Source organism: Propithecus coquereli, unplaced genomic scaffold (genome assembly GCF_000956105.1).
Source record: "Propithecus coquereli isolate 6110/MARCELLA unplaced genomic scaffold, Pcoq_1.0 Scaffold235, whole genome shotgun sequence".
NCBI lineage: Eukaryota > Metazoa > Chordata > Mammalia > Primates > Indriidae > Propithecus > Propithecus coquereli.
The window spans coordinates 4,691,309-4,799,754 of record NW_012147897.1 but is presented as its reverse complement, the minus strand read 5'-3'; the positions used below and the strand labels follow the sequence as shown (position 1 = coordinate 4,799,754).

General features: G+C 52.1%; 2 protein-coding genes across 4 annotated transcripts; both read right to left on the bottom strand.

The window, feature by feature from the left end:
- Window positions 1–14,349: 14,349 nt before the first annotated feature.
- On the bottom strand, window positions 14,350–15,516 carry TPBGL (trophoblast glycoprotein-like). The gene has a single exon (XM_012645659.1). The coding sequence runs from the start codon at window positions 15,514–15,516 to the stop codon at window positions 14,350–14,352; it is 1,167 nt and encodes a 388-aa protein (XP_012501113.1).
- Window positions 15,517–45,844: 30,328 nt separating this feature from the next.
- SLCO2B1 (solute carrier organic anion transporter family, member 2B1) lies at window positions 45,845–95,279 on the bottom strand. Of its 3 annotated transcripts, none has more exons than XM_012645734.1 (14): window positions 84,588–84,984; window positions 81,186–81,304; window positions 79,882–80,019; window positions 78,289–78,451; window positions 75,216–75,449; window positions 74,886–74,984; window positions 72,553–72,743; window positions 62,308–62,410; window positions 57,963–58,320; window positions 54,769–54,934; window positions 51,351–51,514; window positions 49,132–49,196; window positions 48,666–48,786; window positions 45,845–47,683 (listed from the first exon to the last, which is right to left on the bottom strand). In XM_012645734.1, exons 2-14 carry the CDS (start codon window positions 81,291–81,293, stop codon window positions 47,503–47,505), a joined length of 2,091 nt encoding a protein of 696 aa, XP_012501188.1. In that variant the 5' UTR covers window positions 81,294–81,304; window positions 84,588–84,984; the 3' UTR covers window positions 45,845–47,502. The 3 variants fall into 3 exon arrangements, with proteins under 3 accessions (XP_012501188.1, XP_012501190.1, XP_012501189.1); XM_012645736.1 differs by lacking the exon at window positions 84,588–84,984 and adding an exon at window positions 95,006–95,279 and having other exon boundaries at window positions 47,503–47,683; XM_012645735.1 differs by having other exon boundaries at window positions 47,503–47,683; window positions 84,620–84,984.
- Window positions 95,280–108,446: the final 13,167 nt, after the last annotated feature.

Below are 108,446 nucleotides of genomic sequence, written 5' to 3'. Positions count from 1 at the left end.
GAGTAGGGCAGCGGGAAGACATTGACATTGGAGTCAGGAGACTTGAGCTAGAGCTTTTGTTCGCTGCCCTCCCATAGGGACTGCATCAGTCCAAGTTCACATAAACGGTGCATGCCGTAGCAGGAATTAAAGTGGAGCAAAGGTTATTAAAATGTTGGAAGAGATGGAAGGGCAGATGAGTTGTGAGGCAGCCCAAAGATCAGGAAACCATGCCTCTCCCAGGGGGGAAGGACAAGGAGAGGAGGTGGTGTTACCCCAGCTGAGGAACCAGAGCAGCCCAGCAGGGACACTGAGAGGGTCTCTGCAAAGGAAGCCAGAACCACAGAAGAGGTGGCTATTGCCGGCAATGCTGCTCAAAGCAGAGGGGCAGGGAGAAACACTCTGGCTTCTCTCCTCCTGCCCTCCAACTTCATGCCAGTGCCTCCTACTGGCAGAATCTAATTAACGGCTAATTTTTGAGGAATTTGGGGAAATGTAGTTTGCAATGGTCAGGGCCCTGCAATACAGAGCAAGGGGATGAAATCTGAGGACAAATAATCAAATGGCCAGCTCTTCCTTAGTGTTCTCGTTCAAAAAAATAGGAATAGTTACATTGGCTTGGTTAGCACTATTTAGGAGGAATGCCCTGACATCGTAACGGGATTCTAAACAAGGGAGAAAGGTTTGCTGTTTCCTCTTCCCTTTCAGCTTTTCTACAGCTCTCACTGTCTTCATTGTGCTTTGGGGCTCTGTTTCTCTTAGCTTTTTAAAACTCCAGCAAATCTAAAGAAACTGAGCAGGAGATTCAAATTCTGGCCAACATGGAGTAGTGTAAATCCACTGTAGCCCATCTTGCTTAATGATTATACCTAAAAACTCTGGACAAAAGTACAAAACACAGCTAATTGATGACTGAGAATTAAACAACAGCAGGCAGATGGTGCGGGGGAGTCAAAATTTGGAGAAATAATCTCCATGGAGTAATTTCCTTTTTTTCCTCTTTTCTCTTGTGGCTTTGCACTAAGATTAGAACTCCCACCCACGCAAGTTAAGACAGAACTTAGGGTCTGAACCTAAATTGGTTGAATACCTCCTGAAGCAATAACGACAACAAAATCAACATTTTATAGAGGATTATAATAGGGCCCAAACTCTACACAATATAACATTCATAATGTCCGGGGCACGAGCCGAAATTACTCAACGTACAAATACAGCAGTCAGCCCTTCTCCATAGGGGATACGTGCCAAGATCCCCAGTGGGTGCCTGAAACTGCAGATGCACTAAGCCCTCTATAGTCCATGCTTCGTTCTATACATATATACCTACGGTAAAGTTTAACTTATAAATTAGATACAGAAAGAGATTAACGACAACTAATAATAAAATAAAAAATCAGAATAATATGCCAGCATCACTACTTTTGCACTTTGGGACAATTATTAAGTAAAATCAGGGTTATTTGAACACAAACAAGCACTGCGATACTGCAACAGTCGATCTGATCACCGAGATGACTACTAAGTGACTAACAGGCAAGGTACCATACACAGCATGGATGCTCTGGACAAAGGGATGATTCACATCCCGGACAGGACAGAGTAGGACAGACTGAGATTTTATCATGCTATTCAGAATGGCATACAATTTATAACTTATGAATTGTTTATTTCAGGAATTTTCCATTTAATATTTTCAAACTTTGGTTGACTGCAGGTAACTGCAACTGGTGAAAGAGAAACTGTGGATAAGGGGAGACTACTGTAACCAGAGAGATGCCACCAACTCTCCATGGAAAATACAATCAACAGATGCCAACTCTGAGATGACTTAGATGTTGAAATTTTAAAAGAGTTTGAAGCAGCTATTATAACTTGAAATGGGTGGAAAGATAGTTGTTCTTAGCAGAGATATAGAAACTATTTAAAAAGAGCCAAATGGAAATTATATACTTTTTTAAATTTTACTTTTTTTTTCATTTTAGTCACCTGCTTTTGAAATAAATGGAAATTTTAGAACTGAAAAATACAATATCTAAAATAAAAACAGCACTAGATGGGCTCATAACAAAATGAAAGTGACAGAGGAAAGAATCAGTAAACTTGAAGATAATATCAATAGAAATTATTCTATCTGAAAAACAGAGCGGAGGGACCTGTGGAACAATACCTCACAGGGTCTAAGATTCATGTCATTGGACTCCCAGAGCCGAGGAGAAAGAGACTGGTGCGGAAAAAAATACTTGAGAAAATAATGGCCATTAAAATCCCAAATTTGGTGGAAGGCATAAATTTACAGATTCAAGCTGAGCAAATCTCAAACAAGCTAAAGTCAACCAGGTTAAAGAAAACCATACATACACATAACTAAACTGCTGAAAACCAAAGATAAATTTTTTTTTTTTTTTTTTTGAGACAGAGTCTCACTCTTTTGGCCGGGCTAGAGTGAGTGCCGTGGTGTCAGCCTAGCTCACAGCAACCTCACACTCCTGGGCTCAAGCAATCCTTCTGCCTCAGCCTCCTAAGTATGTGGGGCTACAGGCATGCGCGACCATGCCCGGCTAATTTTTTCTATATATTTTTAGTTGTCCAGCCAATTTCTTTCTATTTTTAGTAGAGACGGGGTCTCGCTCTTACTCAGGCTGGTCTCGAACTCCTGAGCTCAAGCAATCCGCCCGCCTCGGCCTCCCAGAGTGCTAGGATTACAGGTGTGAGCCACCGCGCCTGGCCAAAAGATAAATTTAAAAATCCTGAAAGTAGCTAGACAAATTCTTATGTGTTCTTATATGTTCTATACAAAGACTGAATACCTGAATGCAGATTTCTCATAGAAAACATGGAGGCCAGAAGAGAGTGGAACAATATCTTTAAAGTGCTAAAATAAAAGAATTGTCAACTCAGAAATGTATATCCTTCAAGAAGGGTGCAAAATAAAGAGAGCCTCAGACGAAGGAAAACGAAGAGAATGTGTCACCAGCAGACTTACCCCCCCAAAAAGCTAAACAAAGTCATTTAGATTGAAATAATGAAATATTTAGAGGAAATATTGCCAGAGATAAATTGAGATCTTCAGGAATTAAGAGCAACAGAAATGGTAATTATTTGGATAAATATAAAAAGCTACATTTATCCTCTTAGGTTCTTTAAAATACTATTGCAAGGAAAAATTACAACATTGTTAGGTTTATCAATATTTATAAATAGATGAAATATACATAACAACTATAATAAACAATGGATGAAATACATGTGACAAACATAATAGAAAGGTCAGTAGGGGAAGATAAAGCAACCTATTTGTAAGTCTTCTGTATTACATTTGAAATGGTACGATATTAACCCTAAGTAGAATGTGGAAGGTTATATATGTACAGTGTGATTTCTAAAGCAACAACTGAAATAGAGCCAAGAATAAAGATATATTAAAATAGTAAAAAAAAATTAGAATAACATACTAAAAATGTTCAAGTATTCCAAAAGAAGGCAGGAAATTTGAAACAAAAGAATAAAAAACAGTGGGACAAAGAGAAAAATAAAATGATAGATCTAAATCCAGTTATATCAATAATCACACTGAATGTAAATGGTCTAAAAATAAGAGAGATTACCTGATTGGATTGACAAAACAAGATCCAACTATACGCCCTCTACAAGAAGCTGACTTTAAATAAATATAAGGATATAGATAAGTTAGAATCAAAAGAATGGAAAAGATATACCATGCTGTTCCACTGTGAGCAGGTCTGTGCGAACCTACTCCCAAGGGCCGAGGAAGCTGAGAAGCTGAAGAAAAAGACTGACATATCCAGTTTCTCGGAGAGAAACATTTAATAGGGACTTATGAACATAAGCCATGTTCTGGGCGGCTACCAGCCAGGGGATCCTGCACCATGATCTCTGTGACCAGGGCTTATATACCACAGGGAAGAAATGTGTAGGACAATTGAAGTCAACCCCTCAGGGAAGGAGGCAAGAATGGTTTGTGAACCTGCCTAAGGGCACGATTTAGGGTCAAGATTGTTTTGACCTAAGGGCAGTATTTAGGGTAACAATAGATACAGTAGAAATCTTAACAGGGGTTAATCAGAAGTCAACATGCAGATCAGCATCCAAGGGGGAGTTGCTTTATCCTCCATACAGGCAAACAATAATAAAAAGAAAGCCAAAAATATTATATTAATATCTGATAAAGTAGACTTCAGAACAAGGAATGTTACCAGAGATAAAAAGGGGACCTATATAATAATAAAAGTGTCAACTTACCAAGAAAACACAACAATCCTAAATGTATATGCATCGAATCATGGTGTTTCCTGATACATGAAGCAAACTGTGATAGAACTGAAAGGAGAAATATGCAAATCCACGGCACTCCCCTCTCAGTAATCGATAGAGCAAGAAGACAGAACATTAGTCAGGATACAGAAAACCTGATCAACAATATCGATTAGTTTGACCTAATTAACATTATAGAATATTTCCTCTCTAAACAATTAAATACACTTTTCAAGTATACATAGAACCAAGAAGAACCATTTTCTGGGCATAAAAAAGTTAACAAATTTAAAAGAATTTAAATCATGAAAAAATACATTCTCTGATCATAACGGAATTAAACTAGAAGTCAATCACAAAAACTTATCTGGAAAATTGGCAAATATTTGGAAATTATGCAACACATTTCTAAATGGGCCAAAGAGGAAATCACGAGGAAAATTAGAAAATATTGTGAATTAAATGAAAATGAAAACAAATGTGTAAATTTGGGGGAAGCAGCTAAAGCAGTGCTCATCTCAATAGATAAGGCACTTGACAAAATTCAACATCTATTCATGATTAAAAAAACAAACAACTTTTAGAAAACTTCCTTAACCTGATAAAGAGCATCTACAAAAAAAACCCTACATCTAACATCATAGTCAATGGTGAGAGACTGAATACCTTTCCTCTAAGATTGGGAACAAGGCAGGGATGACTACTGTCATCATCCCATTCAACATTATCCCGGAGGTCCTAGTCAGTGCAGTAAAGCAAGAAAAAGATACAAAAGGCTCACTGATTATACAGAAAGAAATAAAATTTTCTCTATTCATAGACATCTTGATTATGTACATTGAAAATCCCAAGAAATCTACAAAAAAAGCTACTAGAAATGATAAGTGAGTTTGGATAGGTTGCAGGAAACATGATTGATATACAAAAATCAGTTGTCCTTCCATATAGTAACATTTGAGCAATTGAAATTGAAATTTAAAAGATGATGCCATTTATAACAGCACCCAAAACTGAAATACTTAAGTATAAAACCAGCAAAATATGTGCATGATCTCTATGCTGAAAAGTGAAAAATACTGATGAAAGAAATCAAAATAGACCTAAATAAACTGAGAGCTATAACACGTTCACAGATCAGAAGATTCAATATTGTTACGATGTCAATCCTCCTTAAACTGACAGTGGATTCAAATCAAGACTTCTGTGGGATTGTTTTTATAGATATAGACAAGCTGATTCTAAAATTTATATAGAAGGGTAAAGAAACTAGAATGGCCAGACAATTTTTAAAAAGAAGAATAAAGTTAGAGGTCTCTACCACTTGACCTCAAGACTTACTGTAAACCTACAGTGATCGAGACAGTGTGGTAGTGGTGGAAAAATAGACACCCACATCAATGGAACAGAACTGGGAATCCAGAAATAGACCTGCATTTATATGGGCCATTGATTTTCAACAAAGGTACAAAGGCAATTCAATTGTTGTTTTCGACAAATAGTGTTGGTGATGAAGATGTGGAGGAACTGGAACTCTCAAACACTGCTGCTAGGATGCAAAATGACACAGACACTTTGGAAAACAATTTGGAAGTTTCTTATAAATTTAAACATACTGAGGTGGGAGAATCTCTTGAGGCCAGGAGTTCAAGACCAGCCTGGGCAATATAGTGAGATATAATCTCTTAAAAAAAAAAAAAAAGAAATCTAAACATTTAACTATAAGATTCAGCAATTTCACTCCCAAAAGAAATAAAAAGTGACATTCCTTCAAAAACCTGTATATGAATGTTTATAGCGGTTATATTCATAACTGTCAAAACTGGAAACAATCCAAATAGTCTTTAACTGTTGAATGGACAAGCTATTGTACAGCCATACAATGGACTACTACTCCGCAATAAAAACGAACAAACTATAACAATACTGACAACATGGATGAGTCTCTAACGCGTTATGCCAAGTGAAAGAAGTCAGACATAAAAGGACAAATATGTATGATTCTCCTTATATGACATTCTGGCAACTGGCAAAGGCAAAACTAAGGGGATGGAAAACAGACCAGTAGCTGCCAGTGGCAGGGTTTGGTGGGAGGGCTGGCTACAAAGAGACAACAGGAGAGATTTTGAGGAGGTGATGGCATGGTTCCCTATCTTATTAATGATTGTCAAAACTCATAGAACTGTATGCCAAAAAGAAGTGGATTTTACTCTCTACAAATTTCAATAAAAAAGAAACTGAACAATGTATGGCTCACAAGTGCAAACCATATTTATTGGGCTTGTACCATTTGCTAGAGCTTGTGCTGGCCTGGGAACACTGGAATAAATAGGACAATCCCTTTCCTCAAATTGCTCACAGGTCTACAAGGGGATAAGGCATGATGACAAAGGTTTGGAATTGCTGCTGAGGGATATTGGAGATGTGCCTGACACGTGGCCACAGTATGCTGCCAGAGCACTACAGAGGGCTCTTCACGTTCAGCTGGGGTGGCTGAGATGGGGAATTAGTCAGGCTTCCTACAGGAGGAAGTGCTTGAACTGAATTTGGAGTTAGGTAGGTGAGGAGGGGCTATGGACATTTCAGGTAGAAGGGACAGCACGTGGGGAGGTTCAGAGGGTGAGAAAACCTGGGACCTTCAGGAAACCGTAAGGACATTTGTATGGCTGGGAGAAGGTACCTGGAAGAGCTGGCAGGAGGTTGGACTGAGGGTGGGGGTTATGGATAATCAGTCTAAAGAGCTTGGTTTCTATCCAGAAGACAAGGAGCCAGGTTTAGGCAGGGCAGTGAGAGGGATCAGATTCATGCATTTTCATTGTCCCATGTCTGCACCAGACCAGAAGCTCCCCCCAGGACAGAGGCTGGGCCCAGTGCAGAGGATGGACCAGAGGGGAAACTGCAGGCAGGTGGACCAGGGAGGAAGCTGGGGCAGGAATCTGGATGAGAGACGTGGAGTCTGGGACCAGGTGGGGATGGAGAATAAGGATAGACTGGAGTGGCCGGGTGCGGTGGCTCACGCCTGTAATCCTAGCTCTCTGGGAGGCCGAGGCGGGCGGATTGTTTGAGCTCAGGAGTTCGAAACCAGCCTGAGCAAGAGCGAGACCCCGTCTCTACTAAAAATAGAAAAAATTAGCTGGGCGTGGTGGCACGTGCCTATAGTCCCAGCTACTTGGGAGGCTGAGGCAGGAGGATTGCTTGAGCCCAGGAGTTTGAGGTTGCTGTGAGCTATGCTGATGCCACAGCACTGTAGCCTGGGCAACAGAGCAAGACTGTCTCAAAAAAAAAAAAAGAAAAAAAAAAGAGATAGACTGCAGAGGTGTCTAGGGCTGGAACAGCCACACTTGCTTCCCATGTGACACTTGAATATTTGGTCTCAGCACCTTCGCACTGGCTGTTTCTTCTGCCTGGATTACTCTTTCCCAGGCTTTTTACACAGCTCGTTCCTTTCCATTCTTCAGGTTAGGTCGCCTTCTCAGAGGGGTCTTCCACGACTGCCCTATTCGGAGGAGACCCCTCCCTGGCCCTCGCTCTCACGTCACTCTGCTTACTTCCCTCCTCAGCAGTATCTTGCTTATTTATTTACTTGTTTACGGTTTAAGAACATGGCTATGGAGCAGAGCCCGAGTTCTAAGCCGAACTTGGCCTCTTGTGAGGCATGTGACCCGGAGCGTATTATTCATCTCTATGTGCCTTAGCTTCCTCATCTGTAAAGGAAGAATAACGGTACCTACTTCACAGAACCGTCGTCAGGATAAATACGTAAAGTGCCTAGAACAATCCCTGGCCCACAGCAAACTATGTGTTAGTTATTACTATTATTGTTTTATAAGGGCAGGGACCTTGTCAGTTTTCTTCAAAATCGTATCCCCAGCTTCTTCTTGGCGCAGTGCTTGGCACATAGTAGGCACTTAAATACTTGAATGGATCGTTGACTAAGAAAAGGAAGGAACTTTCCCATCTCCACCAGCAGATGGCGCAGATATGCAAAGAAAAGTTAAAACTGGCTCTGCAGGGACACATCTGCCAAGAGCCCTCCCTGCAGCTCCCTGGGGCGAGGAAGTGAGGCTCAGCTAGCGGTGGGCGCTGCCCCAACGGAGCTCTGCACAAGTATTCCAAACGCAGGCCCAGAAAGTTATCATTGCATTAAAAAACCAAAGTTAGGAAGCCAAGACTAAATTGTGTTTTGCACAATCACGTTCTAAAACTGCATTTTCTTTCCGTCTACTCACTTTGCAGAACACAGCTGGCCATGCAGGCATCGTACATCACTGCAACCTCAGCTTAATGAAGCGAGGGGTTGTGGGAGTCAAAGGAAGCGTGCATCCATCCGATGTGCAGGGAGGGAGGCCACAGCTCCCTGTGTGATGCCTCTTCCCCCGTGTTTTGTATTGCTGTGGGGCCAGGGGCTGGGGGAGTGTTCGCAAATCTCTTCACAGCAAGACTGGGCGCCTAAAAGTGGACTGGGCCCAGCCTCTGTCCTGGGGGGAACTTCTGGTCTGTTGCAGACAAGGGACAAGAAAACCAGTTGGTACAAATAAAGGTGTGGGTGGTGCCGCAACGCGAGAGTGAGGTCGGGAAGGCCGAGGAGACTCCCGACTTGCTTCGAATGCTGTGTGTGTCGGGAAGGCATCCAGGCCGAGGGGACTGTGTGACAAAGGCACAGGGGCATCGAATAGCCGGGCTCAGATACTGAAATCGGATAGTTTGGTATGGCTGGAGAACAGGGTTCAAGGAAAGGAGGTGTAACAGTTACCCAGTGCTGGCAGACTGGCCGGCCTAGCCTAATAGTCCAGCACTTTTTCTTGTCCCCTCCAGGTCTTGTCAAAACTCAGTGGAGTCCAGGGCCCACCAGCTTGGTACAGTCCCAGTTCATTCTCACACCAGTGTCATTATTAATAGTGTCCCCTTTCACACCAAAGTTTGCCAGTCTGGATGATCACCTTAGTTAAGGCCTCCCTGGGCCCCCGTGCATTATGATCACAGTGACTCTGCGTGGTCACTGTCTTGACTGAGGACAGGAGCAGGATCTGGTTCACCCATGTGAGCCCCATGCTCAGCAGAGAATAGAGGCTGGAAGAATGAGTTCAATGCCTGGGGACCGCAGAGCTTGCCGGTGCCAAACAAGCCCCTTTCTCCTCCCAGGGAGGGTGGACAAGAGTCCCAGCAGGGCTGCTGCCTGCAAGATGCTGGTGGGGATTTCTGACGCCTGCTGGGAGCTGCCAGTGGAGGCCAAAGAGTCCTCCCGCCCCTCCATTGTTCACTTCTTTTGTTTTCATCTCCAGGCTGCCACAGGCTTGGGTCTGGCTCCTGGAGGTAGTGAACAGGGCTGAGATACAAGTTACGAGGCGGGGTGGCCCTGCCAGATACTCAGACCCAGTATCTGGGGGCATCCTGGGCTCTGGAGCTGCTCCTGCCACCCTGTGTGACCTGGATGGCCTCCTGTGCACTCTGAGCCTCAGTTTCCCCACCCATCCAATAAAGAGTTAGTGGTCTGCATGGGCCTGGCCAATCCCTGGTAAATTGTCTTGTGGCAGCACTGAGGGACGGGGTGGGGTAGTAAGGCAGGGGTGAGGGGGTGGAGGAGGGGACTCCGAAGGCGGCCAAGTACATTACCACAGGAATATTAACTGCCCCCGTCACTTCTCCCAGTCTGGGAAAGGCCATACCCATAAATTAGGGCCCAGAGTCTGCCAGGCAGAGACTTAATGAAAAAGGAGATGGACTTCACGGAGAGCAGGCAGTGCTTCCAGAGGTCACAAGTCCAGCCCCAGCCTGGAGCCACAGGGGCAGGGGCGTCCAAGGCCACAGGGTCAGGCTGGGCCAGGAAGGCAGGAGCCTGCTCTGCTGAGGTCACTGCTGAATCTCCAGCATCCGGCACGCAGTCAGGCCTCAACCAGTATTTCTGACTAAGGGCCAGGTGACATGGAAGCCAGGTGCTGAGTTCAGACTCAAACCCGGTCCTCCGACTCTAGGCAGGCCCTGCTGGTTCCCACTCCAGGGCTGAGGGGTGTGAGCAGGCAAGGGGGCATGCAAGTGGAAGGCTTCTCAAGAAGACGTTTTTGAAAGGCGATTTCACCAAGTTCTCAGCGTCACAGAACCCCGAGAAGTCTGCCATGTTTCTTCAGCGTGCAGCTGCTTTCCTGTCTACCGCATCTCTGACAGTTACACACACACCTTTCTTCTCCTCTCCTGCTCTCTACTGTGACTGCTCTTAAAGCGACATCCTAGAGGTAGACTTTTCCCTCTGCCTCTTGGTCCCTGCAGTCCCCAGGCCTCCGGGGCCCTGCCCACCTCACACTTTCAGCAGTACTCACAGTGTACGATTAGGGGAGGAGGCTGGCCATTCAGTGGGGCCGTGGCACTGCTGAGAGAGAGTCTGGAGTGGGTGGTGGGATCAGGGAGTCCGGGCGGAGCCGGCCAGACCCCATCTCACCTTTTCGCATAAGATCTCTTCTGGGCTCCCTTCCCCTTCCCTCATCCCTCTGCCTGTCTGGCCTCCTGGGGGCACATCTTAGGTCCCATTTCTCTCTGTGTCTCCAGTGGCTGGCACAAAGCCTGTCACAAAGAGGATGGGCAGAAGGAAGGAACCAGCAGGCTGTACAAGTAGGAGGCACAGTGCAGCTCCCCTGCCCCACACCACTCCTCTCTACTTCCCTGGCTTTTCCTCTGAGGGCAGAGGTCCCTCTAGTGCTTCCCAGTGGAGAATATGAACGCAGATCCAGTCTCCACCCCTGCCCCCATCCTCCTACCTAGCCCCAGCCACTGCTGCTCTTCTGTAATCCTCCGAACTAACAAGATCTTCCCACCTCCAGGCCTTCACTGAAGTTGATACTTAGGATCTTTCTCTGTTCTGCAAACTCCTAGTCATCCTTCAAAACCCAGCTCAAATGTGACTTCCTCTAGGAAGTCTCTGTTGGCTGGGTCAGGGGCCCTTACTTGGAGGTCTCATAGTTTCCTGGGGTTTCTTGTCTCTAAACCTTGATTAAATGTAATTCCTTCCCTGGGTCACTGTCTTCTCTAGGACTGGTGGAGTTGCATTAGGGAAAGGCTGAATGAATGGCTGGCTTTGTAGAGGAGACAAGGCTGGGCGCCATGGGACCCTGTTGATAGTCCCATAAGGCCAAAGGCCACTGACAGACCGCAAGGAGGATGGCAGCCCAGAGACAACATTTAATAGGACTTGGTAAATAGTGTTAAGGTGAAACATCAACTGGCATACAGTAGGCACTCGATTAGTTGATTTTTGATAACTATTGATTTGATACTTAGCTTAGCAGTAGCTCTCATATAAAAGCCTCAAGGATTTTTGCTGACAACAAACCCACAGCTAATAGCATGTTTTACTTGCCAGGACTTATTGTGCTCTTAGGTTACATTATCAGACTGCATGTTTCTGGAACTGGGGAGGGCATCTGTAGAGACCAGACACGGTTCTCTAACCTGTGTTAAAGAGACTGTCACTATTTCGTCCTAGGGGGTTGAAGGTCATTGATAGATGGGAATGCTTCAAGAGGATTTAATCTCTTCCATGAGGAATGACTGGGAGGGGTAGGGAGAAAGTAAGGAGCCTCATGAGTTGTCTCTGTGAAGAGCTGTCCTGGGGTGAGGTGAGCTCTTGGCCCCAAGGCAAAGCTGGGACTGTCAGGGAGTCCCAGGCAGATTCCTCTGGCACTGCAAGGGATGCTCCCAGGAGGGGAGGGAGTGAGCTCCCCATCACGAGATGGCTCCCTGTTGAGACAGCTTAGCAGACTTCCCACATTACCTCTGAGGTCCTTCTCAATGTTTACAAGGCACAAATTCTAGAATTATGTGGCCCTAAGATTCTAAAATGCCAGAATTCTAGATTTCTGCCCCATGGTTCTAGAACTCTGTGACCCTGAATGCAAAATAATCCCACCTGGGGGCCTGAGGCCTTACTGGCCCAGAACCCACCTGTCCCCCTGCTCCACATATCTCAAGGAGTCATTTTATCCACCCCCCACCCCACCCCTGACCTCTAGACTGCTTTTCTCAGCCTCTCACATATCGAGTGTGCAGTTCTTACCCCTCCAGCCAGGACAGCGTGGTGTGACACAGGGCATAAGGGAGTATCAGGTAATTCATCAGAGGGATGATCCCAAAGCAAACGATCCCTCCTCTTCCCTGTCTGAATAACTGCCTCATCCTCTGTAGATGGATTTCCTCCCCGTAACCTCGTCTGTTAGCTCGTTAGTCCAACTACATCCCCATCCCCACCCTGAAGATGTAGAGGAACCATCCGAAGCCACCTTGGCTGTGCATAACCCCATCTCTGAGGATAAAAAGCAGACTGGCTTGGAGAGCAGTGTCATCCCAATGGGAAGTCCCTCCAAGTGTCTAGCCTTAATCCTGCTATGTATAGTCAGAGCCTATTTCTTCTTTCATAGTCTGGGAGAGCACATCAAGTATCACCATTGCTCCACCTCAGGGAGGTCCAAAATGCCCTCCCACGTATCCCCTCCCACCCCCACCAGTGCCCCAAGGTCATCAGGAATGACACGGCACCACTTATGAGAGCAGAGTGTCTGAGATTATTGCAGACTTTATAGAAAACGGCCCAAGGGAGATCCAGAGTTTTGGGGAGGGGCGGGAAGGCAGGCCTCAAGCCAATATATTAAAGGAGGGTGACTTCCTGTGTGCAGAGGCAGCACAGGCCAGCCGTTCTGCCTGACCTAGGGGGTGGGGAGTCAGGGAGAGGTGGCCCCCTCCCTACTCACCAATTGTGCTTTGGGATCATGCAGAAGGCAGGGTGCTGAGGCTCTGACCCTGAACCAGGGGCCTGTGCCTGAGGCAGGAGGCAAGACCCCTTCTCTTCCAGAAGGCATATGGGGTGGGCTCATGGCAACAAAGAAACCCCAGGGTAGAAGAACCACACTAGGTGGGAAAGAGCATGGGGAAATCGGTGAACAGCAGCTCCCTGCCCTTCAGAGCCCACTCCCTCCTCTCTCTGCAGCCACAATGGGCGGGAGACCCTGGTCCGGAGGCCCCACCATCCCCTTCATACACCCAGGACTCTCTCCTTCCCGATGGGATCTGCCAGTAAGCACTAGGGGTGCTTGGCACCTGCACCCGTCTGGCAGACTGGAGAGCTCATCCAGGGAGGAGAGGGGGGTGAACACATCCCAGGGGCTTTCTCACTGGACCTTGACTAGTGAGTGGCAGGGGTGGGGACTGAGTGCACGTACTTGGTGTGGGGGAGTCGAGAACCTAAGACTTGGGCAGGGGGATGAAACTCAGGTGGGGTGAAGAGCTGAGAGTCTGAGATTGGGGACAAGCACTGAGTATTGGGAGATCAGAGCCCGGGTTGAAAAGGCTGAGGGTCGGCTCTACACTAAGGCTAGAACGGGTTGTGCTTGTCCCTGGGGCAGACAGACTGGGAGCTCAGCTCCATCCCTGGACCAGCAAAGGGAGGGGCCGGAGCCAGAGCTGGGTGTGTGTGTGTGTGTGTGATGAGGGAGGCAGGGGTATGAAATATATCCTTATAAGGGGGAGGGTGCCCAACCTTCAGAGCCCAAAGATATGGGTTTCCATGCAGGATGGAAGGCTCAGAGCTCTGGGATGGGACAAAGGGCTCAAAGTCCACAAAAACCTTCTGACGGGGCACTCTGCTTTTGAGACCAGAATGGGATGGGAGGGCCCATGAGCCCTGAGAGGGGAGCTGAGAGCTCCAAGTTGGAAATGGGGGTCAGTGCAGTCTAGCACCGGGGCTCAAAGCCCAGGGTGGTGGAGGCAGTCTCAGAGCTTTAGGATCGAAGGACAGACAGGGTCTGTGGGTGGGTCTTGAAACCCGGAGGGGGTTTCAGTGGTCCAGGAGGGATGTTTCAGAACCTAGGGTGGGCGGCTGGGGTTTCTGGAACCAGAAGGGATGTCTCTGGGTCTGTGACAGTGGGAGCTCTCAGAGGCGGGGGAGACGGGGTACAGCTTAGGGCCACCGAGTGGGGGGATGCCATGATCCAAAGGTCTCAGGCAGGTCTAGGAGCTCCAACCTCGCGGGTATCTCATGTCCACGGCTTCAGGCCAGGCGGCCCCAGTGAGGTCACCAGCAGGCAGGGGCAGCCCCCAGCCCCCGGGAGGCGAAGCTCAGAGGCCAGAGCCCGGAGAGGTGGCGCGGGAGCCGGCGGGCGCCGCGGGGGCGGGTGCGCGGCGCGGGTCGGCGTCCTGCTCGTAGCGGTAGTGGTAGCCCTCCATCTGGTCCCGGCAGGCCTCGCGCAAGTTGCGCATCCAGCGCTGGATGCCACGCCGGTTTAGGTAGAGCACCATGAGGAAGATGAGGCCGATGAGCGCTAGCACCAGCCCGAAGAAGACGTAGGAGGCTTCCAGCTCCGGGCCGGCGGCTTCCGCCTCTTCCCCGCGACCGTCGGCGTCGCGGTCGGCGCAGCGCAGCCGCGCCTCGTCCAGGTCCAGCAGAGGCCGGTTGTGCAGCGCCCGCGGGGAGGCGCAGCGCAGGCGCCGCGCGTCGGGTACGCGCTCCGTGGCGTTGCGCAGCCAAGTCAGCAGGGGGCGCACGGCGCAGCCGCAGCGCAGAGGGTTGTCGGCGAGCAGCAGGCGCGGCCCGGGCAGACCTTCCTCGCGCTCGAGCGCGCGCAGCTCGTCGGGGCCCAGGCCGGCCAGCGCGTTGAGGCGCGCGTCCAGCTGCTCCAGGCGCGCCAGGCGCAGCGCGGTGGGCGGCAGGCGGCTCAGCGCGTTGCCCGCCAGGCCGAGGAGGCGCAGCTCGGCCAGCGGGGCGAGCGCGGCGTCCAGCGAGTCCAGCAGCGCGGGCCCGCCCCGCGCCAGCGCGTGGTTGAGCTGCAGCGAGCGCAGCGCGCGCAGCCCGCGGAAGGCGCCGCCGCCCAGGGCGCGCAGCGGGTTGTGGCTCAGGTCGAGCGCCGCCAGGCTGGGCAGCCCGTCGAAGGCGCCGTCCTCCACTACCTCGATGTTGTTGTGCGTGAGGCGCAGCGCGGTCAGCAGCGGCAGGCGTACGCCCGCCGCCTCCTCTTCCCCGTCCGCGTCCCCGCCGGCGAAGGCGGACGCGCGCAGCACCGTCAGGTTGGCGCCCACGATGGTGAGGTTGCGCGCGTCGGGCGGCACGTCCCGTGGCGGCTGCCGGAGCTCGGCGCCCGACGCGCAGCGCAACAGAAGCTTTGGGCCGCCGAAGCAGTAGCACTGGAAGGGACACGGAGCAGCGGGCCGGCTCAGCGCCGCCGCCACGAGCAGCAGCCCCGGCAGCAGCGGTCCCCGGAGCCCCGACTGTCCCGCGCACGGGGCCATCGCGGCCGTCCCCGCATCCAGCTCCCGGGCCGCTGCGCTCACCAGTGAGTTGGGAGCGCCTGGTGGGAGGCACGGGTGGGGCAAGTCCTTGACCCGGAGTGGCTGGCAATCTCTGTGGGTCCGTCCGCCGTCTCTAAAGTCCGAGGAGCCTTCACTTTCCTGGCTGGGGGCGAGAGGGGTTAGGCGGGCAGCGGAGCCCCCCGCCCCCGGTGCCCTCCTCGCCCTGCGCGCCGGCCTCCGACTTCTGCGGCCGTTCCGGGCTCGCAGCCGAGTGGGCAGGGTTTGCCTCCCCCCTCCCCGCCTCCCGGCCTCCTCCTCCGCCCCCAGCGGAGCCTCCGCGCCCTCCTCGCCGAGGGAGGCGGGGTGGGAGGCTCCCGAGAATCAGGGCTTTCGGCTGCTGCGCTTTCTCTCCCTCCTCTCCGGCTCCAGGGCTACTGAGAAGTTTGGCTCCGCGAGGCTCTGACTTGCTTCCCCCCCTTCTCCCCATCCCCCAGGATTAAGCTGGTTGCTTCCTCCCTCTCTGGCACGTGTGGGGCGGGGCCGGCTGGGGAGAGCTGGCAGGTGGGGCAGCACCGGGGAGAATTTGGGAGGAGGAATTTAGATGGGCCCCTACCAGAGGAGACAGGGATGAACGGGGGACTGAGAAAGTTACTAATTTTTCAGCCTCTTCCTAATCTCTGTGATCAGGGAAAGGGCTGTACTAGGAGAGAGAGAGAGAAAGAGAGAGAGAGGCTGGAAAATCCCCAGCCTCAGCCTCCTTCTCTGCGACCCCAGTTCCATTGGACCCCGTTGGGTCACCACCCCTGAAGGTCCTGTGGGACTAGACTTTTCTCGATCCCATCCCCTGGGGAAGTCTGTCTCCTTCGCCCAGCACCTCCTGCCCCCAACTCTCTGGCTGTTCTACCTCTGCTGGGAGTTCTCCCATCTGGTTTCCCCACCAGGCTGGACTCCTCGCTCAAGCACTCTGCTGACCACAGGGACCGGTGTGTGTGCGTGTGTGCAGTGATTCAGCTCTTTGCTTTCCCTCCCTGCCCTGGCACCTCAGTAGCCCACTAGACCCCTGGGGTTCCGTTAGACACCATCAACCAGCCCAGCCACCCCTCCAGACTTCCCCACCTGTAAGTGGCGAATGGGGTGGGAGAGTTCCCGGCTCCAGAGACTGGAAGAACGGGAGCAGATTTTACAGCACGGAGTGGGGGGTCTCAGAAGGGGCCAGGGCTGAGGTGGAAGCTGAGCGGTTTATAGATTTGTTTTGCTCTGGATTTTTTTTTTTTTTCCCCAGAACTGGGAAGCTCCAGACCTGATTTAAAGAGACAGGCTCCTGAGATGGGAGCATTCCTGGCTTTAGCATGAATTATTCAGGCTGGAGAGGCTGACACTTGATCCGCAGGCCATTCGGATATCAGCAGAACTGGTTGGGATAGAGACCTCCCCCCACATCCCCCAAGAATCAGTCAGTCTCCTTCTCCTGAATTGGGGACGTTGTTGGGTTGATTCCTTCCCTGAGGTTATATTTAACAGATCGACCAATGGATCAATAGCACTTAAGGAGAAGAGGCAGACCCTGCAGTGGCCTGGGTCTTGGGCAAAGACCAACATTAAGGACCAGGGCTGGTGATGGTGGGGGTCCCCCAGCATTCTCCTCCCCTAGCCCTTTCTCCCCCACCCCAGTAGTTCTCCCAGGTATTGGCAGATGAAGAACAATAACTTGCACACGCAGGACTGGACACATCTATACAGATGCATACATGAGATTGTACATACATATGTATCTGTACGTGTGAAGACAAGCTTGACACAGACCTAGGTGTGTCTGCATGTGAACAGAGTCACGCTAACTTGGATGTGCATACACATGCATGGGAAGGCTTACACAAGCTTTTTCACAGTTCCAGGCAGGCTTAGGTGGACCTCATGCAAGTATGTGTAGACTCATACACATGCATTCATACATGTGCACATAGGATCATAGGTTTGAGTGCGTCCTGGTATGTGTCCGTAGATTCATAAGCACATACATACTTGAATATGCACATTTCTGGGCTCGTGCAAGTTCCTGGGTGCATTCTCAGAGGGGCAAGCTTACAGACCCATGCATGCAAGCACATGACATCGAGAGATAAACCACATGCTAGGAGCCCACACCTGCCCTGCACTATGCCCTTGGTCTGTGGAGGTAAAAGGCTGGTGGTGTCTTTTCTCACATGGGTACAAGTGCTAAATACATGCTGTTGGGGTCGGGCCCTCAGCTACTGCACTCCCCTCATTACTGGCCCTTGCAACTAAAAGCCCCAGCTCTGACATCTTCCCTAGTGGGAGGCACTAGGTCACCTTCACTTTTATGTTTCCAGTACAGGGACTAGTGAGAGTGTGCAATAAATGTCTGTGGATGAATGAATGAGTGAATGAACAGAGAACATCCTCTCTTTCCCTGTCCTGCTGCATACAGACCCTTCTGCCTCCAGGCCCTGAGGAATCACAGACATTGCCAAGACCAGAGCTTCTTCCCTGGGAAAGGGTGGGACAGTAGGCAGCCTGGATTGGGGGTGACACCTCAGCTGGGGAAAGGAGGCCCACAGAGAATGTAGAATCTTCCGGTACTAGAGAGCAAGGCAGATATTCTTTGTGCTGTATGAATGGTGAAACCAAGGCCAGAGGTCCAGGGACTTGTCCCAAAGCCAGTGGTTGTCAGGGTTTAGCCTAGAAACCTGGCCCCAGGGTCCTTGTCCAGGGCTCTGTCCAAGATGGTGGGCTGCATCAGAGAGGGTTCTCCTCCCCAGGGAAGTCTCATCCTGACCCCAGGAAGCTGAGCCGGGAGTGGATGCCAAGGTTGGTCTGGCATGACCTTGGACCTCTCTCTCCACCTTGGGCTACTGTCAGCTCCCTCTTCTGTGAAGTGGGTAGGCTTCTGAATTCCTGTCCTTCCTGCTTCTCTCAGGGCTGTTGTGATAAAGTGAATTGAAAGTGTGTCAAAGAAAGAAAAGCCCTATCACCTGGGGTCTGGGGGCAGAGCATTCATGCTGCCACCCATCCTTGTGACCCCGGCATTGCCCCTTTCTGGTTCTAAGTAGCTCCCAGGTCATTTTGCCCTGTTCCATGTCCCTCCCTCCCCACAAACAGCAAATTCATGGTGGTTATTAATAAGATGAGTCTGTACTTGCTTGACTCAATGTGTGGCCTCTACTCAGCCTCCTCCCCTCTTTCCCCACTTCGTGTAGCTATTTCCCTTACAAGTTCTCTCTGTCCAAGTTCCCCTAAACACAGGTCTGTGAGCTGTTTCAGGGAGGGGTGGTCTTTGTTCTCTGGAAGGACAGCCCTCTCCATCTGGGAGTTGTCAGTGTTCAGTAGGTATTCAATAAATGCATGTCCACTGAGTCTGAGGCTGTGTGTTTATTCTCTGATGCATCCAATGGAAGTATCTTTTCTTGGACTGTTTGCCCCACCCGGAGTGCTCTCCCCTTGGCTGTTACTCCAGTCCAGCCCACTGTTGCTTTGGGCTCAGTGTGTGATTTGCCACCTCCAGGAAGCCCTTGTGACTTTCTTTGAACTTCATTTAGTGATCAGAGGGCTTGACTCCCCTGAGCCCCTTGACTGTCAGCAACTGGGGCTCAGGACTGGTTTTGTTTCCTGTGTTGTCAGCACGCAGCTCAGGGCTCAGTACAGAGAAGGTACCAGGGAATGTTTACTGAATGAAACAATGATTTTAAAATCCCTGGCTCCATTCTCCCATCCCTATAAAGTGAGCTTGGTGAGGATCCCCCATCTATACTCGACACCAGGAGACGACTACCCAGAAAGGTTAAGTGCTTTCCCCAAGGTTGCACAGCTGACTGGGACCTGAGCCCGAGAGGAGCTCAGGTTTCTTGCTCATCTCCTTTGCCGCAGCCCTCCCTGTGCTAGGATCCCTCTCTGCCGGAGTGTGGCTGGATCAGATCCCAGGGGAGCCTGTGGGCAAAGAGCTCAGGCCCTCAGGGTTCCCTGAGGACTCAACGCAAGCGAGGCACCCCATCCCCACCCAGGCAGAGTGATCACCTGCCCCGTGCCCGATGGGACTCCCCATGTCAGCCACACTGGACGACCTCGGTTCTTGAATTTATTACCCCGCTAGGTCCCAGAGGCCCTCTCTGAGCCTCCCAAGCTGTTGTCCCCTCTCTGTTCCTCTAGCTCCTCCACTGGGCCCCTTTTCTCCTGGTACAGACTCTGCTCTCTTTAGCTCCACTGTGCCTTGGTAGGGAGCACAGAGAGATTTGGTGACTTCCCTGAGGCCATCCAGCAGGTAGCTCCTTCCCCATCAAGCTCCAGCTCCATTTTGTTATCAGAAGTGTCTCACTGTTGCTGAAGTCCTTGAGCCAGTCTCTGTCTTTCCAGACCTCAGTTTCCCTGCCTATAAAAAAGTGTGTGTGTGTGTGTACAGGGTGGTCTTGGAGACCTTTTAGTCTAGTGCCCCTTGGGATTTTAGGGATGGGGTCAGGAAGGGGACAGTAATGCTGTGATTTGCCCAAGTTGACGTCCCCACCTTCTCAATGTGTGACCTTGAACTTGGCTCCACCCCAGTTAAGGCCTTAGTTGCCCAGCTGTAAAGTGGTGGCAGGGCGACTGGGGTCCTTCCAGGTTGGGTGTTGTAGTGTCCCGTGACCCAGCCTCCCTTTATCCTCGTGCTGCCTCCCTTTCCCTCTGTTCCCCCTTCCTCCTAGGCGAATGAGGGAGCAGCCCGGCAGGCCTGGCATGATGATCAGTCATTAGGCCGTGGGGGAGGGGTTGTCTCTTGCACAGCTTCCTCACCACAGGGAGGGGAAGGCTCCTCTGTGGGCCTTGCTGTTCACCCCTTTCTCACCCCCCCTCTCCCCTTCCCCCACCACCATCAGACACAGGAAAATCCATAGGCCCAATATTCATTTTCTCCGTTGAGTCAGCAGAGGCCAGTTCTGCTTCTTAGGGGCAGGCAACTGGCTTTTAAATAACTCTCTGATATTTAATACCCTCCTCCTCCACTCTGCCATCCGGGCCTCTGGGGGACGCTGGAATAAATGAGCTGGATGAGTTCTCTGAAAGTGTTCTTGCCCCCACCTCAATCCTCCCCCACCCCCAAGCCATCAAAAAAGACGATTCCTGACTGCATTTGTATCTTGCTTTATAGTTCGTAAGTGTTACCCTAGGCCGGCTTTGTTATCCCAGTTTAGAATTGGAAACTGAAGTTTAGAAAAAGGTAGAGACTCCACTTGGCTTTTGGTCTTGGTCTACTGTTGACTGGCTGTGTGACTGTGAGCAGGAGCCTGTCCCCCTCTGGGTTTCTGTTTCCTCACCTGTGCTACAAGGTGCTTCAGCTGGTGGGTTGCTGCTGGTCTTCCTCTAGCTGTAAAATTTCATGATTTGCTGCGCTGCTCTAGCGCTGCTCCCTAAAAGAGCCACTCTGTTTCTATACTCCTCTTCAGGGAGAAGCTAAAGGACACAGCAGACTGAGGCTCAAGGCCAGGCAGGGGCTGGCCCAGGATTCTACTCAGCTGAGTCAGGGACAGGAGTGGGTGGGGAGAAAGGGGAAGGAGCTGAGTTGGACCCCTCCTCTCCCTTCCTTTCCTTTTCTCTCCCTTCCCTCTCCTTCCCTTTTTTCTTTTTCAGGTAGTAGCCAGGACTAACCGAGGGGAATAAGCTGTTGAATATTGGTTTCCTTAAAACTCAGGGTCTCAGCAGCTGTGGATGCAGTTCAATGAAGTGAGAGCAAAACCCTCAACTGCACCAGGGCCCAGCCTCCTGATAACAGAAGTTAGTGGGCCCAGTTCCCCTGGCTTTGCCACTGTTCCGCATCATTCGGAAGATAGAGATCTCTGTGGCTCTGAGAGAACACTGGGAGGTCAAGAGCTGTGCTTGGGGCCAGCCAGATTAACGATGGAACAAGGCCTATAATCTAGGTTTTCTGGCTCCCAACTTGGTGCACATACCACTGCCCTGATCCAGGCAGGAAGTTAGTGGGCTGAGGGATGGGGATGGGAGAGGCGGGTGGGTTCTTGCTCAGGTCTGGGTGTGACCTTTGTTTGCCCAACTCCGTTAGCCTCCTCTTGGGTCCTCATGCTCTTCCTCAGCTGTACCAAGCCTTCCAATTCTAGAATCACAGGATCTTGGAATCAACACATTGGAGTTGTAGGAAATACAGACTCACAGAGCCATAGAACATGGTCTTTTTGAATCAGAATATTGACTCTTACAGTGCTGGTAATATGAATGGTGGTGAATGAGACACTTAGAGCTTGGGTAGGTTGTGATGTTAATGGTCCCACATGAATCCGGCCTGTGCGAATCCGTACTTCAATGCCGTCTCTTCCCACGCTGACTTTGGCTTGACCGTGTGACTTACTTTGCTTACTGAGACATCAGCAAATGTGAGGCAAGCAGAGGATTAAAAAGTGCCCGTGCAGCGGGGCTCCCCTCAAATCACCAGGTGCGGACACACAAGCAAGCCTCTTAGAGGAAGAGACCAGAAATGAGCCATCCCAGCAGAAGCCCCCTCGACCAACCAGCTCCCAGATGATCTTCTACCTGGCTCCAGCTTCCTGAGTGACTCCAGGTGAGACCAGCAGAACGGCCCTGCTGACCTGAGCCCAAATGGCTGATTCACAGATTGTGAACAAATAAAATGGAGGTAGTTTTAAGCCACTAAGTTTGGGGGTGGTTTGCTGCACAGTAGGAGATGACTGATGCAGAGCCTTAGAATTGGAATCGTAGTATCTTGATCATAGATTTCATGTGTCCGGACAGTCACAGCATCAAAGAAGTCTAGGACCAGAAAGCAGAACCACGGATGTAGAATTTGAGGGATAGAAGAGCCCTGAAATCGCACCGTCTTTAACTCCCACCCAGGGCTGCACTCTCCTTTCATTCACAGACGAGTTGACCCACTCACCCTCTTCCAACACCAGGCCCTCGCCCCGCCCACAGGTGTCCCTTATTCTTCAGTGTTCTGTCCCACCTGTCACACGGTCTTCTTGTTCCTCCCCTCAGCTGGCTTCTCAGTCCCTTCTACTGTAGGAAGCCTTCACATGTTGATCTGCTTGCTCTGGTCCCGGGAGTTAAATGTGAACCTGGTGGAAATTTATCTTTGGTATTTAGCCCAGTTCCTAGCACAGAGCATATCCTGAGGAAAATAACCTGCACCTGCACAATGAAACTCTTCTCACCTCTTCCTGCCCTGTCCCCCGACAACTGTGATCCTTGATCTGTCCACGGTGCTGAATGTCTTTATCCTTTCTGCCACTGTCTGAATCAGGATGGCTACTTCCCAAGGTAGGGATTCCTCCCACGTCCTGGTGTTTTCCTCTTGCCCCCATATATAGATCACTGGCCTGGGCTGTTCAATGCAAAGTAGTATGTGGTGATGATGTATAGCAATTAGGATTAGGCTCAACTGTATGCATCACAATGCCCCAAATAATCTCTTAAATGACACAGAAATAGAAGTTTGTTTTTTAACTCACAAAATAAAGCCCAGATGTGGGAGTACAGAGTCTGAGTGGTCTCTCCACAGTCATGACGACCCCACCCTCCTCCAGCCTCCCACTCTACCTTCCCTAGGGTGTAGTCCTCATTCTCATGGTCCAAATGGCTTCTAGAGCACCAGCCAGCCATCAGACAGCACATGGAGGAAAAAGATAAATCAAGGCGCCCCTTCTCTTTATCAGCACGTCTCATAATTTCATCCAGCACTTTCTTTTACATAGCCACACTTAACTAGCTTTGAAGGGCTGGTGAGATAATGTACCCAGGAAAAAGATATGGTCCTTGTTACCGAGGATGCAGAAGAAATAGCTATTGAAAAGCAACTGAAAGTGTCTGACATTAGTAATGGAACAGAGGTGTTGATGGCGACAGTGGTATGAGTTGTGATGTTGACAGCAATGGCAATGGTAACAGTGGTGGTGCTCATGGTGGTGAGGGTGATGATGGTAATGGTGGTGATGACAGTAGTGAGATGATGAAGAAGGAGGTAATGGTGAGGATGGGGACAAATGGAGCTGGTGGTCAGTGTAAGCTCGGGTCCATGCTCACTTAAGCATCAGCCCGGACCAGGAGAACATCAGGAGATGGGCCCAGTGACCACGAAGTGTCTGAGCCTTATTGCCTGCTCCAAGCCATGCATTAGTGATTTCTGTCACCTGTGATGTTTTGCAGTTCGTCAGCTACAAGCCTTCTGCCTTCTTGAGTCCGAATCACTCCCAGCAGAACATGAATCAGATTTCCCCTATTCGGGCTGGAAATAGCTCTGGAATGAAAACTTTAGGCCTGAGGGAGGGAAAGCAGGAAGGGCAATATTGGACTTCTATTTATTAGACAATAAACACCGATGGCACTTGTCGTTATAGTCAAGGAGAACTTTGCTGTGAAACACACAGAGAGGCACAGGGACACATAGCTTTAGAAATAGAGACAAATTATTAGCAAGACAGACAGCAGAGAGAGAGTTACAGATAAGCAGAAAGAAACAGGCCCACGGTCAGAGAACCACAGGCACAGACGTGCTTGTCTCACAAGGATGCATAGGCCAACCTCTCTCCTCAGAGACATGCAGGCCACCCAGCCATCTTATTCTAGAGGACAACTTTCATGTTCCTACCTGGGCCCCACACGCTGAAGATACCGAGGAGCCAGACATGACGGTGATGAGGACTCAGAGCTCAGCAGCCAATCAGACAAGGAGCGGTCTGACCTTCCATGCCCCTCGCATCTGGAGTGAGATTGCAGCAGGGCACCAGGGCCTCCCCAGGCGCTGTGGCTGAAGGTGATCAGAGGGATGAGGTGTGGGCAGCAGGAGGTGTGTCCTCCAGGAAGTCTCCCTCCAGGGGTGCAAGGACACACCTGGAAGCCATTAGCAGAGGGGCCATCAGGCAGCAGGCTCTGGCTCCGGGTGAAGAAGGCGTGATGAGAACATGTGGCAGCCTCCCGCTTGCTGGAGCTGGAGCAGGGAGGACACCTTGGCACTGCGTAGTTCCAGCGTCTACCCCCTGCACCTACCTAGAATGCAGAGTTACCCATGGTGCGTGCCTTGGAGCTCATCTCCAGTTCACCTCCCAAACCTTCGATGCCAGATTTCCCAACCTTCACGGCGATGCTCTTCTTCCAGGAAGCCTTCCTGATGCCTCCTCTGACCATCCCCCTCCCCCAGTCTCTTTCTTTCTCCACTTCTACTCAGAGCTCCTAAACGACATCACCCTGACCTTCCTACCATTTGCATTGATCTGTGCTTCTTTGGAAGTGACGGCCCTCCTGGCTCCAGCTGCCACAGCCCTCCTCTCTGCCCAGCTGGGCAGCTTCATTTCACTGCAGCTACAGTCCTTTCCTAGTGGTTGAAGATGTTTGGGTCCCACCTTGGGCCTCAACCCTAATCTTTGGCCCTGGGACTCATAACTGACTGTGCATCTCCTGCCACTGGAGTGCTGGAACCTCCCTGAGAGCCTGCTCTTTGCCAGCAGACTATCCGTTGTCACCAGCCGTGGCCTGAAGAACAGGAGCTCCTGCCACCGCAGAGCCTCCTCTCCCCAGCCTCAGGGTGGCCATTTACCAGGATGATCTATTGCTGGTTTCCCCCAGTGGTCTGGTTTTAGGACCCTGGATTTCCTTTACTGTGTCCCAAAATGATAGAGAAAGCATGCAGCTCCAGGTGGGGTTGGAGTAGCTTCCCCCCACCCAGTAAGGGTGTGATATCCCTGGGAACCTCTACGAGCTCATCACTCAGCAGAAAGCTGTGGGGGGCTGGAAGACCTTGCGCTGGCCAGCACGTTGATTGTTGGCTGTCCCTCCTATCCCTGGATATAGGACAGGGACCTCAGAACAGATGGATGGATAGCAGACTGAGTAGGCAAGAAGTTCCCTGTTGGGGCAACCCCAAACTCTGGGTCTCAGCAGCCCCGTGGCACAGCCAGCATGAATAGCTCTGACCCGTCCTTAGCACGGGTCCTGGCTGTGGTAGGGGCTTTAGCTCTGCCCTGCCAGTGTGGCCCCATCCCTGCCCTGGGGAAGGAAAAAAGAAGCCAGTTGGAAGTTCAGAAAAGGAAAGGCTATGAAGGAGCCCACAATCGGCACTAATTAGCCGCTGGGAGAGAGAAAAAGGAGGTCAGAGGACTGAGTCTACTGAAAGAAAGCATCTGGCAGGCAAAGCCTGGCTGGTCCTCGCCCCCACTGCCTCGTGTGGGCTTGGCCCCGCACAGGCCCATCTGACACTGCCCCACCCGGCTGGGGGCAGGGCTCCCCTGTACCCATGGGCCCCGCCTCGGCCCTCTCTCTGGAAGAGGCAGCCGGCTAAGGGGAAGAGGGAGGGAAGGCAGGCAGACAGGCTGAGCACCCACTATATGCAGAAAACTGAGTTGGAAGCTTTTCACACAGGATTGTATTTAATTTTCACAACAGCCCTGAAATGGAGGCACCTTGGCCCTAATTTTGAAATACAGAGGTAGACACTCAGGTTAAGTGGTTGATCCAAGATACACAGTTTAAAAGAGGCCGAGTGGAGGGTCCAGCTCAGGCTGTATGCTGTGTAGCCTGTGTTCTTGGTGCTGTGAAATGAGTGCTTAGAGGGCAGAGCCCTTGCCTGTGTCATCTCTGTGCCCCCAGCGCTCAGCCCAGGGAGGGTTGGGCACGTGGCAAGTGCTGAGAAGAGCTGCGAGACATGACAGGCAGGAGAGGACCCAAAAAGAGGGAGACAGACGGAGAGATGGTGGAGGTGCTGCAGAGGCAGAGAGAGTTGGGTCACTCCCATCCATGGGACACCACACAGGGGACCATGAGGGAGCTTTGCTGGAGCCCAAGACAATGTCCAGCCAAGGGGTGAGGCAGGGGAGGAAGAAGCCGGGAACAGCACATTTCTTCTTCCCCCTTGCCCCTTGCCGACCCCCAGATGGTTAAGCTGAAGCTGAAAACAAAATGAAGAACCTCAGCTCCTGCTGGAGCCAAGCCACCCCTGCTGGGCAGGCCAGCTGGGCAACTGCCAGGCCATCGGCCAGAGTTGCGGGGGCAGTGTTGAGGAGGAGAGGGCATGCTGGGCCTCAGGGCAGGGCCGCTGTGGGCACGGTGCCCCTCCACACAGGCTGGGCCTTCTGGCAGGGCCCAGTGTCCCTAACAGAGTAGAGAGGCAGCAGGACGGAGGCAGGGAAGTGGACTGTCCTTTGGTTGTGCCTGCGAGCACCCCAGTAGCAACTGGGGAGGAGGAGAGACAGTGTGGGCCAAGCAGGCTTCACATAGTGGCCGATCCCGTCTCTGCATCAACCCCCTAAAAGGTGCTGGTTCTTAGTCCTGATTTTTTTTTTTTTGAGACAGAGTCTCACTGTGTTGCCCGGGCAGAGTGAGTGCCGTGGGGTCAGCCTAGCTCACAGCAACCTCAAACTTCTGGGCTCAAGTGATCCTTCTGCCTCAGGCTCCCGAGTAGCTGGGACTACAGGCATGCGCCATCATGCCCGGCTAATTTTTTCTATATATTTTTAGTTGTCCAGCCAATTTCTTTCTATTTTTAGTAGAGACGGGGTCTCGCTCTTGCTCAGGCTGGTCTCGAACTCCTGAGCTCAAACAATCCGCCGGCCTCGGCCTCCCAGAGAGCTAGGATTACAGGCGTGAGCCACTGCGCCCGGCCTTCTTAGTCCTGATTTTAAAGATGAGAGCATTGAAGTGCAGAGGCGGTAAGTAACTTCCCTGAGGTCACAGATGATTAGGAGGAGAGCTGGGATTCCACCCCTGGCCGTTTGGCTCCAGGCCTGCCCTTAATCATGATCTCCCGAGAGCAGCCGCAAGAAGTTTGCCAGCGCACCCACCAGCAATTAAGGGCCGCTGGGTACGGTGAAAAATGCCAGTGGAGTGTGTCTGATTAGGCTCATCAGTGCCCAGCGTGGGACACGTGTGTTTTTAAGATGGATCACCATTATCCCGGCTGAAGAATTGCGTGGGGTTTCTAATTACAAATTATTCCTGCTGGATTTCATTATGTTTCCTCTTGTACTGGCTTTTTGTATTCTCAATAATCTTAGAAAACTTTGAAAGTCATGGTCGGCCACGCTTGTTTTCTAGGTTTTAAAATATACAGCTAAGCTTTTATTAAGACACAATGTTGCTATATTTTTAAAATGTGAAGTTCTACTCATCTTAACAAGACAGCAAGTATTTGGATTTTACCATTCCACACTTAAAATGAGTCAGAAGAGCAGGACAGATGTTTATCTTCCTATAGAAAACCTTCATTCATTCAGAAAGCAAATTTCTTTTGCTAGAGGTAGGTTTTCACTGAAGTGTTTTAAACTGTTTTCAGCTAACAGCCAACTGCTGTAGGCAAGTATCCTGTGTTCATTTGATCATTTCTAATTGGGACTTTTCACTGATCACTGAAAATTCTTCCAATTTAACAGCATTAACCAAGAGCAGAATATGAACTATTTATATCATTAAAAAAAGAAGAAGAAAATGTAGGATCACCAGGCCCCAACCTTATATTTATGTAAAAGAAGTTGGGCTAATCTCTCATCCCTCTTGCTCTGGGAGAACCCGAGTTGTAATAGATCAGGGTTCTGTTGGAGTCTTGAGAATCTTGGTTTCAAAAAAGCATTTGGAACATCTCTCCAAGGTTCCTCTACAGCAAGCCCCAGGTGGGATTGAATAGCAACACCCTAGTGGAATGCCCAGCTACCTGGACAGCAGGTGGAGGAGAATGGATTAGTGAATCCATGGCAGCACGGAGGGAAGACCAGTGCCCTGCTCTGGACTTGGTCCTCCATGGTGTCTTGCTCGGTCTGATGTATTTTTTAAGGACTTGGGTGAGGCCTTATAAAACGTACTTATCAAATCTGTGGGTGGGAGCCTGAGTATGTCAGATGGCAGAACTGGGTTTCAAAATGATCTGGATTAACTTGACCCATACATGACGACCATAGGTTCAGATTCATGGAGGTAAACACCAAGTCCCCACTGGGCTCAAAGTTTGGGTAGGGGAGAGAAGCAGGAAGAACTGAGTACACACTGTATGCCACGCCACGCCCTAGTTTCTCACTTAATTGTGAAAACCCTAAGTGAGGGGGGATGTCGTTCTCATTTTATAGGGGAAGAAACTGAGGGCTGGAGAAGCTCAGGTCACATAATAAGAGATTGGTGGGGCTTAGATCAAAACCGGGGCTCAACAGTTCGGAATGAAGGAAACAGAGCTTAATAGCAGTTTATGTGAAAAGAAAACAAAACACACGTGTATCTGACATTAGTCCTGAATTTGTATGCTGAGCCTTTTCTGAGCTCTCCTTTGGGAACGTCCTTGAGCTGGCTCAGGGTGCAGACGTGGAAACTCACAGCCCCTGAGCAAGCTGAGCCCCTGGTCTAGGGGAAGAGAAACTGACGCCACAACAGGTGGATTTGACAGTGCTGGGAGTGCAGAGTGCAGAATGCTGTGTGAGCCCAGAGAAAACCAGGGCCTCCCTGGGGAGCCCTGGCAGACGGCAGAGGAGGCAGTGCTTGGCCTGAGGCCTGAGGCTGGATGGCTTGTCTGGGAGCCGAGGCAGAGCGAACCAGCCTGGAGGCCCAGGAAGGGGCAGGGCTGAGGGAGGGAGTTTGCCGAGAAGTTGGCCAGAAGTGGAAGAGAGCAGGAGGTGAGTGGGAGTTCTGGAAGGCATCTGGGAGCCAGGCAGGGATGTGCCTCCGGGGCTGCTGGGAGGTTCCAGGTCCTTGGCTTCTGAACACGCCCTTGTTACTTTGTAACCCCCCACTGTGTCCTGCAGCCATTCCTTCTAGTGAGAAGGGCTAGAGACGGGTGCTCAGGGAAGTGCACATGTGAAGAACAGATGTCCTGGGAGTCATTTGGAGGAAGAAAAGAGGGCAGCACAAGACTCTGTGGCCATGGGAGAGACCATGCGAATGACATGAACAAAGGTTGCCGAGGCAGTGGACAAGGCGGGGGGGCTGGAGACGAGAGGTCAGGAAATGGGGGACAAGGGTTGTTGGGATGCAACTGGCACAGTCTGTAAAGGCCGGGCCATGCTCCGCCCTGCAGGCCTTGCGAACCATTCTAACCTTTATCCCAAAGGCAAGGAGAACCACTGAAGGCTTTTAAGCAGAAAGGTGACACAATTTTATTTGCATTTGGAAAGATCGCTCTCACTGCGTGATTGAAGGGGGCTGAATGTGAGGAGGAAAATGGGACGCTCGCAGGAGTACAGGGGAGAGACAAAGGCGCTTGGGCTGGTGGTGGTGTGGAGGTGGGGGACAGTGGGTGGTCTCAGATACCCCAGGCCTGGTGACTGGCTAGATACGAGGGTGAGGGGAGGGATGGGTCCTGGGTTCTAGGCTGTGGAGGGTAGGACGTTTGCAGAAAGAGGAAGGCCAGATGTGAGGGGGGCAGAGTGGTGGACTCAGCCTCAGTCCTGGTGAGTTAGGGATGCTGAGACACCCAAGGGCAGACGCTGAATGGACAGTGGGACATTCAAGTCCAGAGTTCAGGAGCCATGTCAGGGCTGGGATTTGTCAGCATTTGGTGGGTAATTGAAGCGACAGACCCACCACACCTGCTTATCCAGGGCCCTCCTGGGTCCATTCCCTGTTCTAGGAGCCATCTCTGACCCCTGCCCCGCCCCAAGGCTGGCTCAGGACCCCCTCTGGCTGCTACTGCTTCTCCATCACAACACATGGTAGTGTCTCCCCTCCTCCAACCCCACATGGTGAGCTCCTGGAGGGCAGGTCCCCAGCACAGGCCCTGGCTCAGAGGCATGGGTGACAGTGTGATAACTGATGTGTGATAATTGGCTGCCCTGGAGGGGAATGAGCTTCCTGCCCCAGTGGGCACAAGAGCAGGGGCTCTATAGCCCATGGGGGAGAAGAGGAGATTCCTGGATTCAGCAGGTGTCCTCTGGGGACCCGCTCAGCCCTGGATTCTAGTTTTCCAGGACTTGAGTCATCTCCCCTAGGGAGTAGGACGTATCATTTCCACCTACCGCTGAGTCCAGGGTCACTCCGTGGCCTCCTCCTCCACTGGAGAGGTTTCTAGAGGTTGTGCTGACCTCAGCAGAATGTCCCTCTCCCCCCACGAGCCTCTCCAGCCCTGGGGCTGCCGCTCAAGCGTAGATGCCTTGCTAGAGTTTCACAGAAGCTGCTGAGGTAGCTCTGGCCTGGGCTGCTGGGGCTGGCTGCCTGCCTTGCCCAGCCTCCTCGACCTCGGCCTTCGCCTGGGCCGTCCCCTCCCAGGCCACCTCTCCTGTATCCCGCTGCACCCTTACTGCAGCGGCTGGGCTGCAGGAGCCTATCGGGCCTCAGCCTGGAGAGCCAGGGGCTCAGCAGGAAGGGAATGTACCTGGAAGACAAGGGGAGGGAGCTGGGAAGGCGGAGGGGAGGGGAGGGGTTTGGGGAGGCATGGAAGAGACACTAGTGTCACCACTGGGCTGGAAGGCCTTCGAGATTACCCAGCTCCCTTGCTTTACCCAGGAGAAAACTGAGAAGCAGAGAGGGGAGTGACTCACAGAGTATGCACAGGGCACCAAGAACCCTCCTTGCACTGGGGAGGGTGAGGAACAGGGAGGAAGCAGAGGGCTCTGGAGGCCAGGGGAGGCCATGACAGTGCAGGGGGAAGGGGCCAGGGGCTTGCGACTCAGGCAAGAAATACACAGAAGGCACCTCGGGAGGGACTACAACTCACATGATGGGGCAGCCTCGCCTCATTTGCAGCCGGGAAGGTGAACCTTGAAGCCTGGGGAGTGAGAACCAGCCTGAAGGAGGACTCCAGTCACAGCTCAGAAGGGCTGATAACATACACATTGCTACAAGAGGCGGCTCGCTCAGCTGTTCCCACCTGGCTCCGAGTGGCCGAGATGACTGTGGCTACTGTGACCTGCCGGCTACGCCAGCTCTGCCAACAAACACCACGGGAGCTGCCCGGCTGGCCCAGAGCACTCAGACCTACCTCTGCTTCCAAACCACCATAGGATACGACCATGAGAACCCGAAAGGACCAACACGTGTCAGTCCCATCGCCAGGTTAATATCATTCTTATGCTTAGTTCCAAAATAAAATTTATTTCACTTTTTTTTTGAGAGTGAGTTCACTACTGAAACTTTGAAAAGTTGAAAGAAAAATAAACACACTCATAATCCCACCATCTGAAGACTTTTTTGACAAATAATCCTTCCAGCCTTTTTTTCTATACGTATTTTCTCCATAATTGTGGTAATACTGCTATAATCCTTAAAACTGTTTTACTTTATTTTTATTTATGATTACTAAGGTAAAGTATGCTCTTCATTTAAAAAAAGAGGAAAGTACAGAGAAACATTGAAAAGCAGGAAAAAATATTATTCACAACCCCATTATCTCATCAATCATTGCAGGAAGATGTTGGAGTATTTACTTCTATTTTTCTGTGCCCCACACTTTTTCTTTTGATACGCACAAGTGCTTTGTGTTTACAGTTTGGGAGGCAGGATAAAGTATTTATTAACAACAACAAAATACTCACCTGTGTTCGAGTCCTGGCTCCATCACTTCCCAGCTGAGTGACTTTGGGAATGTTACTTTACCTCTATTAATCTCAGTTTCCTCAGCTGCAAAATAGGATTAATCCTTATCTATGTTATAGAGTTGCATTGAAAATTTGTGTATATAAAACTCATGGCAATGCATCCAGCTCTTAGTGGTTCCTCAGTAAATGTGTAGAGGACATTTGTCACATTTTTTTGCTGCTAGAACTGCTCCATTGCTTTGTATTTTAAGTTAATCTCCCACTAGCTGAGCCCTTATGGAAACTAGGGTCCCACTTCCTACTTCAAAGTCAAAGGTGGCCAGGTACCCTCCCACTTCCACCCCCTGGCAATTAGGCCAACTGGGTTCCTGGCTCAGGACTTGACATGAGAATTAGGCTGGGAGGCAGCTTCATTAGAATTCACTTGTGCTTGTGTCACCTCCCAGTCTGGGTGATGTTCAGAGGCCAAGGGCATGTTGATGGAGGCATTGGGACCAGCTGTTCCTATGGCATGAGGTTGGCTGTGAATACAGCTGCCCACTCATTTGGTTCTCCAGCTTTCCCATCCATTCCAAGCTGACTGGCAGAACTGCCAATACGTTTGTTTAGCCTGAGTCAGTTTCTGTTGCTTGCAACAGTAAAGGTTAGTTCTTAAATCTTTTTAGCAATGGTATACATTTGAAGCACTAGCTTCAATTCCCAGCCCAAGTTTTCCTGCAGAAAAGTCCTGTCTATGCCAGGAGTGTCATGTTTAGGGGCTGGCCTTCTGGAGAAAGAACAGGATGACCCTCGGAGCTGTGCCTCCCTGCTTGGCCCAGAGCCAGCCTGGGAAGAGGAGGTACTCAGAGAGCTGCACAAAGAAATAATGACAGAGGGAAGGGAATAGGGGAGGGAGGGAGTAGAAGGAGGATTTCCACACCATGAAGAAAGCTCCTGCAGGCAGCTTGTGTGTGGTCCACTTGAATTCCTAAGGCTCCTGGGCCCCTCTGATGAATCCAGTGATCTGAGCCGCCTGAAAGAGTTGCAACTCATTTTCCCCTCCTGCCCTCGCATCCTCCTATGTTTCCCAGAGGATGGCACAGCCTGAGACAGAATCCTGAGCACCATCCAAGACCCTTCCCTTGTTCTCTCTTTCCTGGCAGCCAGTCAGTCCTGGTGAGTCCGCTCTCTAAATGCCTCTCAATCCATGCCTCGCCCCCATCCCCAGGATACAGTTCATCCTGTCACTGTCTCTCATCTGTGTGCATTTGTTCACGGGGCCCTTGCTCACCATAAGACAGGTCTTCAGGGGGCCAGTTAAGTGTCAGGAGCAGGCCCCAGAGGTCAGCTCCCCTTTGACAAGCTAGACTGCTTGTCTGAGTATCTCAGTCCTCAGGATGGGTTGCAGGCAGCCCCATCCAAGAGCTGGAGCTCCAGAAACTCAGCTGGCTCGAATCCCAGCTTGGAAAGGGGGAATATTTGTGTGCCCTTGGAGAACTCCTGGTGGGGGCAGGGCCTGAGTCAGGTTCATCTCTGTCCCCACTGCTGCCACTCCCACTGCCACTCCACCCCAGTCCCAGCACAGGGCCTGGCATGCTGTCAGAGCTCAGGAAGTGCGAATGGATCAGAGACTCTGGGATCCTTGCCTCAGTGCTTTGTTGGCATTCCATCAAAAGCAAGACCTGGACCCAGCTACCTCTCTTGCCTCGTCTCCCCCATCCCTGCCTCGCGCTCTAGGCTCCATCCACAAGAACTGTTCATGATCCCTGGACGTGTGCCAAACTTTCTCACCCCCCCATGCCGTGGTACACACTGTTCCCGCCACCCAAAGCCCTCCCTCAGCCAGGTCAGCCTGATGAACTCTCACTAACCCATCCTTCCTTTAAGACTCAGGGTGCAAATGCTGCCTCGTTTGGGGAGCCTTCTAGAACTGGCCCTGCCTGGGAGGCCTCCCTCAGCTGTGCCCCCTCCATGCCCTGCCCATGTAGAACTCTGTTGTACCACTTGGCGCAGAGTGTTGTATGTGTTGCTGCCCACCAGGCAGCACTCTTGAAGGAATTGGGTCCGTTTCTCTCTGTACCTCCAGTGCCTAGCTGGTACCTGGCACAGAGGGAACGCCAGGACATGGTAGTTTCCTCTCTACCCACACTCACCCCTTGGAGGCAGAAGATGCAGCTGGAGAGGTTGCAGGGCCTTGAATGCCAGGCTAAGGAGAGAGGCTTGGCTAGATTTGCATTGCTGAATGATACTGGTGGCTGGGACACCCTCATTTGGGGATGGGATAGTGATTTTTCAATTTGGACCCCTTCCAGCCCAGGGAATAGGGGGTTCATTCTCAGCAGGAAGATGGAAGATGGGCCTGGGGTCACCACTGCCTCCTCCCCTGGACTCCCTTTCCCCTTCTGCATTTACTCTCAAATCCTGGATTCCCTCTCTGAAGGCCTGGGGTCTGGATCCACCCCTACTACTCAAGGGCCAAGTCCAAACCTCAATCCCCTGTTATGTAAGTGAATTATCTGCTGTCCCCAACCAGCGCCAGCCAGATCTCCTCCTCCTCTTAATTGATTTAATCTTCTCATACCAGGGAGTGAGGCCGGGGTTGGTCACAAGCCAACACATCATGACGTAGACTCATTAATTACAAGGAATCTGGGTCATGGATTGGCTCTGAGCAGCTCTGATCCTCCTCCTCCCCAGTCAGTCGGGTCTATGAAAGGACATTTTCAGCAGCTCCTCATTCCTCAAGCCCCCATTCTACATGTAGAGAAAGTTGAGGGTTCATAAGACCCTATCTGTCTCTCAGAGCCCCCCAAACCCTCAGCTCTGGATAGAAGTTCCCTGTATTCCAGTCTGAGCACAGAACACAGGTAAACCTGATTTGCTGAGGAATGAAGAGATGAACACATGATTTAATTTTAGGGTGGGAAGTAATTTTAATTTACTTTCCACACCAAGTCTCCACTTTGTAGCTTCCTTGATAGAGGATGTCCAGACTCTACTTGTGTGCCCTCAGGAATGGGGAGCTCACTCCCTGAGGATAGTCCTTCCCCTGGGTGATGAATCCACCTGGGAGAAAGTTCTTTCTCACTTGGGGCTGAGTCACCAGCCCTGTGACTTCCCCTGGGACCCAGCTCCACCACTGGGGCCATAGGGCATGACTCAGGACAGCCAGCCAGATCCTGGGACGTGGCGATTGTTACCCTGAGTTTGCTCTTCTCCAGCCTGAACACTTCAGGTTGTCTCACCAGTTCCTCATTTGGTGAACTCTATAGGTTACTCCCTACTGTAGCTCCTATGTGAATGTCTTTAGTTCATTTGTGCTGCTGTAACAGAATGTCTGTGACTGGGTAGTTTAAAAGAACAGAGATTTCTTTCTTATACTTCTGTAGACTGAGAAGTCTAAGATCAAGGGCCCTACATCTGGTGGGGGCCTTCTTGCTGCGTCATCCCATGGCAGAAGACAGAAGGGCAAGAGAGAGCGAGAGAGAGAGAGAGAGAGAGAGAGCACAAAAGAGGGCTTGCTTTTATAGCAAACCCACTCTGAAGATAATGAACCCACTCCCGCAATAACAACATTAATCCATTCATGAGGGCAGAGCCTTTGTGACCTAATCACCTCTTAAAGTTCCCGCTTCTCAACTCTGTTGCATTGAGGATTAAATTTCCAACATACGAATTTTGGGGGACACAGTCAAACCATAGCAGTGCACGAGCTATAGATGTCATCCTCCCTCCAGAGGCACAAACCAGAACACAGACTCCAGAGCAGTGTGAACTGCTCAGGGCAGGGCGGGACCATCACTCTTTTTGGTCGTGTTATTGATATAGCCTGAAATAGCCTGAGGTCTTTTGGGGCCTTGGCACACTTTTGACTCAGCTTAAGCACAGCTAACCCCCACAGTAACTTTTCTGGCACTAGCAATGGAAAGTCTCCATGAAAAAGACCTTTGTGATATTAGGAATATCTCCATTTTTCCCCCTGTGATTCTCTCCACCTACCCTGACATTTATCTCTCCACACAATAATGCAATTATCTATCTACTCATTCACCCACACAATTATCCAACTATACATTAATCCAACCATTTACCAGCCCTACTATCCACCAACATACCCGTCCATCCATCTGTCCATAGATTCACTCATGCACTTACTCACCTGTCCATCTACCCACCCATCTACCAGTCCATTTACTTTTTATCCATTTCTATCCTGCTATCAATCATGTACTTCTCTTTTTTTTTTTTTTTTTTTGAGACAGAGTCTCACTCTTTTGCCCGGGCTAGAGTGAGTGCCGTGGCCTCAGCCTAGCTCACAGCAACCTCACACTCCTGGGCTCAAGCAATCCTTCTGCCTCAGCCTCCCGAGTAGCTGGGACTACAGGCATGCGCCACCATGCCTGGCTAGTTTTTTCTATACATATTTTTAGTTGTCCGATTAATTTCTTTCTATTTTTGATAGAGACAGGGTCTCGCTCTTGCTCAGGCTGGTCTCGAACTCCTGAGCTCAAACAATCCACCCGCCTCGGCCTCCCAGAGTGCTAGGATTACAGGCGTGAGCCACCGCGCCTGGCCCAATCATGTACTTCTTTATCTGTCCATCTGTCCATTCACCCACCCATCCACCAATATGCCCACTCACGCATCCACACACCCGTTTCTTCATCTACTCTGTCTCCCAGTCACCCCTACATCTGTATTCATCATCCCAATGCTTACTGAGATTCTATAGCATTTCAGATCTGTTTTGAGTATTCTGAGGGATTCAAAAACTGAATACAGTTTCTCTCCCTCTCTCCATTCTTCTTATAGGTGGGGATAGGAGCAGATAAGGCGTATAGTGTTAAATACTATAACACAGGAACAAAGAAAATGTTTTGGAGATTCAGAGGAGTAAGAAGTGGCTTCTGGATGAGGTTATGGATGCCTTCCTGGCAGGGGAGTCATTTGCTTTGGGCCAAATACAGCAGTATTTGGACCTACATAGGTGCATTGGAAGTAGTTCCAAGTAGAAGAAGCAGCACACCAAAGGCATGCCTAGAGAGCAGATTCAAGTCTTATTCTCTATATCCCTGCCAAAGTGCCTGGAAAGAGCTGGGCACACTTTAGAAACCTCATACATTCTTGCTGATTGATATTGTCCATTCTCCCTTCTCTGACAGGGGCTCCTCCAACACTTGCTCAGAATAAGAGCTCACTCTTTCTCTTTAAAAAGATTCTACAGTTGCCTTATTGAATGGCCTCAGGCAAGTGAAAAAACCTTCTGGGTTTTCTGAGTTTGGGGCTGAATTCCTGTCTCAGTCAGGTGGTCCTTTTCCCCTAATCTTAACTGCTCATGCCATGCTCCTCTCCCTTCTCTTCAGACATGTCAGCATTTCCACATATCTTAAATGTTATTTTCTTTTGTTGGCACCAATTAACACGATCCTATCTGTTTTTAACTTTCTCAGCCTCCATCCCCAGGCAAGAAAGTCTGTGATATGGATGAAGGAATAAGTTCTGTGCAGGGGTAATAGCACTGTGTTAGAAGCCAGGGGCCATGAATTCAAGTCCAGCTTTGCCATAGCTTGCTGTGTGACCTTAGGAAAGTCCCTTTCCCTCTCTGTTTTAAAGATTTTCTACTATAGAATATTAGCACTGAACACAGCATTAAAGATTGTTCAGGCCAATATACTCTTCTTGCAAATGGAAAACCAGGCTTAGAAAGAATGGGTATGTGACTTGCTCTAGATCATGTCTAGATTAGTGGCAAAGACAGAACTAAACTCCAAATTTCCCGACTTCCAGTTTAGGGGTTTCTTTATCCACCTACCACATTTCAGTCTTTATTCACAGCCTCTATATATCTCAGGGAGAGCCTCCTCTCCCACCTCCAGTCCCCAGGAAGAAACATACGAGTCTTCCAAGTGTTCTGGCTGTGTGTTACTGATTCATGCCTGGGTGGGGGCTGGGCAGGCAGTATTTAAGAGCAAGTATTCCCAGCCTGACGAAGTTAATTATGTTCATCAGGAAGGGAGAAGGGAAAGGAACAAGGCGCTCTGGTTATCTACTGGGCTTTAATCAAATTGAGAAACGAGGAAATCCATCACCCAGAGGCTGAGGCAGTTGGAGAGCTTTGCTTCCGCTGGCTCCAAGGCCTGTAATAGGTTGGGCGCTGTCCAAGGTGCTGACATCTTCACTTACTGCTCTGAGTTGCTGGGAGGAGCTTGGAGAGGCCCACTCCTGGCCAAGGGACAGCAGCTTTTAGGAGAGAGCCCAGGACAGACCAAGAGAGGGTCTGGACATGTTGGGAGGGGCTTGAGCTCCTACTCTGCCTCTGAATCTTCCCTTTTCCATTTTTTCTATCTGCTCGCTGTAGGGAAAGTATCCCTTCTATCGCCAGAGTCCTGGGCTGGGACTGAAGGAATACACAGAGAGGGGAGAGCCCTAGATTCCTTGCTGCCAGGGAGAAGCCCCAAGTCTGAGGGTGGAGGCACAGTCCTTGACCATGGGAACTTCCACATCTTAAGGGGAAATGTGGTTTCTGCTTTTACAAAATTCTCAGTCCAATGACAGAGACATAAACTTGCCTTTGGGAATTTATGGATCTGATGGAGGAACATCACTCTACCCCTAACTATAACTCAAGTATGATATAAGGGAGGCATGGCCTGTGTCTACATGGAGCCTGCAGTCTGATGGAGAAGACACAGTCTTCCTCTGGAAAACTCCATCTGCTTGAGGAGACATACTCTTAACTCAGGGGGCAATCTCACATATAATCAGGGAGATAGGACAGATAGATAAGTTACAGGTGTGCACAATAACCAACCAAAGAACTCAGATCTTCACATTTCAGATGAAGGTTATTGGTGTTAGATATTTAGTGTCAACCATGGAAGGCTTCCTGGTAGAGGTGAGTTTGAGTTGGGTTTAAAGGAAAGCAAGATCTTAAGCCCCTTGAAACCATGACCATGTCTTCTCATTCCTTTATGTACCTTTTGGAATAAGTATAAGCCTGGTCACAGTGAAGGCTCCTGTTTAATGAACAATCGCCAGCAGGTAGAGTGAATGTGCCCACTTAGCTGGTTGGGAGATAGCAGGGTGTGGATGGGGTAGGCATCAGGGAGGAGCATTGGTTGGAATGGAGAGCCCGAGGCTGGGTTGAGGGGGGATGATGATGGAATGACAGGGCGGGCAGAGGGAGTAGCCCAGGCCACTGAAGCACAGTGTGTGGAGTGACTCCCTTGTGTTTCTGGAACTGGTGAGAGATACTTTATTGAATCTCAAATTGTTAAAGCTAGAGACTATTAAATTACAAAATCATAGACTGCTCAGCTTCTAGAGCCACACAATTATGGAAAGTTAAGAGTATTAAAATGATATCCATCTTAGCAGGGCAAAATCACAGAAATTATCGAACTGTAGAATATTAGAGCCAAAGAGCCAAAAATCCATAGTAAACAATCTTAAAATCCAAGAATCTCAGTGTTAAAAAAGGAGAAACAACACACTATTTGTTGATCCCCTGTTTGTACCAGTTATGGTGGTGGGAACATTCTCACATGTTATCCCATTTAACCCCTACCACAAGTCTCAATGCAGTACTTCTGACAAAAGTTTATCAAACACAGGCTTGTATAACCTTCGTGACAGGGAAGTCATTACATCTTGGCATAGCTCTGCTTCCTGCCAAATGGCAGCTAGAAAGTTCTCCCTTATATAAGTTGCGCTCTATTTCTCTGTAGTGCTCCCACACTGGTCCAGTTCATGTCCTCTGAGCTACACTAAGCGAGTCTAATCTCCCACTCACATAACAGCTTTCAGATGGCTAAAGACAGTCCTTATTTCTTTCTTCTCTAGGCTAAGCTGGTTTGTTGATTGTATAGCTAGAAATGGGACAGCAAATCCAAGAATATTTGAGCTGAAGGGGCCCTTAGAGGTCACCTTGTCCAGAGAATTTCTTTTATTGCTAGGCAGTATAGCATTATGGTCAGGAGTCTGGACTTTGGAGAGAGACAAAGCTGAATTTGGAATCTCGAGATCCAGCACTTATGTGCTGTGTAACCTTGGGCAAATGACCTCATTCTCTGGGCCTTTATCCCTAAAATAAAGAGAATAGTAATACCAACATAACAGAGTTGCTGTGAGGATTGAACCAGATAATGCGAGGGAAGCTCTTAGCTGAATGCTTGGCACACAGTGAACAGTCAATAAATATTAGCTTCAATTATTGGAGGCCCAGAGGAGTCAGGGACAAAGATCACAGAGCAACCCCCCGAGACAGAGCAGGGGTTAGATCAAGAATTCTTGACTCCCAGCTCAGGGCCCCTTCCCATTCCAGTCTTCCCTCTACCTTCCTTGATCAAAGGAAACAACCTCAGAGGGAACTAGGGTACTTTGCTCACTAAATCATCTAGGATGCAAGGAGCAGGTCACCTTCTTTAGAGTGGCTTAAACCTGTTTTTTCCTTAACAAGGAGGTCAGAGGAAGGTGGTACCAGGATTGGTCTGCTGATTCAACAATGTCTCCGACAACCCAGGCGTTTCCCATTCTATGATCGGGTGACTGAGTGGCATCAAGTGCCTTGCCCTCTCCAGCAGGAAGAAAAGGCACAGTAGCAAAAAGGGTCTTTTCTTCTCATGCCATTCTCTTATCCAGGAGGAAAGCTTTCCTAGCAGACCGTCCCCTTACACATCATTGACCAAAACGAGGTCACATACCTACTCTTACAGGCCAAGGAAAAAGCATTCCATTGCTGGCTTGGATCATCCTTGTGGCTGGGAAGCTTGCTACTGGAAAAAGGAAGAGGGTATTTGCTGTGGAAAGGCAACCAACAGTGGCCTGCCATACTCACCTTCTGTCTTCTCTCTGGGCCACCCTTCCCCTCCCCCACACCTCTGCCAGGAAGTCTTCCCTGGGTGACACCTTCTTGTCTGCACACCCTCTTCTACCACATCACTGTGAAATGCCAAATTCCAGTTGCATTCCACTATTCATTTACTCTCATCTTTTCATGTCCAAAGTACTAGCAACTCCTAACGAATAATTACCCATTGCGTGCCAGGCAGTGGTCTGGGTGCTTGTGGTAGCCAGCTTCCAAATGGTTCTCAATGACCCACACCTCTTGGCACTCACACCCTTTTGTGTTCCCCTGCCACACGATAGCAGGGTTAGTCTGTGTAATGAAAAGGATATGGGAAAAGTTACGGAATGTTACTTCCAAGATTAGATTATGAAAGACTCCATGGCTTCCATCTTGGTAACACACGTTCTCTCCTTCTTGGGTCATTCATTCTGGGGGAAGGAAGCTGCCTTATGGAGAGGCCCGTGGAAAAAGGAAACGAGCTTTTCACCAGCTGCCAACAAGGAACGGAGGCCCAACGACAACGACGGAGTGAGCTTCTGCTAACTGCAGCCTCGGCCGTCGCGTGACTGCGGCTTCATTAGAGGTGCTGCCAGCACTTCCCAGTTAGCCCACGTGTGGGTTCCTGATCTTCAGACACTGTGTGAGATAATGAATAGTTGTTGTTTTAAATTGCTACATTCTGGGGAAATTTGTTACTCAGCAGTAGGTAACTGCTATAGTGCTACTTCACCACACTAAATCCTCATGATGAGTCTGTCGGGTGAAGTTTGCTTCTCTTTTTTACAGGTAAGAAAACTGAGGCTCAGATGAGCACAGTGTCTTCCCACACCTGGTAGGAGCAGGGCTGGGACTGGCCCTCCTGTCTGTTGAATTCCAAAGTAGAAGGGACCCAATTCTGTTTTCTCAGCCGTAATGTCCCCAGCTCCAGGGTGAAGGATGCAGAAATGGAGACTGAAAGAGAAGTATCTTTCTCTGATGGGTTTTCTCTCCCCACCCCCTTTTTTTTCCATTCCGACCACATTAGTTAATGTCTACATCTACTGTGTACGTGATTCAGGGACAAGTCGGTTTATTAGAAACAGCATGGGAGTTTTAGGAGGGGAATACCTGGGCTTTAAGTGACCGTGGGCAGGTTTTTGCACTCTTTTGTGCCTCAGTTGCTTTATCTGCTACATGGGAATAATTTCTCTTTTCTGCCTTCCTCACCAGGAAACCATGAGGATTAAGCATGAAGGGACTTTGTACAATGTAAAGTGTTGTGAACACAGAAAGGTTTGTTTTGAGTAAGGAGCACCCGGGCCCAGGGCTCTCAGCCCTGCACAGCGAGCCCTGTGCAGTGGTGAGCTCTCCCCCGACACCAGGGCTGGGCTCAGGACAGAGCGCCGAGTGGCAGTGAGGGCGCCAACACACTTCCTCAGCCTCATCCTCGCCGTGCCCTCTCTCTTAGGCCGTGCTGCAGCCCCGCAGAACTATGGAAATTTCCCAAGCTTGCCAGGAGCTGTCTGTGTGCCGAACCTTTATCTGCGCAGTTTCTTCTGCCCGGACAGCCGTCCCAACTTCTCTCCCTGGTGCGTTCCTACTCGTCTTTCAAGACTGAGCTTAGATGTCCCACTTCTAGGATGCCTCTCCCGACCTGGCTCAAGGCCTTCTGCTCCTGCTTCTCTTGACTGTTGCACCAGCCTCCTCCCTGAGCTCCTGGCTCCCAGCTTCCCTCAAAGCCCCCATGGTGCAGCCAGTGGTCTTTCTAAAATACAAATCTGGTCCTGTCACTCCCTGCTGAAAATAGCTGATCGATGGAAGAATCCATCGGTCAGTGCTTCAGGGCCTCCTGCTTGCCCTCAGGAAGGCATCCAGAGCCCTCCGGGGAACTCGAGGCTTGGTCCCTGCTGGTCTCTCCAGCCTTCGGGCTCCCCTCTTCTGATGGCCCTGCACACGTGGTGTGCTCCAGCCACATTACTCTTGTCACCCTGTCTCAGACACTCCTCACTCTCTCTTTGCTCGTCCTGTTGTTTCTCCTGCCCGTTCCCATCTTCCCCACTTGGGGAAGTCCGGCCTAATTTTTAAGGCCAGCTCTGTTATGACCTCCTCTGGGAAGCCTTCCCTATGGCCCCAGGAAGAGTGCGTGCCTTCCTCTTCTTCCCTCTCCTGTAGGACAGCTCATGCTTTCGTTACTGTTGGTCAGTTTGCCTGTACACACTGTGAGTTTCCTGAGAGCAGAGACTGTGTCTGACACATGGCTGTGTCCCCAGCAGTGCCAGCACCAGGCACAGAGCAGACACGTAGGGTACGTTGGTTAGGTGGGCGGTTGAGTGAATGAAAGCATGAATGGGTGGCTGGTGAACTAACCATTCTGGAACCATCACTTTTTGGCCAGCCCCAGAACTGCTGTTTTCCCAGGGCAGGCCCATTCTGCAGCCAAAGGGGAAGCAGAAGGAAGGGACTGCTCTGGAAGGGAGAAAGAAAATCAATAAAAATGTAAATCTAGTTGAGAAAAGCTGTCCCAAGCTGGCTGTGGGGAGAGATAAGATTGGGCTGGCTAAGCCATGGCTGACAGCAGGGCAGAGATTAGGGGACAACCGAGCTGTGGCCAGGGCAGGGCAGGCGGGTGCACCTCCTCCCTCAGTTGTCACCGCGCCCCCACCCCAGTGCTCTGTGTGTTCATTAAATCCTTTCTGGGACAGGAGCAGGGGAAGGAAGCTTACAAGTGCCGGTCATCAGGTGCGGGGCCGGTAAGCGAGTGCAGTGTCTTACCTGGTCCTCACAAATTCTGGCAGGCAGGAGCTAGGCATGCCGAACCTCACTTTACAGGTGAAGAAACGGAGGTGCAGAGAAGCTAAATCATTTATTCAGGCTCACGCCATGAATAAGTGGCAGAGTCAAGATTTGACCCCAAATCTGAGTGACTCTACAGCTCTGATCTCTTCACTCCGTTAAGGGTTTTTGACCTGGGCTCCTGGGCTCCTAGGTCTACACCCAGGCTTCAGGTGGTCTTCGACCTCTGATATTGTAGGCACAATTGTGCAAATGTCTGTATTTTTTTTTAATAGAGTCTGTGTCTTTTATCAGATTCCCAGAGGTGATTGTCACCTCCCGCTGTCATCTCCCTGGAGGTGATGGCCTTTGAGCTGGGCCCAGAGGCTTGGGTAGGACTTCCTGTGGCTGGGCGAGGAAGGCAATCTCGGCAGGGGGAGAAGCACAGCAAAGCTATGTGGAGGGGAGAGAAGTCAACACATCCAGGAGACGGCGAGGGTGCCCGTGGGTTCTCTCTCCTCATTTATCTGAGTGCCAGCCATGGCTCCTGGCTCCCTGCTCCTCAGGGGCATCTGCCTGCCCTGGAACTTCCCTGCGTGGATCTACAGGAAAAAACCTAACTCAGGATCAGGCATTGGGATGTCAGTTCTGGCTAGTCCTGTTCTCTGCTGACTCTACAGCAGAATCCAGCAGGGAGACTTACTGCCTTTTCTTCCCAACTCCCTGGTGTAGCGTGAGAGGAAAGTGAGCTCAGAGATGCCAATGCCTGCAGCTCTTCATTGCCTGGGGACTATATTAGGCTAGAAGGCTGCTCCCTCGACTCCACAGAACCTAGGGACCCCCTGGCCCTGACCTGCTCCACCCTTTGACTTTTAGCCCCGTGTCTGTCTTGCAGTGACTTTCAAGACCCCTCATCCTGGCCAGTCCAGAGGCTGTAAGCTCAAGGACCTTGTCTTCTTCAGATCTCAGCTCAGTCCAGAGGCGGACTCACCGTAAGGATGCTGCTTGAGCACCCAGGCCCCTCCCCAGGTCCAGGGAGGGACCTCAGCCGTGTGTTCATATTCTCATATTTTCTTGAAATTTGCAAAGATAAGATACTTTAATGAGGCCAGGCGTGGTGGCTCACGCCTGTAATCCTAGCACTCAGGGAGGCCGAGGTGGGAGGATCTCTTGAGGTCAGGAGTCTGAGATCAGCCTGAGCAAGAGCCAGACCCCGTCTCTACTAAAAATAGAAAGAAATTAGCTGGGCAACTAACATAGAAAAAATTAGTCCGGTGTGGTGGCACATGCCTGTAGTCCCAGCTACTCAGGAGGCTGAGGCAGGAGGATCACTTGAGCCCAGGAGTGTGAGGTTGCTGTGAGCTAGGCTGACGCCACAGCACTCTAGCCCAGGCAGCAGAGCGAGACTCTGTCTCAAAAAAAAAAAAAACAAAACTTTAACCACAATCAAGATTGCTGCTTCTTTCCACTCCAACTTCCTTGGTGTCCCAATTTTTCTTTATTTGAGTTGGTTGGAATTGCCATGGGCACTTCCAGGATCCAACTAAGGGGGAATCGGGTTGGCGACTGATTTAATTTGGGTGCACTGGGATATATTTATGTGGTTCTTAGTCACCTCTGTGTATAGACCACCATTACTAGCCATCTCTGTGTGAAGAAAGGCTTCTAGGAATATTTCTACCCACTGCCAGACTCACTTGGCATTGTGACATTAAGTGTCATTTGCAGAGGTTATATCATGACATGAATGTGTTTTATGCCACCCAGCCTAGGAAGTACATGAGCAGTACAGAAGCAACAGGAGAAACAAGGCTTGAAATGAACAGAGCCAGAAGCTAGTCTTTAGGAAATTCTTCTAATCACCAAGGGAAAGAAATATGTTTTAGAGGTGTGCAAGGCAGTTAGTTAATAAAAATATTATGCTATTTTTCTGGATTGTATAATGCATTTGTTTTGATTTATTTTCCCATTATAGGTAAATATTTATTTTCTGACCTAATTGTATATTCTTTTTTGTTTTTTTTTAAAGAGGGATCCCAAATTGTATAAGCTTCAATTCCCACAAGATCCAACTCCGGCTTCCCCATTTATTTTCTGTGTGGTCTTGGGGAAGTCACTTACCCTTTCTGAGTCGGTGTCCTCTTCTGTAACATGCGAATGACAATTTGGACAGGTGAGGACTCAGAAAGCCTCGTGACCTTATCCCATTTTTTGAAACCATTACTAGAGGAAGTCACTCAGCCAAACAAAAATTAGACCAGAATATAAGGATAGGGAGAGACGTAATACACGAGCACTCACGGTGAGCAATGAGTCCAGTAAAGCTTAAATCTAAATAACTGGAAATAATGTGGTTGCTGCAGTCCTCTAATGCAGTTTATAAAGAAAGGATTTTTGTAATAGAAGAGACATTATGCAAGGACAAATTTAATAACAAGCTATATCTACAATTCCAGATTATTTCTGCAAAACCTGGGACACAGGAGGGAAGGGGAAGGAACATAAACATACTGAAAGCCTCATCTTCGTGGAGGAGACTTTGAAATTCTCGGCATTGATAAACACAGGCTCAGATGTTTGTTAAATATCTACAGGCATCAATCAGTAGAATAAAAAGAGAATTAGAGCTTCTGTACCCCTCTCTTCTTTCACGTGGGAAAGCCTCAAAGCCCTGGACTGGGAACACCCGGAAGGCAAGAGCTGTGCGTGCCCCGCGCCCACCTTCTCCTCCGGGCACCAGCACTGGGGAGACCGCCGCTGTCGGTGGCTCCCTGTCAGCTGCTTCCTGACAGCAGGTCCCAGCCAGGCGGGGTGTGTGGTGGCCACAGACCGGGCTGGGAGCAGATCAGGAAACTCTGCTCGCAGCCAGATAAGACCGGCCATAAAACAAGACAAGCCCTAATGTAGAAACAGATTGGCTCATTCAGACCCAAGCAAGCCACAGAATCGCTTGTTACACAGAGCTGGGCTTACTGCTCCCAGCAGCACAGAGAACCAGGTGGCACCCCAAAAAACTTGAGTGTCACAGAACCAGACATTATCTACATACACAGCCCCAGGCAACTGGGAGGAAATGTGGAAATTAGGAATCTGTTCACAAAGGTCACAGTGAGTTGGGTGGCCCCTGGGCACATGTGTGAAATCTCAGCACCGTGAGTGTGTGCTGAGCGGGTGTTTGGTCTCAAGTTTGAAAATACCCAAGGGTGGGCCTGGGTCTCCCTCTCCACTCCTGGGCTCCTAAGGCAGGTGCTAGGCCTCACCCCTAAACTGTGGCTCCCTGAGGGCAAGGGTGGGGACTTCCTGAGTCAGAGGTAAGTCTCCCCTCTCAGCCAAGGCTCCCTGCCCGCCCCCCCACTCAACCTCCCAAAGGCCCCAAGTGACACGAGCCCCTTCTTTCCTGCGCGTCCAGAGTCCAGCTCAGCCCTCTGCCTCCAGGGGGCGCCAAATAGACACTTCTTGAAAGGGGTTGGGGAGAAGACCTGAGTCTATCCTGACCACACAGATGGTCAAAGATGAACAAACCTGAAAGCTGGCGAGTCCATTCCCACCCGACAGGAGGTGGCTGAGGCTCAGAGAGAGTGCTCCAGGGCGCAGTATGGAGGGCAGCCTGGCCTACTACGGTCCACTTCCCTCTCCTGGATCCCGGGGAAAAGATATGCAGTCCTTCCACCCAGGAGAGCCTGGTTCCAGGGCAGCTGGCTGGCTGCGGGAAGAATGCCCAGGGGAGACCCTCTTGCTTCAGAAATGGCCAACACGGCAAACCACCAAATTGGTTTCTGGTTCAGATGAGCAAACAAAGCCCCAGAGAGGGCCGGTGGCTTGCCTGAAGTCACACAGCAATTTAGTGGAAGAGCCAGAATTGGAACACAGGGCTCCTTTGGAATCTTGGCCAAAGAGCCCAGAGGAGGTGCCACTGTAGCTGCCACTCTTGGCCAGGTGGGGCCCTGGGACGGCTCACACTCTGGAATCTTCTGGCTTCTTCTCGGGCCCTGACATCAACAGTTGCTGCTCTGGGCCGGAGCTGCATGCAGTTGCCTTGGTCCCTGCCTCTTTATCCTGCTGCCTCAGGACTGCCAAAACCAAGGCGAAGCAGACCAGGGTGCCTGTTTTGAAGAAGGACTGGAGGCCGATGAACCTGGGGAAAGAACAAGGGACCCTTGAACTCAGGAGCTCCCAGTCCAGGGCTTGGATGTCCTTGGGCTGGGGGCGGAGTGGAGTCAGCAGTCATCACTCGTTGTGCAGGTGGAGACATTGAGGCCTCAGGAGACGCTGACCTCCACTGGGGCCCTTCCCTGGAAGAGGGGGAGAGGCTCTGCAGAAAGAGCCCTGGGCACTCTCCTTGTCCTGTCCCAGACTGCCATGTGGCCTGGGCTGGCCCTGCCTCCTTCTGAGCCTCTCCAAGGGCTCAGGGGCCTGACAAGTACAGCTTTGGATTGTGCCCCACCGGCCACTGGAAAAGAGATTCCCTCTCCTCGGTTTATTTAACCCATCAAGGCCCTCAAGACTCTTTCCCTGCTAGGAAGACCCCCTGGACAGTCCAAACCCACAGGGATTGTGCCCTCCTCAGAGCTGGAAGTGACCAGCTCCTGCCCCTAGCCCTGCTAGCAAGCCCTCCCCACATCCACCCAGGTCAGCAGCCTCTGTGCCCTCAGGTTCCTTTGAGCTCCCCGTTGTATTAGTATAGACGGGAAGACCGAGCCCCAGAGAAGGCAAGTCCCACAATGAGGGAGGCAGAGCCGGCCTAGAACCCAGGGCTCCTGTGTCCTAGACAGGGCTTGCTTCCCACACCCTGCCCCAAATCCCTCTTGCAGCTGGCCGCTCCCCTGATTCTCCCCGGGTTCCTGCATAGACTCTGCAGCCAGACAGCTTGGGGTCAAGGCCCAGCTTTGCCAGTTATTGGCTGTGTGACCTTGGGCTACTAACTTTAACTCTCACTTTCCTCATCTATAAAAGGGAGAGACAGTGTCGAGCTTATAGGACTTGTGAGCTCAGCACAGGATATAGCTCCTGTCACCTAGCAGGTGGACTTCAGTGTGACCTCCCTCCTGCTGTTATCCTGTCTGGGATCCAGAGAGCATTTCCAGCACCCTTCCCACAGCCCCCGCCCCAGGCCTCACCGGTTTCGGAACAGGTCGTGGTCATAGTAGCGGCAGACAGCTCGACGCCCGCAGCGCTGGGCCCAGTGCACACAGGTGGTGTCAATGGCGCTGCCATGGATCACGGGGCTGGGTATCCAGGCTGAGGGAGGAGGGGCTCAGGGGCCAACAGAGGCCGCATCCCTGCCCCACCCCCTCCCGGCATGTGCAACTAGGGGCTCTGAGCTACTGGGGGCCTCTTGGCTCAGGAGTCTTTGGCCCTCAAGCCCACCCCTCCCCCTGTATCCAAGTGGCCTCCTGACGGGCTGTGTGGCCTCTGCTCGCACAGCTCCTCCGGGAGAGCTGGGTCGGGTCTGTCGCCCCATGGGCCTGAGAGCCCTAAGGTCAGGGACTCAGTCCCGCTTATGCCTGTGCCCCCCAGGCCCGACACACAGTGGGGCTCCGGACCCCCTTCCCCACCACCAATGGTTCCAAGCAGATGCTTTACCCAAAACTCTCAGGAGCATGAACTGGATCCCCACAGCCAGAGTCTTGTCTTCTTTCTTCACTCCCCTGACAAGCAGACACGTGGGCGCCATGAGGATGCAGGGGTTCCTGCCCCCAAGGGCCAGGCAGTGGTGTGGAGGGGCTCTCACCACGCTCTTCTCTCTCACCACCCAGCCTTCCCTCCGTCGAAGGTCTGGTCTGGGGGGCTCAGGCCCTACACCCCATCCTCCTTCAACCTGCAGATCCTGGTCCGCTTGCACTAGGCACATCCACTGACCATCAGGGTCCTGTGCTGCCTTCCTATGTCCCTGGTCACGGACACTGCCCCTCTCTCCCCACCCCCTGGTTCCACAAAATTCTGCCCTTCCTCCTACACTGGGCAAGACCTGGAGCTGGGATTGCCAGACACTCCCTCCTGCTTCCCCTGCCACTGTAATGCCCCAGCCTGGGGGCACTGGCGCCTCCTAAATAGCACCAGTGGCTGGCATTTATGAAGTGCTCACTACGGGCTCAGGAATTCCTTACTGTAACCCCTACGCCCCTGTGAGCTAGGTATATCATTAGCCCCATTTTACAGATAAGGAGACTGACACTTAGATTAAATGACTTGGCCAAGATCCCATGGCCGATGGTGTCAGAGCCAGAGTCCGCGCAGCCCAGAGCCTGTGTTCTCCACTTCTCTTAGTCATGCTGCCTGCTGGGGCGTTCGATTCCTCTACTCTCTTACGGCCGGCCTGTTTTATACATCTACGTGTCTTCTAATGTTTGGGAGGGGCTCCATCCCCCTTCTAATTTCATAGAAAGTAAATAGTGAATAAAATAATCCCAGCAGGAGGAAAATTGGAATTAGCTTGCTCTGAGGTCCCTGCGATATTGTGAAATACATATTGGGTCTTCCCGGCATACAGCTCCTAAAATCCTGGGAGTCTTCAAAGTGATAAGTGTCTTCGTATGCTAATGAATTGGCTGAAGCCTGGCAGCCTCCAGGTAACAGGATGGGGACTGGTCACTAGAGGGACCAAGGCAGGATTAGAGGGTTGGGACTTTCAGCCCCACCCCCAGCCTCTGGGGAGAGGAGAGGGGCTAAGGTTAAGTTGATTGCCAGTGGCCAGTGGTTTAGGCAATCATGCCCATGTAATGAAGCTTTCGTAAAAACCTAAAGGACTGCGTTTGGGGGGCTTCTGGAGGCTGAACACGTGGAGCTTCCTGCAGGGTAGTGTGCCTAGGGAGGGCATGGGGGCCTCTCCTTGCTGCATGCGTCTCTTCATCTGTGTCCTTTGTAATATCTTTTGTAATAAACTGATAAGCGTAAGTAGGTGTTATCTGGAGTTCCCAGAGCCACTCTAGCAAATTAATCAAACTCAAGGAGGCGGTCAGGGAAACTCCAATTTATAGCCAGTTGGTCAGAAGCACAGGTAAAATAACATGGGGCTTGTGACTGGCAGGGGAAGGGGGGGCAGTCTTGTGGGACTGAGCCCTCCACCTGTGGGATCTGATGGCATCTCCAGATAGATAGCGTCGAATTCAACTGGGGTGTCCACTGCAGAAGTGATCAATTGCTTGGTGTGTGTGAAAATATCCCCGTACTTCTGGTTATAGAAGTCTTCTGTGCTGACTGTTGAGTGAGAGTATAGAAAAGCAGCCCCCACCCCAGAAGACCCTGACTTTGGACTCAGGTGACGATTTGTCAGGCTCAGCAGGCACTCTCAGGACAAGGGCTAGAAAGATGTTGGACCAAAAAGCAGTGCTCAGCACGGGCTGGGTCCACAGTGGACACTTAGTAAATGTTTGTGGTCTTAAAGTGGCATGTGGGCATGGGACATGTGACATAGTTTGGTTTCCCAGCTGTGCCTCCTGTGGCTCATCCACTGCATGTAGGATGGGAGTGGGGAGTCCACTTCCTTCTCATTGTATGACACTCCCTCTTCGGGAGGCCAGGACAGCGCCCTAGGTATGGCCTCGCCTCCCCTGGGCAAGAAGAGGCCTGGGCTCTGGGCTGGGCCACCAGTACCATTCCACCTAACGCTTGCTATGTGACTGAGGCCAGCTCCTGAACTTCTCTGAGCCTCAGTTTTCTTATCTGCAAGATGGGGAGAAAACCTCGCCTTCGCAGACTGCCAGGTGGCTTCCTTCCTTAAACTCTTCCCTCAGAATTCCTTGTCCTGTCTGTGATTAAGGACCTCCTGGCATCCACCTGCCCCTGCCACACCCCTCCTTTACCTTAGGATGAGCATGAAAGAGGGTGTGTTTGTGACACAGGCCACTGTCGCACCCAGGCCGACCAGGAACATGAAGGGCAGCACCAGGTGGCTGCAGGCCGAGTCACAGGAGCCTGCTGGCACGGGACCGCCCCCTACCACGCAGCTGCAGTTGGTGTAGAAAACCTGCGGTGGGAAGAGGGGGGAGAAGAGCCTTTAGGAGCCTCCAAGGGCAGGCGGCTGGCAAGGCCTGGGGAGCGGGAAGGCTCGTGAGAGGCCCAGGGGCGCACAGCCAGGTGGAGTAGAGCCAGCTGGTGTCCGCGACTTCCAATCCTTGGCAGGGTCAGGATGGCTCGAGGAGCTAGGCAGGTACCTGGACACAGGGTGTGTCTGCACAAACTGGGCTGAGCCTGGGTTGAGGCTCTGTGGGGAGAGGGAAGTAGAGAGAGAAGGAGAGGGGACCCAGAAGAGCATCACTCCCTAAACACTACACACTAGCTGCATGAAAAACGTCCCCAGGCTGGCCATGTCCCCAGGCTGGCCTTCTGGCGTGTTTGATCCCAGCCTGCATTCCCACTCCCTACGTAGCCTGGAAAACCTCCAGCCAAGGATTCTTTAACAAGTGATCTCTGGACTGCCAGGGCCCTCGGGCACCTGGTGGGATCAGGAAGCCTGGGCCTCACCTTTCCTCCCCAGGGATCAGAGCTTCTTGACCAGTGTGCCCCAACCACCGGGGCCTCCAATGGGGGACAGGTGTGCAGGGATTGGCCCCGACAGCAAGCCAGGTGGCCCGGCTGGCTCAGGCAGCTGCAGCCCTCAGGGGCCTTCACCTCCTGCCCTCTCAGCCTCACGCTTCCCACGGGGAAAGGGTTGGGAAGCCCTGAGGGGGATGCTGGGAGCCTTGGAAGGATTTCAAGCAAGGGAGAGACAGAACTGATAGTACGAAGGCTGCTCTGGACACTGCATGGAGGAGGGATCCAGTGGGGGAGTGGGGTGGGGGTGTGTGGCTAAAAGAGTTTTGACTTGAAGTTACTTAGGAGGTGGAATCAGAGAAAGGAGAGAGAGAGGACATGTAGGCTTGGGTGACTGGATGCTCTCCATGTCCTGGCAGAGCTGATGTGCATGACGAGGCTGTGCTGCCACATGTGTGTGACCCCTTAAGTACACGCCATTTTACGCCTTTGGACCCCCAACAGCAGGCTGGAGATACAGTGGAGGGGCAGGTCGTGGAGAAACATGCTAAGGCAAGGTTACTGGAAGGGAGACCATGCCCTGTTCCTCTTCTCAGAAGCAGAAAGCTTGCTGGCATGGACACAAAGGCTGGAGACCTTCCTCTTGGGTTTTTCCCGACATTTCAGTTGCATTCATGTAATTCCATGGCAGGAAATTCTTCTTATAAATGACTTCAATCTTTCCAGCTGCCTGGGCCTCACTCCCCTGGAGCATTTGGCCCCACCTCGAGTGGCTGCCCACCTTCTGCATCATACCTGGGTCCGTAGCTCATTCATAAGCCGCTACGGAGCACAGCTGCACTGGGCACTGAGCCACCCGTCCCTGAGCTCACAGTTGGCCTGAGGAAACAGATATGTCAAGACCATAATTCCACGCCAGCATGATAGTCCCTGAGTACTGGCCTGGTCTCAGCTGCACCCTCCTCCAAATACTGTACCCAAGCCCAAGTCTCTGCGATGCTCCAAAGAGGGGCCAGAGTCTTGGGTTCTAGTCCTAGCTCTGCTGCTGACACTCTGAGCGATGCCTGGTCCTTGCTTGGGACTCCATTTCTAATCTGTCCAATGGGCATAATAGGAGTGTTAATTACTGAGAGCTTAAAATTTCCTAGGCACTGTCTCTGTGCTTTTCATGGATAATGTCATATGGCTCTTCATTTACTATTTAATGAGTCATCTGGGTAAACCATTTATTTGGCACAGTGCCTGTTCTATAGTAGGCGCTCAGTACTATCACCCCCATTTTGCAGACCAGGAAACTGAGGCACAGGTGAGATCATTTGCCTAAGGTAACAGAGCCAGTTAGAGGCAGAACAGGGGTTTGAACTGGGTGGTCTGGCCTCTGTGTTCAGAGGCCCATATCCACAGGACTGCCAGGGCCTGGGGGCCTCTGGAAGGGCTCTCAGGGAGATCAAACTAGGTCAGGACAGTGAACACTAGGAGGTCCGAAAGGCTGGGATTGTGATTATTCCGAATACAGTTTACGCAGTCCAGGTAGTGCCTGGCTGGCTTCTGATGGCCACAGCCACCAGCGGGTGCTCTACTCTGCACTAGTTGGGTGGCCCAGGTCTCTCCCTGGACAGCCTTGGGCTCAGGTGTGGTGCCCAGCTTAAGGGGAGGGATTCAGTATGATGGACGTGGGAGGACTCTGAAGAAAGGGGGATGTTGTCATAACAAACAGCCTGACACCCCCTGCCCCATGCTTGACTATAGAGGGGCCTGAGAAGGTGGGTGTTGTCTACGAGAAAAGGGGAGGGGGAGCTGGCTGGTCTCAGTGGCCTTTCTAAGGTTCACACAGTGTGCTGCTGCTGATTACTCTGCCCTCATTTTCCCACTGGGCTGCTTGGCTCTGAGTCCTCAGGCCCCAGTATAGGGCCTGGAACAGAGGAGGCACTCAGTGAAGGTTTGTTGACTGACTGACTGACCAACTGAATGGGCTTGTGTTAGCCTCTTTATTGGTTTTCATGTCCTATCCTGTACTCTGCTCACCCTCCTCCACACTATGGCCTCAAGTGTGATAGAACACAGATCTGACCCTGTCGCTCTCCCACTTGAAACCCATCCGTGGCTCCCCATAGCTTTCCAAATAAAGTCCCACTCTTGGCCTGGCATTCAAGGCCCTCCCTTGTGTGGGCCTTGCTTTCCCTCCACGAACCCTCATGTTTCTGCTCCAACAAGTTCTTTGTAGTTTCTTGAAACACTGTGTGTGTGTGTATATGTGCATGTGTGCCTGCGCATGCGTGTGTGTTCTTGCAAATCTCTACTTACACTGTTCCCCTTGCCTGGAAAGCTCTTCCCTCCCAAGTCCTAGTTTACTACTCACCCTTGAAGGTTTGGCACAAATGCTACCTCCCGTGAAGCCTTCTGGGATGCTCCCGGGTGGGATGGTCTCCTTCCATCCTTCTGTGTACTTGGAGCCCCCTTCCCTGCCTGTCCATACCCCGGCCAACTCCTTCGAGTTACTTCCTTTTGCATCTCCCCTGCCTGGACAGCTGGGGTCAGATCTGCTCCTCCTCTGGGCCCTGCGGTCAGGCTGGCAATGACAGCTTATTGAGAGAATAATGTTCTACATCTGCCAACAGAAGGAGAGAGACAGACAGACAGACAGAGACAGAGAGGAGAGAGCCAGGGAGCGAGAGCACCCAGAGGTGGAGAGCGTGGCTGGCCCACGGGACGGGGAACGTCACAGTGGCCTCCAGAGGCCTGACTCACCTGGCTTTTGTCCAGAGTCTCCTGGACCACCCGGCTCGCACAGCCTGCGTGGCAGGGCGTGATGTATTCCACGTGAGTGCTGGGGTCACAGACAGGGTTGAAGTCGTCCGACGCGCAGGAGCAGGGCTCCATGCAGCCTGGAAACAGCCCTGGCCCAGGCTGGGTGCTGGTGGGAGAGGAAGCCGCAGGGTTGGCCTGGCTCTTCTCCCTCAGGCCACAAGCAGGGGCCCCCTCAGCCCTGCAGCCCAGCTCCCCACCCCGAGGGCCATGGCCAGAAACTGCAGCTCCGCGCAGAGGTTCTCCGCTGTCAGCGCTGCCCCGTGGTGGTGCAGCAGTGAGCTCCTTGCACTGAGGGATACAAGCGGGGAGATGGGCTGCAAGCTAGGAGGCCTCCTCATGGGACCCCCTCCGGCCCCTGGATCCTACAGGTCTTTGAGCTTCCTCTGTGAACATCTCTGTACCTCAGTGACGCTTCCATAGGGAACACAAGATAGATTCCTCCCAGAATTTCATGTCAGATTGAGAGTACCATTCTCCCAATGAGCTGGATTGCTTCTTTTTCTCAGAAAATTAGAGCTATGCGTGTGGGACCCAATCAGGAGACCTGAACACCTGTGGGATCTCCTACCTGTCCTGGCCTCTCTCTAGGCCTCAGTTTCCCTGCCTGTCAGCTGGGCTGGGGCTCCCTCCCCACCATTGCCATCCTGCTGCCTTGTGACCTCTCTGCTGTCTCCCACTGCTCTATTTACTGTGTCCAGGACACGTTTTAGTCCCACCTGCCTCCCTCCTGAGGGCCTGCTCCCAAATCGCAGGGGAGCCCCTGCTCCAGGGCAAGGTGGGGTACACAGGGACAGGAAGTCAGAGAGAGGCTGAGTCTGAGGGGATGGGTCTCCCCGAGAGGGGGCAGGGAGGTGGCCCCTGGGACTCAGAGTATGACCTGGCTTCACGCTGGAAGGAGCACAGCATACCTGCCGGGAGACAGAGGCCCAGAGAGGCTGGTGCCTGGCTCAGGGTCCCACAGGGCCAGTGGCCAGGCTGCGGAGGAGGAGGCCAGAGGGGGAAGCTGGAGGAGCCCCGTTTGGGCTGGGGTGGGTGTGGGCAGAGGCCTTGGCTGGGGGGTGGGCCTGGCAGGCTGAGTGAAATATCCAGGTCATGGTGAAGAGGGCTGGCAGGGGCAGGGGAGACGGTCTGTAGCCAGGTGTGAGGTGGGGAAGGGGTTCATGGGCCAAGGTGAGCTCCTGTCCCTCCGTAAGGTGGGGGTCTCCATGTGAATGGGGAGGAAGTTCTTCAGCCCCCACAGTCCTTTCCTCCTCCCCTGCCAGACAGCACTCGCTCCTGTGTGTCTGACATTGTCTTGGCACGTCTTCTGCGGGGATGGCAGGGGAGACAGGCTGGCACTGTCTGAGCAGAGGGCCCATCAGGAGGCTGTGCCAGGGGACTCTGTCCACGGAGAGGCACTTCCCAGCACCCGCTGTCAGCAGCTGGAAGGCTGAGCAGGTGGGAGCGGGGAGCTCCTCCTCTATCCCTGCCCTCTCATCAACCCCAGGCTCTGCCTCATCCCAGCTGGGCGGTGACTTCACCTCGCTGAGCCTCACTATGCTCATCTGTAAAATGGGGATAATGACAGGACCCACCACAGAGATCCCGTGGGGGTTCAATGAGATGGCACACGGGCAGGCTGGGCAGGGCACTGGGCAAGTGGGAGACCCTCGGCTCTCGCAGCTGTGGGCATCGTTAGTGTGCAGGAATATGAAAAGCTCTCCTCAACCTGCTCAGTCGGACCCAAAAGGCTTCTTCAGTGAATTAGAATACAGCTCAGTAAATAAATTACAAGAATATCAATGAAAACACAAGCGAGATGAGCTGTCAAAGCCAAGGGGTGAGAGGGAGAGGAAAAGAGATAGGCATATTGGATGTGCTGCCATTTTCCCTCATTCACTGTTTTAAAACTTGTGGTTAAATATCCATTTTCTTTTTACTCTAAAAATCATTTGAAAAGTGTGGCTCCCTCCTCAGAAGAGGGGCATCCCAAGGGCATGGCTGAAGGCCTCACAGCGGTGCCTAGAACAGGGCCCTGCACACAGAAGGTCTGAGTCTAGAAGGCTGCGTTGCCCCCATATGGGAAAAGGAGACGAGACAAGGAAGGAACGGGGAGGGGGAAGGGAAATGGGGGGAGGCTGGTGAGGGTGTGGGCTGGGACAGACAGGGGACAGGCTGGCACTCCTTGGCCCTGAGCTGAGCCCCCACAGCCATGCTGAAGGAGCCCCAGGTGAGGAAAGCTGGCACCTGGGTAAAGACAGGAGATGCCAAGGAAGAGGTGGGGACAGAGCAAGTAGGGGAATTCTAGCTGGGTGTTGGGCCAACCTAAGCCTGGAGGAGTTTCCAGGAAAAATGAAATCATTTCTGGAAAACAGGCAGGAATGTAACTTCCAACATCCTCTCCAAGAAGGGTCCCAAGGGGAAAGAGTGTGTGTGTGTGTGTGTGTGTGTGTGTGTGTGTGTGCGCGCACGCGCGCGAGTGCATGGCGGCTGGGGCGGCAGGGGCAGCGGGGTAGCAGGGAGCGAGGCATCAACAGCCTTCCTCCTGGAGGGTGCCTCACAGACGTGGAAAAGAATTCTGACATTTTAGGGTCCCAAGCTGTAAGAACTAAGAAATCAGACGTCTACAGTCCAAACCCTTCCCAGGGCATCGGGCCCCTCTGCAGCTTCCCCGAGAGGGCCAGCCAGCCCCAGCTCACCCCTTCTCCCACCCTCGCCCCCGGGACAGCCTGTTCCTCTGGCTGAGCTGGGTCCTGCCTCCTGTGATGTGGCCTCCGTCCCACCTCTGCTGGGCCCACAGGGCTTGTCCACTCTGGAGATGCCATGGCATAGGTGGCTTTGCCCTGTCTCAGCCTGCAGCCTAGAGGAGGAGGGAAGGGAGATGGGGGAGGCCTCCACCTTCCAGGAGGAAGGCCCCAGGCCTAAGCTCTCCTGCCCTTGGAGTCCTACCTGGGCCCTTTCTAGGGGTGCCTGACACCTTCACTGGAGCCTTCCAGAGTGTCCCACTGCTTGACTTGAATAGAGAGGTGGGGAGATGGTGCTACAGGAGAGCTGAGGTTTGAGGGGATGGTGCCCACTGACCTGGCCTCTCTCTGGGGCCAGTGTCCTTCCTGGTCCCGCCCTGTGCGTGCTCGCCCTGGCACTCATGCACTCACCCAGGCTGGTGGAGGATGCCTGCAATCTGGTGGGTAGAGCAGCCCATGAAGAAGAGGGGCAGGCCAAGGAGGAGGGAGAACAGGGCCCCCAGCAGGCAGAGGATGCTGCAGCGCATGGGCCCCAGGTGGAGGCACTTGACCAGGACGCCACCCGCCACCATTCCCAGGATGGCCATTGGGCCAGAGATGCTGCCGATGAGCAGGTTTGCGTAGGATGCAGTGACAGAGAACTGACGCTCCAGGAACTTCGGCAGGAAAATGGTCAAGCCCGCCACCAGGGAAGACGTGCACACCTGGGCCAGGACCACCAGCAGGAAGATGGGGTGGCGCAGGGTCCGCAGCAGCACCCTGGGGAAGACTGTTGGGCGAGTGGGGAGGAGGTCAGAGCGAGTGGCCGACCACGCCATCCGTGCCCGCCCCGCCCTGCTCTGTGCAAGCTGTTCCGTCCCGTCCCGTCTGGTCCCGCTTCACTCTGTTGTAATCGATTCCATCCCCTTACACTTGACTCCTTTCCATTGAATTCTATTCCATTTTTGAAATTCTGTTTCATTCTGTTCCATTGCGTTAGGCTGCATTTTATTCAATATTTTTTTCCATTCAATTCTATTTGATTCCATATAGTTCTATTTCATGTTATCCTATTTGATTCTACTTCATTCATCCCAGCCCATCTCATTTCATCTTTTCTATTCTACTTATTCATTCCTTTTTTTCACTCAGCCTATTCTATCTTGTCCTGCTATAGCTCTTTCAGGGCCAGCCCAGGCCTTTGTCCTCCCTTCTGTGTTCCCAGCACAGGCCCACACCCCTACCCTGCTGTCCCCATCCTTAGTTTGTGTTTCTCCGTAGCACTTTACCTAACACACTGCCAATTTTACTCATCTAGCTGTTTCATTGCCACCCCGATTGCAATTTTCCTTTAGAGCAGGGTTTTTGTCTGTTGTGTTAATTGCTGAATCTCCAGAGCCCAGGCATAGTAGGCACTCAATAAATATTTGGGGAATGAATGAGGGATGAATGAATGGACATACAGGCTAATATGTGATCAAATGTCGAAATGTCTGGGGGAGAACCGAAGACCTCCAGAGGAGAAACCTCAGCAGGCTGGGCGCTGAGGTCTCCTGGAGGTAGGACCTAAAGAATGTGGGGTCTGGAGAGGTGGAGTGGGAGGGAAAGGAGCCCCAAGTAGGGGCACAGCAGGGGCAAAAGCTTGGGGACAGGAATAGAAGTGACCGTTCTGGCACTGGGCACCTCCCCAGTCTCCTTCTAGCTCCTAAAACAGAACTTTGTTCACAGGTTGTCCTCATTGTGAGTCTGCTGAATTGAAGGGCGTGGAAGGGTGGGTAAGTCCCTTCCTCTCTGGGCTTCAGTGCCCTCATCACTTGGGGCCGCCCAGGTGATGTCCAAGTGCACCTTCTGTTCTGACGTGTGCGACCCTCTCTCCACTAACAACAAGAGTGGCAGAGGTGTGCTTCTGCTGGCTGTAGGCAGGCAAGACTGAAGTTAGAGCTAAGGTATGGGGGAGAGGAGGAAAGGCCCTCCCGGGAAGAGGAACAACTCACTTTCCAGGCCGGGCTGGTGGGGCACGAAGGCCATGGCGATGCTCTGGGCTAGGTGGGGGGCCCCTTTTGTTCCTGCAGCAGCAGGACCAGGACCTCTGACATGGGAGATTTGTGTCTGTACTCAGAGCATGGCCAAGCCAGCTGGTCCCCTAGCCCCCCAGGCCAGGCCAGAAGCTGTTTCCCTGGGAGCCAGAAAATAAAGACAAACAGTGTAAAAGGGATGGGTGGGGCTGTGGAATTCCCCAGGCCTTCCTCTTGTCCCTGGTCCCTTGTCATGCACTCAGCGCTTTCAGCCAGCATTCGGAGTGGGGGTTGTAAAGCTGGCCCTTGCCCCGGGTAGCTGTTCCAGCCTCCCTCCCACCACGAGCTGCTCAGGGCATCTGAGGCCCTGTATGAGCCATGAAATTTCAGTCTGCTTGGCCCAAGTCATACAGGTGCCCTCACTGCATGGTGGGGCCCAGAGAGGGGCAGGGACTCACCCAAGTCCATCCAGAGAGGCCAGGTCAAGGCCAGGAGTTCCCCAGGGTATCCTGACTCCCAGTACAAGGCCTGTTCCCCTTCCTGTCTCCTCCCCCATTCCCGTGCCTCTCCAGCTGCCTGACTCCAGAAGACTCCATCCCGCTGTTTCCATCCCATTCTCCTGCACTAATCACTGCAGTGTGCTTATGCCCATCCTCCATCTCTCCTCAGCATCACAGCCTGCCTCCAGAACAGATGGAAAATTCCTGGAGGGCAGGAGCTATGCCTGTCACTTAGGTGGGGTCACCTGAAGGGGAGTTCCAGGGCCCATCACCAGCTCCAAGGCAGACCTTCCCATGGGACGGGGCTTCCCTCAGCTCAGCACAACGTCACCCCCATCACACAAGCCAGGGCCTCCCTCGACTCAGGGACTACATCTTCCTCATCAGCCAGCTTGGAAGCCAGGTATCCTCCCTCAAATAGGACAGGTCTCCCCTCAGTTGACGGACTATATTCCTTCCCATTAGCTAGGGGCCTCCCTTAACTCCAGGACAGTATCTCCCCCATTAGACAGGAACCTCCTCAGTTCACGGGCTCTGTCTCCCCCATCAGACAGGGGCCTTCTCCACCCTAGAGGCCATGTCTCCTCCATCAGACAAGGTAGGCTCTCCCTTCATTCAGGGACTATGTATCTTCCACCAGAGAGACTGTGTCTGCCCCACCTGCCAGGGCCTTCCCAGCTTCGGGACTACCTTTCCCTAAGAGTTAGGGCTCCTCCAGCTGAAGGACCGTGGTTCCTCCTCCCTCTGCCTCCCCTATGGTCCCAGGTGGTCAAGGCCACATCTTAGGGTGAGACTGGCCCCTGTGCAGCGCAGCAGCAGAAGGCTGGCTAACTAGCCACAGGGCTCATGGCCAGCCCTGCCTGGGTCCTCTCCAGGCTCATGTTAGAGCGGAAACCACCAGAAATAATCTGGCCTAGAACACTCACTCTAGGATCCAATTTCAGCAAGTGACCCCAGCTTCCCTCTGGGAAGGAGCCAAAGCAGTGATTAATAAGCAGCTCCGTGGTGCAGTGTGCTGGGCCTTCTAGCAGCTGGCGGTCACCTGAGCTAGCGAGTCCAGGACCCTGTCTCGGAGTCCAGGCCCTCCCCTGCCCTGGGAATGCGGAGGAACTGGGGGGCTAGATTACTCTTGTCCCAACGTGTCAAGTCTTAGGAAACTCTTCCCCCAAATTGGCCTAATTTCTTCCTGCTGCACAAGTCCTCAGTGAGGGATAAAACAACCTCTGTGGACATCACCCTCCTAAACCACAGGCAGCTCGACTTACTCTCCTAGGACATGGGCAGAGCGGTAACAGCAGGCGGGAGTAATAACTGACAGAACTGCACCTCACCCACGGACAGTGTTTGTCCCAGAATACAGGGGCTCTCTGCTCATGCTCTCATTGATTCTCATGACAGTCCTTGAGCGAGGCAGAGCAAGGCTTCTCAACCCGATCTTCCAGGTGAGGAAACTCCGGTTAGAGAAGGAAAGTAAGCCCCGTAAGACTGTGCACTGGTCAGTGTTAGGGGCAGACTCAAAGCCAGGTCTTCTGACTTGACACCCAGTGCTCTCCAAGAGCTTGGCACACAGCAGGCACTCACTCGATGTTCATGGGATTGGAATCTTTAGACAGGTCGGCCTGGTCACAACGTGTACTCTGGTTACCTACAGATTGAGCTCATAGTCTCAGGGTCGTAGCCACATGGACCTTAGATCATTGAGTCTACTGTACAGATGGAGAAACTGAGGCCCAGAGAGAAGCGAGGACCCAGAACAAAAGCCCAGGTCCCTGGATTTTAGCCTAGAAGTCCCTCCCCCTGTGCCCAGCCTGGGAATTTAACGATTTCCTGAGGGCCTCCCGTTCACAGGCTCAGCGGTGGGTGGGAGGAGAGGAAGGCTCACAGATGAGCCAGCACAGGCCATGACCTTCAGGAACATAGCGCTCAGGGAAGGGCTGGACAAGTGCACGGCACAGATCTGAGCTGACGGAGAAGCCTGAGCATCTGAGAGCCCTGAGGAGGGAGGGACGTAGCCCTGCAGGCTGGGAGAGCAGGCCTGCTGGAGGAAGGGGAGGCTCTCAGGCAGGACCCAGAGGGACAGGGAAGATGCTGATAGATAGCGATAGAAACTGCTGCTCCAGGCAGAGGGGATTGCACGAGCGAAGAGTCACAGGGAGTTTACGGTGCTCGTGAGTTTCCTGTCGGTGGAGAAGATGAGTCAGGAAGAGCAGGCAGGACTGGATCCTGCACAGCCTCCCCGCAGCCTGGCCTGAGCTCACCTACCTTTGATGAACTGGATCACGGTCAGGTCGGGCGCCACCTGTGCTAGGCCATCCTGCTTCTCTGGGGACTCCCCAGGGCTCCGCTCAGATGGGGGCTTCCTACCCTGGGGAGACACACAACCAAGGGCAGTCAGCTGGATGCCAGAGGTCCTGCTCAGAGAGGGCTGTGGGCTGAGGGCTGTGGCAGAGGGGAGGCGGGGGCTGCCGCCTCATCGAAGTGGTGGGGCCCGCAGTGCTCTTTACTCTTGGCTCTATAGGTACGCAACACGTGGTTTTGAAAGAATCACCCTCCCCAGCGTCCACATGGCGGCCAATTGTCATCCCATCCTTAACATTGTGATAATCACCAACATCGTCGTGAAAATTACCACCACAGCCACCATCATCACTATTATTCCTATACCTTAAATATCACCCCATTCACCAATACCATCATGACCAAAGGACCAGTTCAGTCATGGGAATTGTTATTGTTGACTCTGTCACAGTCACCACCACAGCACGATTGCCACCATTGTCACTGTCGCCTGAACCTTCAGAATCACCACGAACGTCACGATTAGCAGGATCATCAATATCATTATCGCTGTGTCCAACATCACCATCATCCCTGTCACTGTCTTCACCAATGTCAGTGTCATCAACCTCTCCATCACCACCACACCATCACCACCGTCACCAAAAACACCGTCACCAAACCCGTCACTACCACTGTCACCAACATCTCCACTGCTGACATCATTATCAGTGTCACCATTATTGCTACCATCAGTGTCACCTATTCCGTTGATGCCATCACCATCAACATCACCAACACAGTGACTGCCACACCTCTCTCTTTAGTTATCACGTCATTCCCAACTGTCATCACATCGAAAGTCACCAGGAGCAGGAGCCTCCAGTGAGCTGTGCCTACCAAGAGGCTGGGTGGCTTGGGCTCCAGGCCATCTTGTTCTAGACTCTCTGCTGGGACAGGAAGGGAATGTGTTGGGGAGGCGAGAGACAATAGCCCCCTCTCCTCCTCTTGGATGAATCAGGTCATTCTCAGAGGGTGTACTCAGCTCTGAGCCCACACTGAAGATGCCCTCTGACACCCTGGACTGTGTCCCTCCACCTGGGTGAGGATGGCCTATGTGCGACTCCTAAAGGAGAAATCTATTCTATTTTTAAGAGATGGGTTCTCGCTCTGTCACCCAGACTGAAATGCAGTGGCATGCTCATAGCTCACTGTAACCTGGAACTCCTAGGCTCAAGTGATCCTCCCACCTCAGCCTCCTTCCAGAGTAGTTGGGACTATAGTTGTGCACCACTGTGCCTGGCTAATGTTTTTCTTATTTTTTGTGGAGATGGGGGTCTCACTATGTTGCCCAGACTGGTCTCAAACTCCTGGGCTCAAGCAATCCTTCCGCTTCAACCTCCCAAAATACTAGGATTATAGGTGTGAGCCACTGCGTCCAGCCTAGGAAAGGTCTTTTATCCTGGGGAAGAGAAGACTTGCTGTGAGAGGCGGTTGGGGGGAAGGGGGGCACAATCACCATCTTCTGATTGTCAGAAACCAAGGAAGGAAATGATAAATAATGGTCAATGCCTACTAAGCACTTACTACATGCCGGGCACTGTTCTAATGACTAATGCATAACTTACTGAAACCTCACGACAGTCATCTGTTGTAGATACCATTATAATCCCTTTATCTCAGGTGGTAAAACTGAGACACAGACTGATAAAATAACTTACCCTGAGTTGCACTAGTAAGTGGTCCAGCTAGGATCTGCGCCCAGACAGCGTGACCCTGACTCCAGAGCCTAAGCACTTTGCTGGTCCACTCTAAAGGAAGGAGGCTGCCAAGGCCACCGAGTGCCCAGGGTGTTCTAACTGCATTCCTCCAACACAAAAACGCAGCAAGGTAGGTACTACTACCGTGCACAGTTTTCAGATGAGGAAACTAAGTCTTGGAGAAGTTGCTGCTGGCATGGGGTCATTCGAATATAAGCGATCAAGTGGGGTATGATCCAGCCACACTTTTCCCTGCAGGCTGAGGCCAGAATTAGAAGTAATGAATTCCGCGGAAGAAGACTTAAGCCCAGCGTAAACGGCAGTGTGCGTGCCCTGGGAGGAAGTGAGTTTCCTGTAACAGGAGTGGGCAGGCAGAGGCTTCCCTATGTGGGTCCAGGATGCTGGAGGCTACAGGAGGGCTCATTGGGCTGGAGAGCTCACCCGGGCTTTGCTGCTCCTGCCTCCTGTCCCCATGTTGCCTGTGAGGTCCCTCCAGGGCTCACCAACCTCTAGCTGGGTCTGACACCTTCTATTTCTTCTTCTCCCATCTCATTTTTCTTTCTTTCTTTCTTTTGTAGAGATGGGGTCTCGCTATGTTGCCCACGCTTGTCTCAAACTCCTGGCCTCAAGTGATCCTTGCTCCTTGGCCTCCCAAAGTGCTCGGATTACAGTTGTGAGCCACCACACTGGCCCCATCTCCTTTTTCTTAGGGAGCCTCATGAGGCAAATATTGGATTTTCCCACTTTTCAGAAGCTCCATGCCTCCCCCACCCCAGGGAGGAGGGTGCCCTGTTCTGAGCTTCCGCCACCTGGCTCCCTGGTGCTGGTTGGCCCACGGCTGGCCTGTCCCAGCAGGACGATTCATTCAAATATGAATTCATGTGTGTTTGCTCCCCTGGACTTTTCCCTTTCTTGTCTCTTCTTTCATTCCAGCAGGGAGCAGGTTCTGGGCTTCCCATCCTCAGGGGAGGTTCATGGCAGGGCAGAAAGCGGTAATCAGGTTGCAAGATTTTCTTTCCTGGATTTTGTCTCTCGAACTTGAGTCCATTGAGAAAATTCTGCTGGGTGATGTGGGAGGTGCAAGGAGAAGGGGAGGCCTCTGAGGATGAGGGGAAGAGAATGTCACCCTCCCTACAACTAAAAACTGGAAATGAGGATGGGGCAGGGACCAAGCAGTCTGTGGGTTCCAACAGCAGCAGAGAGCCACATACCCTCTGAAACAGGGCACAAGGAAGCAGTTCACTTCCAAGAAGCAGGCTGCAGGCTGACCTAGGGGAGGCTGGGCTTCCACGTTCCCAGCCACACCAGGACTCTTTCCCAGCATGTTAAGGGAGACCACAATGGCCAGGATGGTAGGTGGGCATCACCGTAGTGACCAGGGTGGGTGGATGCTGAAGTCTGGTGGGTGGGACCTCCTTGGTGCCTGGGCACAGGGTAAAACTTCAGGACTTTTGCTTCACCTTGGGTGGGAGAGCCCTGAGAAAGGCCGAGGTTAAATTTCCTGATGATCTGGCATGATGGGCATTCAGAGTAGAAATTAATTTGATTTTTAAAGACAATAAAGAAGTATCTATTTTATCCATGCTTAGGTCTGAGTCAAACCCTGTTCAGTGTCTATCTCCCCTGCTGGACCCTGAGCTCTGTAAGAGCAGGAACCATGTTTTCTTGTTCTCTGTTGAAACCCTGGTTCCTAGCACAGGGCCTGGGGCGAAACAGTGGGCATCTGATAAATAGCTATTTAAAGAAGGAGCTCGAGAGATGGTTGGACCCAGCAGTGCATGCAGCCCATGCGAGGCTCTTGGAAAAAAAACGAGAACATCAAGAGGAGATGCGATCGGGCTGCCAGGGAGCGCTGGGACAGCTAATGGTTCAGAGACAGGCAAAGGCCCACCCGGAGCACCTACAGGTGCACACCACCATGCCCAGCCAATTTTTAAAAATTTTTTGTAGAGATGGGGTCTCGCTATATTGCCCAGGCTGGTCTTGAACTCATGGCCTTAAGCAATCCTCCTGCCTCGGCCTCCCAAAGTTCTGGAATTATAGGCATGAGCCCCTGTGCCCAGCCAGGAGAGGTGATTTGAAGCAGGGGCATAGTATGAGCAAAAGCATGGTGGTGGGAGCTGTGTAGGATGCAGTGGGGGCAAGAGATGGACTGGAGCCAAGCCGGGCTAAGAGATCTGGGCTTTATTCTGTGGGCGTTGGGAGACCTCACTGTCCTGAGCTCCTGTCCTCTGTGTTCTCCATGTGTTTCTGCCTCTTACCACTAATCCCACTAATCTGTGTTGAGGACTGCTGACTAATTGCGGGCTCTAGAAACAGGAACACTGTGCCTCTGCTCAGAGGCGGGCTTGGTGTACAACCCATCTGGGCTGTGGTTTGCCCAGGTCAGCAGGCCTGGATTGAGGGGGCGGTTGGAACTTCCCCTCTTGGCACTCTGTGCTGACTGTGGCAAGCCTGCAGGACAAGGCACGCTGTATGTGGCTCAGCCCACAGAAGGCTCTACTGTCTGCTGGGCCTCCAGGGACCCAGGAGCTACCCTTGAGGGGAGCTGAGTTCCTAGAAGGCTCTGTCCGGGTGCTGGGTCCCCAGTGCCACGGAGCAGTGCAGACTCTGGTAGGTGATATGAAACTCTCTGCCTGCCCTTGGCATCCATCACACATCACCAAGGGAGCGGCCACAGGGATGGGGGTAACTGCTAAACTTTCTACCCCTCCCCGACCTGGGAGACAGTGTTTTTTTAGCAGAGTGGAGATCTGAGCTTCTATGGGGAATGAAACATGCTTCTGGCTTTGGCTACCAGAAATCTCAGAACCAAAAAAGTGACTCAACCATATCACCTAAATTAATCTTTATGGTCCACGCATCTATGTTGCTCCTCTCATTCTGTTAATGTTTTGCTCTTATTTATATTTTTCTTGCTCCTTAGTCTTGGTTGGTTGATTGATTCATTGATTTAGTACGGGTCCTGGAATGAGTTTTCCTGGGTTTGAGTCCCAGCTCCACCATTTACTAACCATGTGACCAGGTTATTTAATCTCTCTGTAACTCGAGTCCAGGTGTACAATGGAGGTAATAACTGTACCTACTTCGTAGGGGGGTTATGAGGATTAAAAGAAATAATACATACAAAGGTCTTGGAATGCTGTGTGGTGCAAAGTAATAAATGTTAGTCTAATTGCTACCATTTTACTGGTACTGTACCTGTGTTTGGCATAAGCTCTCTTAAACTTTTTATGGAATATAGTGGAAGTAGGATACAGAAAGTCATCGAAGAACCACAATGAGCTATTACCTCACACCTGTTAAAATGGTTATTATCAAAAAGATGAAAGATAAGTGTTGGCGAGGAGGTGGAAAAAGGAGAACTTTTGCACATTATTGGTGGGAATGTAAATTATACAACCACTATGGAAAGTGGTATGGAGATTCCTCAAAAAGTTAAAAATTTTTTTAAAAAAAGAAAATCCTGTCATTTGCCACAATATGGATGAACCCAGAAGACATAAAGCTAAGTGAAATAAGCCAGGAATAGAAAGATAAATACTGTGTGATCTCACTGATGTGCAATCTTAAAAAGTTTAACTTATAGAAGCAGAAAGTAGAATGGCAATTACCAGAGCTCGGGTAGGGAAAGGACTGCGGAGATGTTGGTCAAAGGACACAAAATCTCAGGTAGGCAGGAGGGAAAAGGTCCGCGATCTATTGCAGGTATGGTGACTACAGTTACTAACAATATATTGTACACTTGAAAATTGCTAAGAGAATACATGTTAAGTGCGCTCACCACAAAAACGGTAAGTATATGAGGTAATGTGTTAAACAGCTTGATTTAGCCATTCCACAATGTATATGTATATCAAAGCATCATAGTGTATACCATAAATACATATAATTTTTACTTGTCAATGAAAAAATTTTTAAAAATTAGAAAAGTTTTTTAAACATATAAGAATATTAGAAAAAAGGCAATTTTTCTATTATTTTTTCCCATTAAGATCTGGTCTGATCAGGGAAAGACACCAAGACAAGCACTCGTGTTTACCGGGCCTGTGTGTCTGGCATTGAACCACTCACCTCACCACTTTCTCTCATTTCATTCTTATAAAAACCCCAAGATCCAGATGTTATGGTGATACCCATTTTACAGATTTTAGAATTAGTAAGGAGCAGAGCCAGGCCACTATGGTGCAGACCCCCTGTGTCCAACATCTGCCGCAGCTGGCCCCGTCCCTGCTACTGCAGGTGCCTCAGACACTGAGGAAACTCTGATGGTGCCCCTTGGGCCAGATCAGCTACCTTTCATCTCTCTCCTCTTTGGCCTCAGTCTGCTCCTCTGTCAAATGGGGATATTGAATTAGATCAGCTGGTTTTTAGCAGCAGAACCCTTTTCCCAATTGAAATCTCATTCTAAAGACTGTTTCAAAAACACATAAAAGCAGAACGACTGTGATCGAAGTGAGAGAGAGAGAATGTGTGTGTGTGTGTTTGTGTCTGTCTGTCTGACTGTCTGTCTGTGTATAGGGGGATGGAAGGCCCTTAGCCCTTAGGGTGCTGCGGGGTACAGTTTGAAAACCACTGAAGCAGATCACCCCAAGGTGGCCTCTAGCCTTGATGTGCGCGGAAGCTCTATGTGCACTCTATGTGCTGAGGGAGGAGCCATTCTCAGCCCTTTGGGGCCAGATCCTGGCCTTGTACAGACCAACACAGGGAACAGTGGTGCTGGCCAAGTTCTGGGCACATCCTTGACCTTCTGTGGGCCTCAACCCTTCCATCTGTGAGACGGAGGGAGGGTTGATCTGGGTGATCACTCAAGCCCTTTGACGTTAGAGACTGGAAGTCATAAGCCCTGGACTGCCAGGGATGGGGAGGGACACGAGAGGGCTCCCAGGCTAGAAGAGAGGGGTGTAGAGGTGGTGCCTGCAAGGAAGGGGCACAGGGGACAAAAAAGACCTGTACCACCTCAGAACTCAGAGACTGCAGCGGGAACACAAGTCCCAGGGAATAGGGCCCTCCAGGCTGGGCAAATCCCAATAGACCAGCTCTAAGCCCTGGGTTTGATGGACCATTGCCATTTCCCACTCCTGTCCCCAGCCCTGACCGTTCTCCCAAAGACGTGCATTGAGGCTAATAACCAGCAGGCAATGGGCTCTTAGACTTGCAGACTCTTAGTGCAAACTGTAGCCATTTAGAAATGTGAATTTGGGGAGTCTCAGACCATTTGAGGTGCAGAATCTTAGAATAATAGAGTGCAGGTACTTGAGAATCCCTATTAGGAACACAGGACCTTAAAATCATATAATTTTAGAATCCCAAACTCTCGGAGACATCCCAGAAATAGCAGACACATGGATGCCTGGTAAATAGGAGGCAAGGGAAGGTCACAGAGTCTGGTAGTGCTCAGAGGCTGGACGGGAACAGGGACCCTGGATGGAAAAGGCCTCCCTGCCAGGAAGTAGCTGGCTGGGCCCCTCTTAGCCCCTGACCCAGCCTCAAGGGGAGGTTTTCAAAAGGACCAGAGGGCACAGAGGGCACAGGAGGATTGCTGACCAAATGGGGACACTACCACCATAGCCACAGATGGGGACGAAGGAGCTGTCAGGGAGCCCCAAGAGACCATCTTTACTCCACAGACCCTGCAGAACCATGTGCCAGGAGTCCTAGGGCCCAACGGGACCTTAGGGACTGGCTGATCCAGGCCTGTCCTGGATCACTCGTGGGAGGGTGTCTTGGCGGCCACCTGAGCTCTAAGGTCACAGATGTAGGGACAGAGCCAAAGGCAGGAAAGCAGAGCTCCTGTCCCCTCCCATGCCTTGTCCCCCCCCTTATTCTCTTTTCTGTGGGGACTGTTAATGCCCCCTGCCCCAGGCAGAGAACCCCACGGTCATGGGAGAAACCCTGACTATGTTAGCAATTACCCCCTGTCTCTGCATCTGGCCTTCCTTCGCTGCCTCAGAGCTCCTGGGGGCAGGGACTGTGGGATGCACCCTCCTGTCCTCCTATAAAAATGCTCATGTACTGCTCCAGCAACAGGGAGCCATTTAGAGGAGACAGGATGAACCCATCAGAGCTGACAGACCTTGTCCACTCTGCTTCCCATTATACAGATAAGGAGACTGAGGTCAGAGACCTTTTCTGGGTCGTGTGATTCTTATATTACACACCGCCATCTCCTGGATAAAACTATAAAAACCATGTTTACTTCTAGAACGGTATGGAGGAGACCCCTGAGCCTTGAGCCTGGGAGGGGATGCCTGAAGAAACTTCAGAAATAGCACCCCCTTCATTTCTCCCCTTGCCCACCCCTCTCCCTGCAGAAGGGACACATCCTCTGTCTGGGGACCTGGACTTTCTGGCAGCCGATTCTGTCCAATTGAGCCTTTCCTCCTGGCCCCTCTGCCTCCCGTCAGTGGCCCTAGCGGCAGGCCAGCCGGCATTACTGCAAGCAGCCCGGGGAAGGCAGCCTCAAGGAGGCGGGGGAACAATTCCTCCCACATCAATATTTATTGCCCGAGAGCTGCTGGAAGCAGATCATCATGTTCTCAGCCCTCGATTCTTTAAAAAGAACCTCTCACCCCCTCCCCTCCATACTCCCCATCCCCCATGTGCTGACAGAATGAATGCAGACAGCCAGACAGGTTCGCAGCCGGGGAGCCGGGGTTTCAAGGCATTACAGAGACACAGCTCTTCTAATCCGAATCTCTGAATCATAGCAGCCTCGACTCAAGGAATCGTGCATTCTCCGAACCCGAGGTGGGCAGACTTGCTCCGGAATCTAGCCTCAGCATCTTACACAGCAACACAGAACGGGGAAGTGACTTGCTGCTCAAGGTCACTCAGCAGACATGTGACTGAACTCAGCACAGTCTCCCACCCGCAACTTTTACTTCTTCCGCCCATTCCCCGCCATCGCCCAGATGGTGTTCTACTCTGCTCAATTCAGGACCAGCAACCAGCAACCCAGGCTCTCTTCTTCCTCTATGACAACTCCCAATTCCAAGAATTCTTCCCCAAGTTCCAGGAATTCCATCTCCTCCAAACTGGCCTGAGCTAGGGAGAACCGGGAAGGACGGTCTGCAGTTCCAAGCTGTCTTCTTCCCCTGAAACTGGTTTCTGCCCAGCACCTGCTTCCCCCACCTCTGAGCCAGCTGCACCCCGTCCCAGCATCAGCCCAGTGCATCACTGTCTCGGGGACATCCCCTAGCAGAGCAGCACCCAAGTCTGAGCAGTCCTCCTCCTGGGACCTCAATGCATCCCCAGCCCCTCACCGCCAGTGCGCTACTTCCTGCCTGGACCACTGTCATGGCTGTCTCATCGGGTTCCCTGCCCTCAGCCTCCCTCCCACCTGACAGCAAACACACTCATATACACCAACCTGTCACAGTAAAGAGAAATTTTCTCGCTGCAAAATAGTCAACAGGATTTTCATAAACTGTCCCTTTGAAATGAGAATCATTTAGCAATAAACAATTTATGATTGTGATTTCTTAACAACCACCTCCTATACTTGGGGAAAGAGGAAATATAACGCACAGATTTTCAGAATGTAATGAAATGTGTATGAGTATTAAAGAAAAGTTAATGAAGTTTATATTAGTGACATATAATTAAACTTAAAAGAAACCATTTCTATTTTGTCATTTTCTTTTTAATTTGGAGCCAATTTATTGTTTTTCAGGCCTTGGAAAATTTGGAGCCCCCTGGCCTGGAATCATCTATCCTGCCCAAGGGCTCACATGGTACTGCCCTCTCCTACCAGCTTTGCGACCTTGGGCAAATCCCCCCACCTGGCTGGGCCTCAGTGTCCTCTTTGAGTGGGCCTCAAGCTGAGCGGGGGTTCCACAGACATCCCTGGAGTATCAGATCTGTTGCTGTTTACCCGCCGTGTACTGATCTCTAGTGTCCAACCCGGGCCTCGCCCTGAGGAGGCACTCAGGACATGTTTGTACCCTTCACTGTCCCTGAAAGGGTCAGGTTCATTACTACAGCTGAATCGTTTGCCCAGGTTGTTTCCGCACCCAGAATGCTGTCCTCTCCTTCCCACGCTTTGGCACATCGTTCAAAGTCCAGCTAAAGTCCCTTCCCTTCAGGGAAGTTTTCCTAGACCCTCCCACTCACCCCTCAAGTGCTTAGCATTCCTATGGCATGTTCTGAATTTACAAAACTTTGCAAAGACAAGCCCAGCAGCGGGGTGCAGTGGTCCCTGGGAGGGATGTGAACTCCCACAGGCATGGGTTCTCATCCCGGTGCCACCCTTGCTGGATTTGTGATCTCGGGTAAGTCACTTCCATCTCTGGCCCTTGCCCTCCTCCGCTGTGGAAGGGGCAGGTATTATTCACCACACAGGGCTGTGGGAGGGTGCAGTGGTGCCCGCCAAGCGTAGTGCCTGGGGGGTGAAGTGTAACGTTACAGAGGAGGACAAGTGGGTGGGGCTGGAGCCTGGGCTGGGGCAGGGGACATGGAGGGGGCTTACCTTGCTGACAGCTGAGGATGCAATGGCTGAGAACTTTCGCCGGAAGTGAAGCTCATGCTTCTCCTTGGGCATCTCCCTGGGGAAGAAGAAGTAGGGGGTGGCAGCCAGGGCCACCAAGCCAGCGGCGATGAGGAATCCCAGCCACCAGGCACCCACCCATCGGGGGTCTTTTGTGGTCAGGCTGATACCACCTGAAAGAGAAGACCATGTGATGTTAGGGTCAGGGTAGGCTGTCACTTCCAGGCCACCTCCCTGGGACTGGGCTCTGAGACACGAGGCAGCCCAGGCTGGGAGTCAAGAGACCTGAGTTCCAGTGTTGGCTCTGCCAGTTATGTCCTGAGTGAGCCTTTCTGGGCTGGGCTTCTTCAAGTACCAAGTGGTCAAGGTCGTGGACTTTGCAAACAGACTGCTAGGTCTGAATTCCATTACTGACTCATAACCTTGGGCAAGCTACTTAACCTCTTTGTGCTTCTGTTTCTTCTTCTGTGAAATACAGTTTATTAATATTTCCTATGTCATCGGGTTGTTGTGAGAATTGCAGAAACTAACACATAGAAAGCACTTAGAAGAGTATGTGCTATAAAAGTGTTTGCTCTTCCTCCTCCCCCTTCCTGTCACTGTTGTGATGATGATTATTATTAAAATAATGGTTAGGACTACCGTTGTGGTTCTCAGACCTGCAGGATGATTAATGTCCCCAGGGAGACTTGTCAAACATACCTGGCCTTAATGAAGACCTGCTTAGAATGACCACAGGTGGGGCGGGAAGGGGACCAACTTGTACCTTTAACAAATTGCCCAGGTGATTTTGATCCCCCACCAGGTTTAATTAGGACTAGATTATCGCAGCTGTACCTCCTGACTAGCGTGTGCAAATCTCCCATCAAACATCTTAACCCCAAGGCTGAGCCAGGCACATTCTCCTTCAGTCCCCACGACATTTGCAAATACTGCATGGAAATGCAGATGCGTGATAACATCAACCCCTTGTGCCGAGCTGGTTCCCAGGTGCTTGATCCTGAGCTCGTCCTAGACAGGGGCCAGAGTACACAGGTGGCGCTGAGCAGTGTATTTGTAAAATGGGGAAGGGCTTGGCTTCTGCACTGATCAGACTTGATTCCCTCCTCGCTTACCATCTCCCCTGCCCCCGTGCTGGGTTGGAGAGAGCTCACACATGTGTCTCCCCAACTCCTCCACTTCTCAAATGCCTGCCTGTGCCTGCAGCAGGCATCATCCGCCCACCCTATGAAATACCCCATAATGAAAAAGGACTTGGGAGTTGTGGCCACAGAAATGCCACAACTGCCTGTGGAGATGCCTGCCTGCCAGAGTGATGTCAGCAGTGTCAGAAAATACACCCCTTTCCACTCCTGGCTCCCAGGACTTTTCCTTCAGGGGAGAGAGGAGTTGCAACCAAAGCCCAGACATGGCACCTTTTTCTAGAAGGAAGAGAGGTGGGGCGGGGCTGTCCCTAGTGACTGTTGCATGAGCTGCCTGGACTTGTCCTGGCTGGGCAAAGGCTGGAGGACAAGAAGCAGCATCTGCGTGTTCACCCAGCCATACACTGTCACCCGAGGCTCCCAAGGCCTCCAGGAAAATCTCCAGGTGCAGCAGGACTTCCGAGGAGCAGGAGGCAGGAGGCAGCTGAGATGCCGCGGCGACGTGTTCTAAAGGGAATCCTCTCCTGGCCACTTTCCACCCAAACTTCGGTCCCACTCCTTGGCCTGCTCTGACCACCACCTGGATCAGAGATCACCGTTTCCCAAATGGTGCCCCTGACTCTGAGGTAGTCAGTACAAGAAGGGTTCTCGGAGGTCACCCAGGGAATGTCCCATCTGAGAGAGGCCCAAGGTAACACGTCAAGGCACTGAGTCCTGCTGCAAAAGTTCTCTGCAGTGTGCCATCGTCCTCTCTATTTTACCTGAGTGTGGATTCCCCCTAAAGATGGGAGCTCGCTGCGGGCCAAGACAGCACATTCTGTCTGCTTCACGGTGGTGCGAGCGCGGGCTGAGGGTGCGGGGAAGCAGGCGTGAAACAGGGCGCCGACTCGCAGCAGCAGCAGCCGCCACCACGACCCCTCATCTGAGGGTGCCCTACAGTCTGTCCCCATCCCCTCACTGGATGCCGACTGCGGCTTTGGGAGAGAGACAGCACAGAGCTTATCTCAAAGATGGGAAAGCTGAGGCTTGGAGAGGTTAAGAGGCACGTCCAAGGTCAGCGGTGTTGCTGGGATTTGAACCTAGGTCCCCTGGCTCTGTGTCTCTATGAGACCAGCAGTTAGCTAGCTAGTATCTGTGTGTCCCAGGGGACAAATGTGTGCTCCTGGAGCTTACCTTCTGGCATCCGATCAATGTCCACATAAAGGCGTAACATGAGGCTGCCCAGCCCGTAGGCCGTGACTGGCCCCGTAATGGTCAGTGCAAACAGGATGCCTGCAACACAAAGCCTAGGTTAGGAGCCTGTGGCCCTGGCTTCCCTCAGCAGCTTGGTGCCTACCCAGTCTCTGATGGGTAAGAACTGTGCGTCCCCCTGGTCTGGGCTGGAGAACCAGCCAGATGGGGCACAGGTCAGGAGTCCATAACCAGCCCCCACCCTGGGTCTGTCTTCCTCCTACCTGAGCCCGGCCTGACCCTCAGAGGCCAAGGGTTGGGACCAGTCCTCACCAAGGTAGAGGGGTGAGTTGCTGTTGTGGGCAAAGTCGTCGATGTAGGAGATGCCAAAGGGCTGAATGGGCACAGTACCCACGCCAAGCAGGGTCTGCGCCAGGAACAGTATCCCCACCACGGTCAGATGCCGGGCCTCTGTGTAGCTCGAGCAGCTGCCGTTGGAGATGGCTGGGGTTTGGGTTGGGGTCGTGGGCAGGCACAGGGAAGCCTTGAAGTCCTGTGGCATGTCCTCTGAGAAATGGTGATAAAAAAAATAGGAGAACAGCTAATACTTAACTAGCACTGACCAATGAAAGGTACTGTTCTAAGTACTGTGCACATAAATCATTTCATCTCTACAACAAACTTCGGGGATGTGTGCTCTCATTACCCCATTTCACAGATGAGGAAACTGAGGCTCAAACAGCAATGCAAAGGGGTCGACCCTGGATTGGAACCCAGGTGGTCTGGCTTCAGAGTCCACGCTCTTAAACTGCCCTATGCTACCTTTCTGAGTAGAGGCATTTGAAAGCACCATGGCAACGGTGGCGCTGGGGTGGGGTGGGGCAGTCAACGGAGGTAGAGTTTGAAATGGGTCCAGAAGAACAAACAAAATTTCCCAGAGAGGGAGGGAGGGAGGGGTGTTCTAAGGAGAGGTCACGCTACAGGCAAAATCCAGGGCCTTGAAAGGCCCTGCATTGGTAGAGTGAGAAGCTCAGAATGGCGAGATCACAAAGTGTGAGGGCGAGGCCAGGGCTGCAGGCGGGTCTGGCAGGGGAGGGAAGCTGGGGCTGGATCGTGGAGGGTTGTGAGGCCCTTGGCATTCGCCTTGGGGAGGGTTCAGTGTCAGCTTGGGACACAGATGCAGAGTACAGAAAATAATTTCTTAATTTAGTACCAGACATTTGTTCCGTGTAGCTCACCAATATTTGGTGAGCAAGCTTGAGGAGACCCTTACACTGTTATTATCCCAAATGTGTGTGTAGCGGTGGCCTTCTCTCTGTGGCCCTCCATTTACAGAGCCGGGACCCTGAGTCGTGGCAGCCCGGCCCGCAGAGCCGCTCCACCGACTGCCAAGAGCCCTATGAACCAAGGTCAAGAACCTGGACTTAGGTCTTCAGGCGAGGCTGTCTGGGCCTCACGGTGTAACTTTGACAGGGACCCTTAGCCCCGCTCTGGGCCTTGGCTTCTTCATCTCGAAAATGAATCTCGTACAAGTTCTCCAGGGATAAGGAGTTCAGAGGCAGAGTAATTCAGTAGTTAAGAGCAGGGGCCCCAGGGCAGGGCTATATTGGGGTGTCATATTTCTACTGCTGGTGGGCCTTGGGGAAGCTCCTGCCCTCTCTGAGCTTCAGGGGCTGCTAACATTAAGAGTGGTGAGTGGTGAGTGTGCCCTGCACAGTGATACGATCGATCGTGTCTGACTTTTCCATCCCACTGTCCTCAGGGCCTTGCAGGGGCGTGGCACACAATAGAGCTTTGTAAATATTGGATGCAGAATGAATGAATGAAACAGCCTGGAGTGGCAGAGCAGGACAGGAGCCTGGAGACCCCTGAGTCTCACCCACTCCGGGCCAATGTGAAGGCTGAGGCTCAGACAGGAGAAGGGCTTTGCTCGGGGTCTCAGGGAGCCTATGGCAGAGGGTGTCATATGGCAGTGAGGGTGTCATATGGCAAGAAGAACGTGTGTGACCCTGCACAGAAAAAGCTCTGCTAAAGTGAAAATTCTGGAAAGAAAAGGGCGGCAGTATTACTTTTGGCCTTGCAAGCAGTCCTCTAGACAAGTCTCCACTCAGGCCTAGGCAAGCACCCTGCATTCTTCATGTGTGCTCTGTGCTCCCCTTCTCCGCCACTGCACCCATGCCCTGGCCCACTACCTGCAATGCCCACCTCCTCTCTGAGCTGCCTCTCACATGCCACCCCCTCCAGCTCCCTCCAGCTGCCAGTGTCCTTCCTCTACTCAGGGCTCTAATGGCTCCCTCTGCCATCTCCTACCAGCTGGGCTCTAGGCCTTGTAACACGCTCACGCCAATCCTGCACTCCACTGGGTCATGTCTGCTTCATCTCTCCACACCCTGGTCCTGCACAGCGCGGGGCTCCAGAGGTGTGAGCTGGTGGGAGGGAGGAAGGATGCTCTCTGACAGGCTCTTCCCCTGGGAAGCCTTTCCTGATGCCAGGCTGGGGTGTGGGCTCCTCCCACCCCTGTGCTTCCCTCACACAATTGACACACTGGGGGTTTGTTTGTCTCTGTCTCCTCTCCCAGACTGGGAGCTCCCTGGAGATAAGGACTGAGTCCCCCTGAGAGGGTCAGGCACAAAGTAAGCAGCATTAAGGGTTTGTGGGGTGGACCATTGGCTGGATGGGTGTATATATGAATGGAGGGGTGATGTACGGATGGGTGGATGGGCAGGTGGGTGGATGGATGGGTGGATAGAGGCGTGAATGGATAGACGCATGGATGGATAGGTGGATGGAGGGGTAGATGGGTGGATGGATGGGTGGATGGGAGGATGGATGGATGGGTGATGGGAGAGGGAAGAAATAGAGTGAATGCTCAGGCTGCTTGGGTCATTCTCTAACGGACGGGCTTCCATCTGTCAAGTAGGCCCTGGACAAAATCCCACTGGGCTAAACAGGGCTTCACTATGCTTGTCTAAAATTCTTTCATTTTTTTATTTGTTTGTTCACTCATACATTCTTTCTTTCATCAATGTCTTGGCTTTTTGTGAGGATGAAATGCATGAATACACATAAAGTGCTTAGAGCAGTGTCTGATGTGCAGTAGCAGTGTGTGACACTGTTATCATCACTCTGTCTGCATTTCCTGAGGATCTACTACATGCCAGGCCCTAAACAGGCTGTATTGTAAATTCACTCCCACCTCAAAAACCAAAAAAGCCCAGTGACATAGAAGCATGTCTTTGCTAAGAGAGGCCCTGCCCTGGGCCTCATCCTACCCTACACCTCAGGTCCACCAGAGAGGACTAAAAGGTGACCTGGGCCCACCTGGGATGCTGGGCCTGTGCACGTGCCCCGGGGCACAGCGATGCGGCTGCTCACAGCCTCTCCTGCCCGGCCCTCCTGCTCTTACCGGGGCTGGTGTGGTCGTAGCGGTACGGCTCCGAGATGAAGTGTGGGACAGTCATGAGCAGGCCCGCCAGGGACACAAGGACAGCCCCACAGCCGATCATTCGGGGCCGGTGTACTCGGCTGCCAAAGTAGCTCACGAACACAATCAAAGCTGTGTTCCCCACCTGCAAAGGGATGAGGTGACGCATTAAAGTGGAGCAGAGCCCAGGGCTGGCGGCCTGTACCATCCCTGTCTCCATTGCCAACCTCACTGTTCCCATCTGTATAATGGACTGAATGAGAATCACCTGAGGCCCTCTTATAAATACCGATTCTGGGTCCTCCTGGGAAGGGCTCCACTGTCCCATTAGGGGAGAAAACTGAGGGCAGAGTGGAGAGGGGACTTGAGAGCTTGCACGGCAGGGGCAGCCTCTGCCATTGCAAGCTGGGCGTGTATCTGCTCTGTGGCTTCCTGCCAGGGGTGTGGGTGAGCCTCAGACTCCTCGCTGGGGATGAGGAGCAGTGTCAGCAGAGGGGTAGGGTGGGGACTGACCCTGGGAAGGACAAGCACTCTCCATTTGACAGATGAGACACAGAGGCCCAGAGACCCGGAGTGACATGCCCAAGTCCCAGAGCAAGGTAAGGACTTTCCCTTCCCATGTCTGAGACCTGAGGTGGGGTGCCGAGGAACATCTGGGGATGCTATGCAGCTGGCAGGCCTTGGGTTGGGAGAGTGTGACACATTACCCAAGGGGAGAGAATTTCACAAGAATCTGCCGGCGGCAGGGGAGAAAGAGACAGCTTCCTGCTCCCTGGGTGAAAACATCTGGCGAGGAAGGGGCTGGGCACAGCTGGACTCTGATCTCCAATCCACCCAAAGCAGCTCATCCGCTCCTCTGCTTGGCTGTGGGTCCCAGAGGTCTGCGGATCCCTGGGCAGTTCTGAGGACAGACACTTCGTGGTGTCCTTCCCTCCCCCATCCCTAAGTTCTGAAGGTTCTGTCCTTGATGTAATTTAAGCCTCTCTCACTACTGTTTGATTTGAGACAGAGTCTTGCTCTGTTGCCCCGGCTAGAGTGCAGTGGTGTCATCACAGCTCACTGCAACCTCAAACTGGGCCTACAGGTGTGAGCCACCATGCTCGGCTAATTTTTCTTTTTTTAGTAGAGATGGGGTCTCACTGTTGCTCAGGCTGATCTCAAACTCCTGAGCTCGAGCAATCCTGCCTCCTCCCAGAGTGTTGGGATTACAGGTGTGAGCCACTGCATCCAGCCAACTACTGTTAAAGTGACTTTCTCTGATTCCCTCCTGGGACAGGCAATAGCTAGGTGCCTGAAAAGGCTAAGGAACCAAAAAGAGAGTGGGCAGATGTGGGGACCCTGGCTAGCTCTGACATATCCCACAACCCAAGTAGAGTGCTCCCACGGGGAGGATCGCCAGGTCTTAGAAGACAGCTGCAAATGTTCTGAGGTTTCAGGCCAGGGGCTGTGATGGGGGTGCCCAAGGGCGCTGAGAGTGGAAGGGTTCGTGGCGGGATAGTGACGGGGAGGTTGGCAGGAGGTGGGGGTGCGAGTCTTCCTCAGCGTCCACCCCTGTGGCTGGGCCGGGGCTGGTACCTCGTTGAAGGAGGCCAGCAGCCCCGAGGTCTGGCTGGAGAGGCCAAAGCGCTTCTCCACCGTGGAGATGGAGCTCTTGAGGTAGCCGGAGATCATGAGCTGCGCCAGCTGCAGCAGGCTGTGGCACAGGACGAAGAGCTGCCGGGGAGCCGCAGCGGCAGAGGCGCAGGGAGACGGTGGGGAAACAGAGAGGGAGTTGGGGAAAGAGAGGGAGGGTGAGGTCATGGTAGGAGCAAGGAATAGAGATGGGGACACAGAGCCAGAGGAGACCCACACGGGGGGAGAGAAGGGGAGGGACAGTGACAGACAAAAGAGAGACACAGAGAGAGACAGAGACAAAGAGAGACAGAGAGAGAGAAAGAGAGAGAGTGTGTTATTGCAGTAGCTCATGGCTTCTCACACAGGCCTAAAAACTAGCAAAGCTATCCCGGGTACACCCCAGGGGCCTGGGCGCTACCAGAGACCCACATGACAGCTGGGTCTTCCTAGGGCCAGGAGTGCTGGGAGCCCCCTTAGGCCGTCAGAGCTCCCCTGGGCTGGACTGGCCCTTCCTCCCTGTTCCACCACACTGTCCCTTTCTCCAGGAAGCTATCCCAGATCCACCCGGGTCCTTCCCCATCCCACCCCCACCCGGTCGTCCCCTTGGGCTGCCCTGTGGGACCACCTGCACACACCAGGTCCCCAGGCTGCCCAGCCCACCTGCCCCAAACATCCCAGCCTTCCTGTAGTCTTCCTCCTGAAAGACTGGCAGAATTCTTAGGAGAAGAAAAACTTGCTCCAAAGAATTAAAAATAGAGTATTTATGGCAGAGCTTAATACATGCACTCTGTTCCTCATCCGTACAATGAGGACAATGGCCCTACCTGCCAGGGATATTTCGAGAACTAAGTAAGATCATGTGTGAATGGCACCTGGCACAGGGCCTGGCACCCAGTAGGTGCCAGTGGGTGTTGGATGTTTAGGGCTGCCCTTGGTAGAGCCAGGACCCCCACTATTCGTACAGGTTCAGGACCCCCAGGGCACTTTATTTCTCTAGGGAAGTGGAAGCAAGGGGACTCATCCCCAAACTGCCCCCAGAGCAGCCTCTCTGGAAGGAGGGAACAGGTACCAGGCACCTTCCATGTGCCCGAAACCCAGCCGGGTGCTTTCACAGATCATCCTTTTGATTCTCACAGCCACCCATTCTACAGATGAGGAAACTGAGGCTCAGAGAGGGGCTTGCTTGTCGTTACACAGCCGGTATGTGGCAGAGCCTGCTCTGCTAGGCTCAGAGGCCCCTGGCCCTGCCAGGCCCCAGGAGGTACCTTGATGTTGTGGAACACACTTGGCCGCGAGTCCTGAGAGTCTGGGCTGGCTTTGCCTCCAGGTGTGTCTTCAGTGCCCATCATGGCCTTGGTTTCCTTGTCTGGCATCTGTACTGGCCCTGAGGGACAGACAGCAGGTGATAAGAGTAGAGATGGAATCCCAGAGGATGGCCCTCACCCAGGTAGCCAAGACCTCAGAACCAAGGTGTTTCAGGAGAAGGACCCTTCGTGGCTGGGCAGAACCTGAGAATCAAAACACCTGCAGCCTTGCTGATCCCTAGGTCACAGCGTGCAAGGCACCTTCCTAAGACAGTGTGTGTTCTGTGTATCCATGCTGACCAGGCCACTGCAGGGGACCACCTGCTTCACACCTTCTCTCTGCTCCAGCATAAACCTCCCTCCTGAGGGACAAGCTGCCGACCTTGCCAGACAACAAACCCGTGAGCAGTGGCCCCGGCAGTAGGGACGAGCCGTGCAGTCTCTCAGCTCGCCTTGGGCCTGTGGTCTTGGGAACCGAGCCTGGGCCTGGGTGTGCCCGGCTCAGCGTAGGGTCAGAGGTCTGGCGCCAGGTGCAGGGGCAAGGCTCAGTCCACAGTCAGGGAACAGAGGCTTCTCCTCGGTGTATTTTGGAACAGATATCAGCCCCCACCCAGGGTGCCACCCCGTATGTCATCACAGAGCTAACCAACCTCCAAATCATACCATCGAACCACGTTGCTGGTTGGGCAGAAAGGGCCCTCGGAGCTCATCCCATGTAACCCCCTCCTGGACAAACAGGCATGGGGTGGGGGTGGCGGGGCAATGACTCAGGAGGCAGAGCCGTCTTGGACCCTTGGCCTCCATTATGTATGTCGCCTCTCCTCTCACGGTAACTGTGGTGATCATGCCAACACCCCACTCCCTGCGGTTGGAGGAAGCTGAGCTCCTTCAGAGGCAGCTCCCAGGGTCTCCTGAGCTCACCCTGGGGAACTCCATCCCTCCACTTAGATGGGAACCACCTGCCCTCCTGGCAGCCCCCGCCTCCTTGGCCTTCCTCCCGGCTGGGCCCCACTTCCTGCCGGAAGCCTTCTCCATTGTCTCACGTCCCCCTCCCCACCCGTAGGAGTTTCCCCTCACTCAGCAGGCTCCTTCTGGAGCCTGAAAACTGACCTAAGGACACCTGTGACCCAGGGGACTCTCTTACTCCACCTCTAGGCCCAGAAGGCAACCTCGGGGAGGGGGCCACGGAGGCCTGAACTGCCCTGAGGGAAGGTTTTGTGATCTTTATACAAGGCCCCTGGGAACCTGAGGATTTTTAAAAATTGACGTAATCCACATGCCCTAAAATCTGCCATTTTAAAGTGCAAAATCCGAAAGTTTTTAGTATGTTCACAAAGCTGTACGATCATCACCACTATCCAATGCCAGAACATTTTCCTCCCTCCCCCCAGCCCCTGGCAACCACTAATCCGCTTTCTGTCTCCATAGACTTGCCTAGTCTGCACATTTCGTATACATGAAATTATATAATATCTGTTCTTTTGTGATTGACTTCTTTCAATTAGCGCAATGTTTTCACGGTCCATCCATGTTATAGCACATATTAGTACTCCGTTCTTTTTTATGAATGAATAATATTCCATTGCATGAATACTTCACATTTAGTTCATCCACTCTCCAGTTGGTGGACATTTGGGTTGTTTCAGGTATTATGAACATTCGTGTACAAATTTTTACGTGGACACGTTTTCAATTCTCTTGGGTGTATACTTAAGAACGGAATTGCTGGATCATGTGGTAATTGTACGTTTAAATCTTTGAGGAACTGCCAAACTGTTTTCCACAGTGGCTGCACCACTTTGCAGTCCCGCCAGCAGTGTGTGATCATCCCAGTTCTCTAGATCTTTGCTAATACTTGTTACTGTCTGTCTTGTCATTTACAGCCATCCTAGCAGTGTGAAGTGGTATCTTAGTGCGGTTTTGATTTACATTTCCCTAATGGCTAATGATGTTGAGCATCTTTTCATGTGGTTATTGGCCATTTGTGTATCTTTCTTTGGAGAAATGTTTATTTATACAAATAGCTTGAGGAATTTGACTGAGGAAATGGAAGCGTGGCCAGCTGGGGAGGAGTCCCTTTTGGTGGACTCAGAGGAAACAAGGAAATATTGAAACAAAACTGCCTTCAAAGAGGGAGGAGAGGGGGATTTGGCCTGGGGAAGGGGAGTGACGGGGGAGACTCTGGGGGAGTCACTTTGAAGGCAAAGAGGAAGTAAGGCAGTTCAAAGCACAGGCGCCCAGCGGAGATTCAGGAGACCATTTCTGAGCCACAGTCCTCTCAGCGGCAGAAGCCGGTCATCTGCTGTGATCTAGGCTCTGGGCTACGTGCTTCCACACATCGGCTCATGAACCCTCTGCACAGCTCTGTACTTCTGGTGCTTTATTGTCTCCGTGCTTCTGATAAGGACACCTGGGCTCAGAGCAGCTAGCTCTACTGGCTAACATTGGTCCAGCCCAGGTGTTAAACTCAATATCACTCCATGCTCCTTGTACAGGTTTGAGCACTGAACCCTCATCTTTTCTTTTGCCCCCAAAATTCCTTTCTAAGGAGGCCTGGTGAGTCATGCCTACAAATGATAAAATCTCACTAAACAGGTTTTGTTAACCCAATATAATGTGCTTTACTTCCCAACCTGGTTCCAGCATAGCATCACATGAAAGATAGACGACCCTTATCCTAACTCCTTTCCGCTGACTCCTGGTCTTTTAGACAAAACCTAACTCTTACATCCAATTGTCAACTAAAGAATCTCTAAACCCACCTATGACCTGTAAGCCCCTGCTTTTTGGGCCAAACCAATGTATGCATTCCATGTATTGATTTATGACTCTACCTGTAATTCTTGTCTCCCTGAAATGTATAAAACCAAACTGTAACCCTACCTTAGCAAGTCCACTTGGTCAAGGCTGATTGGGCATGGCTCCAGGCCATGGTCCTCAAATTTGGCTCAGAATAAACCTCTTTAAATTATTTTATAGAGTTTGGCTTCTTTTCCATTGACAGGGAGAGAAGTGCAGTGCTCTTCTCTGTCTTGGCCCACCCAAACCTAGCCAGGCCACCTCATAGGCAGCAGAGCCAGCCCACAAAGGGGCCAGCCCAACCAGGGTTAGAGCTGAGTGTAGGAGGGCAGAAGTCACTGACTTGGAGCCCCAGCTCTGAAGGAAACCCAGAGAATGGATGGGGAGAGGGTCAGAAGGTCAGTGGCCTGCTCAGAACATGGGGCCCCCAGCTACAGGCCAGATCCTGGACCCTCGGTTTGGCTTCCTGGGCACACCGGAGGCATCTTCCCTGTGCCCCAAACTGCCTAGCCCAAAGATCCAGCCCCCTACCCTCTCACCTGCCCACTCCCAGAGCCTGCTCACCTGCCTCAGGTGAGCTCCTACTCCAGCCTCACCTCTGGCTCTCCCTGAATCTTCAATCTCAGCCTCTTCTGCCAAGGCCAAAGTCTTCCTGGGATAATTTATCCTTTAGAGATATGGCAGTTTCTGGAGGGCAGAGTCCACAGCCTGCACCTCTTGGTGGTGGAGGGAAGCACTGGCTGCGGCTCTCTGCACTGGAGCAGCAGCAGTCGTGTTGGTGGTCAGTCGGCCACTGAATGGGGCCAGTCAGGCGGGCTGTCTGTCCCCTCTGAGCCCTTCCTGTGGGCTGGGGCCCAGGGGCTGGCAGGAAACCGTCGACTCCCTGACTGAGGACAGAACTCCCCTTGGAAGGAAGGTCCTGAGTCCAGGGCTGTGTGTCTTCCTCACGTGGAAGGGCACTGAGGCCCTTCCCTGTTCTGTGAAGCCTTTATCCCGGAGGAGGGGACAGCTGTGGGAGTGAACCTGGGCTGGGCTGGCTGTGGCCTGTGGGAATGAGGGGAGGGGCAGAAAGCCAGGCCCCAGTTAAAAAAAAAAACCCAGTCCCCTTCTCTCCTAGGTTGGCAGCCAGGTTTTGGGGTCCCAGGTAAGCCGGTGGTTTCAAGGGCTAGGAGCTCACAGCCCCTGAGCTGGCAGGCAGGGGGTCTGTGTGCCTGCCTGTCGGTTACCTGGCTGGTCATTCACACAGGCACACATGTCCATCTGCTCAAAAGCCAGCCAGTCAGTGGTCTGCTGTCTTCCAGGAGACCTGTCTGTTCAGGCCGTCTGTCAGCTGGCCACCTGCCCTGTGGCTCCTCAGAAAGACAGTCATACAATTGCCCCAAAAGTCTGTCTGCCAGAAACCTTGTTTACCAGGTATCTGGTCAGTGAGACACGCCCTCTGCGGGCTGTCCTTGGGCAGGAATCAACATTCTTCATACCACTGCATGTGGGTGATGAGGGGCAGAGTTTCAGAGACCAGCCTGACAGCGGGGAGCACCTTTCTCTGCTTGTTCTTTGCTGGAAGGGCTCAGGCTTCTGCCTCCTTGAGCCACCTCCTAGCTGCAAGGACCAAGTCTCAGGGAAATGTGGGGCTGAGTATAGGCTTTAAGTCCTCAGACCTAGGTTGGAATCCTAGCTCTGCCACAAGCCCACTGTGTGGGCCTGGACACATCCCTTGACCTTTCTGAGCCTCCGTTTCCCCACTCTAAGGTGAAGATAACCGTATCTACTGATGAGGTTCAGAACATGCTACCCCAAGATATGGCACCTTGGCATTCAAGAAAATAGCAGAAGCAGGTCATAAGATGTTCATTTGAGAGTTATTCTCCCTCCACTGGAGAAAAGGAACATCCTTGGCTATGAAGACACAAGGACATGGAGAAGAATCTGGACAAACAGGCCTTGCTAGATAATATCCCCTTTGTCCAATCACACTTCTCCACAACTATATACTTCTCATCAAACTTAGCAGAAAAGTACACAGGTTTTTCTGACTTTAAGGGGGTCTTCATTTCTGAAGGCTGTTATGGTATGGAAAACTTAAATAAATTTGCATGCTTTTCTCCTGTTAATCTGTCTTTTGCTATAGGGGACTCAGTCATGAACCTAGCAATGGGTGAGGAAAGAAATCTCTTCTCCCCTACACTATCCTGAGGATGTGAGGTCTCTAGGGCACCAGGCCCAGGGGTTGGCACACAGTAGGCCCCTGCCAAGGGCCATCATTATCCCTTTTCCTGATAAATCTTCAAGCGCCTCCCAGGCAACACGGCCCAACTGGACCCCTCCCCTTCCTGCACACATGGTCTTCCTCCAAGTATACCCCTCCATTTTGATGTCACCGGCCATCCATCTGGGTCATCTCTCTCTCTCATCCAAGCCCCAGCCAACCACAAAACGAGGGACTGGACCCCTTCTCTTCAGGCACACTCAATGACCCAGGTTTGAAGCCTGCTGCTGCAAAGCAGGGACTGTAATCCCTCCTTCCCAGTGCAGAAAGTGTCTACCGAGAACCAAACCACCTACCCCCACATTCAGCCTGGGCTAAAAACCCAAAACCACAACCACACCTTACGGTCACATTCACATGACTTCGCTATTTCACTGTCTTCAGTAGCATTTTTTTCCTCTTCCCAGTCTGTCCACCCCCAAGTAAATGGTTTGATTGTTCATTACAGCAACTTCTGAAAGACCAATCAACTCTTCAAGGGAAATAAAGAGTTGGCCCAAGATTCTTTGACTCCCTCCTGGCAACTTCCTCACCTTGCTGCTTCTACCAATCCTGAACTGTTGAATTGAAATTTTTACCCAATCCTAATCAAGTCTCCCCCTACCCACCTCCTACTCTGTGCTGAAGGGCTTTAAAACAAACTTTTAATTCTTCATAAACTCTGACTTTACCTCCCCCTCTGAGACACTGCCAAAATTTTGAGCAGCAGTGGTGTTCCTTATCCTGGAGATTAATGACCTTTGCCTCACCAACAGGCTGTGGCGGTATTTGGGAAGCCAGCATGGACACAGCGCACAGCAGGTGCTCAGCGAATACTGCATGTTCCCCTGCCAGGCAGCCATCCTCTGTCAGCTGCCTGTCCTGCCAAAACACCTGCCTGCTTCCAGACTTGCTTTGTGCCAGCAGCAAACGTTGCCACATCTAGAACCAGAGGATAGGGCTGAAGTTCAACAGCAAAGGGCTGGGGGAGGGGGCGGGGGAGGGAAGTCAACCAAAGCCCTGGCTGGAAACAGAGCTCTCAGGCCCACTGTCATCCCCCATGGAAGTGGCCAGCTCTGAACAGCAGGCAGGATGGAGGAGTTTGTCCTGGGCGTCTTCTTCTTGGGGGAAGCAGGTGCTTGATCTAGACCAAACATCGCCACGTGCAGGGCTAGGCTCAGCACCCTTCCCCCCAGCAACACTCTGGGGGCATCGCTGACTCCCTGATGCAGGAAGAAACAGAGGCTCCTAGAGAAGCGATTTATATAGGGTCTCCAGGCTGGTAAGTGGCAAAGCCAAGGCTGAAAGCCAGATCTGTCTGACTCCAGCGCCCCCAACAGCAACCGCAAAATGGTGGATGCAACGATGGCAGAGACAGTCCCTGTGTAGGCACGTCTTTTTCTGGCCTGGTTTTCCTCCTGTGAATTGGCAAAGGTTGCCATTTGGGGACAGTCTGTCATTGTACCAGTCCATCCTTTAGCTAGTGTTGGGGCTCAGAAACTGATTCCCCGAAATCTCAAGGTCCCTCTGCCCTCCCCACCACCATCTCTCCCTAAGCACAGGACAAAGTTGAACTTCCTTTACCTGCTTAAAACCAGACCCACCAAGGAGAACACGTGTTTTTTCTTTTCCTCCCTGTAAGACCAAGGATGTAACCACAGCTGGACAGCCCCTTGCACGAGATTGATCTCAGTTCTGCAATCTATTCATCTTGCCCGGTAACCCTCTCAACAGAATTCTCCTTCTCTCCCATCCCACCACCTATTTTGCCAGGATGGTATATAAGCTTCTGAACCCCATCAGGGGTGGGTAATCACTCTGTGCTTTTCCCTGTGAACATGTTAATAAAATTTGCATGCCTTCTCTCCAATTAATCTGTCTTTTGTGAGTTGATTTTTCAGCAAACCTTCCAAGGGCGAGGGGGAAGTTTCCCTTGGCCCTACCCTCGTCAGTCAGTTCACTGGTTGGTCAATGTCCTCTTCCAGTGGCCTGAGAGAGCACTGCGGGCAAGGGCTGGGAGAGAGAAAGTGGAGGGAAAGATGCACAGCCCTCTGTCCAAGGGACCTGAGTGTGATGAGGGTCCAGGACTTACAACCGAGGCCTGGATCTGGACCTTCAGGAGAGACAGGGCAGCAGGTGCTGAGAAATGCAGACAGCTGGGAGAGCGCTCACACCCTGAGGGCGACTCCAGGCAGGCCAGCTGGAGGAGGATGGCTGGGACCAAGGAAGGGAAGGCATGACACTTTCTCTCCAGCGTGTGCCAGCCTGTCCCTCAGCAGAGAGTGAGACCTGAGACCACTCAGACCCGGTGTGCCCTTGTCCCAGCAGTCAGACCCCACCAAGCCACTGTACAACAGGGGTAATGAGCCTTACCTCTCAAGCCTGGGCGAGGGTCAGACGGGATAAGGAACGCCTGTTGTCAATTCCAAGGTGCTTTACAAGTGCCAGCCTTGTCAGCCTTTGCCCCAAACTCACCGAGGCGTCTATTTCTATGACTGGCCACCAGCCTCAAAATAATTATTCCCTTTCCTGTGGGAGATTCAGCCACAGCAGTACTCTCTGACCAACTCCTGGTCCCCGAGGCAGCACAGACCCCTGTGGTGTCCCTCCCCTGTCCTGCCCCAGCCCTGTCTCCACCCCGTCCCTCCCCCATCCTCACCAGCTGCATTCCAAGACTTCTTTGTTTTTTCCCCCCCCCCAATAATTTTCCTGTGCTAGAGGAGAGACCTCTCCTCCCCACCCTCCCCCACACGTTGTCACCAGGGCCATCAAAGGGCCCTGTGGGGACAAAATACAAGGCAGAGGTTACAACTGGAAGACCTGGCCCCAGGCCCCCTGTGCATGGTGCGGGCCGGCTGTGCACTGCAAGGTGGTTGGAGCCTTCTGGAGTTGTCCTGACTGAGGGCACATCTGGCCCTTAGGCCTGTTCTGGGAGCTTGCACAATGCCGACTTGCTGAGTGTTTTTAAGTCAGATGCCAGCATTTAAACATCAGGAAATTTTACGTAAAACTCCAGATTTTAGGTTTTTGCTTGAAAGATCAGCAGAGCTGGCACCACCGAGCCCACATTCCCATATGGGCAGACTTTGTCCAAGGCCAGGGAGGGGGTCAGATTTGGGCTTCTGGGAAGTCCACCACGACTGGAGGGGAGGGTGGAGAAGCCAGGCTGGAGGCAGGGGCCGGGAAGAAGGAGGAGTGAGGTCCAGGGCAATGAGTGGTAACAGGCCTGGCCAGGTAGTGGCAGTGGGGTTGGAGAGTCATGAGCAGGCACAGGAAGGGGGGTCCCCAGGGCTTGGCAGAAAATCAGTGGTGGGGATGCAGGACGCTGAGGAGTCCCTGGAGGTGCAGGGGAGGAGAAGTGCAGCTTTCCTTCTGGGTGCGCCATTTTATTAATTTATTTACATTTTTTCTTTTTTTTTTTAAAGATAGGGTCTCTCTCTGTCATCAGGTTGGAGTACGGTGGTGCAACCATAGCTCACTGCAGCCTCGAACTCCTGGGCTCAGGTGATCTGCTTGCCTCAGCCTCCTGAGTGGCTGGGAGTACAGGTGTGTGCCACCACACTCAGCCAATTTTCAATCTTTTGCAGAGACAGGGTCTCACTATGTTGACCAGGCTATTCTTGAACTCCTGGCCTCAAGCGATCCTCCTGCCTCAGCCTCCCAAAATGCTGGGATTATAAGGTGTGAGCCGCTAGGCCCAGCCATGAGTATGCTATTATTAAAACCAGGTTTGCAGGGTGGTATAAATTCAACGATGGATGTGGTGAGTTTAGGGTGGCAGAGAGGCACCCAGGGAGTGATGTCTAGAAGGCTATGGGCTCCAGGACAGAGAACATGGGCTGGAGACAGAACTCTGGGAGTTTGGGAGGCACGTGTGGCTAGGAGGTAACAGAAGCCACAAGTGGCCAAACTTGCCCAGTGAGAGTGAGAAATCCCTGCCATGTGCCCCAATGGAGGAATGCTGTGCAAAAGGAGGTGTTCCAGGCGCCAAGTTGTGTGTGAAGGGGTGTCACTGGCAAAGCCACCAGCTCCAGCACTAACATGCCCACTACCTGAGCCTGGGAAGGGAAACGTTCCCAGCAGCAGATATTGGGCAATCTGTCCCTCAAGATGATGACAGACACCTCTCCCCAGAGGTGTTGGGGCGGGAGGCAGCCAGCCTCAGTGCACCTAGCATCTGCCTCGAGCCCTTCCCACCCTCTGTGTTCCCCTGGGTTCCCTTGGCCTGCTGGTCCCCTGCCGAGTTCCTACAGCCCAGGTCAACCATCTTTCCCTCCAGAACCCTAGCGCCCCACCCAGGCCTGTTTCCTCTGTGCTTCTCTGGGCTGCAGCACTGCTGGTCACTCTCTGGCATTATTTGTGTTTCTCTCTAATCAGCCTGATTAGATAATAAATTCCCCCAGGGCAGTGATCCTCCAGTCCTCCTGTCCTGATGGAATATGTTAGGTCCCTGCTGAAACCCTCTGGGTCAGTAGACTTTGGATTCAAATATTTGTCTTGCCATATTGAGCTGTGTGACATTGGGCAGCTTCTTTAGCCTTGCTAAGGCTCAGTAGCCTTCTCTGTAAGTGAGAGAATAATGCCTCATGGTGTTTTGGGTAGGATTAAAGGAAAACGCCCACTGCTTGGTACCCTGTGGGCCTCAACAACAGTTAGCCCCATCCCCACCGCCTGCCCCTGGCCTCATCTGCAAACGATGAATACAGACTCCTCATCCTCAAGGAGGCCAAGGCTACTGGGAGCTGCTCCTGCCTCTTGTACCCTCCCTGGTGAACATTACTCTCTGCAGAAACAGATTCTTGCCATTCCCCAAATTCATCACGTTCTTTTCCACCTCTAAGCCTTTGCACAGGCGATACTCTCAGCCTGGAGTGTCCCTACTCCCCAGCAAAGCCGAATGAGGAAGAAGAGAAGGCTGGAGCATGGGGCTGTGGGCGGGGGCTGCCGTGGTGGGCCTGGGTGGGATGGGGGCGGTGTGGGGGCCCTGAGTGCTTCAGTTCCCAATTTGGCGTGGTCCAGCCTTCCGGAGGGGAAAGAGTCAAAGGCAGCGAAGGGGAGGGGGCCTGTCTCCAGTTTTGGAGCTTGGCTGTCATTTTGGGGAAATTCTTCCTAGCAGGACCCTTGGGTGGTCTGTTGCGAGGACAATAGCATATTTGAGGTCCAGCTGTTGTGGGCCTTCCAGCTGTTGCTTCTTGAGGGAGATCTGGCAGGGTCAGGGAGAGGGCCAGGCAGTTTCTGGTGGTTTCCAAGCTGGGTCAGGGACCCTGTGCTGGGACTTTCTGTTCCTGGTTCTGGCCCTGGTTACCCCTTCTAGACCCATGAGGACCTTAAAAATAGTGACTGCGGGCCGGGCGCGGTGGCTCACGCCTGTAATCCTAGCACTCTGGGAGGCCGAGGCAGGCGGATCGTTTGAGCTCAGGAGTTCGAAACCAGCCTGAGCAAGAGCGAGACCCTGTCTCTACTAAAAATAGAAAGAAATTAATTGGACAACTAAAAATACATAGAAAAAATTAGCCAGGCATGGTGGCGCATGCCTGTAGTCCCAGCTACTCGGGAGGCTGAGGCAGTAGGATCGCTTGAGCCCAGGAGTTTGAGGCTGCTGTGAGCTAGGATGACACCACGGCACTCTAGCCCGGGCAACAGAGTGAGCCTCTGTCTCAAAAAAAACAAAACAAAACTGCGGCCTGTGTGGGAGGGTGAGCCCTGAGCCTACGGAGGACCCAGGCCAGTCTCCCTAGGCCTAAAACCAGGAGCCTGAGGCCCAATGATAGGCAGCTATCACTGGCGTGGCCCAGGCCATGCCGACTTCTCATCCATGTGGTCCCAGCTCATTTCTCTCGGGGCTTAAATTGGCCCCTTAGGGGGCCCATATTATCCCATCTCACTCCATATCGTGAATCTCCAGTCCTCCAAACACAAGATAATCCTAATAATTGTCTTAAAGCTGTTTGGGCACCAGAGACCCAGGGATTTAGAGAGGACTTGGGGCAGGCTCCTTGCAGATGCAGCCCCCTCGGGCCTGTGTTCTCCAGGCACAGGCTGGGCACATTGGAGCCTTCAGTAGAGACTTGTCAGGACAGAGGCTAAGGGAAGGCCAGAAAGGGCCCTACTCCAGTGTGGTACTGGAGTTTGAGCCCCGGCTCTGCCACTGGTCTTGGGCAGGTGCCTAGACTCCTCCTAGCCTTAGTTTCCGCATTTACAAAATGCACGTCATAGTAGTTTGTACTCAGAAGAGTGCTGCATGAGTGAGTAGAGTTATTATGGGTTATCTGCTCCTGGGGCACAGATTCTCTGGGCCACCAAAGCATAGCCACTGCCCTCCTCAGATACCTTCTATACCTCCCAGTGGCCTCCAAGACAAAGTCCATATGCCTAACCTGGCATATGAGACCCTTGAGATTGGGCCCCATCAGCTTCTTTGGCTTAGTTTCCCAAGATATTTCCCAGTGATGCTCCCACTCCAACTGTACTAGCACCTCACTGTCCCCACAAACACGCCAGGTACAATCGCTTCTCCAAGCATTTGCGATGCTATCTCCTCCCCCAGAATGCTCATCCTGGGCAGGGGCTGTGTAAGGGAAGAGAAAGCCCAGAGGCAATGGCACAGAGAGGAAAGAGCTTTGGCACCCGGCAGACCTGGGTTCTGGCCCCCACTCTGCTGCTTACTTGCTAGGTGACCTCGGGCTAGTTACTTGCCCTCTCTGAGCATCTGTTTCCTCACCTACTAAAAAGGGTGAGTGTGTTTCACTGAATTCTCATAAAGCTAGTGATGCGGAGCTGGGATTTGAACCCAGGGCCCCTGGTTCTTTCCCTCGCCCCACCTATGTGCCCTGGAATATCTCATATTTGGACACAGAAGGGCTGGGGATAGCCATAGCAATAACGCCGGAAACAAGGAAGGATGAACCTCAAATAGAGGGTCAAACAGCATATGGGAGCTGGCGGGAGAAGTTACTCCCAGCTGGGGGAATAGGGAAGGCTTCCTGGAAGAGCTGGCATTTGGAGGAGCTGGGAAATGGCAAATTTCATCAGAATGGGATGTGGGCAGGCCCTTCCTGAGCAAAGGGGCAGAGGTGAGAAAGCGGGGTCTCTGAATCACACTGTGCAAATGGCCTGTCCCTGCATAGACAGGGACGCTCTGCCTGCTGCCTAAGGGTATGTGGAGGGTTGGTGGAGGGGCTCTGCCAGAGCCAGATCTGATCCTCACTCCTCTCTGGTGTCTGCCCCTGGCTGGAACAACTGTCCCCTGTCCCTTGGTGAGCTGAGCCTGGGATTCTTCAAGACTCCATATCCTGCCCCCCCTCCCCGTGTTCCCACATCCCTCAGAGTGCTGCATGAGCCTGGCCACAGCCTAGGCAAGACTAGAGTGGCTTCTGGTGGCTCAGGGGGCAGATGCTGGGGTCAGTTTCCTGCTGTATGCGTGGGCGGTTGGGGGGACAGTAGAGAATATTCTATAGCTAGGTCCTTTATGGCCCAGAAAAATGGTCATGGGAGGTAGTGGGGTTGGGGGGAAGGATGCAGTACATGCAGTACACCCGAAGTTTCTAGTTGCTTCCCACACCCACAGGCTCCCCAACCCTCCCATCCAACACAGAGCAAATTCCCAATCAGGGAATTTGGTTTGTCAAAGGCCCTTCCACGCCACCCCATCCCAAACCAACCCACCCAAATCTGACCTCATTCTCATCTGTCCTGTGAGGCGCCCTGAGAGGAAGCCTCCACCCCAGCCTTCCTGCCATACCACAGTCCCCAGGCTGTGGCTGTGTCCTCCTGAGGTCCCCCAGGCTGCACGTCAGCCAGTCTGTCTTGGCCGAAGCCCTCACTGCCGGGCTCCTGGGTGCAAGTCCAGCCTTGCCTGAGTGGGTGTGAGGCCTCACAGCTTGGGAGGACAGACAGGTGGGAGCGGGCCAGAAGTGACAGCTGCAGGGCATCCAGCCCAGTCCTCCCTATCTAAAGACTTTTTGTTTCTTCCAAGCTGTCTGCCCAGGAAATGCTTAGCCTGGTGCTCCTTCCAGAAACACCGCCCTCGCCACCTGGTGCTTCCTTGTTACGCTCCAACCTGGGCGTCAAGGCTTCCTCCCCACCCACGGCCAGCCCACCAGGTCTCTGCGGTCTCTCTGAATGCGCTTCTCCTGTGTGGCTCCTCCCCACGCTGGCTTCGGGCCTGTCTGCTCCTCTCTGGCGGTGTCTGTCCCGTCTGACTCTCTCACTCTCCCCGCCTCCTGCTTCTTTGTCGCTCCAGGGCTGCTCCCCTCCCTTTCTCTGCATTCTCCGCTGACACCTGTTGAAATTTGTCTTCATCCATGTCCCTGTCCTTCTGTCTCCATCTGTGTCTGAGGCCGTCTCTGCACTCACCTAACCACACTTCTTTCTCTATCTCTCTGTGCTCCGCTCTGTTTCTGCCTTTGTCTCTCTGAGAGGGGGAACAGGGCTCAGTGAGGGTTGGGGGCCTGTCTTTCTGCTATCCTCTTGGTCTCTGTCCCATCAGGGAGGGTTGGCTGGCTCCCGACCTCCAGCTGAGTAAACAGCGTCGGTTCCCGCCCCTCGGATCATTCACTCATTCATTCAACACACCTTTGCCCAGCTCTGGCCACATGCCTGGCTCTGTGCAGAGAGCTGTGAACCCCCAATCCCACCCCTGCACACCCACTTTGGCTCTACGACCGCACCCTTCTCCCTGGGAAGAGGACCCCCTGGGTTCCCCCAGATGCCTCTTCCTTACTTCAACCAGACTTACCTATCCTGGGTCCCAGGCCTGCTGGGCTGCAGGGAGTCCCAGGCCCTGATTAAATCTCAGGACCTGGAGCGTAGCAGGGCAGAGGGAGTAGGCCCTCTCAGGGCTCCTGGGAGCAGCAGCCGCTCAGCCACAGCAGGGATGTGCACGGGCGTGAACTCTGGGCACTGGGTGGCTGCTTCTTGGGCCACCCTGGACAGCAGCCCCATCCAGGCGTGGGCTAGGGAGTCCTGCTCAAAGTCAGCCCCATTCTCCAAGTGCCTGTCTCCCTGGTCACTTGCTGCTTCTGTCTCTCCACCCTGGCTCCAGAGTTGGGTAGGAGGCTGGGTTTGTTTAGGTCCAGCCTCCCTGCTGGGAGGAAGCTGCACCCTGCCCCGCCTCCCTAGAGCTCAGACTCTGCCTGTTCCCTTCTCAGCAGTTCCCTTGACTATTTTCTCCCGCTCTGTTAGCAGTGGGGAGGTGGGGGGCACAGGGGATGTTGATGGGCTTCCACAGGCCCATTCCACAGGGTCATTCAACCCTGATTCCCCAATCTGCTCACTCTACTTCCATTTTCGATCTGAGCCCTTTCTCCTGCCAAGCCCATGTCCCCCTCACTCACAGAACATCTGTCACCCTCAATGAGCCCCATAGAGAGCCCTTGTTCCTCCACTGAGCCGTTGTCCTCCTTCACTGAGCCCCTGTCCCCCAAGCCCTCATCCCTTCTCAGCAAACCCCCATCTCCTCTCTGCGCTCCAAGGATCTGGAGCAAGGAGGGGCTCTGTCCTCTGGAGTCACAGTGTCCAGCCTGCCTTGGGGAGCTCGTGGTAGGAGCTCTGGCAGTTACAGCCTTCTAGGTGCAGGGAGCGGGGCAGAAGGGCAAACCTGAAATCCCCAGATTTTCCAACTGAGGACTGAGTACGGAGGCCCTAGAGCCAGACAGGCCTGGGTCCCATCGCAGCTGTCATCGACTGGTCAAGCAACCTTAGGCAAGTCCCTGCACCTCCCAGAGTGTCAATTCCCACTTCTATAAAGAGGACACAGGAATCCTCCCTTGCAGAGCTGCCGTGAAAGTTCAGTGAGCAAGAAAGAAGCCACGCCTGGAGGCCTCAAGCTCAGAGGAGGGAGCGGCAGAGGTGGGGCTCGGAAAGGGCAGAAAGAGAAAACAAACCCGTTTGCCTTTCCCAGGTTGCACAGCACTTTCACATGCGAGGCCCCATTGGGCCCTCCCATTGGCCCTGGAGGCCAGGTATTTACTCTCCCATTTTACTGATGTGGCACTGAGTCTCCGTAATTAGCTGGAGATCACCCAGCTAGTAGGTGGCGGGGCCATGCCTTGAACCTCTGATGCTAGAACCCGGCTTTTTCCTCCACCCAAGCTTCTTCTCTGAGGAAGTCCTCTGGGTTTCCCCAAATCCAAGATGCAGAAGTGAACCTGACTCTATCCCAGAAATAAGGTCTTTGCATGGAATGGGGATGTGGTTTGGAGTCTAACTTTCAAGGTGCGATAATAAAGAAGCACACATCAGCCCCACTGGCTCCTCCTTGCTATGTGAGGGTGCTAATGGGAAGTTTGAAATAATTGCAGATCTCCCGAGCACTTAGGAGGCACTCAGTGGGTACTCCTTGCATGAAGGACTGAGTCTTTGAGAAACTAGAGATGTGAACACATTACCCTGCACTGGGAAAAGTCAATTGTTGGCTTGGGTTCATAGAAAGACCAGACCCTGATCCTACTTGAGAAAACCCAATTGAGTCTATCTCTCCAAATCCTTCAGACCGAAGTCAGCAATGTGAGTCCTCACAGAGAGTGGCAGAGGGGCAAACTTCCAGACACCAAATTGCAGGTACACGGTCGAGAGAGGGAAGGTCCCTTTAGGCTTTCTGGAAGCTCCATTACCCCCCATCTTGGCCCCGGAGGCTGAAGAAGCTCTACACATGGAACGGTCTGAGTATACAGGGAGGCCAGCTTGGCTGGCCAAGTCTGTCTCATCAATGTTTGATGAGACGACAGCCATCTAGGTGAAGGGAGGAAGGGAGGCAGAAGGGCCAACCTGAAATCCCCAGAGATTTCCAGACTGAGGACTGAGGGTGGAGGCCTTGGAGCCAGACAGACCTGGGTCCCACAGGACAAGGTATATGCAGTACCCTCCGGCATGAGCAGTTTTCACTTATTACCTCAACCTCCCCAGACTGACAAAGCCTGGTCCAGGAATATCCCCGAGCTCAGAGCTGTGGAACGGGAGCAAGGGTGAGGTTCCCAGGAGCCTCTGGGACTTAGGCTAACAGGCCTTCAGATTGGCTCCTGGGCTAATCCTGCAGGGAGGTCCCACTGTGGGTGGCCCAGGCATCAGGTCTGACCACACTGGTTTGCACCTCAGTTTTGCCACTTGCCAACATGGGGTGTTTGCCATGCATCGCGCATTTTACAAAGCACCATGATGTGTGGGATCCCAACACCATCTGCGGATTCCCACGGTGTGCAAAACTTGATGCCTTTTTTAGAGTCCTGTGCTGTTGGCAAAGCCTGGCACAGTCTGTAGCACTCTGCGGGGCCCCGTGCTGTTCGCAGAGCCATGTCTCATGCAGAGCCTGATGCTGTTTCTAAAACCGCGGGCTGTTTGCGGAACCCAAGCCCTTCCCCTCTTTAAGCCAAACCACTTAGGGAAATGACTTTTTGTAAACCAGGCAAAATAAGACACTTTTCATTTTATAGAACTATCTGCTTTTAGGTACAAGGGAAGAGTGCTGAGCTCCAGATTAGAGACCTCGATTCTGGTCCCAGCTCTGTGGCAATCCTGCTGTGGGACTTCGGGCAAACCCTTTGTCCTCTCTGGGTCTCGGTCTTCCTGATGGTTCAGTGGAGATCACGACATGAAACCACACACCTTCAGGACTGTCCTGAGGATCACCGTGAGATTGCCCAGAGGATGGGGCAGGGGGTGGGGAGGGTGAGAAGGGGAAGAGTGACCAGAGACTTCTTCCTGAAAAAGGCTCCAAACTGCCACCTCAGCACCTTTGCCCCCACTTCCCTTCTGGATTGGCAGCCCGGGAGCGGATATCTATAAATGAGCCTTTGGCCTGGCAGAGAAGTGAGGGCCTCAGTCACAGTGGTGGCCCTCCCCACCCCCAGATGCAGCCTTGGGGCCAGACCCCCTGCTGTGCGGACACACCCCCATGCGTAGCTCATCGACTCTGCCCAAGGAAGGCAACTTCATACTTATTTTACTCGCGAGGCCGCTGCCACTCGGGGAGGCTGATGTGACTTGCCAGGGGCTACGTGTTGAGCAGCAGGACACATACTTTCCAAGGGCAAGGATAGACAGATGGCACTTTATGATGATCCACTTCCACTTAATGAAAAGTAATTAGTAAAGTATTAAATAGATATATTTATGTGAAACATGTTTCTAATTCTCACTTGATCATGAAATGTAACTCTTTCAGGGAAGGAATGTGAAGCTCATTTAATTCAATCCTTCCTTTTCACAGATGGGGAGACTGAGGCCTGGGGAGTGTGGTGACCAAGGGGCAGTCACTGTCTGTCTCTCCCTGGGCTTCAGTTTCCCCGGCTGGCTGATGAGAGACAGCACTCATTCTACAACCCTCCAAGGCTCCCCTGTCTTTGTTGGCAAAACTCTTCCGTCAGGACACAGCTCATCTCCCCGTGGGAGGAGAAGCGCTGGTCTGCAGGCCAGGTGTGTGACCCGTGGGTGTCCAGGTTGGGCAGCCCCGCCCACCTTGGCTCAACACAGCCACTGGCCTGCCCAGCCTGGACAGCCCTGCTGTGCCCCCTGTAGCAGCCACGCCCCACCTGGAGGTTCCTCCCCTCCTCCAGCAACTCCTTTGGGAAGCTCCTTCCCCCACCCGCCAGGCTCCTTTGCCTGCAGCAGGCTTCTCCTGGGTCCAGCAGCCTCCACCTCCCACCCGTGCCCCCCTCCAGCCTGGAGAGAATATGCACCGCGCTGGAAACTCCTCATCCCGCCCTGGAAGAGGCAGCTTGTGCCCCAGAAAGAGCAAGCTTGGGCATCACACAGTTTAATCCTGACCCAGTAGGAAGCTCTCTGAGGCTGTTTCCTCACCTGTAAAACAGGGATGACGAGAAACCTCCAGGCAGGACTGCACTAAACCCCACCATCGTGCCCCCCTTCTCCTTGGTATGTGCACAGCTTCTCTCTCCTGGGAGACTGTGAAGGCCTGGCTGGGTGACCTGGGGCTGGTCACTTGCCCTCTCTGATCTTCAGTGTCCTTGGTGGTGAAATGCCTTCCCAGAGCTGTCATAAGGCTGGGATGAGCTGATGGATGGATCAGTGCTTGCTAAATTCTGAGAGCCAAGCAGACACAGCTGTTATTAATATGTCAATGGCGGTCATGGTGTTGACTCTTGTGATTCTGGGAGCAGAGGATGAAGAGGGAGTAAACACGACAGGTGCGTGCGCGGTCAGTCTGACCTGACTGACAAGCCCATGGGGATAGATCACCGGGAAGGCCCCCTAAGGTGTGAGGAAGCTGAAGGGCAAAACGGGGGCTCGTCAGCAGCCGTGGTTCTGTGGGGGCTGCAGGCTGTGCCCTCTCTCAGGCCTCCAGACTGGGCACTGGCTGCCCGCAGCCTCTAGCCCTGGCTCGGCCACCAACACATTGGTGTTGGTCAGGTCCCATTCACTGCCTGGTCCTCAGTTTCCTTATTATAAAATGGTCTTTGCCCCCGTCTTTTGGAAGGACCACATGGCTAATGGCTGTACCACTGCTTTATTAAGTGTCAAGTGTGGGGTTACAGTGATTAATAATTTGTCTCCTTGGAGAGAGGACACGGGGCGGTGCAGCAGAGGCCAGGAGAGGAGATGGGGTGGGGGCGGGGATGGGGGTGAGGGGCGGAGGTTGAGGGAGAGGATGGGGGAGCATGCATCGCCCTGCTGGGGACAGTTGGAAGCAAGAGCCCCAGCTCCCCGAAGACTTTGCGACACTGCCCCCTGGGGGCTGGAGAGGAGGCCTGTGCCCTGGCTTTTTCTCCAGAACTCCTGTCAGGGAGAAAGGGGCCCTTGGAAGGACCACTGTCAGGAGGCTGAAGTGGGCCAGAAGGAGCCATTGCCTGACCCCCACTTCCTGTCCATTCCACTTCACACGCTCTCCAGTCCTCCCCCTTCTCTCCATCCTGCCACTGCTGCCCTGATCTGGGCCACTAGCATCTCCTGCCTTGGCCATGCCCGGCCTCCTCCCCACCTCCAGTCTCACCCCATCTTCCTGCGAGCTAGAGGGAAATTTCTAACCCTCAAGCCCGATCATGCCCCTCTCTGCATACAATCCTGCCCCAGCTCACAGCGGCCCAAGACGAACCGTCTTTCTCAGCTGCATCATGTGCAAGTGAGACATCACAGGGGCGGTTAATAGCATGGCTCTGGGGCAGCACCGCTTGGGTGTGACTATTGGCTTCTCCACTTGGTAGCCGTGTTACTTAATCCTTAATGTGCAGTATTTTTTTTATTGTGGTAACATATACATAATATAAAATTACCATCTTAACCATTTTTAAGTGTACAGTTCAGCGGCATTAAGCACGTTCACATTGCTGTGCAACCACCACCATCATCCACTCCGGATCTTTCTCATCTTCCCAAATTAAGACTCCGTACCCACATGTTACCCGATTCTTTACGCGTCTGTTTTCTCATCTGAAGGCTGGGGCTAGTGAACGGATTGCTTTGCAGTGCCTGATAGGTGGGTAGCAGGTGTTCGACCACTGCTATTGTTTTCTCTTCTTGAGGAAACTGTTCTGGAACGTAAGTGCAGCAGCACTGCGTGGAGGTGAGCTCGAGAAGCCTGCGGCCCGCTACTGCCCGGGATTCACTTCTGGGACTGCGACAGAGTTTATGACAGCTGCTGAGGAAGCAGCTGTCTGCCTCATCTAGGAAGATGAGTCACTTCCTCCCCTGATGGGGTTATGAGGCTGGTGATGGGGAAGGCAGAGGCAGGGCGAGTGTGGGCAGCTGCTTCCCAGGCAGGTGCTTCTCGGCCGGGACAGGCCACCACAGTGGCTCTAGTGAGAGCTCCGTGGCCAGGAGGATTCTCTCTGGCAACAGCACCGGGGTAGGACCCCCTAACTTGCCTCTCTGTTCTAACCCTCTCAGGGGGGCTGGAGCAGGCTGACTTGTTTGCATCAGTGCTGTTGATTCAGAGCATATTGGTTTGCATTTTGCTTGCTTCTCTCCTTCCCACATTATGCTATAAACCAAGGGTGGGGAACCTGTGGCCTGGTTGATGAGAAACGGGACTCATCCTACCAACCCTTCAAGGCTTTCCCTGTGGCCTGTGGCCTTCTAGGTCCTTAAGTGTGGCCTTTTGACTGAATCCAAATTTTAGAGAACAAATCCTTTTATTTTTATTAACACATTTTTGTTCATCTTTTATATTTTTATTTTATTTTTTAAATGAATGTATTTAAAATACCAAAGAGTAAAATAAGTTTCAACGAAATAATCCTCCCAGATTGACTGGCACAATTAGAATGCTAGTAAGTCATAAGGGCTAAATTGATGGCTGCTACAGTCGTGACTTAGTTCTAACTTCCCCCACCTGATTGGTGCCACTACTGCACGAGGCTGGTTGGTGAGAGTTTATGGGGATCGAGTACACCAGTCTGTTATCCGCTTTTGACAATGGTGCACTGTGTTTCTGTTTGAAGTGGAATTTGTGAATAGCTGCACAGCTCAACAGTATTTTTTAATTCTGTCTGCTTAACAGCCCATTGTGTCAAAGAAGACCAAGAGAACACTGAAGAAGAAAATGGATTTTTTAATGAGGATTGGGAATTGCCATATTGTTTCTGATGAAGATAAGATGATTTGTGATACAGTAGTATCAACATTAAAGAAATTCAATGCTCATCAGCATTATAACACTCATAAGGACCACAAGTATTTTAAATTAGAGGGAGAGACGCTAAAGTTTGGACTGAAGAAATTAAAAGACGAAAAGCAAAATCAAGGACAATTCTTTCAAGCAGCACTAAGAGCCTGGAAATAATGCCACTGAAGCAACTTATAAAGTAGCTTATATACTCGGGGGAGGGGGGGGAAAGGGAAGCCATTCAGTGATGTAGAAATTGTGAAAGAATGCATTGTCCAAGTTGTAGGATGCTTAGACCCCAATGATGTTTCAAAGTACAAACCGTTGCCTCTTTCAAGGAGAACTATAATTGATTGGCAGCATGAATTAGCCTTCAACTTAACAGAACAACTTCATGCAATACTTCAAAAGAAAAATATATATTTTTCACCCACCTTGGATGAATCAACTGATACTCCTGACTCAGTGCAGATTTCATACTTCATTCAGGTCATAACAGAAGATTTTCTTTGCTAAGAAGAGTCACTTGCTTTGGGAGCTCTTGCAAACAGAACACGGGGAATAGTCTTCAACAGCTTTCAAGATAAATGTCGTGAAGTTGGACTGCATCTTCCATGACAGGAAAACATGAAGGGTTTATTGCATAGATAAAAAACGTATTAACGGATCCAGATGCTCTCATTACTTTTCATTGTATCTTGCATCAGCAAAATCTCCGTGCTAAAGCTACTATTTCAAGTAACACTTTGCACAGGTTATAAGTATTGTTAACTATATTCCTGCAAATGCAACACAGCATCATGAGTTGCATAACATGCTAAAGTTGAACGATGAGGTGTTCAGTATGGATTTGCCGTATCATTCTAAAATGCATTGGCTATCGCAGGGACAGGTGTTAGCCAAAATTTTATCTCTGCAAGAACAGCTTGTTAAATTTCATGAAGAACAGAATCAGCAATGTGAATCACTGAAAGATTTCTATAGGAATGCAGCATTGCTGTGCAATATCATGCCAAATCAAAGTGATTTGAATATTTCTTTACAAGGTAAAACTACATCTATATATGATATGTGGTGAAAAATCCAAGCATTTCAAAAAAAGCTATCTTTTTGCAAAACACTTCTCCTTCAAAAGGAAATTTCGGATGAACATTTTCCCCAGTTAGCAAAGGTCACTGATGAGCAGGATGATGTATGTGGTTCATTTGAAGAATATGCAGCTGTTATAGACCTATTCATTGGAGAATACAATGAAAGGTTCACTGACTTTGAGAATCATGACATCATACTAAAATTAGCATTTCAGCCTCACCTAGTTGATACCATCAAGGCACCTAAACGATGACAGAAGTGATTGAGCTCTCCATAGATGACATTTTAAAGCCTTGGTTTCCTCCATAAAATGGAGGCAACAGTTACGACTGATTCATAACATAACATACCAAACACTGTTCTAGCACTTTACTTGTATCACCTCAGGGGATGTTCCCAAGAGCGTGTTATAAACCCCTATTTACAGATAAGGGGCTGAGCACAGAAAGGTGAAGAGACTTATTCAAGGGTACACAGCCGGTAAGAGGCAGACCAGGATCTTAACCTAGACAATCTGATCCCAGAGTCCAAGTCCCTAATCATGGCACTTACCTATCTGTCTCAAAGGGCTAGTCTGAGTGCTCGTTCATTATCCACTGGCCCCTGAGCCATGGGGTGGAATACAGAGTCTGTCCTGAGCTATTGCCTTTCACTGGGTTCCAGGCCTGTTCTACTGATGGCCATCTCGGTGACCTTGGGCATGTTACTTTCCTTGTCAAATCTCAGGTTTCCTTCCTACAACAAGAAGAGCTTGAATCCCAGCTGGTGACCCCTAGATCTCCACTCCAGCCCAGATCCCCTCCTGAGCTCCCTGTATCTACCTGTTCCTACCCCCACCCCTATCCAGGCACCTCTGGCTCCACAAAGAGCTCATTGTTTTCCTGGAATCCTGCCTCCAGCCACTCAGAGCTGCCTCACCCCTGCCCCTCCCCACAGCCTGTGAGGCAACCCCACCTTCACAGTTCAGAGCCCACTCCTCATTCCTCTCGGACCCCTGCAAGGCCTCCCGACTCTTCTGTGACTCCAATTTCCCCCTTCTAATCCACCCTCCACATTCTACGGGAGTCATCTTTCCAAACTCTAATCTTTCTGGGCCCTGTCCTTCTCCTCAGAGCCAAGTTCAGCTCTTAGCCTAACATCTGATGCTCATCACCACATACCCGTAACCTACCAGCCTCACCCACCACCCCCCCAACCCAGAGCACAGCATGCACACTCTTGTCCTGGTGCCTGCTGTGTGCAGTTCCCTCTGGTCAAATGCCCTTCCTGCCTTTTTCGACATCGGACTAAGAATGAGGGCCACCCAGGGCGACCTGTCACAGGACCAGCACGATCCCAAGAGAGACAGAGTGGAAGAGCCTCAGCCTTCCCAGGGTGAAAAACCTCAGCAGTGACGACATCCTGCACGTGGCCTCTCCGTGGCTGTGGCGATGATGGCACCACGGCACGTCGTGGTTTCAAAGCACTCTCACGGAGGGTGGCTCACTAAATCCTCACCTGAGCCAATATTGCCGGTACTATTACCCCCATTCACGAGGGGGAAACAGAGGCAGAGAGAAGTGAAGTCACCCCCCAAGGACACACAGCTGGTGAGTGGTAGAGCTGGAAGTTGAGCCCCCAAAGCTGATGCCCTTGCCCTCGGGCCATTGCCCCCAAACGGTGAGGATGGCGACGGTGATGAGAATGCTGGCGGCCCCCACACTGGGTGCTGATTCTGGACTCTCCTCCCCAGAGCTCCCTGAGCCTCCTGCCCATGGCCGGGAAGGCAGCCCAGGTTCTTCCTGGACGTATTTATAACTTCGCTTTCTTCCTTGGCACTTTCCTTTTCCAGCCTCTCACGTCCGTCGGAGCCTGGCACGCAGGTGGGAGTGAGGAGCAGTGGGGGCGAGACAGAGAGAGACGGAGCATCACCCTTCCCTGCGCTGCAGGGCGGGCGGGGCCGGAAGAGGGCGCTGCCAGCTGGCCTCTTGTTCCCCGGGAACATCCAGCTTTAAAATGTTGCTGAGACCCACGGGCTCCTCCTGGAGACATTTCTGGACTTCACTTTCTGAGAAGGGAAAGACAGTGGAGGAGTGTAAGTGCGTCGTCCCCACCGTCCCAAGGGGGAGGACAGCGAGTCCTGCAGTTTGAGTGGGAAATGTTTATGACGCCTGCTCACACCCTGATCCCTTCTCAACCTGCACGACACAGCACAGAGCGTGTGCTCAAGAAATATTCACTTGAGGAACAAACCCCTATTTACAGAAGAGGAAACATTCTCAGCGAGCTGAATACCAGGCTTGAGTCCCAATCAGCACCAAGATCTGAGCACTTACCCACTGGACTGCCTCCCGGTCCCATTCAATGGCGAACACACGCTCCCACAATCTCAGCTTTTCACAAAATCCTCCTACCACTCTGGTCCTTAAATGAGGCTTGCCCTGCCCGACACACCGAATCTGCAACCTTACCTGTGGTTTGTGTTTGTTTTTTAGAGACAGGGTCTTGCTCTTGCTCTGTCACACAGGCTGGGGTGCTGTGGCACAATCAGAGCTTGCTGCAGCATTGAAATTCTGAGCTCAAGGGATCCTCCTGCCTCAGCCTCCTGAGTAGCTGGGACCACAGGCACGCAACACTGTGTCCAGCCTGAAAACTTACCTTTACCTCGCTCTTTTTTTTTAACCCCCTTTTCTCCCACCTGATGGCCCAGGAACCCAAATCCTGGGTTTAGAAGCTTTTCTCCCCCTCTGTTGACCACCTTCTTCCTCTCCATTCCTTCATCTTCTCTCTCTCTATTGGCTGCTTCCCACCAACAAATGGTGCAAAATGTGCTCAGATATCTCCAATTTTAAAAATACGACAAGATTGTCCCTTACCTCTTGTGATGGTCTGAATGTTTATATCCCCCCAAAATTCGTATGTTAAAGCCTACTGCCCCAGGTGATGCTATTAAGCAGTGGGGCCCTTGGGAAGTGATTAGGTCATGAAGGCAGAGCCCTCATGAATGGGATTCATGTCCTAATAAAAGAGTCCTGAGGGAGCTTGTTGGCCCCTTCCGTTATGTGAGGACACAGCTAGAGGGCGTCATCTATGAAGCAGAGAGGAGCCCTCCCCAGACACTGAATCTGCTGGCTCCTTGATCTTGGACTTCCCAGCCTCCAGAACAGTGAGCAATACATTTCTGTTACTTATAAATCACCCAGTTTAAGGTGTTTTGTTCTAGCAGTCTGAACGGACTAAGACACCTCTCATTAGCCTCCAACTATCCACTTCTTTTTATAGCCAAACATCTTGAAGATGTCACCTATTCTCTCTCCGTTTACTCACTCCCAGCCTTCCACACCCACTGTTTCACTGGACCTGTTCACACCGAGGGCACTAGTGGCCTCCTCCTTGGTGGACCCCATGGACACTCTTCGTTCAGTTCTTGTCCTCTGGCCCATCAGGAGCATTTGATGCTGCTGACCACGGCTGCCCCTTGGAGCTCCTCTGTGATATCAGACTCTCCTTGCTTTGCTTTACCCTCTCTGACCATTGTTTCTTAGTGTCTTTTGCAGACACATCATGTTCTGCCTCAGTCTCATATTGCTGTACCCCCGCCCCGGGTTCTGTCCTTCCTATGCTACACTCTCTCCCTAGATGATTTTATTCACTACCATGGGCATATACTCCCAAGCCTTTATCTGCAACTCAGCTCTCTTTCCTGAGCTCCAGACGCAGACCCTCAAATATCTGCCAAACATTGCCATGTGGATGTCCCACGGGCTCCTCAAATGCAACACGTCCAACACTGAACTCAACTGCCTTCCTCCAAAACCTTCTTCCCACCTGCGCTGCCCACCACCTACCAGCATATTCTCCATCTCAGTCAATACCACCACCATCTGTTTTGTCACCGCACCAGAATACTGGGCATCAGCTAGGACTCTTCCATAATCAGTTATCAAATTCTGACTCTTCCATCTCTTCAAGATTCCCCTGATCCTTGACAGTTAAAAGGCATGGGCTTTGGAGATGGATTGACTCTAACACTGACTCACTATTGGCCCAGAGGAGGAACCAAAGCAGACTTAGTTTCTTAACCTCTCTGAGCTTCCTCATCTATAAAACAAAGGTAATAAAAATTACCCCTCGGATTAAATGAAATGAAGTGTGTGACTGCCGGGGCACAGTCGTTAGCACAGGTGAGCGCTCAATAAACAGGGCAGCCATCGCCTGTTACTTTTACCATTAATACTCCTCCCCGTTCCTCTCCTGGCCACCAAGTACCCTGGCTGGTCACCCTCCCTCTAGTGTCGCCTGCCCTAATCCATTCTCCTTTCCGCAGCAGGGATGATCTTTCTGATACACGGAGCTGACCATGTTGGTCACCTGTCTGAAGGCTGGTTCTGGCTTTCCCACATCCTCATGCTGAGTTCTTATTCCTTGACCTGGAATTCGAGACTCTTCTCCCTCTGGCCCCTCCCACCCCTCCCTCTTTATCCTCGCAGTCTCCCCTCTGTACTGCACCCCAAACAAGCTTCTATCTGCCCCTCTGTCACACCTCCTGCTTTTTCACCCCTTCCTGACTTTGTTTACCCTTCCTTATTGGCCTGCACTCTCCTCCTCTGCAATTCGTGACCCACCTGAAAGATGTCTTCCACGTGCAAGCTCGCCTCATTTCCTCCTCTGAGCCCTTCAAGTCTGTGGTAACGCAGATCACGGTGGATATGATGGCCAGTTATTTGACTGGCTACGCCACTAGACTGTGTCAGGTTACTGACACAGCACAAAGCCCAGCACAAAGCAGCTTCGTTCAATGTGGAATAATGGATGAGCCTCAGCCACCTGAATCTTTCAAATGGCAGTAGTGGCAGCCAGGCCTGGCCAGTCCAGGGGAGAGAAGGAGCACCAGGGGCGAGAGGAAGATGAAATCACAAAGGCTCCCTGGAGGAGGTTGGACTTAGAATTATAGAGCATCTAAGGAGCGAGAGGGAGCAAGCGAAGGCAAGAGCGTGAGAGCAGGCGAGTGAGCGAGAGTGAAGATTTGGGAGACTGAATGGTTCTCTGCTCTGTCACACTTGTTCCTCCAGTTTCAATGCACTCAAAGGGTCCCACCGGCCAATAGCTCAAGCACTTTACATTATTATACGTACAGAGTTTTCGCAAACTCACACATTCGTGTTGTTGGTTGGTGCAGAGGCTAGAGTGAGAGTTAGCAGATCTGAGACTTCAGATCCTGCCTTGTCCTTGGATTGCTGTGTGACTTGGGGCATTCCTTTCACCTTGGAGCCTTGGTTTCCTCATCTGTCACAAGGGGATATGTCATTGCTCAACAGGTGGAAAGGCCCCCCTAGACCATAAAGTTCTGTGTCCCAGTGAGGACTATTAATCTTGTTGTTCTACGTTATCAGCAAAGCTCAACTGGGAGTCCCCAGAATGATGTCACTCAGGGCCCCAGTAGAAGGGGCCTCTGGGAGTTCAGGCCCCAGCAGCTTAGGAAGGGGTAGAGATTAGGGGTTTAAGGCAACTAGGCTCAGCCCAACCTGGTCCTTCCCACTGAGGCAGCGCT

What these genes read in the sequence shown, in the direction of transcription:
- TPBGL (XM_012645659.1), bottom strand. Translation starts at nt 15,516, where the DNA reads ATGGCCCCGTGCGCGGGACAGTCGGGGCTCCGGGGACCGCTGCTGCCG.
- SLCO2B1 (XM_012645736.1), bottom strand. Translation starts at nt 81,293, where the DNA reads ATGCCAGACAAGGAAACCAAGGCCATGATGGGCACTGAAGACACACCT. An exon ending in GTGTGTTCCACAACATCAAG is followed by an intron (nt 80,020 to 81,185) that starts GTACCTCCTGGG and finishes GCTCCCCGGCAG; the next exon opens with CTCTTCGTCCTGTGCCACAG. An exon ending in CATTGATCGGATGCCAGAAG is followed by an intron (nt 72,744 to 74,885) that starts GTAAGCTCCAGG and finishes CTTCTCTTTCAG; the next exon opens with GTGGTATCAGCCTGACCACA.